We start from the raw sequence: 132,989 nt of genomic DNA, 5'->3' as shown, positions 1-132,989 counted from the left end.
GAAGTTAAGGTGGGATATGGTCAGTGCTTGGATTAACATAGTAGCAGTTTGGGTGAATAGGAAAGGACAGATTTTAATGCTGTTGTAAAGGTAGAATGGACAGGATTTGGTGAAAGATTGATTATGTGGTCTAATGAGAGAGATGAGTTGAGAATAATGCCAAGGTTTAGAGTTCATGAGACAAGAAGAACAATAGCGTTTATAATACCGGAAAAGACTCGAGGAGGACACGGTCTGGGTGATTTAGGCGAGTTCTCTTTTGGACATGTTGAATTTATGGTGCTGACGAGTACATCCAGGTAGAGATGTCCTGAAACAGGATAGAAGACAGAGACTGCAGAGAAGGAGAGAGGTCAGCTCTGGAGAGGTAGATTTTGGAATTATCTGTGTAGAGATGGAAGTGGAAGGCGTGGAAGCAAATACATTCACCAGTGGAGTGGGTGCAGATGAATAGAAGGAGACCCAGAACTGATCCTTGAGGGACTCCCGCTGTTAGAGGTTGGGAGGCAGAGGAGGAGCCTGAAAAAGAGACTGAGAATGAGCAGCCAGAGAGATAGGAGGAGAAGCAGGAGTGGGCGGTATCTGCGAAGCCGAAGTTAGATAATGTTTTAGAGAGAAGAGAGTGGTCCTGAGTGCCAAAGGCGGTTGAAAGGTCAAGGCGGATTAATACCAAGAAGGTGCAGAAGTGGGGATATTCTGTGGGGAGTTGAGAGATTAATCAGGGAAGGCCTCCTTGAGGAGATGAGATTTCAGAAGGGTCTTGAAGATGGGGAGAGAGGTGGTCTGCTGGGTGTGAAGGGAGAGGGGTTCCAGGAAGAAGAGAGGGTATGAGCAAGGGGTTGGCAGTGAGAGATGAGAATAAGGCCCAGTGAGTACTTTAGCTTGGAAGGAGTATGTAAGTATGTAATAAATACCTTTAAGCTTGGACACAGGAGAAGAAGAGACTTGGGAAGTCCGAAGGAGAACAGATTGTCTCGAAATCCTGGTCAGGAATTTCTGCTTTATCTGAAGAGGAATTGAAAACCATTGGAGGCTTTTGAGGAGGGGCAGACAAGTTCAGAAATATGCTTTAATAATAATAATAATAACTGTGGTATTTGTTCAGTGTTTACTATGTGCCAGGCACTGTACTAAGCACCGGGGTAGATACAAGGTAATTGGGTCGGACATTTTAGAATAATGATCTGGACTGTAGAGTCAAGTATGGATGATTGGAGAGAATGAAGCCCAGGAGATAGGTGAGAAGCAGTGTGGTATAGTGGAAGACCTGGATTCTATTGGTGGCTCTGCAACTTGCCTGCTGTGTGACCTTGGGCAAGTCACTTAACTTCTCTGTGCCTCAGTTACCTTCTCTGTAAAATAGGGATTAGGACTGTGAGCTCCATGTGGGATAGGGACTGTGTCCAATTGAGTTAGCTTCTATCTACTCCAGCGCTTAGTACAGTGCTTGGCGCACAGTAATCGCTAATGAGTACCATAAAAAACCTGAAGTGAAGCAAACTTTATTTAAGTCCTTTTCATCTTCCACAACTTTCCTGGCTTTCACCCATTCAAAATATGTACTATTTTGATTACTTTAGAACCATCTTTCCCCCAACGGCTTCCTTTCCACTAAAAGAAAAAAAACCCAAACAACTTGTTGGAACATTGTTTTGGGATTTCATGGCAGTTTTGCACTCAATCAATGAATGGTATATTTATTGACCACTTACTGTGTGCCGAGCACTATACTAAGCACTTGGTAAAGTACAATATAGTAGAGTTGGTAGGTGCTATCCCTGCCCATGACAAGTTTACAGACTCTAGTGGAGTTTACAGTCTACAGGAATGCAACTCCTATGTCCTAGGAGAAATACCGATTCTCTGTTCGCAGCCCTCCACAGCACAGCCGCTTAAGCATCCTGCTGCCAAACACCACTGGTGGGTGACTGCATGGTTGATGATTCTGAACTTCCAGTTTAAAAGATGTTGCTTAGGAGACACTGATGCAACTGCTAAAGAATGTGTTTGTGATGTCTGTGGTAGGCCTCTGTCTCCCAGACATGTAGGTTGGACATGCCCCCTGCGCTCTGCAGACCTCCAGCTTGCATCCGCAGCTCCACGTGGGCTGGAAAGCAGCCACTTGCCATTTCCTGCTTTCTTTTCTGGAGCTACATCACACATGTCACGTTAATGTGTTGGTGTATATCCCGTCAGCATTTTTTTTTCCTAATTGGACCGTACCACGCTTTTTTCTGTTCCTTTCAAACAGTGTACAAACTGTAATCCAAATAACCATGGGGTAGGAGAAAGCTGTTTTCCAGGTTTCTGTGGCCACCCTAAGCCTCAGAAAAGCAGCCCATCCATTTATCTCAACAGTAGTAGGATAGTATTGTAGTATTAGTCGAAGTTATTGCATTGATTGAGCACTCGCGGAGAGCAAAACGTGGTACTGAACGCTCGGGAAAGTATAACAGAAGCAAAATACAGATTCCAGCCCACAGGGAGACAGACCTCTAAAATGATCTCACCCGGGTGTTATATCTGACAGTCCACTGCCACTCGGATCTGGAGCAGACTTTCTGCTCACCATTAGCAAGTCAACAGGCTCATCTTTGCCAGAGCTGGTTTAGACTTGTGCTAGCCCTAATGGGCTGATGCTGGGAAAGTCGCCATTTTCATCACTGATTTTGATTCCTTGCCTGTTATAACCCCTTTCCACCTGAATCTCTGTATCCTCTTCCACCCTCCTGGCAACCTCTACTCACCATTTGCAAGTCAGCGGGGTCAACTTTGCCTCCGCCGGCCAAGTGAGAGGTTCTTCTGAGCCCCGCTTCTGTCCAAGGCATGTTGCAGCATCACCAGTTTTACAAAGATAATTATTCCTACTAGATGGCCATTGGCAGATAGCGTAACCTATCTCACATGTTAATAGGACACTAATAAAGCAAGGAAGGCAAAGAAATTCGCAGTGCAGTGGTGCCAGGTTCCCCTTTCCGTTGTCGCTTATAGCAGACTTTCAAGTTTCTACACCAAGTGCCTTTTTCAGGGTCAGATTCGACCTTCCCATTTGGCAAGTTATTGTTGTTTCTCCCTTTATTTCTAATAGGGCTGTGAATGATCCATTTTTCAGGCTGATTTATCTCCCTAGCATTCTTGATGAAGCCATATAAAAGAATGGTCTTCCAAGTTTTTATTACTTGATTATTTCCTTGTTTTTGATAGTTGTTTCTTCATCCTTGGAAACATTTCAAATTCTAATGAGGGACTAAATTGATCTTCCTCTAACCTTCCTAGATGCCTTATCAAAATGCCTAGAAATGAGCTTTTGAGAAGGAGAGTGATTATGGAACCCATCTCAATTTTGCCAGTTAGACACCTTGAAGAAATCAATTAGTAGGCAAATTATTAACTAATTGAGCATTTAGAATGTTCTTTCTTTTGAAAAATCAATTAGGCCTTTGCCCTCAGTTTTCAAGCATTACTTCATTGTTAATTGTTTTGAACACCAGTTCATCAGCAGTGGATTCAGATCCACTGACAGTTGTGTTTTGTTTATACTCTGCACTTAATTGATTAATACAACCAGCTGAAAACCTTTAACATCATTGATCATGTCAGGGATTGCTGAGTAATTGGCTGGCAAAATGTGATTTCTGAAATTAATGATTCAGTGGTTCAATTCAGGAAAAGCATGCAGTTAGCGGAAATGGGATTGTCTGTATTTCTCCAGAGGGAATGGTCTAGAGGAGAATCTTGCCCTCACCTCAAGAAAGTATCATTTTCACTGCCGTTGCCCTTCCTTTTCCTGCCAAAGTTCTGCAGACCCCCTTTATGATCATAGTTACACTTCTTTGCATTACAAGAAGTTAACTCAGGTGAAATGCCCCTGGGCATTTAAAATTCGACCCCCCCTCAGCCTACAGAACTATATATTTTTATTTATAAATTTATAAGTGATATTTATTTATACAAATGGCTGTCTCCCCCTGTAGACTATAAACTCACTGGGGGCAGGGAACATGTCTACTAGCTCTGTTGTACTCTCCCAAGAGCTTAGTACAGTGGTCTGCACCCAGTAAGCACTCAGTAAATACCATTTTGATTGTTGAAAGTGCACACTGCTCTAATTTAGGTTTGTGGTCCTCTAGATGACCTGGTTAAAGGGAAATAAACACCTCAAAGCCCCAAATGACCCTTGACAGCGGGCCCCATTCTCCTCTCCACCGAGGCAGAGTGAGGTTTCCACACTCTGCTTTTGGTGAAACCAAACTTTTAGGTTGGAAGTGAGGGCAGTCATAGCTGTCTAGGCAGTGATGCACATGAAACGATAGCCCTGATGAATTTAGGGGTCTGTGTCTGATCTGATGGTTCTGAATCTACTCCGGTGCTTAACATATAGTAAGCACTTACCAAATGCCACAATTATTATGGCAGGGTGGAGTGTACTTTCCCACCAATCGCTCCCCTTCCTGTAGCAGAGTCCCGTGGTGGAATTCCCCCAGAATGTAGCTTCCACCCACACCCAGCTAACTTCAGACACACTGATCTCCTTGCAGACAAAATGATCCATTTGGACCACACATTTAATAATAATCCTAGTAACTGTGGTATTTGGTGAGCACTCATTAGGTTCCAAGCACTGTACTAAGTGCTGGGGTAGATACAAGATAATCAGGTCCCAAGTGAGACTCAAAGCAAGTAATTTTGTTTTGGAAAATGAATATGCCTCATATGTTTGGGGAAATAGGAGAGACATTGCCCTTATAGGAGCAAGCTTGATTGATGAATAAGGTGCAGTGGAAGCAAAGTAAAGCAGTTGTAGCTGGATGAAGACCATTCTGGGAAACTTTATGGTTTCCAGTATCCTTCGGCTGGCATTCTCAGCCACAAAAATGCTACCAGCTTGTTTACTTTATGGCTTGCTACCTTTCTCCTGCAGTTTTTTTTACTTCTTTTCTCTATTTTTGAGGATCCACATCTTGTCTCACTATCGTATTCAAGGATAAATATGCTTCAAACATCTTAAAACCAAACTGGTTTTAAGATGCACATGTCTGATTGTCATTAATCTCTTTATTCTAGTTATAATGTGTCCTTTACCCAGTAGAGAAGCAGCGGGTAAGTGTTCGATGGCGAGGTCACCCCTGAAGACCTGTGCCTTAAAATTCAGAAAGACCTGGCTGAAAGTCTGGCAAGAGAATTGCTGGGGAGGAAAGGACCAGATGTAAGGTAGCTAGTTTTACCTGCATCTCCCCGAAGCTAGAGGGCATTCCGGGAGGACCTTGGCTTCTCTGACAATATTGGAAGCTGCCCCATCCTTCCCTATTCAAAGCCACCGAGACAGAGCCGGGGTTGGGAGGGTGGGAATGAGTTGGACTCTTCCTCAGAGGGAATTTCAGTAAAGGGCCTCATTTGTGTGATGTGTTTCTTCGGACCTTGTTTCCCGCTGCCTGCTACCCTGGTATCTGGCCAGAAAAAGCGCTCCCTGTGGTGAGGTATTTGTGTCATCTTAAACTCCACCTGGGGTAAGGAGGAAGCTAGGGAGAATTAATTCTTGCAGTTATTTTACTCTACAACCCATTCCATCCACTTATACTCCAAGCAGAAGTTTTAAGGTGCCCTTGGGGTGCCTTCCTGATGCAGGCTGGCAAGGGACTGTGGTTTCCTTCAGGTTTATCTTAAATCCATTTTGTTGTGCCGACTCTGTGAAGTGGTTCTGAAGATCTCCTTACTTGGATGCCTCCAGGACATCAGCTCATGGGGCACTGAGTGACCCTCACAAGCAGTGTCTAGTGTAGCATCCTGTTCACAGCATGCTTCATGTCGAGGCAGATATATAGATCCTGTCTTATTTTAACCCTTTTTGAATTTCACAGATTGCGGCATCAATCCCTGTGTCACATATGGGGGTGGGGCTAGACTAAGGTGGGATGAGTCAGGGGGTGATTGCTGAAGAGGTTTGGGAGAGGGACCCCTCTGGATCCCACCCCCACATTCCACCCTCCCGTCCCACTCTAATCTGGCCCTGTCTCTGCCTTGGTGGTTTTGAATAGGGAAGGATGGGGAGGCTTCAAGCCAGGAAAGGTGGGTGGAGTGGCATTGTGATGCTATGTTAAAGTAGAAGTCAAATGAAAAGAAAAATGCTAAAAATTAAAGTTTTTAAAAGGAAAAAAAAGTTGGGCTGGTCAAGGAAACTTGGTTTCCTGGCAGTTTTGGTGGTTAGCACTCTGCTCTGCACACAGTAAGTTTCAATAAATACGATTGAATGAATGAATGAGACTTTTGGAGAAAGCAGAAGTGAAGAGAGGAGTGCTAAATTTAAAAAAGTTAGAGAAAGACAAGCCAAAGTAGAAGGGGGAAAGCAAAAGAGATGTTGGGTTGGGGGGAACTGGAGATTAATGCAGCTAGTGAGTTCTGAATGCATGCAAGGGGACAGGGAATCCACCAGGTGGTTAGAAGGGGGCAGGATTGGTTTATTATTATCGTCATTATTATTATTATTTGTGCCACCTACTGCACTAAGCACTGGGTGGATACAAGATAAGGTGGCCTTACCTGTTAAAACTATAAGCTCAGAAGCCAGAGCTGAAATGACTTCAACAGGAAGTGATTTCTGATGAATTGTCAAAGAACTGTCTTTTTTGATGATGTCTGCAGCCTGGGGAGACTAAAGTTTCTAGAGGATTCAAAGCATATCAGTTTCCAGATCTCTAGAATTATTCCATGTAGCAGTATAGCACCGTTAAACAAGATTATAATAAAGTTCTATTTTCCTCTGGGTCAAAATCAATTCTTTTTTTCAATTTTCATCTTAACGTATTTAAGAAATTGGAGGCCTGACTCTTAGTTTTTATGCTTCATACTATCGAAGCAAAGTGGATTGCCCTGTTTTTATGTTAGAGGTAGGAAATATGCTCACAAGTCTTGGTGCCAACTAATGATGGAAAAAAAAAATGATGCAGAAGTGGAAAGTCATACCTGATCTGATGCAGTGCCTTTGTCTTCAGTTTGTCACTTTATTAATCATTCACGTGAAGTCTATTGACAACCAATATTACATATTTTTTTCCCCTTGAAATTGTATCTCAACCTAACAGAGCACACTGGGTTGGAGCATTTGCTTTGACGAGAAGGTATTTCTGGGGCTCCTGTATTCCCATTTCTATCTTCATCAGTTTTCATTCTTCCCCAGAATGTTTTCACTCACGTAGTTAAAGTCAGTATTCTTGAATACTGTGTTCACCTCAAATATCCATCAAGGATATTGAGACCATAAATCTTAACCGATGGAATAAGCAGATCAGAAGTGTTACTCTCCAGCTCTTACTGTGGTTTATCCACATGGAAGATGTGCAAAGGACTATTTTTTGTTTCATATTCTTAAATAAGAAAACCAAGAAACATTGAAATGACAAGATCACAGAAGGTGAAACCTAATGAAATTCTATTTAAAATGCCTTTAATTTTTTTTGTCTTTAAAGGATGAGAACAAAGAGTCTGCATTTTTTAAATGATGAAATTCAATAAGGAAAAGTACTTAAATATAACATTATGGGTGAGAATTTGAATACACAAAGGGCAGACAAATCAGAATTATGGTTTGCATAGCACAATTCTATCCTACACATTTATTCATCTTTATTCATATTTTTACAAAGCATATGCCCATTGCCAAAGCCTCAGAGTATCATTATGTATTTGAGAAAACCAGCAGAACCAAAACGTTGGAAAAACAGCACCAAGCATTTCCCCAAAGAAAAGTATTCTCATACAAATGGCCAGAAATATATATTAAATGTGGAATTTAATTCTATGAATGTGAAAGAGGGTGAGTTATCATTTCAATGAGAGTCATAACTTTGAATTCTAGACTTCTGTCCATTTAATATTTCAAACATGGCATTGCATTAATGTCATTTTTTGGCACTGAATAGACATGCTTTGATGATATGCTTCCTTACCTTCATTTTCCTGAATCCAATGCAAACCTGCCTACCTATTTCGATGTACTTTGGTTTCTCTGCATAAAAATGAAACATGACTGAAATATTTTCAGTTGTGTGCTTAAAAAATCAACACAGTCCAATGTTCCTCTAATTCTCTCCATCTAGGGAACATAAATAGCAAATTCTCATTCTGCAGTCGATGCTGAATTGCAGAGTGCATTAAATCCAAACAGGGAATGTTTCAGGTGTTTCTTGCTTAAACATTCCATTTGTAAGGGCAAACTGAAAAGTGAAAGCCTCTTACCAGTTGTTAACTTTTGACACAAGTAAGCAGTAACACTTAAAATAATTATTATTCTCATGTATTTTTAGCAAAATAAAAAACCCAAGATCTACTTAGAGAAGGAATTAGGCCAAAAATGGGGAACCTAGTATTTGCAGAATTCTCTGTAAACAAACCAACCAACCAGAGCACAGGCAATAATAATAATTTAGGATAGAAAGGAGGCTCGAATGAAAATATACAGATTCTGCTTGAGTCAAAACTATTCAGAATAATGTTCACTGAATCTTACCCTTTATGAAAATGATGAAAATGCTGTTTCAGCTTGCTCAATGATGCTGGAATTTTAAACAAATTTTTTTGATCAGTGTGAAAACAGTTGTCTTCTGGGATTACATTCTTTTTGTTTAACTGTGCCAAAAGAATTTTTGGAGTTATTATAATTGGGGGCTTTGAAACAAAAACATAAGACGGAGAAGCAGCGTGGCCTAGTGGAGAGGGCAGGGGCCTGAGAGTCCTGATTCTGCCAATTGTCTGCTGTGTGACCCTGGCCAAGTCACTTCACTTCTCTGGACCTCAGTTACCTCATCTGTAAAATGGGGATTAAGACTTAGCCCCACGCAGGACATGGATCGGGTCCAAACCGATTAGCTTGTATCTACCCCAGAACTTAGTACAGTACCTGGCACAGAGTAAGTGCTAAACAAGTGAGATTTTAAAAAAACTAACAAAAAGCCCGACTAGGCTGGATTAGAAACACGTCTACTTTATTGTAAACTCCCTGAGAGGAAGGATTTCTACTATCTTTCCCCAGGTGCTTTAATACAGTATAATGCATAGAGTAGCGCTGGGTGAATACTACTGATTACTATCTTTGGTCTTCTTAAAGCCCTTATGAATGTCATAGCCCCTAAGTGCTGTAGATAACTCACAGCAAGAACTGTAATTTAACCAAAACAGCTTTCAACCAATTTCCAGAAAATCGTATACATAAAATAAGGTTTTTCCTCATTTGGTGGAGAAAAGATTTTTGATAAACCTAGCCACGTAAAGTCATTTTACACAGGGACAGTTTAATGAAAAATGAAATGTTTTAGAGATTATAATTTCCTGTAGTCTGAGGAAATGATTGACATATGACATAAAAAGCAAGAGGCTTCTACCAGTATGAAGATTAGCGCGCTATTCTGCCTTGCCACTCATCCTCCAGAAATGGAGCCAGTGGAAGAGCTCCAGGAGTCTGTAGAGCAGGGCCTAGGGCTTGGGGTTGTGGGGAATCCTCAAGCTCACCAGGTTCATTCCTTCCTGCCCTTCCTGAAGCATGACAATGTCACTTCCTCCTGGATAGGACCTTAGTGTTAGGGGAACTTCCAAGATGGCAATGGGCGGGGGGACGAGTTGAGAGAAGGTTAAGGAGGCCATGCTAAGGATGGGGGTCCAGTAGCAGCTTTTTTCCTAGTGGTTAAAGTGGCTTTCATAGTGGCTATTCATTTAGTGATGCTCCCTTACTGGTTCTGGCTACCTACTCCTTAGCTAAAGCTGGGTTCATAGTGATGAGAGGAGAGCAATTAGGATGCAGATTGTGTTTCATTTTGCTTTGTTTTTGTGGTATTTGTTAAGTCCTTACTCTTTGCCAGGCACCGACTAAGTGCTGGGGGGAGAGACAAGATATTCAGGTTGGACACAGAGTCCATGTCCCACATGGGGCTCACAGTCTTAATCCTCATTTTACAGGTGTGGCCCAGAGAAGCAAACTGACTTGCCCTAAATCTCACAGCCGGGATTAGAATCCAGGTCCTCCTGACTCCCAGGCCTGTGCTTTATCCACGAGGCCACACTGATTCTCTTTTACGTTCTGAGGACTCTCACTTGGCCAGTGCCAGGTGGCCCTGAGGCAGAAGTTAGGAGTGAGACGAGATGCTCCAAAGAGGTGATGGTCTTGCCAGCATCACTGGTTACACTCTCCCTTCCCTTCCCAACCTGCCCAACCCTGTCACCTTTAGGCCTCCATCCCAATCTGCCTTGCTCCAACCAGGCAGGAGGGACAGAAGCAGCAGCTTTGCAAGACTTCAATAAAATGCAGAACTCAGGAAGGTCCACGTTGCATTGGTCACCATTACTCTGATTGAGCCCGACAGACTCTGAACCCCGAAAAGCCCAGATTCGAAAGGTGGCAATTTCTTCCAACTTCACTCTCTACCTCCCTAAGCATCCTTACCCCTTGGCTTTCTCATGAGGCATGTTTAGCATTCCTTCACACGTTTGACCTTAATGCCTCTGTTTATGGCATTAGACCCTTGTAGAATATGAACCATTCCAGGGTAGACACAGGTACACCGGTGTAATATATAGCCCAGCTTCATGTAGAAGTAGGTGTTGAATAAATGCCTTCTACCATGATGGTATATTGATTTTTCACCTCAGAGCTTTTTTGAAAGGTGGGTCAAAGCTGTTTTGAAAGGTAGATATTATCCTTCAAGCAGCCAGTCAAGTGTATGGGAAAGCAAACAGTGTCAAGCAATTAATCAGTGGTATTTATTAAGAGTTTACTGTGTGCAGAGCACTGTTAAAAGCACTTGGAAGAGTACAGGACAATAGAATTGGTGGGCATGATCTCTCCCCTCAAGGATTGCACAATAAAGTGTTTCTCATTGATCGGTTTCTTGGAATATTATTCAGTTTTCCAGGTCCCCCAAACCTCTCTGCACTGCTGCTGATTTGCTTACTTTGTCTATACAGTTCATCTGAGAGAGTGCACTCTGTAAAGGGTTAATTTGGGCCTTGGGATTGTGGAAAAACTTTCCAGGTGAAAAAGGAAAGATTTGGCATGTTAATAAACCAGAAGAGAAGAAGTCAAACTGCCCCCAAAGAGCAAATGTCAAGTTGTTGCACCTCCAAAAAATTTTACTTATGTGGGGAAAAGGTATCAACACATACACACAAGTTTCTGCATGCAAGAAGGACATTCCATTCAGTCCTAGTGAAGAGTTTTCTTGATTTTTTTTCCTCTCATTCAACCCCTGTCCGAGAGGAGGTAAGGATTGTTTAACCTTAAGACTCAAACCACACAGAACAGTTAGTCACATCTATCATTCTATTGACTGCTTTATTTTCTGGGAAAAGCTATATTTGATTTATCGGTTTCCTGGATTTACTAGGAAAGACCCTTAACGTCTCTCTCCTAAGTCTGCGGATGGAGCAGGACAGCCCGGTACTGTTAAAAAAAACATGACTTTTTTTTCTTCAAGACCCCGGAACATCAGATCCAACAGGCAGTGTTTAGCGCTTCTAACTCTTGCTTTTCTGTGTGTACTGTCCTCCCAGAGCCAGCAGATTGCTAGCCTTCATGTTCCCATATATGGTCAGAGAAATGGCACTAAATTTGGAATCCACCTTCCTATAAGGGACTGCCTAGAAAGGGATGTCCAAATGGTAGTTTGTTCTCTGGGGAACTGTAACCAGAAAGGTCAGGCAACGGTTATGGAAAACATGTTTAGAGGTGCATGTTTAAGTTTTAGAGACTGCATCTGATGAAGCACCAGTGCAGGATAGATTACACTCCCTTATCTAACTGAGCAGTTAATTTTATCTATTGAGCTTTTACTGTGTGCAGAGCACTGTATTAAGTGCTTGGGAGAGTATAATGTAATGGAACTGGCAAAGATGTTCCCTGCCCACAGTGAGCAAATGTATGTAAATTAAATTTATAAGAGGCCTAATGGAATAGCAGCAGAGTAGAAATCAGGAGACTCAGACTTAAGTCCTGACTCTGTCACTTACTTGCTGTGTGATCTAGGACAAGTCACTTAAATTCTCCATGGCTCAGTTTCCTCATCTCTAAATGGGATTAAATGCTATTCTTCCTCCCTCTTAGACTGGAAGCCCTATGTAGGATAGATACTGTGCCTGATCTAATTTCCTTGGTTTACCCTAATGCTTAGCACAAATGCTTGGCACATAGGATTTAATAAATATTTAAAAAACTTATGAAATTTGCTCTTTCTTAAGAGGTATGGTAAAAATAACTTTGAAAATATTTCTTTGGATATGCGGTGCTTCCAGCAACTGTAAATGAATTTGTATATACCAGTGTTTATTTTATTCAGGTATGGAGATGTGCTGAATAGCTGTTCTGTAGCTCATTATGAATGATCCCAGTAACGTTGATGTGCTGTGCCAGTAACATTATAAAGAGCTTGTAAATGGTTGATAAATTATATGTCACTCTTCGCTATTTATATTGGATTTCTGGATATCATATTTCAGTTTGCAATTGCTGCTTTGCAGTCACAGGGATATAGTTTCAAAGGTGTTGGCCATCATAAGAAACGAACACATGGTCAAGTCCTAGCCTAAATTGTGGGGCAGTTTGTCTCCTGCTGAGACATTTGACAATAAATGACAACAGTTTTAAGGTGTGTGAGGATGCTGGGACCTTAAGTAAGCAGAGGAAATGGGCAGTCCTATTGATCTCTCTGGCCATTCTCAGATTGGAGGTCATTTTGCTCAAGGTTTCTGAAGGGGCTACTCCTTCCTATCCACCAGAAGGAAATGGGATAAGATTCATGTGTTGGGGTGGGTTTACTTGTTGAATTTTTGTAGGGTTTAGTGAGCAGGGGTTGGGCATATAAAGGAGAGGAACGGTGCCTGCTTTCATTTGGGTGCAGGGACAGGGCTTCTATGGAGTTGGGGGGTAAACAAGCCAATGCTCTTAAGTGGCAGGCAGGCTTTGTGAAGCTAGTGGTTCAGAAGGACCTACTCTGGGGTGATTTCAGGACAACATGGCCATGATTAGCTCTTTTTAGCCCAGGATTTGAGAGACTGGATGAGTGAGGAGTCCAGTCAACCAAGCCATGCTGTTATAAAGAATGGCTTTGCACTCACAGCTGGAAACCCTCTGCCCCAAGGAGTTGGTACCTATTTGTCAGAGCAAGTTGTTCATTTCTGGTTCAGGCTGCTGAGTGGGCCTGAAAGTTGCTAAAAATGCTAGGGACTTTCTGCCTTTTTATCTATTTCAGTTTCAAAGTCTCTGGGAGATTGATCCTCATGTAAACTTTTGGGGACCTCCAATGTTTAATACAGTGCATTGCAATCAGTAGGCACTCAATAAATTCCATTACTCCTCCTCCTCAGTCAGTGTAATTTATTGAGCTTTTACTCTGCGCGGAGCACTGTACTAAGTGCTTGGGAGAGTATAATAAAGTAAAAGTATAGTGCTCTGCGTGCAGTAAGCACTCAATAAATACCATTCATTGATTGATTCATTCATTAAAGAGGCACAATTCCTACCCTAATGGGCAGGAATCTACTCCATTGCCAGCACTCTAAAACAAGAGGAAAAAACCATTCAACTTTCCCCACCCAAAGCTACTGGGACCTAGTCTTCTGGCAAAGACCTTGTACTCTCCCAGGTGCTTAGTACAGCACTCTGCAATTACTATATGCTCAATAAATTCCACTGATGAAGATGATACCTCATCTTATGTCGTCGAGTCGTCTCTGACCCATAGCGATGGGCGCATCTCTCCCAGAACGCCCCACCTCCATCATCAATCGTTCTGGTCATGCATCCATAGAGTTTTCTTGGTAAAAATCCAGAAGTCGTTTGCCATCGCCTCCATCTGCACAGTAAACTTAAGTGTCCACCCTCAACTCTCTCCCATGCCACTGCTGTCCAGCACAGATGAGTTTTAGGAAATTAAAAAAAACAAAAGATTCTTCATCCAGTGTCAAATAGTTCCTTTCCCTTTTCAGTGAACTCACCACATATCTGAGGACTGCTGCTTCGGTCTTTGTTTCACTAAGTCTTTTCACCTTTCTTCATCATCACGCTCCTTAGTCATTCTTGTTGTTTGAAACTCCTTCTCTTTGACAATATTGTAATCATAATGGGAGGTAACCATGCAGAAAATTAAAAATGTTTTGCTTACCCTCCTTGCCTGCCCAAGTAGAAAGAGGGGCATGAGGTTGGTGGTAGGAGTTGGGAAGTACCCAGGAGTTTGAGAGGAGAGAGAGTCAAGAGGTAGGTGGGGACAAGCTGCAGGGGACTGGAGATGTCGGAAGGAGGTTTGGGTTAGAAAGGGTCTCAGTGGCAAGACAAGCTTGGGAACTTATCCGCGAGGCCACTGAGGGGATACCCCAAGTGGATATTCTTAAGGGCCACATACAGGATGTCATTTTCTAGTTTGACAAATCACAGCAATCTCTGCTGCCTCTTTCCCTATTACCTAAGGCACGGTAGTGTGGCCTAGTGGAAAGAGCACAGACCAGCTGTTTAGAAAATCTGGGTTCTAGTTCCAGCTCCACTATTTGTCTCCATCAACTCTCTCACTCCTATCTTACCTCCCTGATCTCCTACAACAACCCACCTTGCTTACCTTGCTGCTCTAATGCATGGCTTGATGGAAAAAACACAGGCTTGGGAGTCAGGGAAGTGGGTTCTAATCCCGGCTCTGCCACTTGTCTGCTGGGTGACCTTGGGCAAGCCGTTTAACTTCTCTGAGCCTCAGTTACTTCATCTTTAAAATTGGGATTAAAACTGCGAGCTCCACGTGGTACAACCTGATTACCTTGTATCTATCCCGGCACTTAGAACAGTGCTTGGTACATAGTAAGTGCTTAACAAATACCATAATTATTTTTTATTATTATTATTAATAATGCCAGCCTACTCACTGTACACCGATCTTGTTTTCTTGCCAGAGGCCCTTGCCTTTGTCCTCCCTCTGGTCTGGAATACTCTCCTCCTTCAGCTTGGCTCAGTGGAAAGAGCCCGGGCTTGAGAGTCAGAGTTCATGGGTTCGAATCCCAGCTCTGCCACTTGTCAGCTGTGTGACTGTGGGCAAGTCATTTCATTTCTCTGTGCCTCAGTTCCCTCATCTGTAAAATGGGGATTAACTGTGAGCCTCACATGGGACAACCTGATTACCCTGTATCTACTCCAGCGCTTAGAACAGTGCTCTGCACATAGTAAGCGCTTAACAAATACCAACATTATTATCCAACAGACCACCTCTCTCCCCCCCTTCAAAGCCCCTACTAAAATCACACCTCCTCCTAAAGGCCTTCCCTGATTGAGGCCTAATTTCCCCTATTTGCTTTCCCTTCTGTACCATGGCCTATGCATTTTGATCTATACCCCTTGAGCAGTTGATATTCACTCCACCCCCAGAGCACTTTTGTACATAGCCATTTCCCCTCTCTGTCTCCACCTCTAGATTGTGAACTCTCTGAGGGCAGGTCTCATGTCCATGGAATGCACTGTGGCCTGGTTGATAAAGCACAGGCCTGGGAGCCAGAGGACCTGGGTTCTAATTCTGGCTCCACCACTAACTTGCCTGCTGTGTGATCTTGGGGAAGTCACTTAACTTCTCTGTGTCCCAATTTAACCGCAAAATGGGGTTTTAATGCCAGTTCTCCCTCCTACTTAGACTGTGAGTGCCATGTGGGACCAGGACTGAATCCACCTGATTAATTTGTACCTACCCAGTGCTTAGAATAGTGCTAGACACCTAGAAAGTCCTTAACATATACTGTTAAAAGGAAAGAAAAAATGTCGACAAACTCATATTGTATTCTTGGGAGACTACTCTCCCAACCACCTAGTACGGTGTTTGTCACATAATGGACAATAAATTCCATTGCTTGATTGATTGCTGTGTGAACTTTGGCAGACCTTTACTTTTCCCTGATTCAGTTTCCTCATTTGTAAAATGGGGTTGAAATACCTTGTTCAACCTCCATCCAATCAATTTATTAATTAATCTTATTTATTGAGCACTTACTGCATGCAGACTACTATACTTAGTCATAGGGAAAATACAATTCAGTTGGTAGATATACTACTTGCTCTCAAGGAGCTTACAAACTAACAAGGGAGACAGACATTAAAATGAATTACAGGTACAGGAAGCAACTGAGTAAAAGGATATGAGCTGAGTGTAATCTGAGTTGGCTGTTGGAATAATATGAGAGGCGGAGGGAGTAGTGAAGTTATTCAAGGAATACTTCCCGAAGGAATCGGGATTTCAGGAAGGCTTTGAACCTGGTTTTAGACAGCAAATTTAAAGCAAAAAAATCAAATATTTCTTGAAGAACTGGAACAGTTTAGACTATGAGCCCACTGTGGGACAGGAAAAATGTCCAATCTACCTTGAGTCTACCCTGACTCTTGGCATGTAGCGGGTGCTGTCATTAGCAGTATTAGTATTAAGGATGCTCTGTAAGCAAATAGACAAAAGGAAAGTTTATTATTCACTGTCTCTCTACCAAAATAAAGGATCAGAGTGAATAAGAAGGTGAGAGGTAGCTACTGGCTCACTAGAGGGAGGTGGGAATATGGAAAGGTTGGCAGGGAGTGCTGGAATAGGTTCATGGCAGATTCCTCCACTGAAAGAAGCCAGGGAACTACCAGGGCACTGATTATGAGAGGCGAGGTTGTGTGATCCATTCATTGGACTATGTGAACATTTGCCCAGAGGAGCTATTCTGTTGGCCATCTGAGGGACCCACCAATGCTATCTCAACCTAATTCTCTCCTCCCACTCGTTCCTCCATTTCCACACCTGTCCCATTAGTAAACAGCCCTGGTTCCGCCAGGGAGTAAAGGATATGTGTGGAGCTAGGTGACAGACGTGGGTTCCACTGCCTGGAATTCCTGGACTCCAGGAATCTGAAACTGGCTCTTGGGTGAAACAGTCAGCCACAGTTCTTCCGCCATTGTTCAGGCACTGAGAGAACAGCTTGGGAAAAGCTCCTCTCTGCTGTTGGCACTCAGATGTCCTGGATTTCTGGAGGGAAGCTTACTTGCATGACTGATTTACATTTCCTCCACAATTACCCTTAGGCTTCTTTCAAAATGATTGCTTTCCAACTTTCTGCTTCCCAATTCAGATCTGCATTCCTCATTATATTTTCCTGTTAAACCAGCTGGCCAGTTGAATGTCACTTAAACATTCTTGCCTGCATTTCTAATCCTTTCTTTAAGAACCCTTCTCTCGCTTGCCAGAGAAACATACGTTCCTAATACGGTAGGAAGTATGCCGTTCTCCTCTAAATATTTTGGTTGAAATATTGAGTTAAATCACAAGTGAGAGCCAGCTAGGGCTAGGTCATGGCTAACACTTCCAAGTGGATTTATAGCAGTGTGTTCGTGTGCCTGTGTTTCAGAAGCAAAAGAGCAAAAGTCTGAGGATGTGGTCTGAGAAGAGGGAGAATATATTTACACTGTCTTCACTAGGTTTAGCTAATAGCAAGTGCCTGACCTCACCAAGTGTCAGAAAGAACAAACGGTAAACAAATTCATGGGCTTGTATTGTATTCCTAAGCCCTTTTCACCTTGACCTGGTTCAGCAAATCATAAACCTGTCAGTCTTTCAGTAAGAGGTCAGATCAGTGGAAAATTCAGTGCAAGCAGTATCCATTTTCCTTATATTATGAATCTCAATTCATACGAACCCTGCATTTGTCACCAAAAGTAAGACCATCAGTTTCTAGATAGTGCTTGTGTACCTAAAACACTTTTGCATTACTTATTTCATTTTTGTCCTTACCACATCCCTGTGAGGGAGGGCAAGAAGACAGGTATTACTATCCTCATATTACAGATGAGGAAACTAATTTGTCCAAACCCACAGAGAGAAGGCCAGAGGCAGAGATGGGTCTAGAACCCAGATCCTTCGATTCACGTGCTTTACCCAGCACCAGTTTGCTTTACTTTGGTCATCTCCATGTGGGTAGGGGTCGTGTCTACGAACTCTCTTGTACTGTACTTTCCTAAGTGTTTAGAACAGTGCTCTACACACAGTAAGTGCTCAATAAATGCAGTTGATTGATTGATCCCTTACCTGTGCCTTGAGGAAGTGCTTCAACCCTAAATATCAGTAGGAATTTTGGATTCCCTCTCGGATCATCGCTAGTGGGTTAGGGATTCTTGTAATATTGTTTAGAGGCTGGAGGAAGGGACCCAGAGGTCTGCATTGTCTAGAAACTGGAGTTGAGAGTGATATAAAAAGTGGGTGCCAGGAACCTTTTACAACTTTGCAATAATTTGTTAGCACCAGTTTCACTGACTTGCCTCTGGGCCATCCTACACTTCCAGAAGCAGAGGAATTAGGCTAATAGAGAAGCAGCAGGGCCTACTGGAAAGAGCATGGGCTTGGGAGTCAAGGATCCTAGGTTCTAATCCCAGCTAAGCCACTTGCCTGCTGGGTGATCTGGAGCAAGTCACTTCACTGCTCTGTGCCTTAGTTATACATAAAATGGGGATTAAGACTGTGAGCCCCATCTGGGACCTGGACTGTGTCCAACCTGATTATCTAATCTGTACCCCAAGACCTGGCACAGTAAGCCCATAACAAATACCATTAAAATATTATTATTATGGTATTTGTTAAGGGCTTAACTATGTTCCAGGCACTGTACTAAGCGCTGGGGTGGATACAAGCAGATTGGGTTGGACACAATCCCTGTCCCATGTGGGGTTCACAGGCTCAATCCCCATTTTACAGATGAGGTAAATGAGGCCCAGAGAAGTGAAGTGACTCAGCCAAGGTCACACAGAAGACAAGTGGTGGAGCCAGGATTAGAACCCATGACTTTCTGACTAATGTTAGTGATGACGCCAAGGTATGTGTGGTGAATGAAGGTGATGTGAAAGTGATGGATGAAGGGAAAAGAAATTCACATTAGGTTTATAATGCAGCCAGTGTCTTTTGCTCCCTTTCTACATCTTCGTTTCTCTCAACCTCTGTTGGTCTTTCTCAGCCTCTGTCTCGGTTTCTGGCTGTTTCTGCCCCTCTACATCTCTGGCTCTACCTGGGTCTCTTGGTTACTGCAAATACATTCTTTGGTAGCTGCAAGCAGCCCTGGTGTCCGCTCCTGAGAAACACTGCTGTAGATCCAATATCCACATTATAATGAGTACTTCATTACTTAAATAGCACTGAAGCTGTAGCATACTCATTGCAATATTTAATTTCTGACAGCTGACCTGACAAATCTAAACTTGTCGCACCATCTTTTGGTAGAAACCCACAGAAAGACAAATTTTAAACCTGCATTTTGCAAAGAGTTAACATTAGTTTTATGCTTGGTGGATTAAAAATTAGTTTTAAACATTTAGAATATATGTGTTATCTGCTCAATGGTCCGGAAGTTATCTGCCTAGAGAAAATTGGATGGGATGTTCTAGGATTTGCAGGATTCTGTTTTAACTTCATTCCTAAAGAAAAGGTCAGATATAGCATTTTGGGCCATCAATTATTTTTTTTTCTATTTTTTCCCATTTGTATAGACTAGAGGTAGGAAAATTGTGGGCATTTGAGGGCACTTCCACAACCAGGGAACATCTCCTGTAGAGTTTTGTAATCTTCTCATTTGTTTGATAACAGCAATTTCCATTTACAGGTTTCCAAATTGATACTAGATTGCCTCAATAACTTCAGCGGGGACTGTGTGGGAGCGGTGTTCTCCCGATACTGTCAGAGCAGTGGTTCTGTTGCCCAATTTTTCTCACGCTCAGTGATTTTTACCCACAGGCATCACATCTGGCTTCTTGAGCAGGTTCACATCAGAGCCACCTGTGAACAAGAGTTGTATTAACTTACAGGTACTGTGGGGATGGGCGTTCTCATCTGATCTTTGAGCTTTTGCCTGGGCAATGGCCCTCTTGTGGAGAGGGAAAAAGGATGAGAAGGGAAAAAGAAAAAGAGAAGGAGGAAAAATCAATCTATCGTAGTATTCATTGAGTGTTTATTATGTGTAGGGCACTGTACTAAGTACTTAGGAGGTACAGTATAAGAGATACATTCCCTGACCACAATGAGTTTACAACCTAGAGGGGGAGGCAGACATTAATATAAATAAATAAATGACAGATATGTACATAAGTGCTGTGGAGCTGGGAAAGGGGTGATGAATAAAGGAGCCAATCAGGGAAAAGCAGAAGGGAGTGGAAGAAAATGAAAAGAGGACTTAGACAGAGAAGACCCCTTGGAGATGTGCCTTCAATGAGGCTTTGAAGACAGGAGAGAGAAATTTTCTTTTGGAAAATTGAAGAGGGAGGGTGTTCCAGGTCAGAGACAGATGTGGGCGAGAGGTTGGCGGCAAGATAGAGGAAATCGAGGTACAGTGAGTAAGTTGGCATTAGAGGAGAGAAGCGTGCGGGGCCGGGTTGTAGAAGGAGAGTAGTGAGGTGAGGTAGGAGGAGGCGAGGTGAGTGAGTGCATTAAAGCTGACAGTAGGAGTTTCTGTTTGATGTAAAGGTGGATGGGCAAGCCCTGGAGGTTCCTGAGGAGTGGGGAAACATGCCCCTACTGTTTCTGTAGAAAAATGATCCGGGCAGCAGAGTGAAGTATGGACTGGAGTGGGGAGAGAAAGGTGGCAGGGAGGTCAGCAATCAATAGTCAAGGTGGGATAGATAAGAGATTGGATTAATGTGATAGCAATTTAGATGGAGAGGAAAGGGTGGAAAAAGGGGAAAGATCCAGAAAACGAGAGAGAAATTTCCCTCTCGAGAAAAAGCACACAATATTAGACAATGAGGACAAAATCAACTGTGGAAGAAGATAATGCAAACAGGAAATGCCACCTAGAAACTGTCCTGAGATTATTAAACCCATATTCAGCCCTTGCGTTTGTATGTATGTGGACATTATATATTGATTTATTAATTATATATGATTGCACATTCAGTTTTTTTATGGTATTTGTTTAGAGTTTACTATGTGTCAGGCACTGTTCTAAATATTGGGGTAGATACAAGGTAGTCAGTTTGGACGGAGTCCATGTCCCCAAGTAGGGCTCACAGTCTTTATCCCCATTTTACAGAGGAGGTAACTGGGGAATTTAAGGGATTTGCCTGATGTCACACAGCAAAGTAGCGGTGCTGGGATTAGAACCCAGGTCTTTCTGGCTCCTAGGCCCATTCTCTATCCATTCGACCATGTTGCTTCTCTGACTATTCTGATTATTCTATTTGTACATATTTTAATGTCTGTTTCCCATTAGAATGCAAGCTGCTTGTGGGAAGGGATGTTTCTAGTGCTTCTCTTATACTTACTCAAGCACTGAATATGGCACTTTGAATCCAAGGGCCACTCCATACATACCATACTACTAAAATAACGAAATGGTGAAAAAAACAGTGAGGATAGGAGCCAGGCCAAGGATTTGATTATCCACACCATGCGGTTAGGCCACGTGTTTGCCTGGAAAAAAGGCTGAGAAATCGAATTTAGTCTAAAATAAATCCCCAGTTAAGCTAATAACAAAAGAGGCCCACTCTTGTTTCATTTACCCCAGGTATATATATTAGCGAGATATAAATTACCATATGAAAATATCTCCTGGATGGTGTCAGAGCAGTGAAAGACAACCCCTCTCATCCAACCTGATTAGCTTGTATCTATCCCAGTGATCATTACTGTGCCTGGCAAATAGTAGGAGCTTAACGAATACCATAAAAACAAAACAAACAAACAAAAGATTACCAGCCAGGTTTCAACTACTTTACTCCCCTCTCAGGGGAGCTTGGTTCCACACCCAGTGGAACCTTTCCAACCCTATTGGCCAAGAAGTCCACCCCTTCCCAAAAGATCCCAAACCATTCTGATGTTGGGAAGTTGTTAGGCCTCCTAACTGAAATTAAATCACTACTGTTTCATTTTGGTCTTCCGTGAGAGAGAAATGGTTACATAGAGGATGAATTTAGGAAGGAGGAAATTGGAATTGGTGAGAAAAACGGCTCAGAACTGATCCTCTACTCCCTACCCTAAATCAACATCTCTATTAGCTAGCAGTTTACCACTTCAAAAGGCAGGACAACCACTAATTAATGTCTAATTGTCTTCTCAATGGGAACACTCAGAAGGTCACCATGAGCAATGGATGGAAGATTTACAAATCAGAGTGCAACTAAGCACACAGCAGGCTTTTGATTATTTTGGGAGATTAGAGAAACACTGTGCTTTCCCCTTTTCTCTTAGATTCCATTTTTTGTCAAAAGGCACATTTAAAATGACATTGCTAGCCTACCAAAGCAGACAGCCAAAGCAAAGGTATAATCTTTGGGTCATTTTTGAAAGACGTTTACACTCATGCAAATTAAGTAAACGTCTTGGTAATCAATCAATCCATGGTATTTGATTCTTAGAGATCGTGAGCCCTGGGACCAAGTCTAATTCCTGTCTGTGTATTCTCTCCTAGCACTTTAGAAAATGGGTCTACCTAAAGAAAGTGTTGAATAAATATTATTGTTACTATTTCTACTATTTATTTAGCACTTGTTGCATGCAGAGGATTTCACTAAGCGCTTGGAAGACTACAGTGCAACCGTGTTGGTAGACATGTTCCCTATCCACAAGGAGTTTGTTGTCTGGAGAAGCAGCAAGGCGTAGTGGATAGAGCACGGACCTGGGAGTCAGAAGGTCAAGGGTTCTAATTCTGACGCTGCCATTTGCCTGTTGTGTGATCTCGGGCAAGACACTTGACTTCTCTGAGCCTCAGTTACCTCATCTATAAAATGGGGATTGAGGCTGTGAACCCCACGAGGAGCAGGAACTGTGTCCAACCCAATTTGCTTGTATCCATCCCAGTGCTTAGTACAGTGCCTAGCATATAATACATGCTTAACAAATGCCATAATAATAATTAGAGGGGAGACATATTAAAATAAATTACAGATATGTACTTATATCTGTGGGACTGAGGGTTGGGTGACTATCAAGTGCTTAAAGGGTCCAAGTACCAGGGTGGCTCAGAAGGGAGAAGGGGAAAGGGAAATGAGGGTGTATTTGGGAAGGGCTCTTGGAGATGTAATTTTAATTTGGGGTTCGTGTAACTAGTAATATGGAAAGCCCAGTAATAAAAAAAGGAGTTTAACCCAAAATCCCACTTGGCTCTCAATAAATACAATTGATTGATTGATTGATTGCCATGAGTTTTGGGCCTAAAGGATGAAATGGGAACCAGAATATTTCCCTTGGCCAGAAAACTTCTCTCTAAAGAGTTGGAACATCCTTTGCATTCTTGAGGCCTAGTTGTTGGTCTTCTGAGGTCCTTTGTCTGATCTGATTTTATTGTTTCTACTACAGTGCTTAGAACAGTGCTTAGGCATAAAGTAACTTTTAACAAATGCCACAATTATCATTATTTTTATTATTACCTTCTGTGTCTTGGAAATAAAATATTTTGACTACCCAGGACCTTTTTCCTCTCACGATCTTGGATCAATTCCATATCAATCCTCACGGCTCCCTAGAGGTAGAGTCAGGGATTGTGGAAAAGTGAGAATCAAAGTGGTATTAAGAATGCTCCAAAGTAGAGAATAAATTAATGATAGGATCAAGCTTTGACCTCTGACTTCTGGACATTCAATACCAGACCACAGTGCATGAATAACAGCTGCATCTCCAGCATTGTTTGAATCTTGAAAGAAATGCCTTTGAAATTCAGGAGGTAGAAAATTTTGACAGGCAGGGTACAACAGCACACTTGAATGTTAGCTATATTTAGGATCAAGGGAAGGGCTGGTATGATTATGTAATGCATCTTCTCTATCAGCTACAGTAGCTGCTAAAAATACTCATGGGAGAACAGCTGTTCCATTTCCCTCTCTCTGGCCTCTCCCATCTTACCTGGATAGGGTGGGAAGCAGGTGTTCAGCCCTTCCACCCAGCTTCATGCCTTGGGTTAGATTCCATTGTAGTGATAACATTGTTTACGTAGAATCTGAAATGCAGTGCCCTGTGTTCCTTGGTTTTCAAGAATATTCCTGGGGAAAGGAAGGCATCAGAGATCCCAGGAAGAAAACAATGGTGTAAACTTGGTTCACTGTGAAGGTGAAACTGAGCCAACTCGTGGTCAGAGAGACAAAGGAAATATTGTCTAAGTCCCATGAATGGGTCTACATATGCAAAGAATGTCCTCATCCTATCAGGTGATTTTGGAGATCTGTAACTACATTATATGTGAGGAAGCACTCAACAGCAAGAGGATACATTTCACGAAACCTTTCGGGGACTTTAGAAGCCAAAGCCCCAAGCAGTAAAATGAGAGCTGTTGAATTTTGAAAGGGAAAGGAGAGAGAGAAAAAAAGCTCTGCCTTTTTAAAGGTTCCCTTACTGACTCTGAAGGCCAAAGTCTTGTGGTCTTATTGGATTTCTCCCACCAAGAAAATATTTACAGTTGGTGGAGAACAAATATTGTCAGCCCTAAAGGCTGAATATAGCTGTTTGAGATGGTTGGGATGAATTTGCCACTAAAAACGAATTTCTTTTTTAGCTGCTTAATGTAGTGGCTAGGAGCTGACATTTCTCCTGAAAGCAATGACAAGCAGTGTTTTCAGGGAATCAATACCTCTTGTGAATGAACAGAGGGAGATTCTGTTTATCTGGGTATGTGCCTGTGTGTTTGTATGTGAGGTCAAAGAGGACTTGGGGAAGGTGTCCTTCCACTGCTTTCCAAACTACAGACTTTGAGGTTTTCAGAAGTCTAAGCATAGACTTTTAAAAAGAAAAAGGGAAATACATGTTTATTACATGATTTTAAGAAAATATAGTCACTAAGTACACCTAAAAACAACCGAGGAATACTTTAGTAGGCAAAATTTTAAAAAATCTCCAAAGATACTTCTTTCTGTGGGAGAAGTAGAGACAGTTGCAGATACTTATTGATGACGTTGTGCAGCAGTATTGAAAATAGTAACTAAGTCTCTTCAGCATGTTCCAGTCCAAAATCCTTTTTTCAGTCAATCAATCAATCAACGATATTTAGTGAGCACTTACTATGTGGGAGAGTACAGTATGACAGAATTAGCAGTTTCCCTGCCCATAATTAGCTCACAGTCTAGAGGGGGAGACAGACATTAATAAATAATTTGTAATATATCATTTAAAGATATGTACGTAAGTGTTATGGGTTGTAGGAGGGCTGAATATCAAATATCCAAAGGTCACAGATCCAAGTGCATAGAAATACCGTCTATGTCTGTGAGCCCGTTGTTGTGTAGGGATTATCTCTATCTTTTGCAGAATTATACTTTCCAAGCGCTCAGTACAGTGTTCTGCACACAGTAAGCACCCAATAAATACGACTGAATGAATGAATGAATACAGAAATGAGCTCATTGTGGGCAGGAAATGTATCTGCTTATTGTTGTACTGTACTCTCCCAAGTGCTTAGTACAGTGCTCTGCGCATAATAAGTGCTCAATAAATATGATTGAATGAATGAAAGAATGAAAGGTTGCTAGGGAAAAGAGGACTTAATCGGGGAAGGCCTCTTGGAGAAGATGTGACCTTACAAGGTTTTGAAGGTGGAGAAAGTGATGGTTTGGGGTATATGGAGGGGAAGGGAGTTCCAGGCTAGGGGGAGCATGTGGGAAGAGGGTCGGCGGTGAAATAGATGAGATCAGGACCCAGTGAGTAAGCTGGCCTTAGAGGAGGGGAGTGGGCAGACTGGCCTGTAGTAGGAGATAAGTGAGATGAGGTAGAGTGGGGCAAGCAGATGGAGTGATTTAAAACCGATGGTAAGGAATATCTGTTTCATATGGAGGTGGATGGGCAACCTCTGGAGGTTCCTGATGAGTGGGGAAATGTGGACTGAACATTTTTGTTGGTAAATGATCCACTCAGCAGAGTGAAGTATGGATTGGAGTGAGGAGAGACGGAGGCCGGCAGGTAGGGGGGAGGCAGATGCAATAGTCCAGGTAGGATAGGATAAGTGCTTGGATTAGCATGCTGGGCATTTGGATGGAAAGGAAAGGGAGGATTTTAGCAATGTTGTGAGGTAGAACTGACAGGATTTGGTGACATTGAATATACGGGTGGAAAGAAAGAGACGAGTCACTTAGTACAGTGCCTGGCACTTAGTAAGAGCTTAACAAATGCCGTCATTATTTATGAGTTGGGATAACGCCAAAGATATAGGTTTGTGAGACAGGGAGGATAGTGGTCTTGTCTACAGTGATGGCAAAGACAGTGGGAAGACAGGGTTTGGGTGGGAAAATAAGGAGTTTGGTTTTGTGACTTCAAGACACAATTCAATTTCTGTGAAGAACTTCATCTGAAAATAGAGAGTGTAAAAATATAGAATATCATTTTCACAAGAAAAATAATAATCTGAGCAATAGGAAGATTTATCCGGTCAGGCAGCAAAGGAGTTGCTGTGTTTGGTCACCATATGGACCTACCAGGTAGCTAACTACGGCAGCAAAATATCAAGGGCGGCAAGCTGTTCAGTGGCGGCTATTAGTGGATCCAGGCTGGCTGGTCATACGTCTTCCATCCTGCTTAAGGCAGGAAAAGCCCCTCAGATCAGCTCTGCTGGTTGACTCGAGGAAGCCCCCACTGTGTCAGTTCAAGTGAGACTGACTCTGATTGAGTCAGTGAATAACCTTCCTGTCAGGAGCAGTTAAGGCTGATCCCCGTTGAGTCTGGAAGGGTTCATTTAGATTTGAAACAGCCTTGGGTTTCTTTCTGGAAATCTCAGTTTACACCCATTGTGAATTTTCCTCCTCACAGGGACTCATCCCTTCTCTCCTAGCTTGTCCCTAGAGAGTGATGCAGGATTTCTTCCCATGCATCTGTTTTGATTTTTTTGGTGCTTGATTTTGAATGGCATTTGTTGAGAAATTACTATATGCCAGGTACTTTACTCAGCACTAGGGCAGCTACAAGCTAATCAGGTTGGACAAAGTCCATGTTCCATAAGCGGCTCCCAATCTAAATCTCCATTTTACAGATGTGGTAACTGAGGCACAGAAAAGTTAAGTGACTTGCACAGGGTCACACAACAGACAAGTGGCAGAACTGGGATTAGAACCCAAGTCCTCCTGACTCAGTCCCATGCTCTAACCACTAGACCATGCTGCTTCTCTAAGTGCTTGATGGATATACACTCTCTCTCTCCCTTTCTCCTTTCCTCTCTCTCTTTCTCTCTCTCTCACACACATATACACAATATATAATTATTATTTGATTGTATATAATATACACTGTAGTAGCGTGGCTCAGTGGAGGGAGCCCGGGCTTGGGAGTCAGAGGTCATGGGCTTTAATCCAGGCTCCGCCACTTGCCGGCTGTGTGAATTTGGGCAAGTCACTTAACCTCCTGTGCCTCAGTTTCCTCATTCGTAAAATGGGGACCAAAACTGTGAGCCCCACATGGGACAACCTGATTACCTTGTATCGCCCCAGTGCTTAGAACAGTGCTTTGCACATAGTAAGCGCTTAACAAACACCACCATTATTATTATTATATTATATACATGTAGTCAGATTAGTAATTATAATATTCTTTCAGCAATACACTATACTAAGCACTTAAGAAGAACAACAGAACCACAGATACATTCTCTGCCCATGGGGAATTTACTTTCTAGTGCAAGTGTACAGGCATTGAAATGTTCACAAGCGGAAGACTCAGAATAAAGAAAATCGAATGATCAGCCAAATAGACATATGGACCTAAGTGCTAAGGATGGGAAAAATAGACACATAAGTGTAAGAGGTGCCTGAAAGTTTGATACAAGTAGGGGTACTGAGAATTGTACATATAAACGTGCAAGTCTACACATAATGTACATATATCACACATTATCTGATGTATATGATGCATATATATCAGATAATGTGTGATATATATTACTAGGTACGCATTGTTTATAGAGTTCTACTCTTCATTTTAGAAGTGGGCACCACTGAGTGAGATAGATGAAACCAAGATCACTAGGCTGTAAGCTCATCACGATTATACTCAATCCACTACGCCATACTGCTTCATGCTTCCCATCACGAAGTGTCTAGAGACACTGAGACAGGCACAGATTCAGGCGCGCTGTTGGGTCAGGGCTAACCATGTGACTCTGAGAATCAGAAGACCTGGCTTCAACTCCCACTACATCCCGATGTGGCCCTGCCATCCGTGGGGAAGGTTTCTGATCGAAGAACCAGCTAGGACATTCTCCACGGCAGATAGATCTAGCAGGAAAAAATGGCTGTCCAGTCAGGGTGGCCAATATCCTAGAGGCTACCGGGGCTACTGTCTGCTGGGATATGGCACTACAGCACAGCGTGGACACCATGCTGAGGTTCCTTTGGCTGTAGATGGTTCTTACACAAAAAACAAGGCTAGATTGTAAACTTGTTGTGGGTAGGGAATGTGTCAGTTATACTGTGATACTGTACTATCCCAAGCCCTTAATATGGTATTTCTGCAGCAGTAAGCGCTCAGTAAATATAACTGACTGACTGACTGACTTTTGCATGCAATTTACAGTGTGCCAGGAAGAGGGAAATAAGGAATATAAGTGGGTTTGGGGTGGTCATTCACATTAAAAGCAACTCCTCCATGCAGGTTGCAGTTCTAGGGCCGAGGCTCATCTGGAGTTCAGCACGGCAGATTCCGTCCTCGTCACCGTCGCAAAAGTAATAATCTAAATTGCCTCATAGATTAGTACGTTATTATTACTACTATTACCACCACTTCTTTGCTACTATTGCTTGAATGCTTGCCTGGAGCACAGCACCGAACTAGCTGAATGAAAATACACAGGGTTATCCTCCCCCAAGCACTTAGTACAGGGCTCTGAACCCAGCAGGCATTAATAAATGCTACTGGTAGATTATAGAATTGTTTTTTTCTGTCCATCAGGGGGATGTGCGGACCTCAACGTTCTTGGGCTGTCTCCAAATTGATATGTGACCGTCCCACCGCACCCCCGGCCCCGTAAAAAGTAATGATCGTATCTGCCGGTAAATCCGTGGTGGACAGGGATTGTCTCTCTTTATTGCTGTATTGTACTTTCCAAAAGCTTGGTACAGTCCGCTGCACACAGTAAGTGCTAAATAAATACGATTGAATGAATGAATGAATCTGGCCTGTGAAAGCCTACTTACTTTTAAGAGCGTGCTAAGCACTGGACTCCCCTGAGGCTCCTGCAGATCAGTGGCAGCAGCAGCATGTACTGGAGTAAGGCCCCAAATGGAGTTTTCTACCCCAAAATTATCCTTAGAAAATAAGCTTTCCTGGTGCCCCTCTGGAATGTAAGCTCATTGTGGGCAGGGAATGTGCCTATAATATTGTTCTCTCCCAAGGGCTTAGTACAGTGCTTTGCACACAGCAAGCGCTCAATAAATCCGACTGAATGAATGAACACTGTGCACTCAGTAAGCGCTCAATAAATATAATTGAATGAATGAATTTCATTTTTTTTCTATTTTTGTTTATTTTTTACCTATTTTCTCTTTTGATAATTGTGATTGTGGCTACAAGGATTGTATTGGGATCTGTCCAGTGCTGCCATTTGAAACCTGCCAGTTAGTTCTCTTATTGCAGCTTAAATGTGGGCCAGAGTATCAAAGGTTAACGCATTGGTGAAATATTGATTGAACCAGTGGAGCCCTCAAGCTTCAGGGTAGATGCTAACTTTGGTTTCTAAGGGGGTTAGCACTGCCCCTTGAAAAAAAGTACAACTGTGCTGTCTCCTCACATATAGTTTCAGATCAAGGGCTTGCCACATGAAATCGGCATGGCTCAGTGGAAAAATCACGGTCATAGGTTCTAATCTTGGCTCCGCCACTTGTCGGCTGTGTGACTTTGGACAAGTCATTTCACTTCTCTGTGTCTCAGTGACCTCATCTGTCAAATGGGGATTAAGACTGTGAGCCCCATGTGGGACAACCTGATCACCTTGTATCCCTCCCAGCACTTAGAACAGTGCTTGGCACATAGCAAGCACTTAACAAATGCCATTAAAAAAAAAATCCTGGTGGGTATGATCCTCCTGTCTCCCTCTGACCTCTCAGTCACCTACCATCCATTTCCTATTTATTGCCTCCATTGGGGTGTGGTGGGGCTTATCAACCGAAGGCAGGCACTTTGAACTAATGGAAAATAAAGTCCTAGGATAATAAACTCACAGGAGAACACCTTCCTTTCAAGACCTAGAGCCCCTTCTGTGTTGCTTTATTATTGTTTTCTATTCAAAGAGCCCGTTGGAAATATACTTTTGTGCTAGGACCTGGAGATGCGTAGGGATATGTTTAGTCGGTTCAAAATTAACAATGTGCTCAAGTGTACATTGGCCAGGGCTGAAAATACTGGGGCTCCAACTTGGCCCTGAGACCATTTCCGTGGGTCCTGCTTAGCTAGCAATCCCCAAAAAAAATTGCAATAATGCCACCTAGTGAGCTGAAAGGAAAGCAGTTGCTTATTTCTTCCATTTCTTTATTTCACCCGGCATTATGTCCTTAGGTATTTGGCCTCAAAATCCCATCGCTCTAGCTCAGAGGGCCGAGAGACAAGCCTTATGTAGCAATCTTTTAAAGTAGGATAGAGCAGCACAGTTCAGTTATGCATCTTAGACTGGAATATCACAGGTTCTGCCCTGCAAGGTAAATGGATGGGGGATTTTTAAGGCAATTGTGGAGAGGAAGGGTTTGGGAATTGGGAAGTGTGATCGGTATCGCCATTTAGGTAAAGCAATATGATGGAAGACACAATCTCTGAGGAAACCACGGCCCTAACTGTGCTGGGCCACAGTCAGAGCAATATCTTGACGATGGAACTAGGTAACCGAACCAGTGGAAAAACTGTCTGGCGTGGTTCATGCCATTAAATAGAAAATCACCATTTAAACTGATCAGCAGTTTGTAAAAGTCAATCATTTCCAAAACCCCATAAAAGAAGGAAGCCACCACCGTGAAAAAAGCCATTGACATTAATATGGAGGATTTGAAGGCATAACTTAATACTTAATAAACGTTTTAAATTGACCGTAAGTTCCTTGTGGGTAGGGAGCATTCTACCAACTCTCGTATTATACTCTCCCAAGCTCTGAATAAGGTGTTCTGCACAGAGGTAAGGACTCAATAAGCAGCATTGATGGTTTCAAATAGTTCAAAGAACACCCAATTCTACCCTTCATCCCTCAATTTTCAGTCCACTGCTGCTTTTTACTATCTTCAGATGAGCATCTCAGTCTTCCCAGTGGTGTTCAAATGTGGGAGGCAGAGTTGGGGAATGAAATTTCCTTCTTTATCTTGCCTAGAAATTGAGAGGCTGTCTTAAGTCTGTAAAGGGCCCGCCTGTGGACCTTAAGTCGAGGTGGGAGTGTGAAGGGAGTTGATTGCCCACCCTGTACACTGTGCAAGGAGACTATGTTGCTCTGCACCCATCCTTCCTTCTACTGACGTCTCTCAGTGCTACTGTTGCCTGTTTACTTGTTTTGATGTCCTTCTCCCCCAGTTCTAGGCTGTAAGCCCGTTGTGGGCAGGGATTGTATCTTTTTATTGCTGAATTGTACTGTCTAAGCGCTTAGTAGAGTGCTCTGCACGCACTAAGTGCTCAATAAATATGATTGAATGAATGAATGGCTTCTCTCCTTCCACCCCTCAACCTGCCGCTCCCTTCCCTACCCCATCTCTCTCTTAAAGCAGCCCCAAGAGCCACACTGAGGTAGTGTCAGGCAAACACCATCAGAAACAGCTGTTACCCTAGGAGTAATTTTGTTCTTAAAGTCAGGAAGCCACATGGTGTAATGGATAGAGCCTGGACCTGGGAATTGGAAGGTCATGGGTTCTAATCCCGGCTCCGCCACTTGTCTGCTGGGTGACCTGGGGCAAGTCGCTTCACTTCTCTGGACCTCAGTTCCCTCATCTGGAAAATGGGGACTGAGACCATGAGCCCCACGTGGGACAACCTGACTACCTTGCATCTACCCCAACGCTTGGAACGGTGCTTGGCACATAGTAAGTGCTTAAGAAATACCATCACTATTATTCAACAGCATAGTTTTGTTGGATTTTTTTAGTGATTTAACCCGGGGGCCGAAATAATAAGGATAGTTGTGTCTTTGTGCTCTATGTGCCAAACGTCATTCTAAGTGTTGGGATAAATATGAGTTAATAAGGTTGGACACAATTCCCATCCCACAGGGGGCTCACAGTCTAAGGGACTCACAGCCTAAAGAAATGTATTTGGCCCCATCTGCTCCCTCTCCCCAAATCACCTTGGCTCTGATTTTAGACTGCACACCACCTGAGGACTGGGGGACCGTGCCTAATTCCCATCGCATACTGTTTCCCAGCACTCAGTGAAATGCTTCGCACACGGCGAGTGCTTGATAAATTCGAACGCTGTGACTACCGCTGGTGCTGCCGCTGAAACGCAGGCCCACAGCTTGGAAAAGCCAACCGTCGTAGCCCTTTTTTTGTGGGGACCAGTCATAATGGGCTTTCTGTCTAGTCTGCAACTATGCCAAGTCATTTGCTGTCCACATGGACTGAGGGCGTGCCCAGGGAACTTTACCCCTGTCGTCCCAACCCTGGTCTCACTGGTGTTTTGCAGCAGCACACTTTAGCAGTTTGAGCCCAACGGACGGTTTCCGCACGTGCTCTTCCTGGAGCCCCCACCAGCCGGCCGGACTCTCCAGCAACCTCATGGCTCGACGCAGCAGCGGAGAACAGCCAATCCTGCCTTTCCCAGAAGGATTTGCTTGGGGAGCAGCAACGGCAGCCTACCAAGTGGAAGGTAGGAGAGGCCGGAGGGAGTTCGTTGACCTGACTGGGCCGGGGCCAGGATCAGGATCATTGAATCCGTGATAAAGAGAAGCAGCACAGCGTAGTCGCTAGAGCTCAGGCCTGGGAGTCCGAAAGTCATGGCTTCTAATCCCGGCTCCTCCACCTGTCTGCCGTGAGACCTTGGCCAAGTTGCTTATAGAGAAGCAGTGTAGCTCAGTGGAAAGAGCCCGGGCTCGGGAGTCAGAGGTCATGGGTTCGAATTCCAGCTCTACCACTTGTCAGCTCTGTGACTGTGGGCAAGTCACTTAACTTCTCTGTGCCTCAGTTACCTCATCTGTAAAATGGGGATTAAGACTGCGAGCCTCATGTGGGACAACCTGATTATCCTGTATCTACCCCAGCGCTTAGAACACTGCTCTGCATATAGTAAGTGCTTAACAAATACCAACATTATTATTATTTTCTGGGCCCCTGTTACCTCATCTGGAAAAGGGGGATTGAGACCGTGAGCCCCACGTGGATCAGGGACTGTGTCCAACCTGATTTGCTTGTATCCACCCCAGCACTTAGAACACTGCCTGGTACATAGAGCTTAATGAATACCTTACCTTTTTTTTTTAACTGTATGCAAAGCACTGTGTTTAGGGCTCGGGAGAGAACAGTGGAGCTAGAAAACACAATCCTTGCCTTCATGGGGTTTACAGTCTAAGCCAGATCGCTTTACTTCTGGGTCCGTGGCAAATGAAGAGAGGGTTTCCCCCTCCTCCTCCTCATATTGTACCTGGGAGAAATCTTCCATGGATGATCACCATTTTGTTCCCAGAGTCTCTGCTGAGCTTATTAGTGTCAAACAGGCAGCGTTCAGTCTACCCCTTCTCCACTTGTGCTTTTCTCGTTTCTGCCGTTTCTCCCATGTATCTGTCTCTCCCCCACTTCTCTTTCTCTTTAGCCATTTTATTGCTTACAATTTCAGAAGTGCTTAATGTTCTTCATATAAAAGTTCGCTCCTCACAACCTCTGGGGCTTCAGAGAAAAACCGCCAGATAAATCTGATAAATAAACAAATAAATGCATAAATAAGAGGTGTAAGCAAGAGGGAAATTATGGGTTTTAGGTGTGCTATAAAGAGCAACATAAAACTGTAAAATTATATTTGTTAGGCTAAAAGGCAGCAGGGAAAATATAGACGATCATTGTATATGTCAGGAAGGACTCACAGATGTGTTGGTAAGTTGTGATTTACCTAATTTTAACTCTTTGTAAATTTTAACCCAGTGACAATTTTCCGTTGAATGAGATGTCGCATCTGAGGCAGCAGCGTGCTAAATGGACTTGTTTCTTTTGCAAGGAGCTCATCTGGCCTAGGAGCTGTGCGAATACCAGCTAATAGTAGTAATGATGGTATTTATCGAGTGCCTGGTGGAAAATTCACAGGCCTGGGAGTCAGAGGTCTTGGGTGCTAATCCTCCTCTGCCACATGCCCCCTGTGGGACCTTGGGCAAGTCACTTAACTTCTCAGTGCCTCAGTTACTTCATCTGTAAAATGGGGATTAAGATTTGCCTGTGGGACGGGGGCTGTATCGAACCTGATTAACTTGTATCTCCGCCAGTGCTTAGAACTGTGCTTGGTACACACTAAGTGCTTAACGAGTACTGTAGTTATTATTATTATTATGGGGCTATAGGTGCAAAACACTGTTCCAAATGCTTGAGAAGGTGCAATAGAAGGAAAAGATACTTTCCTTGCGCATGACCAGTTTACCCTCTAATAGATCCAGCCCCTACAGCCTTTCTGAACACACTACTCCCAGGTTCAAAGCAAGGCTCACAATGGACAATGTTTAAGTGCTAAATCTCAACTTAAATCTCTCTGGGGCCTGAAATTCTAGTCCTTTCATAAGTAGAATATAGCGGTACCTAATGATGGAGTTCTGACTTGGACCAGATATTTGAATTCAGTTTTATAGTGCACATTATTATACCTGGGATTTACTAATTGGAATGTACCAATTTGTACATTCCAAGCGCTTAGTACAGTGTTCTGCACATAGTAAGCGCTCAATAAATACTATTGAATGAATGAATGAATAATCCATATCTATTATGGAAAAGACTGCATTATACCTAAGTCTTCACAGAAAAAGGCTGGGGGTTCCAACATTTTGTATGTGTGTGAACCACCACACAAGTTTGAAGAGCAGCCATTAAGGATAATTCATGGCTCAGTGGAAAGATCCCAGGCTTGGGAGTCAGAGGTCATGGGTTCGAATTCCGGTTCTGCCACTTGTCAGCTGTGTGACTGTGGGCAAGTCACTTAACTTCTCTGTGCCTCAGTTACCTCATCTGTAAAATGGGGATGAAGACTGTGAGCCCCACGTGGGAAAACCTGATTCCCCTGTGTCTACCCCAGTGCTTCAAACAGTGCTTTGAACATAGTAAGCGCTTAACAAATACCAACATTATTATAATTCAGGTCCTAAACCTCCTGGGGAAAACATGCTGAAAGGGAATGAGGGAGGAAGAGGATTTTGGCCTGAATTATCCAGATAATTTCCCCACTTCACTCTCCTTGTTGTGGATCCAAACACATTTCATAAAAAAACTAAGGTGCCTTCATTTTGAATTCGTTTCTCACAAGTTTAATGAAACAGGCATTTATAGTTTATAGAAATGATTGTAAGTTTACAAAACAGTCGAACAAAGAGCCATTCTCCACAGCAATTTTAGCACAAACACTGTCATTGTGCTAATGTTAGAGGGTTTGACCGTGAATCTGACAAACGGGGCTGTGTTGAGTTGAAATTATTATGTGTCAAATAGGGTGTGCATAATGACTGTACAACATAACTAAATTTTAAAAAATCTCTTAGATTTTTTTAATAGGTAATGAAAAATTCCTTGAAATTTTTCTTTCAGTCTATGCCCTTTCTGTAGGATTTTAGGCTTGCAATTACTATGCTTTGAGGGTAGCTTAAAAAAAGGGAAACGATGACAAAGAGACTATTGAGTTAAAGTCATCAGCTAATTCCCTCCCTGGGGGGAGATGGGAGAAAGACAACAATGTCCTGTACTGAGGTTAGGAGCCTTTGTGGGATGAAGATGGGGTCTGAATTCACCTACTTTGTATTCACCCCAGTGCTTAGTATAGTGTTCAGCACTTAGCAGGCATCAAATGTGGAGTAATACTATTATTAATCAATGGTATTTGTTAAGTGCTTACTGTGTGCAGAGCACTGTACTAAGCGTTTGGGAAAGTACAGTACAACAGAGTTGGTAGACATGATCCCTGCCCCCAGAGAGCTTACAGACAACAATTACTACTACTTTTTACTACTATTACAATTATTGCTACTAAGAGAGGGTCTTGAAGAAGCATGGCCTAGTGGCAAGAGCACGGGCTTGGGAGTCAGAGGACGTCTAAGCCCGGCTGCGCCACTTATCTGCTGTGTGACCTCGAGCAAGTCACTTCACTTCTCCGTACCTCAGTTACCTCATCTGTAAAATGGGAGATAAGACTTTGAGCCCAATGTGGAACAGGGACTGTGTCCAACCTGATTACCTTGCATCTACCCCAGTGCTTAAAACAATGCTTGGCACATAGTAAGTGCTCAAGTGCTACCATAACGATTATTTTGATTAATATTATCTCTTCTTCTCCCATCTCCCCCATCTAGTGACTGGTTTGCAATCTCTTTTGCTGCACAGAAAGGAGGTGTGCCAGGGTGGAGGCCTATGCTTAGGGATGGGGCGAGACTCTCCCTGAGATATACTTGCTGGTCTCACTGCCTCCGCCCATGCATAAGGCCTCTTTTTAGGCGGCCCAAGCAGGCTGTGGAGAGAGCCGTTCCGTTAGCCTTCGTGTCCAGGCGATGTTGGCCCATCCGCTGGCAGTCATCCAGGAGGGGGAGTAGAAGGCCCTTCTCCCCTCCGGGACTCCCTATCAGAAATGCAAGGCAGAATTGACTTGAATGGGTCTTATTTACTCGAAAATCCTAAAGATGATGTATTAAGGCAGTTGTGGTATAATGTGAAAATACAGATAGAGTTAAAACAACAACCATGAATTATCATTTAAATATGTGCTTGGGGACTTTAAAAAATGTGCATTATTTACTCAAAAGACAGTAATAGCTCCTTTAGAGTCATTACAGTCCATCATACAAATGCATATTTAGGGATCTTTGGAAAAGCTGATTTTTCACCTGATGGACCATAACAACTTCATGTATCTTATAAATCATTACCCAAGACTAGATTCCAGTCTCAATTAGGAGACACACATCACTGCATATGTTAACAAATCTCTTAACATAGCTTGGGAGGCTAAATGCTAGGGATAATTTTTTGCATTTGCTTGGTGAACTTGGAGTATTTAAGACAGGGTTCTGGCCTCGAGGGACTTAAAACTAGGGATTATTTCAATTTCTTTCAAATCAACTGCTATAAAGCCTCATGAAATTTTCATGGAGAAAAGATGTGCGTGTTTGCTGGGAAATAGGAAATCCAAATAAAATTGACTTCAATTTATTGGTGTGCCATCACCTGCATTTCCAGTGACTGGATTGCAGACTGTAAATTATCTGAAAATTGTTTTAGTGCCTGTCTCCCCTTCCAGATCGTAAGCTTCTCGAGGGCAGGGATCCTGGCTACTAACTTTATTGTACTATCCTAGAGCCTCGGAGAGGGCTCTGTACACAGTAAGTGCCCAATAAATGGTATTGATGGATTGATTGATTGGGTGGATTGGCGGAGTAGCAGACCAGGTTTCCGAATGGGGTGTGAACCAAATTCTCAAGCTGGTTGAAGCCCTTGTTTTTCCGAACCATAGTTCTTACCCTTCCTCCTCCCCACCCTCCACCTCGGCCTCCATCTTCTAGACCTGACAGAACTGAATGTTAGTCGATGAGGTCATCCCCATCTCTAAGGACAATAAGGCCTGTGACAGACACTGTGACCACCACTGTTCTTCAAATGGGTCAGGGAGTACAGCACTACTAAAGTTTGTCTAGGCACTGGACACCAAGGTTCCTGACTGCCTAGATCAAACATTAAGTAGCTGCCCATGCCGCTTTAGGCTGTAAGCTTATTGTGGGCAGGGAATATGTGTGTTATATTTGTTATATTGTACTCTCCCAAATGCTTAGTAAACTGCTCTGCACACAGTAAGCCCTCAGTAAAGACAACAGATCAATCTATTGATTGATGAATATGATGCTATGGATTTAAGAAACTCCCCTCAATTTCCAGCTGGTACAGAGGATGGTTTCCTGAGTTTGGGCTTCTCCTAGAGTCTTGGGAAATTCTGTGCAGGTATACAGGTTGACTCATTTAAAAGCAATTCCATTAGCTTTATTTTTTTTCTTTTTAGTACCTTGTTTCATAGTTCCGCTCCAATCTTTCATTTGAAGAGGAAGCTGGGGAATAAGATTCTGGCTGAGACATGGATGGTATTTAAAGGGATCAGACTCCTGAGGCCAGTCTACAAAGTAAAACAAAAATTCATATGCTTTAGTAAGGTTTTCTGGATGGACTGTCTAGACTGTGCTGAATTCACAGGATGATCACACAACCCTTCGCTTCGCCTGGCTCGGTGGAACTGCCCTCAATACGCCAGTTTGAGAAAATGCAATGAAAACCAGCTCTAAGCTGACCAAAGTGCTGCTCTGGAGCATTTATTGCGGGCCCGGTTAGGCCCTCGCTTTCCCACACTGCGTGGCCATCGGACCCGTTGCATCACTACATGCTCCAGTGAAGTGAACAGCACGGGCTCACATTTTGACTGCAAGTTGTTGGCTGAGGGGTAGGTCATTCATTGGGAAAATATCAATCAATCAGTAATATTTATAGAGTACTTACTGAATGCAGAGCCCTGTACTAAGCCCTTGGGAGAGTATACTATAACAGGGTTGCTAGACACATTCCCTGCTCACCACGAGCTTACAGTCTAGCGGGGGAGACAGACATTAATATAAATAAATAAATTAAGAATGTGGACATAAGTATTGTGGGACTGAGGGAGGGGTGAATAAAGAGAGCAAATCCAAATGCTAGGGCAGTGCAGAGGGGAGTAGGAGAAGAGGAAATGAGGACTTAGGGAAGACCTCTTGGAGGAGAGGTACCTACAATAAACCTTTGAAGTGGCCAAGAGTGATTGTCTGCTGGACATGAAGAGGGAGGATATTCCAGGCCAGAAGCAGGATGTGGGCGAGAGGTCAGTGGTGAGATAGATGAGATCAAGGTACAGTGAATAGGTTGGTTTTAGAGAACAAAGTGTGCGGACAGTTTGTAGTAGGAGAGCAGTGAGGTGAGGTAGGAGGGGGCAAGGTGACTGAGTGCTTTAAAGACAATGGTAAGGAGTTTCTGTTTGATGAGGAGGCGGATGGGCAACCACTGGAAGTTCTTGAGGAGTGGAGAAACATGGACTGAACGTTTCAATAGAAAAATGATCAGGACAGCAGAGTGAAGTATGAACTGGAGTGGGGAGAGACAGGAAGGCAGGGAGGTCAAGAAGGATGTTGACAGAGTAATGAAGACAGGATAAAATAAGTGTTTGGATTGACATAGTAGCAATTTGAATGGAGAAGAAAGGATGGATTTTAGCAGTGTTGTGGAGGTTGAACTGACAGGATTTAGAGACAGAGTGAATGTGTGGATTGAATGAGAGAGATGAGTCAAAGTTAACACCAAGGTTACTGGCTTGTGAGAAAGGAAGGATGGTGGTGCTGTCTACAGTGATGAGAAAATCACGGGGAGGAGAGGGTTTGGGAGGGAAGATAAGGAGTTCTGCTTTGGACATGTTATTTTTGGATGTTGGGGTGACAACACTCCCCTCCTTTAGACTGTGAGCTCTTTGTGGGCAGGGATTGTCACTCTATTGCTGTTTTGTACTTTCCCAAGCACTTAGTACAGTGTTCTGCACACAGTAAGTGCTTAATAAGTATGACTGAATGACAACCGAGTAGAGATGTCTTGAAGGCAGGAGGAAATGCTAGATTGCAGAGAGGGAGAGAGATCAGGGCTGGAGATGCCAATTTGGGAAGAGTTGGTAGTTTCTGCATAGAGGTGATAGTTGAAGCCAGGGAGTGAATGAATTCTCCAAGGGAGTGGGTGGAGATGGAGAATAGAAGGGGATCCAGAACTGAAGCTTCAGGGACTCCCATAGTTAGGGGGTAGGAGGTAGATGGTGCATATGGCCTAGATCCCCACTGGCCAAGAAAATTGGAGAATTGAGGCAGTTACCCAGGAAATTGAAGGGGATGCAAAATATTGTCCCATATTATAAGTGCCTTTCTCCATTAATAAGCGGCATGACTTAGTGGAAAGAGCATAGACCTCGGAGTCAGGTGACCTACCCCTGGCCCGCTGGATGACTTCAGACAACTCGCTTAACTTCTCTGTGTCTCAGTTTCCACATCTGTAAAATGTACAGGATGCTCATTTTCTCTAGCTTTTAGACTGGTAGGGGGCTGGGAGTGTTTTCAATCTGATCATCTTGTATGAATCCCGGCACTTAGCAACTTGTTAGCCTTTTATAAATATCATAATTATTACTAAAATCAACTGGAAAATTGCTAAACTCTCCAATTAACTTTATAGTCTTAGCCGCAGCTAGAAGCTTAGTCAGTCTTTGGTGGGTAGTTTTTCTGTTTCACATTTAATTTCTATTAATGAACCTAATTTGATTAGCAGGTGAAATTAAAACAGAATTCATTTACAACAAGCCATTCTCAGAACTTTCAGAATTTTAACAGGTTTTGGGCAAATGAAAATTCAGGTTATAAAATATAGTCACAGACATGGCTACTCCACCACAGTTGCTATCTTTTGGGAAGAAACTAATCAACTATGCTCAGCTTTATAATTCGGTGTGCGTGACATTCCCGCAAACACTGGAAAAAACATCTTTATTTATATTAATGACTCTCTCCCCCTCTAGGCTATAAGCATGAAGGGGGCAGAAAACACGTCTACTGTTATATTGTACTCTCCCGAATGTTTAGTACAGAACACTACGGACAGTAAGTGCTCAATAAATACAGTCGGTTGCTTGCTTATTTGTTTCATTCCATCATATTTATTGAGCACTTACTGTGCGCAAAGCACTGTACTAAGCACTTAAGAGAGCACAATATAACAATAAACAGACACCGTTCCCTGCCCACAATGAGCTTACAGTCTAGAGGACTGAGCATGTAATTTTAATTTTTGGTCGTTAGAACAGGTAGGCCTCTTGGATGTGAATGCCTAGGATTTCAACTTCCTAAAACCACCAGAGTACTGTGGGATCTTTTGAAAGTCTCTTAATTTCTGCCCTTTAACTATGGGCAAAAATGTGATGTTAATATTAGTGGATAAAGCACTTAGATTTGCCTGCATAAATGAAGCTATGTCATTGTAAAGTGTCATTGAATATTTATTTTCTGCCAGATTGTGGCAAATGGACTAGAGAAAAGGCAGTCAAATTTATGTAAACCTTTTGTACAGTGTCCCAGATACCCTGTGAAGGGTGTTATATATATATGAATGAATAAACGAATAGAATAAAATTATTTTAAATTTTGATGGTGCATCAATACTCTCTTGGATGTTGGCCAATGGGAATGGACTATGTCATTGAAATGAAGCGCCTGCTTTGCTGTAAAAGGTTTCAGATTCATAAATATTTTTAAACCCACAGGCAATGCAAAACAACTAATGATTCTTTACAATTTTGTTTCAGCAAATAAAGGTAAATTACATTTTTGCTTAAAATGTATGGGAAGCCATCACCTCTTACCTACGGGATTGCTCCGAGAATCCCCCAGCTCCTGCTGCCTTCGTGTCTCTCATTCACTATTTTCCTTCTTATTTTTTACTGCCCTTGTGCTGTAACTCTGCGTCACTCTATATCATGAGAAACCCGAGCCTTGAAGAAATATGCAGGATTATTATCTACAGACATTTCACGAAGCTTAAAGGTTCTCTGATGTAGATAGACTGAAGTTTGATTCCGTGATAGGAGGTAAGAGCGACAGAAGCAATTAGTTTGGGTCGGGTCACTGCATGATCTAAATGGGTTCAGCACAAGGACATGGAATGTGACAAGGGAGACCCAGAGGAACTCACTGTGACTTTGCAGATTCCTGTAACACTTCTAATTAGGTGTCTCCAGTACACTGAACCTCGCGTCACATGGTGATTTAGCAAGACCCATGAATACGGTGAACAGAACAGCCTGGCCAGAGAGAGGTAATTCTGCCTCTGGTTTCTACACCATAAATACATTCAAAAGCAATTTATTTGGAAACATTTAGAAACTAGCTTTCCCAGCACAAGTTTTGTGGTTTGTTTTTTTTTACAAAGTTAAATGAGTTCACTGAATTGACAAATAGTACCAACTTATTTGCCTATTTTCAAAGAAGCTCTAGCCACTGTAAATGGGGCAGACGCATGGTGAATTGAAGATATTAGAGCCTAGATTCCAGTGGGGTGGGAACCTTTTTTTGTGGATTTTATGGAGAAAGGGGAACTATGGTAATGCAAATTTGAAATTCAGCTCCCCCTAGCAATCTACCTGGTTGACTTACAATGTCCCAGAGGTTGACTTACAATGTCCCAGAGATTCAGACCTGGGTTTTTAGATACCCTCAGTCGTGAGATTATTCATGCTATGGGGAGCCTGTGGATCCACTGAGGCCAGGGACAGCCTAACTCCTCATGGTCCCTCGTTCGCGTCTGCCCTGACATCGACCCCTGGCCCATGTCCTACCATTGACCTGGAATGCCCTCCCTCCTCACCTCCGCCAAACTAACTCTCTTCCCCTCTTCAAAGCCCTACTGAGAGCTCACCTCCTCCAAGAAGCCTTCCCAGACTGAGACCTCCCTTTCCCTCTGCTCCTCCTACCCTCACCATTCCCCCTACTCCCTCCCTCTGCTCTTCCCCCTTCCCCTGCCCACAGCACTTGTGCATATTTGTATATATTATTTATTACTCTATTTATTTTGTTAATGGTATGTATATAACTATGATTCTATTTACCTTGATGATATTGACGCCAGACTACTTGTTTTGTTTAGTTTTGTTGTCTGTCTCCCCTGTTTAGACTGTGAACCCATTGTTGGGCAGGGATTGTCTCTATCTGTCCCGAATTGTAACATTTAGTACAGTGCTCTGCACAAAGTAAGTGCTGAAAAAATACGATTAAATGAATGAATGAATGAACCATATTTTCTCTGTCTCTGTCTCCTCCCCCCTCTGGGATCTTTCTAACTGGGGTGGACCATTTTCCCTCTAGGCCTTCTGTGCCTGAGGAAAACTTCTGTTGTCCATCCTGGACCAGCCTGGGACTTATGAGGTTCACTGGGGGTGAGATGACTTGGAGGTATTTTGCCAAGACCAGTCCTATGACTGGTGTTTTTGTGGCTCAACGCTGAAGAACCACCCAAGAACTTCTAAAATCACCTTTGCTCTGGGGTCACTATGAGGTCACTTTTATGCTTACTCTAAGCAATTGTGGTTTGAGGATTAGCATTAATCTGAGCTACATCTAAAGTTTTAGGGGAAAAGGACAATTAAGGTTCTCTTTCAAGATTGTTTTTCAAAAAGAGCCCTTTTTTTAGGATATGTGGATCTGATTTTCTGGGGCAGGGGTTCTGAAAAAGAGACATTCTAAAATGTTCTTGCAAACTCTATCCCCAAGGCTCAAAATAAATGTTCCTGGCTTCCCTTATTTACAATCCAGGCAGTTCAAGATCCATGAAAGAGTGATTTTTTTTAATGCCTGCTCATGAAGAGTTTACTAGTTGGAGAGAGGATGTTCCATATTCCAACAAACTTGAAACAATAAACCTAATCGAGAACACTTAAAACGATCTTTAAATATACTAATGGTGTTTAGTAAACACTATGTACTAAACGCTGGGTTGGATACCAAATAATCAAATCATAACAGCCCCTGTCCCACAAGGGACTCAAAGTCTAGGAGGGAAAGGGAGTGGATATTTTATCCCCGTTTTATTGGTGAGGACACTGGGGTGTCAAGAAGCTAAGTGACTTACCCAAGATCACACAACAGACTAGGGACAGAGGCAGGGCTTGTCTTCCAGTCACACTACTGCCCTAGGTTACACTGCTTTTCAGTAGGTATGTTCTAGGCAGGTTTTACTGTTGTCGTGGAAGTTAGATTCTCTTTGAACTGGGCCAAGGCTTCTCCTATGATGTCTTTGCCTTTCAATAGCAGTGGAGCCATACTTCGTCTTTTTAATAATTATTATACTTGTTAAGCACTTACTGGGTGCCAAACTCCGTTCTAAGTGCTGGGAGTAGATACAAGTTAATCAGGTGGGACACATGGGGGTGGCAGTCTAAATAGGTATTCCAAATGGGTCCTTAAATACTTTCAGAGGGGATACTTCAGAGATGATGATTTACAAGAAGCTTAGATGAGAAATGCTCATCTAAAAAGCTTTCTTAGAGTTAAAGACTCCCTTAAACCACTGATAGAGAGTTTGGTTGTGGGCAGGGAATGTGACTGCCTACTCTGTTGTATGCTCCCAAGCGCTTATTACAGTTCTCTGCAGAAAGTTAAGTGCTCAGTAAATTCCATTGATTAATTGATTAAGGCAGAGCCTAGCCTAGTCTGAGCCAGTCTTAGCTATACCACTGGGGCTTAGAATGGGAAGCTGTTGAACACGATGTGCTGAATCCTGCAAAAATTATCTATCCATCAGTGCAATAAACCTGGAAAAACCATTCGTTCTGATTTGCTTCCATTCTTTGGAGATTTTAGTGTTCTCTTTGGTGATAAATATTTACATTCAGCATATGCTTTTTGATGTCAGAAGTCTAACAGATTCCATTTTCTTTTTAATCAGGAGGCTGGGATGCAGATGGAAAAGGCCCCAATGTCTGGGACACATTCACCCATCAGGGAGGAGATCGAGTTTTCAAGAACCAGACTGGTGATGTAGCTTGTGGCAGCTACACTCTGTGGGAGGAAGATTTGAAATGTATCAAACAGCTTGGATTGACTCATTATCGCTTCTCTCTTTCCTGGTCACGTCTGTTACCTGATGGGACGACAGGTTTCATCAACCAGAAAGGCAATTGTTTCTTAAAAATAGAAGGTTGCAGCTTTAATTCAAGGTTATTGCTGCAGTCTGGCATAATTAATCCAGGGTGCCATTCTGCGGCTTAGCTTTGAAATGGCAAGTTTTCCAAAGTGATTAAGGCATGGTTTTAAAAATGGGTTTATATCAACTTTCTAACTAATATTCCCTCAAATATCAAAATCTTTGGGTTGGGAAAGAATGTTATGTTTAACCAAGATGTTATTTGGCTTCTAAACTGTGATAGAATCTCAAAAAAAAGGAGCCACTCAAAATGTTTTTGAGTTCTCTGGAGTTGTGTGGAAATATGAGAAGCCCCTACTGAACTTCAGTTGATTAAGGAAATCAGGTGGGGATGGAGGGAGGGAAACTAATCTCTTGGTTTGTAGAAATAAGTGGCATATATATGAGAGTCCTGAGACATCACACGAATGATGGATTTTTTATAGAGATTATCAATTGGCACTGCACTATGAACCAGGGAAGAATTTCACGCTACCGGGACATATAGTCTTCATTGCAAATATGCTGACAGTGGTTCTCATTGGATCTGGGCAAATGATCGCTCTCTCCATCAAACATTTCTATAGCACCTATCACTGGAGAACATAAGCAGAATATAGATAGGCTGTTGCAGTTAGCGAGTTCAATTTATAAAAGATGAAGAATTTGCTGATGCCCTGGCATAAGAGGGACCGCTAGTTATCGGAGGGATGTCGCTGGATCCAAGAAAAGAGATGTTCTGGAAGAGCCGAGTCGGGAAGCGTGCACGAGGAGATCGATGATCTGTTTGCTGAGGTCACCGACTTGCACTGGTCTGGGTGTTCTCAATCTGGTCCCCGCTGATTACCCAAGCATAGAATGAGCACTCTATGACCGTTCTCCCTGTTTGGTAGTTGAAACAGGGGTCGACGTCTGTTAATCAATCGAGAAACAGCATGGCTCAATGGGTAGAGCACGGGCCTGGGGGACAGAGGACCTGGATTTTCATCCTGGCTCCACCATTTGCCTGCTGGGTGAGCGTGGGCAAATCATTTAACTTCTCTGTGCCTCAGTTTCCTCATTTGTAAAACGGATTTAAGAGGACTGTTCCCCTCCCCACTTAGATTATGAGCCCAGTGTGGGACTGGGACTGTGTCCAATCTGCTTATATTGTAGTCACCCCAGCACTTTGCACAGCGGTTTGTACATAGTAAGTGGTTAATGGATACCAAAATGATTATTAATGTTATTGTTATTTTTAATAGCAGGATTTATTAGGCCAAGCACAGATTAGGTGCTGTAGGGAGATAAAAGTAGTTTGAAGTCACCATTCCTGCCTTCAGAGAGATTATGATCTAATGAGAAAGGTAAGGCAAACCCAAACACAAACGTGTTAACACAGGAGACAGAAATGTAGAAACAAACTATTTCGACCCAAGTTTTGGCACCCGGCAAGGTGTCGGGTAAGCAAGTTTTCAACAGAAGCTGAATAGGAGGGGTAGCAGAGCTAAATTAGGGCAGTATGAAGCCTCAAGAAGGGTATGGTAGGGTGCATGATGTTGTGGTTGGACGTCAAAGAGGGCAGTCATCGCTCTGTTCTTCCACATATCTCTGCTGCCACCTCCGGAGGCAGAAAAGTGAGTTGGGTGGACCATCGATCTCACCCGACATCGCATTGCTTTGGTCATCTGTCTGTGGCCCAGTAGATAGAGCAGGGGCTTGGGAGTCAGAAGGCCGTGGGTGCTAATCCCAGCTCTGCCACTCGTCTGCTGTGTGACCTCGGGCAAGTCACTTCACTTCTCTGTGTCTCAGTTACCTCATCTGAGAAAAAGGGGATTGCGACCACGAGCCTCACATGGGATAGGGACTGTGTCCAATTTGACTTGCTCGTACCCACCTCCGTGCTTAGCACAGTGACTGGCACACAGAAAGTGCTTAACAGATGCCATCATTATTATGTACAGAGATAGGTATCGATTAAATAATCTGGGAGCGGGAAAGCGTGCGGTAGAGCGGAGAGGGGGAAGTAGAGCTGTTGCTTCTAGGGAGATTCAAGTGGCTTGAGTGTATTTTGAATATTTTGTAGTCTTAGAAGGCGTATCCTGTCCTCTAATGACCCTGGGGTAGAGATGGGGAGAAGATCATGTCATAACTTGGCCTGGTTCTTGTAACTCCAAAAAAACTCCAAAAAAACCCCCAAACTCACCTAAAGAATAACCTGAAGATGAAAAAGCCTCAGGGACAATTGTGGGACTTTCCCACTCACCATGTAGGCCTTCCCACCCACCATGTCCTCCTCTCGTGGGGATGAGGGATGAAGTCCCGTCGGAGCTGGAAGGCGGGAGGGGGATGACTGGTTTCACTACTTTCATTTGATTTCCCACAAGTGGTCACAGGACTTCCCTTCGCTTTGGTTGCCTAGTCCTGATGTTCGCTTTGGCAAATCCCTCTGATTAATACTACAAACTTTACATAGAGCCAAAGGACAAAGGAGGGACTCTATATAAACAGTTTTCAATAAAGAGGAGCCTGCATCTTCTGTGCGGTGATCTGTTGAAGCAATTGGAACTGCCTAGCTTGGAAAGGCCAGCATCTTTTGTATAAACATTTTTCCAAAGAGCAGGCAAAGAATCAGAAAACCCCACAGCCCTGTCCTTTCCAAAGAATCCCCTCTTCTGAATCATTAACAATTTTAAACAGAATAAGGGGACATTTGAAAGTCTGTAACATCTTGTATTTCCCAACTGGAAGGAGATTTTGCCAAATGGAAATGGGTCCTGGGATTTTTGTTTCAAATGTCAAATTTTCCAGATTTAACGAGAAGGCATTAGATTGCTGGACCGGTTTCAGTATTCCTATTTGCTCTGAGAGTTACAGTGCATGTAACGTCTTCACTAATTTTAAAGATAATTCTATTTCCCAAGAAAATGTTTATTTTTAAATTTCAGTCATTGCAAGTTTCTAGTAATTAGCTGGAACAAAGGAGTGTTATATTGGAAAAGAAACAATTAGCTTTAAGATTCAAAATATGTTCAGGCACACTGACATAAGGTTCTAATTTATTTTTAAAATAATAACATGTTGTTGCAATGGAATTGTGGTAGCCCTGAGATACAACTGTAGAGCTTTTTTTTTTAATGTATTTTTTATCTATAGCAGCTTTCCATAGAGGTTCAAAAACCACTCCAGCCTGCAAAACTTTCTTCACCGCATTTACTGGTATCATTGTTATGTTGTGTTGGGCACTGTTAGCCTGGTGAATCACTGTTCAGTCAATCAATTGGTATTTATCGAGTGTTTTCTCCATAGAATACTGTACTAAACAATCAGGGGAGTACAATAGAGTCAATTGGCACAACCTTTGCCCTCTGGGAGCTTACTGTATTTGAGGTCATGAGTCCTGCGGGTCATTTAAAATTTTCTCCATTTTTATTCATAATCGATTTGCCCTCTATTTTATGGTTTCTTTTTGGCCTGACCTAATTTATTTTGGGACCTGGGTCTGTAGACCAGTGCTAATTGGAACATTGATCTATTCCTTCAGTACAGTCCTTGGACTGTCAGCATAGATTCCTGGAGACAGTCATTTCAGTAGCTTAAAAAAAACCCAGCATGGTCTAGTAGAAGAGGCATGGACCTGGAAATCAGAAGACCTGGGTTCTAATCCCAGCTCTGCCACTTGCCTGCTGTATGATCTTGGGCAAGTCATTTAGCTTCTCTGTGTCTCAGTTTCCTCATCTTTAAAAATAGTGAAAAAAAACCACCTGTCCTTCCTCCCGCTTAAACTGTGAGCATCATGTGTGACAGGGACTACGTCGGATCTGCCGATATGGCATTTTACCAGTGCTAAGAGCAATATCTAGCACCTAAGAAGCGTTTCACAAATACTACAGTGATTATAATTAGAAAGAGAGGAAGTCATGGGGTGGACTTGGGCTGCTGTGACCTAGCCTCTTGATCAGCAGGGGACAACAGGGGAAGTCTGGTGGACTGCACTTGCAAACCCTATTCTCTTCTAGCCTGAGGTTTGTGTTTTAGACGAACCCCAGGTATAAAGAAAATTCAGTTTGCATGTGTATATCTGTTATTTGAGGGGGTGGGAGGAGACTGAATTGCATTCTGTCCAGGGAGGCACATGTCATCAGGTGAAAGTTCCCTCCTTCTCTACTGCATGCTATCCAAAACACATAGTGGAAACATACCTTTCTGGAAGAACTGAGTATACATTGGTTTCCCTGGTTTTCAGAACCAAGGAGCTGAGCCCAAAAGGCTAGCAGTCCCTGGAACTGTTTCCTCAACACTAGGACCAGATGCTTCCCGGCCCTTGAGGCTTGGAAGAGGTTCAGGCTTCCGCTTCTTACTTCCAATTGTTATGGCATTTCCAAAATAGATTATCTCAGTCTTGCCCAAGTGGTGGCACAAATGGTCAGTTGAAACCCATCATGTCAGTGGGATATCAGTAGTTCTAGTAGTAGGATTCATATTTATCGAATCTCCTTTTGGTGCAGTGTATGGCACTAGTTGCTTGGGAAATACAAAATGAAGCAGTTTCCTGTCTGCAGTGATAATAATAACAATATCATTAATATAACAGTACTAGTAATGGTAATATTTATTAAGTGCTCACTAAGTGCCGAGTCCTAGGGGATAATCCGATTGGATGTGTCCCTGTCACACTTGGGGTTCCCAGCCTGAAGGAGTGAGAATGGGTATTCTATCCCCATTTTACTGATGAGGAAACTGAGGCACAGAGAAGTTAAGTGAGTTGCCCAAGGTCATATGGCGAAAAAGTAGCAGGACTTTGTAATGGTGAGGTAGTCACTTAAACTGATCCCACACTCTGAGGGAGAATGAGGAGAAACTCTAAATGGTGCTAGAGGAGGAAGAAACTCGATCCTAAGGACCCCCTCCCTGAAGCAGCATGGGATAGTGGATGGAGCACCGACCTGGGAATCAAAAGGTCATGGGTTCTAATCCCGGGTCTGCCATTTGTCTGCTATGTGATCTTGGGCAAATCACTTCACTTCTCTATACCTCAGGTACCTCATCTGTAAAATGGGGATTCAGACTGTGAGCCCCGTGCAGGATGGGACAGTGTCCAACCTGATTTCCTCGTATCCACCCCAGTGCTTAGTATAGTGCCTGGCACATAGTAAGCACTTGAGAAATACCACAATTATTACTATTATTAGGAAAAGCTAACTGAATTAAGTGGTAGGGACTTAATCATTGCTTCCACCTGGAACACAGCCAATCATGGAAGAGGATTGCGGAAGGAGCGCCCCCCTCCCCCCCAGTCCTTTTGAAAGAGGGGTTTGAGTGGGGATTGGAAAAACACGGGCCAAAAAAGGACCTCAGAGGGTCAGGGTACCCTGGAGGTTTGGGTTGGGAGCTTAAGATCCCAGAGGAGTGAGGCTCCCACCCTGATGGGGAAAAAGGGTCACATGGAAATAGCTGCCACTGCTCCCTGAGCCTTCACCTCACAGGATCGATCCCAAGGGCTTGGTTTTAGGATCCAGCTGGGAAAGGGGCCATTCCCACTATGTAAGTCCTTCCTTGTCCCCCTCCGTATGGGACAAATGCGAACTTGATCACTTCAGCACATAATGCTCAATAAATTGATTGACTGATTGACTGATTCCCTGTCAGAGCAGGTGATCCTGCTAGTCGAGAGGAAGGCAAAGCCCAGAGGAGACAGAGCCTCTTAACCCTAGTGGCCAAGAGGTTGCCCAGTTCAGCTCTCCACAAATTCCACTCCTTCAGTGACTTCCAAGACATCTTGTCAAATCGTTTGGGATTTCATTTAACCTTGAATGAAAATGCTAAAAAATGAAGGCGTCCCATTGTTCTTTCTTTGAAGATTCCAGACATACATAACCACAACTGACGCCTACTGTGGAATTCATAGCAAATGGTGGCCCTGAGCCTACCGTGAACCAGCGTGGATAAATTACACCCTCCGGAAGGGAAGTGCTCACCTGTGTGAGGTAAATTACTAAGACATGCTGTAGTGCCCTGCCACGGTGCCTGAGTCAGCAGCTGACTTCCGGAGAATATTTTTATTCACCCCTGCTTCATTGGAGGATAAGGATCATACCGGTCAACCCCTGCTGTGATTGAATTGCAGTGCATGGGTTAGTTATTAATAGTAGTATATCCTATGCTCTTTTTAAAAGGACAGATGACAAACTCCAGCTAAAAGGTTCAGAATCTGTCAGCCTCAAAGGAAGTGAATTTAAAGGCCCGGTGGATAAGCATATCTCTGCTCTGAAGCATTAGTAAGCAAGGATTCTGAAGACCAGTGAAGGGGGTAGGATGTGGAGGGATTTGCAGAAAAAAAATCCAAATTTGCTTTTCCAGGAGAATTACTAAAGAAATTAATTTACATTGAGGGAGAATTTTGTACTTGCATTCTGGCACAGGTTGTGCAATTAATTTTCATTTGTGAGAAGAGCAAGGAAACCTATCCTGAAGTCTACTTTGAGAGATACTAAAGAAATATATGTTCTGTTTTGTAATATCATATACACGTAGGGATAGATAATAACGATGGCATTTGTTAAGCACTTCCCAGTTCTAAGCACTGTGCTAGCCCTGGGGTAAAAGCACTAAAATCAGAGGAGAGCACAATCCCTGTGACATGGGGCTCACGATTTAAGTGGGAGGGTGGACAGGAATTTAATTCCCATTTTACCAAAGTGAAAACTGAGGCACAGAGAAGTTAAGTGACTTTCCCAAAGTCATACAACAGAAAGGTGGTGGAGCCAGGATTAGAACTCCTAGCTCCTAACTCCTAGTTAGTCCCCTTTAACTCCCAATCCTCTGCTCTTTTCTAATGAGTCATGTTCCCCCTCAAGGAGATAGGTAATATAATATATTAATAATTCAATATATATAATATATTTAATAAGGGTATGTCATAGTTCATGCATCTTTCCCTTTAGCATGTGAAAAACATTAGGGGATAATTCCACACAATTCCAAAGAAGTGAGCACGTGCAAAAGGGTAAGTGAAGTGCATGTAGTGGAGGGGAGATGAAAGGATAAAAAAATTAAAAAAAAATGAGCCCGTTGAGCCAGAACCTCTCCTGAGTTTTAAATCTTTTAGATTTCACCATTAAGACAGACTATGTCAGGTGGCTCCAAACCTGTTTTCAAAAGGCTACTTTCTTCATAACTACAATCTTCTGTCCATTCCCTAGGAATTGATTATTATAACAAGATCATCAACGACCTGTTAGCGAATGGTGTTACTCCCCTGGTGACCCTCTATCACTTTGACCTACCCCAGCATTTAGAAGACCAAGGCGGTTGGAGAGCGGAAGCCATAGTTGAGTTTTTTGACAAATATGCCCAGTTTTGCTTCAGCACTTTTGGCGACCGAGTCAGACTCTGGGTTACGATAAACGAGCCCAGCGTTTTAGCCGGATTGGCGTACGAAGTCGGCAAGATGCCTCCGGGTGTGCCTCATCCCGGGTATGGAGCTTATCAGGCTGCTCATAATATGCTGAAGGCCCATGCCAAAGCCTGGCACAGTTATGATTCGTTGTTTAGGGAAGCCCAGAAGGGCCTTGTCTCTATAGCCCTACAGTCCCCGTGGGTGGAGCCAGCGGATCCCAGCTCTGTGGCCGATCGGGAAGCAGCAGCACGGTGCCTGGCCTTCTTTTTGGACTCATTTGCCAAGCCCCTGTTCATCGACGGTGATTACCCCACCCTGGTAAAATCGCAGGTAGCCGCCATGAGTCAGAAGCAAGGCCTTCCAGCGTCAAGACTCCCAGAATTTACCGAGGAGGAAAAGAGAATGATCAAAGGCTCCGTTGACTTTTTTGCTCTGCAGTATTACACATCTCGCCTGGCGAAGGCCAGAGCCAATACAGAGGGAGAACTCAGTTGCTTACGGGATGTAGAGGCGGAACTCTTGCCTGACCCGTCCTGGCCCAAACTGGATGGGAGTTCATGGATCTACGTAGTTCCGTGGGGCTTACGTAAACTTCTGAAATACATCAAGGTGATGTCACTCCCCTCTATTCCCCTCAACCCTATTATCTGCCCCCTTCACCTCCATGTACGCATGAGGGGGGTTGCCTGGAAGAGGGAAAGGGTAGAGTGGGAAGTGCCTGGGATTCATTGTAGTGACAGAGGTTCGAGGTTGCTCACACACTCTGACTTTCCCTGAGTAGGATAGGATCAGGCAGTTGCCTTAATGGACATCTGCAATTTGGGGGGCATCCCGAGGCTGTCTTCTGTAGGTAGATTTGAAGATCTAGGGATGATGGGCATCTGCAGTTTGGGGGGCACCCTGAGGCTGTCTTCTATAGGCATATCTGAGGACCTAGGGACCACAAAGAAATGGCAGTGGCTGTGTAGGAAAATTTGAGCAGGACCAACACAAGGCATCGAGGCTAAGTGACTTCTCAGCGCCTCATTGATTTTTGAAAAGCATTTACAAGGCTGTCGCTGAGCTGGATTCTCCCCAGAGAACCTTCACTCCCTGGCAGTAGATTAGTTTAGACTGTGAGCCCGTTACTGGGCAGGGATTGTCTCTATCTGTTGCTGAACTGTACGTTCCAAGCGCTTAGTACAGTGCTCCGCACATAGTAAGCACTCAATAAGTACTATTGAATGAATTAGTTGGAAGCATTACATGTTTTCTGCAGGCCTGCAGAGGTCAGTGTGCCACCCGAATGGCTTAACAACCCCAAGGAAGAATAGAGCCCAGAGCGGGCTTTTTTAAAGGTAGTCCTGCTCGAGAACCTTGAACACATGGCGGGTTTTCATTTATGTCAGAGAGAGCATGCCGAGCTGAAATGACAATTGCAAATTGCAAGGAGTCCCGCTCTCCCCTGCTGGGAAGGGACTCTGAGCCTCTGGCAGCATTAAGGGGTTAAAGAGCATCAATAATAAGCAGATGCTGATGCAGGGAGGATATTTCAGTATTCTCATTAAAATAACAGTCATTTCACTGTCTTCATGGGTATTTGCACAGTTTTGCTTTTCCACTGTTAGTCATAAAAGGTCAGCTCATGGAAAATTAAGTTAATAGGGTCAGTGCAATTTGATGAAAACTAGTTTTGGGTGGTAGCTTAGAGAAGATAGAGGGTAATGCACCTGATTTTATGGGCTTTTCCTGCATCTGTTCTGAATAAAACTTCTGCTCTCTTGTTCTAGGATACGTATAATAACCCTGTAATTTACATCACCGAGAATGGGTTTTCCCAAGGTGACCCTGCTCCACTTGATGACCCTCAGCGCTGGGAGTATTTCAGACAGTCTTTACAGGAAGTGTTCAAAGGTACCATTTGAAATGATGAAAGATCAATTGTGCAAACTTAATATAATTTTCCTACATGCCTATTTGCATTCAGCAAAGACCAATGATTTTTGAAGCTGAAATTCATGTAAATCAGTATAAAGCAATGCGATTAGAAAGAAGTGTTTAGGGAAAAAAAAAGGAAGGTGAGTCATTTTATTCTAGCTTCAACATCTTGGACTAGAATCAACTAGAAAATGAAGCTTTTCAACATTTATTCCTTGCAACTTGTAGAGGAGGGGGGGAATCCATTACTTATTCAAAAAGATTAGTATTTGCCAACTATGGCGTGTTTGTTTGCATATTTTTATACCCTACATGCCAAGAAATGAACTGGCAGAGAGTGAAAAGGAACATTTTAATTAAATATTTGAGCAATAGGCTGCAGAATGACAGTCCTATTTTACCTTAAGGAAACTGCACCCTGTTAGCTCAGTAAGAAGCATTTTTTTCCCACATAGAAGATGTGATTGTATTTTAAAATATTGATGTCTTCTCCGACGACTTATTCCCCTGGAATGCTCATCATGAGGGAAAACAAATGGGACACGGCCATCTTCTCCTGGTAGTCCTCATTTCTAGTTCTGTTTCCCCTCCCTGGCAATTGGTTGTGAAGTTCATGCACTATTTCTTCTGCCCAATTTCAAGTGACCCTTCTTTTCTTTGTTTGAACATTCTCATTTTGATCAGTTTAGTCATCTCTACCTCTAGGGGCAAAACCCACAGGTCTTGACTAAAAAGAGTTGTCTGTCTCCTTCGTCCAGGCTCAGAAAGACTCACTCTCTAGAGGCTGCCCTTCTTTTTGAATGATTGATCCTGCTTTGGGTCTCTCTGCTGCTCGCCTCAAGTGGCACACCTGAGTTTGCAGGAAGGGCTGCTGAAATGTAAAAAGTTGAAATGCTGCCTTGCTCCATTGTCAGGTAGCAAATTCCCTTTGGTTGTCTTTTGCTTATCAGTGTTGAGAACGGCTTAACCAACAGCCCACAGAGCGGTCTGTTTCTCTGTGTACACAGCTTAGCCGTATAGCGTGACCTAGTGGACGGAGCACGGGCTTGAGAGTCAGCCCAACTTTTTATTTTAATGATAGTTGTTAAGCGCTTAAGCATGTGCCAGGCACTGTACATATGTATCAGTGGCATTCACTGAGCACTTACGGTGTGCAGAAAATTGTACTAAGTGCTCGGGAGAGAACTATATATCATGGTTGGTAGGCACGGTTCCTGCCTAAAAGGAGTGTATGTTTACAATAGGGTGGATCCAAAGGCACATAGATAATCTACCATTTCTGAAGTTATTTTTTTAATTCAAACTGCTCAAAATCCTTTCCTTATCTCATTAATCAGTGCAGGCTACATTCCTGGGAGGTAGGTAGGTGGTAGGTCTGCCCGATCCCATTTTAGAGATGGATGCTGAAAGCTGAATGACTCATCCAAGATCATGCTGGCAGAGCTGGAAATAGAAATCAGGACTCTTGTTTTCCAGCCTAATGTCCGGTTCCCCTATTGATCACGATTTACAGGCCAGAACTTAAGTGGATAGGATTTCACAGCTGGCATGGGGAGCCAGCGGAGGGCGCATGTTTGTGCCACCATCTATTAATCCTAACCTCCATTCATAATAGCCTGGAAGAGTGTGGAGCAGCATATCAACCTACTCTGTGTGTTTGACTGCATTATGGGACCTTAGGTACCTCCTTCCTTTCCTAAACTCAAACTTGTTACAAAATGGCAGACACCACTGCCAATGCTAACACCTTTGCAAGGCTCTTGTGAGGATTACTTGGTGCTAGCATTCATCCGGAGCACCAAAGTTAAAAAGTAACCATGGGAATCCTTAAAAATAATAACAGTCCATGAAAGACATGCGTGGAAGTCCTGAGAACAAGTATTTCCCAAAGAACCATGGAATCAGATGGATGTTGGATGTGTGATTTCTGAGAACAAAACTTTCTCTCCAACAGCATGTTTAAAGATTGGCACCGAAAGGCATTCTCCTGGGCACCCCACTTACCTCCTTAGACAAAACCCCTCAGCGGTTCAACTGAGGAGCAAAAACAAGCCAACACTGCTGTTTCCTCATGAGACGAAGATGATAATAATTGAAAATGAAATGCCATTTTTGTCAGAAAGGGATTCTGGTGGTGTTTAATAAGGCTTCCTGTTTTGGGGTTGGGAGTTGATTATATAGGTTGGTAAAAATGGCAGGCTTAAGATTATGTTTGTCACTTTCAAGTTACCTCTCGACGTCTGGAATCCCTTGACAAACTCCGATTGACTAATCACTTTTCCAAAGCATTTTCCTCAGAATAGGGGTGGTGTGTTGACAAGCACCCATGTATCCCCCTGAGACTTACCTTCATTGTCTAATATACCTGCTGTTACTGGTGATGCTCGGAGTGTGAGTTTGAAGGCTACTGAGCAAGCTGAATTCCCTAACAGGAGAAGGAAAGATGACCTCATTACAATGTTACTATTGAGAGATTGCCAGGATGAATATAAAGTCAAAATGCTGACATCAGAAGAAATAACTTGGCAAGTGGATGAATGCCTGAGAGTTTTGGCTACGTGACTCTTTTGATAATACATATTATTTCATAACGTTGTAGTCAGGGAATGTGTCTACCAATTCTGTTATGTTGTACTCTACCAAGTGCTTGGTACAGTGCTCTGCCCAGAGTAAGCGCTCAGTAAGTATGATTGGTTGAAAAATACGATCGATAAACCATTAGACCCTCTTTCTGACATAGATCCTGTGCCAGTGATATGCAGGCCATTATTCTCCAAGAGACTGGGATAGATATGCAGATGCAACCTTGAGAAGAGCTTAAAAGGTGGGATATTTACTGATGCCATCAGTAGATCAGGGCACTGGGAATTACTTAACAAATTTGACTGCCCTGAAAAGTTCTTCAAGGTTCAGAAGCTACTTTATGATGGCATGCCTGGGTGGGACAGCATCAAGAGTGCCAAGTCTAATCCAAGTGCCAGTGGATTAAGGCAAGGGTGCATAGTGGACCTGGTACTGTTCAATTTATTCTACACACCATGCTGGAAGAAGCAACAAGAGATCCAAATACAAGTGTTAGAATATGCTACTGCACCTCTGGGAAACTCTTCCCACTCAATAAACTTTGAGCATCATCCACAGAGTCTTAGAGATAATCAATCAGTCAATAGTATTTATTGAGTGCTTGCTTACTCCCTACAGTGCACTGTCCCGAACACTTGGGAGGCACAATAGATGAGTAGACTCAATCCATGCTCTTATGGAGCTTACATTCTGTTAGGGGAAACTGGATACTAAAATAAATTGCAGATGGAGGAAGTCACAGAGTTTAAAGATATTTATATATGTGCTGCATGGAGGACTGGGATTTGAGTACCCAAGTGCTAAAGGTGATGTGAAGTGCTGGAGTGGCAATAGTTGGGGAAATAGGATGGGTAGTGAGAGATTAATCGGGGCAGATTTTCTGGAGGATATGCAATTTTAGATGGACTTTGAAGATGGAAGGTGCAGTGAAGCTGGGGAGAACATTAATGGCAAGATAGGATCATTGACATCATCATCAGTGGTATTTTATGAGCTTTTTTAAAAATTAAAATGGTATTTCTTAAGTCCTTACTATGTTCCAGGCACTATACTAAGCACTGGTGTAGATACAAACTCATTGGGTTGAAAACGGCCCATATCCCTCCTGGGCCTCGCAACCCTTATCCCCATTTTACAGATGAGGCAACTGAAACCCAGAAAAGTGAAGTGATAATAATAATGTTGGTATTTGTTAAGCGCTTACTATGTGCCGAGCACTGTTCTAAGCGCTGGGGTAGACACAGGGGAATTAGTTTGTCCCACGTGGGGCTCACAGTCTTAATCCCCATTTTACAGATGAGGGAACTGAGGCACAGAGAAGTTAAGTGACTTGCCCACAGTCACACAGCCGACAAGTGGCAGAGCTGGGATTCGAACTCATGAGCCCTGACTCCAAAGCCCATGCTCGCTTGCCCAAAGTCACACAGCAGACAACCGAAGGAGTTGTCATGGCCTAGTGACCTTCTCAGTTGCAGGAAGTAGTTTTGGAAAAGTGGAGTGTTTGGCTTTAATATGTTCATATTGTTTCTGAGCTATTTGGGCACCATGTTGTTGTTGTCTTATGATTCGAGTCATGTCCGAACCATAGTGATGCCATGGGTCCATCTCTCCCAGAATGCTCCACCTTTACCTGCAGTTGTTCTGGAAGTGTATCACATGGACTCAAAAAGCCTCAAGAAAAGATTCCTGTATGTGGGGAATGCTTTCTGAAATGCTTTCCATGAGGAATACAATGGGGGTAAAGCCTCCTGTCACTGAAAGACCCCAAGGAATTCATATGGTTCAGACTAATCAGAGCTTGAATTTACTGATTCTAGAGATGCCACGCAGATTTAGTGGCAAAATTTGGGCCTGCACTCTCCAAAGAAAGATGAGGAGACAAAACTATGAAAAATGAGAGAAATGGATAGTTCAGTAAATCAAACAATCAATCAAACTTACTGAGTGCTTACTGTGTGCAGAGCACTGTACTATGTACTTGGGAGAGTACAATATAACAGAGTTGGTAGGCATCTTCCCTTCCCTCAAGGACCTTTACATCTAGAGTAGTTGGTATATTTCTTTTCCAGATTTCCCTTCCCCCTTCCTCTAGTTAAACATAGACTGTTCTGTAGATGGGATTTCAGGAGCTTTCAAAGCAACCCCACATGCCAGTCCAGATCTATGCCTGAGTTAGCACAGCAGTATGTGATTGCAGAGAAGGGTTGCTAATGACCAGCTTTAGGCTTTTAATGACAAAACCCCACAGCAAGATGTCAGTGTGGTTATTGAAGACTTCACTGAAAGTGTTGAAACTGATACATTATAACAAGAAGGTTGTAAATCTTGGCCGTAGGATTCTCCACAACCAGAAAATGCTCAGCACAAAATGATCCCACTGCTGTCAGGGCTCTACTCCAACACTAGGACAGAAAAGAGAAATACATCCATTTTTCCAAAGTAATGTCTATCTGGCAGCTATCTGCCTCTCCCAGTCTCGGGTCATGGAAAATCGAGCCATTTAACTGGACAGATTGGGTTAAGTGACCGCTTGTTCAAAAATGAGCATCTTTTTCTCCAAACCCGAAATAGCATCTTACAGGTGAACACATTTACCTTTCTGAAAAGCAACCAACCATTTAAAATCCCTTCCAAGTTCAGAAGGTAAGATAGAAGCTGTGTGGAGAGGCTACCTTCCCCCATATAAACACTTGTTTTCAAAAAGATATAGAATCGAGTGTAAGTTTGCAACTTTATCTACTGCCAAACCACTAATTGCTCAGCTCCCTTAGAGCCCAGCGGGATCAAATCTGCTTCACCTTTGTTCCAGTGGGGCACGATCCATCTCCCTCTTTGCCTGGGGCTGTGAACAACAGGTAGAGGATTTTGTGATTGGAGGACAGATGGAAGAAAACCATTACATGCAAATGACAGACAACAATATGGTCTGGGGTGAATCTAGTGAAACCGGCAAGAGGGTAATTCAGTAAAGGAGTAAGAAAGAAAGAAGATGAGATAGTAGTCTCTGTTATATAGAGAGGTTTTTTTTGTGAATATATGTATGGATACATTAACCTTGAAAATAGTTTTGGAAACTCATTTGGTCTAGTAAGTTGGGTACCTAGTCATATTCAATTTATTCCATGTAGTCATGCCTGAGGATACAAGAGACCTGGAAACTGGTGTTAGAATATACATCCAGTCCCCTGGGAAACTCCTCCAACTTTACAGTTTATGAGCATCAGTGAAAATTCTTGAATCAATCATCCAGGAGCTACTAAACACTGTTAATGTGCTCTAGGTGAACACATACAAGAAGACATGAATATGAATATAGACTATATTTGGAGAATAAGCCAAATGCCATGGACTAACTGGACTTAAGTGTGAAGAAAACAAATTCTGCATCACTCTACCGTTAGGAATCCCTACTGATATTTTCATTCACAACAGAAACTTGAATCCTGTAAATTAATTCTGCTACCCAACCAGTAGAACATTGTCCAGTGATATAAAATTTGACATCACTGGAGTTGAAAATTAAGTGCAGGATATGTGTGCGTGTGACACTCCAAGCATCAGAGCAAAATAGAGTGCTTACTATTCAACTTCCTATGTGATTGTGATATCTCATGTCACACATCTGAATCTTTCAGCAGTTTCATCAGTGTAACTAAGGGCCGTTCTTCTCTGAGTGATTCCAGAATTTCCAATCCAATCAATTAATCAATGGTATTTATTGAGCACTTACTCTGGGCAGAGGACTGTACTAAGCACTGGGGAGAGTACAATACAATATGGTTGGTAGACCCATTTCCTGCCCCCAGAGAGCTGTGTTTAAGCTTTCCATGAACTGAGTGGAACAGAAAAGTCACTTGAGGTGGGAGTTGGGTGGCTTAGATGGTGGCTGCAATCAGGAAATATTTGGGAAGCAATCTGAAATATGTTAACTAAGTGCCCTTGCTTGCATTCCAAAGTCTTGTTTCGGTGGTGACCCGCTTTAGGGGTACATGGGCAACATAAATCCCCCAACTGTCTCTTCTCCTCCACTATTGCTGACTCATATCCATCATCTTAGTTCTTACCATTACCAGAAGAAGATGAGGTGGTGTGCCTAGAGAGTATCATGTAAAAGATATAGAAATCCCTAGGCTTTGTGTAAGAGACAGCCCGTAGCACAAACAATGAGATCCTAGAATAAGGTCATTTTTCAGATAGGTGCAGATTGAGAAGGGCACAAGACTGAAATCTCTGCACCCATGAAGGGCCTGGACAAGATGAACATAAAATCATTTTCTACCAAACCTGGTAGTTTATAAACAGCAGGTTCAAAAGTAGAAGGAGGAACATCTTCAACAGTGGCACGATGTATATGGAATGTGTTATGATAATAATTGTCTATTAAATCAAGTTCTTATGTCAATATCAAAGCAAAGCTCATTACAATACTACGTTGGGTAGAGATGATGTTCAAGAGGATGGATGACAGGAGAATACCATCACGAGTTGAACAGGGACTTCTGTAAGCATTGGCCACCCGTTGGTTCTTTCAACTATATCCACATGTGAATAAATCTCACCATTAATAGCACCATCCAGGACACAGATAATATAGATAAAAAAGTGATAGCTACCTAGACAGGCAGATCGATGCATTTCTTCTTGATGTTGCGGCTGATCGTGCTATTTCGTCTTCCAGAATTTCTCCGGAAGCAGGTCTTTACATTTGAGTGTTTACACTAGTGGTTCCCTGTCTTAGACCATCTACATTATTGTCCCTTTTTCTTGTGTCTTACAAAATGAAATGCCCAGCCGAGGCTAGAGTCCAATCTTGGTTTGCTGAGAGATCTCTTCTTGGGCCCTCTCTAACATCTCTACAGTTCTTCTATCCACATTCAGCTGTTGTTTTAAACCGGTATTCTTTTCTTGACCTTTTTTTCAGTTTGGAAACTCAGCATCCATGACTAGGAATGTCTTTCAAAGAGACCTTGCACAAATGGCCATATTTACCTTGGCACCTCAGTGCATAGCAAAATAAAAACTAAAAAAAGAAATCATAGTTCCAAGTAGGGCACACATCAATTTCCGTGTTCATTCATCACGGCTCAGGGCACTCATATATTGAAAAAGTCTAAATAAAAGTGAAAAACAAAATAAAGCGCCACCCATTTGTCCCTGAAGATGGCCAAGTTAAGAGACTGCATAATTAATTTTAGTAATTGGTCCTAAACAAGAGATTCTTCGTGATGTGAGTGGAATGCTCAGGTAGTTATCTTGAATGAGCTTACAGTGGGATAGCTCTGGGGTCTCCTGGACAGCCCCTCAAAATCATAGTATCTACATCTTTGAAGTGTGCTGGGGGTGACGCATACTGAGTGTCGATTTGTAGGCACACATCTCTCTTCAAACTCCAACTTCACCAACCTTTGTGAAGGCCTTGAAGGACATATGCCTCGCCATCCTGGGTCATACCAATAGCACATGTCAGAGTAGTTTCTTCTGTCTCCATTATCCACCAGTGACAGCAGAGTGGTTAGAAGAATCATGTAATCATCAATCTCCTTGATATCCACTCATTGGTTAAGGTTGGGCCTTTAAATACCCCTAAAATATCTCTCTACTATATTATCAAGTATAAGGAAGGATCACTTCTGGTTTCTGTGGATTGAGGGTTTCAAACCAATTCACTGTGATCCAAAGTGCTTTTTCTGAAGCACTTGATTATAAACTCCTTGAGGGGTAGGAATCACATCTATGACCTCTAGAGTATTTTACTCTCTCAAGTGTTCATTACAGTGCTTCGCACCCAGTAAGTTCTCAATAAATACCACTGATTGATTCACGAGGCATGAGGCAAGTCCAGTCAGGGGTGAATAAAATAGAATCGATTGATTTCTTGATAATCAAGGTCTGAGGAAAAGAAGAAAAAATGGTGTTGGTCAACCTTATTTCTCAGCTGATTAAATACAGGCTGAGTGAAATGAAGCATATAAAACGTTCTAAGGGGCCTATGTGGCCTCTCAGAAAGGAAGATAGCAATCTAGGCCAAGAGGGAACCCATACACTCTTTTTAAGAAACAAAAGTCCTTGAAGAAAAGGAAGAAAACACAAAAAATAGAATTTGGCTACACGTTTTAATTATCTTTTGAGAAAAAAAACAATCCACTGGAAAACATCAGGGTTTAGATCTTCCTGATCTGATTTTGAAACAACTCTTACTGGTGCCTTATATTTATATGCTTTTATATTAACTTTTATTTTCAACCAAACTTAATGTGAATTGTGTCTTTTTTTTAACTTGACATTTTGATTGTTTTCTTGGTGAAAAGAGGTAACAAATTTTCCTCTCATAAGAACAATTATATAAAAATGACATGACAGGAGAGAAATTCATCTCTTCTAATTCTGAACCCTGGTTTTTAGCAAAGACCAAACACTAATTTTAACAAATCTTGCAGCCTCCTATAACATCTTGGTACAGAAATTAACTCTAGGGAGATACTATTTCCAGGAGAAGATTCACTCACTTTTTTATAATAGAACTTTTGACAACTTCTCGGCCTACAAAATAAACCATGAGATATCAAAATTAATGTCCCTTTTGGGCTCTCCTTGCTCTTCTCTAGTTATTTGATTTGAAATTTGAACAACTCAATCATCTGGGCATAACATTAGTTCCTGCTTTTTAAAAGAATAGTCTCTATCAATATTGATTCAACTCACAAATTCTCGGTCTCTGGACTGTAAAAGCCAAGCATCTCACCTTTTTTTGGGCCATCTTGAAAATGAACAATACTTCTCTTATATCCATCTTGTGAGTTATCACTTGAAGTTCTTAGGTTCAAAAGGGTCATCTCAGATTCGAGTCAAACAATATCTCAATAGAGGGCATAAAACTTAAAACCTTTCCATGGAAAATTTAATGCACTGCACCAGGTCAAAGAGTTAGTGTAAAATCCCCAGCTGAACAACTCTTTTCCAGTCACCACCATGGGCAATAAAAATCACATTTTAAAACATGGGCAAAGGAATCTAATCTATCATATTTTAAAGCATTAAATGTGATCGTCAGCTACCTGCTCGTGTGTCTTAATTCAGCTAAATTCAGCAGTCATTTTAAACTTCCTTCCTTAAATTAGATTTTAATATCAATCTCTTCTCGATAAGTAAGATACTGTATTCGACTGAGGGATTTAGCTAGCCGGGTTCCAGAAATAGTGCCCTAATTTAGACTGGCTCTTGACCCGAAAACTTTGCTCAGTGTGGATCCTGTTCAGCGGTTGTACACACACAAGTCTTAGCCACTGTTGGGGAAGTAATTTATTTGCCTGCTCTGAAGCTGTTTGCTTTGGGAGCGTCTGGCAAAAAGTCTCTGTTAGTGCAAAAAATAGCTCCTGAAGTTTGTTATAGATGGGGGGGAAAGCCCTAGGCAAAGGATGTCAAAGATTCCTCCTTCCTCAGTGTTAGAGTTGGCAGGGAGCGGCAGAGATCTGGCAAATGATCTACTCCTGGAAATTAGACTATGAGTTCCCCATAGTCATGCCTTGGTCTAGTTTGAAAAGTCTTGGCTGAAATCACACAAGATTCAATTTGTGGGTTTGGGAAAACAGGGTAGGGTCTTATCAGGAGATACAGGGTAGCCCTGATCTCCTGGGTGACTTTGGGCAAGTCACGTAACCTCTCCGTGCCTCTACTTCCTCAAAATGCAAAATGTTTCCCCCTACTTTGTAGGGACTATAAACTTCTGCTGTAGACTGTAATCTCCTTGCGGGCAAGGGACTGTGTTTACTATCTTTGTACTTTCCCAAGTGCTTTGTATAGTGTGCTCTGCTCAGAGGAAATATTCAGTAAGTAGCACTGATTGATTGATTGTGCTGAGGAAATTAAATCATTGATTTGAAACCGATTGGGAAGGTTTTAAAAAAGGCCATGTCAATTTGAAGACATTAACAACACTTTTCAAGTGCATAGACTTTGGGTGTTTTCTCTTCTTTACATTTTGGCCTCCATTTTTTTCCATTTTTTCCCGTACCATCACCCTTTCTTCCCCATTATGTAATATCCTATTATCCTTCCCTTAGATTTCCTACATTTCCTCCTTCCCCTACCACATCTCCTTTCTTTCTTCATCTTTCTTCATCTAAACTCTCCTCTCCTACCCCTGAAGCTGATTGTCCCGCTATTCTTTTCTTGGTTGGGCCTCTGCTCTGTTAAATCAGCACTATGTCTGAGAATTTTAATACCTTAAAATCAAGAGAGTCAAAGTTACAATTTCCACTGCAAGGCAAGCCACTGCAAGTTTACAGCTATTTTATTTCTATCAAACATGTGCCATGCTTGATAATACTGTTTAAGGGATATATAGCTATTTTAAATCTGCCGGGAACCATGATTTTGAACTTTTGTACATTCAATCGGTCAATTACCATATTTTAGTGAATTTGCTTCTGTAACAAAACCTGACATTTCCACAAGCATTGCCTAGGACCAGAGAGTAGAACAAATGAATTAGGTCAATACAAAAATGTTCCAACTTAAGAACATTCACAATGCCTGCCTCTGGCTCTCCACCCCCTCGATTCATTATTAAAACAATTAAAAGCTTTAACAGCATCTGAAATGTGTTTATCAGCCCACAAATGAAAGGGTTTTATTGGAAGTCGACATCTTTCACTTCTCATTTTTTTCCATGCTTTATGCCTGAGTGCTATTTAAGAGAACTGCTTCTCACTCTAGGCCAGTGGTAAACATCTTTTCCCGAAGAGACAGATGTATCCTGTCCCGTAGGTAGACCTGCTTCCCACTGGGGATTCTTCTTCTCTTCTCTTTTATGGTATTTGTTAAATGCTTATTGTGGGCCAGACATTGTATTAAGCACTGGGGTAGATACAAACTCTTCAAGTTGGACACAGTCCATGTCCTACATGGGGCTCATAGTAATCTCATTTTACAGATGAGGTAATGGAGGCACAGAGAAATTGGGTGACTTGCCCAAAGTCACACAGCAGATAAATGGCAGAGCTGGGATTACAACCCAGTCCTTCTGACTCTCAGGCCTGTGTTCCATCTACTAGGTCACACTCTTTCCAGCCCTTAGCTTTTAATAATTCTGAAGAATCACACTCTCCAAAGCTCTTAGTACTTTGCACATAGTAAGCACTCAGTAAATATGATTGATTTCTATAGACCTGATTCCCAGTTTGTTGCCCAGTTGCCACCAACCCAATTTAAAGACAGAAAATTCTAAATGAAATCGCATTCAACCCCACATCTATCTTCTGTTCCCCAATAACAGCCCTGGTATCTGTCCTCAGTGATCAGTCAGAAGGATGCTATTCCTTGTTTTTATTTCACATCTCACACAAAGCTGATGTCATATGTTTGGCTGATGATCTGGGTCTACTAGGCACCACAACTGGTTTAATTTCATCTTGACCCATGGAGAGATGACTTTTTTGCTGTAGACTGGAATCTTCATTCTCTTACCTATTGTAAATTGCGCAATTTAAACTGAAGTAAATTCAGAGTTAAAAACAAAAACCCCGGAACTAGCTCCACTGTACATGGTGGCTAATAATCTGATAATAATAATAATGGTATTTGTTAAGCGCTTACTATGTGCCAGGCGCTGTTCTAAGTGCTGGGGTAGAGACAAGGTAATTGGGTTGGACACAGTCCCTGTCCCACATAGGGCTCACAAACTTATCCTCATTTTACAGATGAGGTAATTGAGGCAGAGAGAAGTTAAGTGACTTGCCTAAGGTCACATAGCAGACAAGTGACAGAGACAGGATTGGAACCCAGGTCCTTCTGACTCCCAGGCCTGTATTCTATCTACTAGGCCACATTGCTTCTCAGTGTTGAAATAATTTAATAACCTGGTTCATGTGGTCACAAGCCTTGTTCCTTCACATGGGCATCAGATCAGAGTTATCAATTCAAACCAGTGGGTTCTATGGTATTACGTAGTTGTTCACAGTCAAAACACTTCATAGTTAGCTGGTCACACCAAGTGAAGGTCTAATTCTAGTTTATTATGAAGTCCTAGCTTAATGTCGATAACCGTAGGAGAGGCTTGGGCTCTGCCACTCACCTCACCTCACCTCGCTTCACTACTCTTCTACTACAACCCAGCCCACACACTTCGCTCCTTTAATGCTAATTTACTCACTGTACCTCAATCTCGTCTATCTTGACACCGACTTCTCACTCACCTCTTGCCTCTGACCTGGAACACTCTCCCTTTTCATATCCCTGCAGCCCCACCTTCAAAGCCTTATCGAAGCACATCTTCTCCAAGAAGCCTTCCCTGACTAAGCCCTCATTTTTTCTTTTCCCACTCCCTTCTGCAACACCCTAACTCTCTCCCTTTATTCACCCTGCCCACTCCAGCCCCACAGCACTTATGTACATATATGTAATTTATGTATTTATATTAATGTCTGTTTTCCTTTCTAGACTGTAAGCTTGTTGTGGGCAGGGAATGTGTCTCATATTGTTGTGTTATACTCTCCCAAGTGCTTAGTACAATGCTCTGAACAAAGTAAGTGCTCAATAATAAATACAAACGATTGATTGATTGGGTCAACAGCACATCAGTGTTGGAAAATTTGGCCCCCTTTATCTAGTCACTGAATGTAAACACATTTGTACTTTTTTTTAAAAAAGCATAATCCATCAGTGGCTTTTACGGAGTGCTTACTAGGTACAGAACAGCTAGTGTATAATACAACAGAGTTAGAAGACACTTTCCCTGCCCACAACAAGTTTACAGTCTAGAGGGGGAGATAGGTATTAATATCAATGTCACTTTTAATAGTAATCCAAACAGAGTGAGATCTGATTTGCTCAACCCAGTCAAATGCTTTGGCATCATTTAACATGTTTGCATTTCATCTGAGTAAGTCAAGAGGAATCCTCATAACTAATGAAAGCACTACTATGGTGCTACGCACAGAGTGCACCCTTAGGAAATATTTCTTGAAGATAATATGGAAATCCAACTCCACATTAATTGGATTTGTCGGTTACCCAACAAGTGTTGATTGAGAACCTACAGGGTGTGCATAATTGCTTCATATCCAGACAGAATTGCCTCATTTAATCCTATTCTCAGTATTAAAGGTGTTCTTTGAAAGGATGAACTAGTGCCTCTTTCCCGTGACTTGTGTTCGCAAGAGTTCACTTGCTCTTTGATTGAAAATATTTGTGTCAGTTTGATTGACTATACATTTGGCTGAGTAACCCTTAAACACTTTGATATGCACCCAACACCACAGTAGTTTTATATCTATATATCTATATATTCTTATATTCTACTATTTCTCCTACTCATAATTTCTTTTAATGTCTGTATCACCACATCTCAGGAGAAGCAGTGTGCTTAATGGAAAGAGCACCAGCTTAGGAGTCAGAGGTCATGGGTTCTAATACCTGCTCCGCCACTTATCAGCTGTGTGACTTTGGGCAAGTCACTTAAATTCTCTGTACCTCAGTGACTTCATCTGTAAAATGGGATTAAGACTGTGAGTCCCATGTGGGACAACCTGATTACCCTGTATCTACCTCAGTGCTTAGAACAGTGTTTGGCACATAGTAAGTGCTTAGCAAATACCATCATTATTATTACATAGACTGTAAGCTCCTTGTGGGGAGGGATCAAGTCTACCAAATCTGTTGCACTATAGTTTCACAAGGGCTTAGTACAGGACTCTGTACACAGTAAACACTCAATAAATACCACTGATTGACTGACTGATTGATTTTGATCCTAGGCACAAGTGAAGAGTAACATGAAATCCCTGTAGGTAGCATGGACAATTTTCAAAGTGTTCTTATAATCTATTTAACACTGCAAGGGTTGCTTTGCATATCAAGAAATAGAACAGTAAAGTCAAATTAGCTGGCCATCAGTCAGCCTGCCAAAGACATGAAATAAAGGAGAACTGTGAGAAAATATCAACTCTTCCTTGGAGAAGGGTGTCTGTAGCCCCTAGCTCTGCTCCTGGGCTGGAGGGAGACCTCACCCTATTACTGCTGGAATTTTGGGATCCCTGTCAGCCAGCTGGAAGATTCCCTCCCACCTGCTCCCTTGACAATAATAACACCTCCATTAGGCCATGCCCACCCATCCCACCCACTGACAAAAGTGAGTGGCCAAAGTGTGCCTGGCCAACTGAAAAGTCCACTGCAATATATTTGTCCTTAACCTATCCCTGGGCACCAGAGGTTCCTGCTCTTGCCTATTGCCTAGCAGGGGTGCAGGGGAGTTGCCTCCCATTCCCCAAGTTGATGCATCCTCCTGAGGGCTCAAGCACATTCTCCCAGCAGGCCATTCCCATGGACATTAGAAGATTCCTGCCTTCCTGGGAAGATTCTTTTCTGCCTGGGAAAATTCCTTTTTACATCAGAAGATTATTGAGTGCCTGGAACTGCTCCAGACACAGGGAGACACCAAGAAAGCAGACACAGTTTTGGGAACATGGGAAAACAGGGATGCCTGTTTTCAATTCACCCACCCTGCCGGCCATACTGTCCTCTTTGTAACCCCCTTACTCAGTACTGAGCTGTTTGTGGACTTTTTACACATTTATTCTTTTGTGCTTATAAATATCTCTTCTTTTGTTCTGTTGACCACTGTTTCTTCAATTTATGCCTACCTGCTTATCTTCATAATTAGACCATAAGCTCCTTTAGGGGACAAGATGTTGACTTACAATTCTTTGTTAGGTTCACGAAGTACTCAGGACAGTACTCTGTACGCAATACAGGTGGTGATATCCCTACTGAGACTATCCACTAAGTGGACTCACTGTTGTCATGATCCAGAGGAGGGGACAGAAGTCCTTGGTGAATCCATTTTTCCAAAATTGAAGATAGGTAGATCATCCATTGGGGTCCCCTTTCTCCCACACCGCTTCTTAAACAAAATCATCCTTTTGACCTCCAAATCCAGCACGATGGCTCGTGTTTAGGTAGGTGTTGGTCCTGGCAAGTATTTCTTGTTTCGTTAGTATTCTTGAGTTCCCTTCCTTCCCTAAAGCGGTCCCTCCAGCATTACAATGAAGGCAGGTCATTCTGGGTCACCGTGAAAAAGGGGAAATAAATGGAAATGGGTATTAAAAGCTAGAATCAGATTAAGATGCTGACTTTTAATGGAAGGAGTGCAAAGGAATTTACTCATGCAGGCCCCGTGCATTTTGGCCATTACAAGTTAGATTCTGGCTTAGGCATATGCAGGCGATAGTCTGCCAGGAATGTCGCTTCGGCATTAGCAGTAATTCACGATGAGCTCTATTAAAATTAAATAAGAAATGGTTTTGAGATCCTAAGAGCTTGTGAAGAATTGGATTTCACTTGTGCTACGATTTTGTACCCTTCATATGCTAAATCTTTGGGATTTTTATGGTAAGGAGGGGAATAGAGTTTCAGGGTGGGAGAGCATACTGTGGTGACAAATTAGTCAGGGAGAAGATTTTACCCTTAAAATGTGAAAATAATTCATTCAGCTGTTTGCAGGAGGGAAGAAACTGAGAGGAATGATAATGCTTTGACATTTATAGGAATTAAAAAATAGCTTTGAAAACCCAAGGTGGAACTGTTTGAGCTCTGGCACTCTTGAAATCAGGATAGTGAGAGCTTATCTACACTACCAGCATAGTGGATTGGGGACTGTAATCATGCTTGCCTCTGTGTTTTGTCCTCACTAATGGTGCCTTTTGCCATTAAAAAATAAATTCCCTCCAGAAGACGTTTCCTTCAACATAAAAGGAGTTTTCTCCAGAGACAGAGGTGGTAACCCAATAGGACTACTCAATAAATACTATTGAATGAATGAATGAACTACTGTAGAAAACAGTGAGGAGGGGGCAGGTGTTTTTGTGTGTGTGGGGGGGGGGTTGCTCATGGAACCAGAGAAGCCTTTGGCTTGTCCTTTCTAGGTTCAAACTCTGGAGAATTTGCTGCAGCTGCTGTTGAATATTTAATGCCCACGCTGTGGTAGATTGTGCCCTTTTGAAAACCCAGAACTGGCTGGTTTCTCAAGAGACGAGTAAATTCTCAGGGAAGATAGTTTACTTCAAATCAAACTCTCCAGAGAACTGCCACATCCTCCAGAGAGTTTCTGTAGTGTGGATGAGGCCTCGTTGCTGTTAGGGAGTTTGCTTTCTTTTTACTCTTTGTCTCACGTGACTCATTTTAAAGGCCAAGAGGATATCCCTGTTAGGATGAAATTCTTAGCCCAGTCATAATTTCCCAGATAAGTCAACCACCCATAATTATTAAGGTAGTTCAGGATGGGGAGAAGAAGTTAGGAGTCTGTCATTTCGGAACTCAAGTTAAAGACACTCTAGTAAGTTATCATCATCTCCACTTGAGTGGCTTTTGTGGTAGCTAGAATAGAAGTGAAAGATAAGGCACCCACCTTCAAGAAGATTGTAGTCTTTTAAGGAGTAAGCTCCTCCCCTTGCTCTCCACTCTTACTACCACCCTCAAACAGGGAGGATCATGAAGTAGGTTGTAGGACAGGGCTGAAGATGCATGTTGGAGACTCAGTCCCATGGGATCGGTAGGTGAAACCATGTGAGTGGGTCAGCTTCCTGAAAGAATTAATATAGAATCAGAAAATGGAGGACTAAGAACTGAGCTTTGTCGAGGCACCCAGAGTTGTTGTGTGTGTGATGAGAGGAAGAAGAGTCATCAAAGGAAACTAAAGAAAAGCTGATGGAACTAAACCAGGAGTATTGGGTGGCAAATAGAGGTCGGAGAGTGGTTTTAGGAGGAAAAGATTGTGTGCAGTGTCTAGGCAGCTGAGAGGTAGAGGAAGGCCAGAACAGAACACAACCCATTATAGTTTGCCAGAGGAATTCACTGAAGAGGTTGAAATCCAGATTGTAGAGGGACAAGAAGGGAACTTGTAAAATGAAGTGGAGGCTGTGGGTGTAACCAATCCATGGAAGGAGAATAGACAAGGATGGCAGAAAGGAATAGCAATAGCACTGTGGTACTGTTAAGTGTTTACTGTGTGCCATTTTGCTAAGTGCTGATGTAAATTCAATATTATCAGACACAGTCCCCATACCAGCAGGGACTTGGATTCTAAGTGGGAGGGAGAACAGGCATCTAATCCCCCTTTAACAAACAAGGAAATTGAAGCATAGAAAAGTTAGGTGGCTTGCCCAAGGTAACATAGCAGAGAAGAGGAAGAGGAAGAATTAGAACCCAGCTGTCTGTCCTTGTAGTCCTGTGCTTTTTGTTCCCCTAGACCATGCTGCTTCCCGAGAGAAGTGGGATGGTAGCTGGAAGGTGCAGTGAGGTCAAAGAATGGATATTAGTGTAGGCAAAAGCAGAAGGGAAGGATCACAGCGAGGAGCCTGATGTGACTGAAAGATTGAAATAACAGTAAGAGAGGACAGGAGAGTGGGAATCAAGAAATGAGTACTAAGGCAAACTATTAAAGTTCACTCTAGTAAGCTTTCTCCAAGACATATTTCAATTTCTGTAAAGATATGAAAGGGCCTAGGTGTGGTCAGTTATTTATTAGAGAAATAGGAAGTACAAAGTTCAGCAATCTTACATGATTTTGTACTTTTTTCTCTTCACACTGTTCACTTTGGGTATTAAGATGTGAAGCAGCTCGTATCGCAGACTCACTGCAACTGTATATTACTGGGAGCTATTATAGGATCACAGATCTAAAAAAAAGTAAAGTTCTATCAGTTATCATTTTAAAAGAAAAGCACAAAAAGACTTTTCAGTGAGGAACCAGCTTAATTAGCGCTTCGGTGATCTATATCACGAACCGTGAAAATCTCCTCCACAGCAAAATGGCAGATTAAAACCCAAAGATCTATTGGATTAAAAAAAAAAATCTTGGGTCCCCTCAGAATTTAAAATCCTGTTTCTACATTTCTTATCTTTAAAATCCATAAACTAGTAGCAACTGTTGCAGGGATAGCACATTTCAAAGTTTACTATGAGGAAAAATAAAAACAGTTGCTTATTGATTAAGCCTAGAAGATATAGTTGTTCTTTCATTGTATGTCTTTTTTTTCTCTGTTTGGGGAATTTCCACTACTATATTTTGTAACAAAATTCTTACTTGAGCTTTTTATTGAAAATTCCTTAATGAAATCTCACTGCAGAGAAAATGAATAAAGTGCAGCAGCAGCCTCTAGGTCTTTGTTATTTCACTGTGGAGAAATTGTTCTTTAAATGATCATATACATCCCTGTATTGCAACAGCTAGGTTCAGATATTGTGGAAGGTTTTCTGGGTTAGATGATAGCTGTGAAACCTCCTTGTTACAAAATGTTTTGATAAGAAGGGTCTGCTTCTCCCCACAAGTCTCGCTCACAAACAAAAGAGATTCAGGACCTAAATTATTCTGTCTCCCCTTTATAGATCTCTAACTTTTTGGTTGCCTGAAACACCTCTCCTTGATGAAGATTCTTCATTCTCAAAAGGACTTTATGATAAGCGCTTTTTTTTAATGTGGATTTTGCTTGGTGATAGGAGCTTTTGGCTTCAAGTATTGCCCAAAGTCAGTATAGTTTTTAGATATAAACTCCTGTGGGCAGGGAACAGGTCTATCAGATGTTATATTGTACTCCCCAAACTTTTAGTATAGTGCTCTTTACACAGAAAGCACTCAATAAATATGGTTGATTGATTGAAGGCTTCTGTCTCCATACACTGTAGGATATCAGGTTATCACTTATGAAGCTTTCTGTTGTGCCAGACCTTGAATTCTTAAAGATAAGACTAACTTAAAGATAACTTGGAGAAGCAAAGTGGCCTAGGGTAAGGAACACAGGGTTGGGAATTAGGAGACACGTGTTCTAATCTTGGCTTTGTAATTTGTCTGACCTGTGTCCTTGGGCAAGTCACTTAACTTCTGTACTTCAGCTTCCACATCTATAAAATGGATATTAAATGCCTGTTCTCTCTCCCCTCTGCACTGCGAGCCCCAAGTGGGGCTGGAACTATGTCTATTCTGATTGTACTGCTTCTACCCAAGTGTTTAAGTAAGTAGTCAGCAGTCAATTAATCAATCTATCAATCACTAATATTTATTAAACATTTAGCTGTGTGCAGAACACTGTACTAAGTTTTTGTAGCACTTAAATACTAGTTATTATTATTATTAATAATAATAATGTTGATATTTGTTAAGCACTTACTATGTGCAGAGCACTGTTCTAAATGCTGGGGTAGATACAGGGTAATCAGGTTGTCCCACATGAGGCTCACAGTTAATCCCCATTTTACAGATGAGGTAACTGAGGCCCAGAGAAGTTAAGTGACTTGCCCACAGTCACACAGCTGACAAGAGGCAGAGCCAGGAGTCGAACCCATGACCTCTAACTCCGAAGCCCAGGCTCTTTCCACCGAGCCATGCTGTTTCCCCGGTATTATGATATTTTTATCATAAGCATCTCCCTACAATCTACTACAAAGGCAATTTTGTAGCAAATTTCAAAGTTTGTTGGCCCACCTCATTTCCTGAGAAATCTCCTCATCTCCAGAATTTTATTTTCCTGCTATTTCGTAAGGACCTGAGTTTACAGAGCATGGTGCTGGTCTTAAATATTCAATTGGTTACAAGACAGTTTATGTGCTTGCTTTCCAAAACAAGTGGGAACTCAAGGGTGGGAGGTGGCACTGGGATGACAGGAGAAAATATTGATAGAATTGGGTTCATATCTGAAACAAGGAGATCCACATCCAAACAGATGGGAAATTTATTTCATTTATTTATAACCTGAATGAAGTTGTCTTAGACGTGATAAATGCCATTCTTTTGGAACGTTTGTTATGGAATTGATTTCTTCGTGTACATTACCAGTGAGCTTATTTGATTGGCACAGGAAAATATTCCCACTTGATGTGGGAAAGGATGTAAAAAAAAATCATAGCTTTGAGCAGAACTGGGGGAATAAATCTTATTTGTGCTAATAATGTTGAAGTAACTGCATTTATGCATTGAATTTATTTCCAGCTACTGTGTTACAACATAATTTGATTGTTCAGTTTTAAAACATGGATTTAAATCTTTACAACCCAGTTGAGGATTAGTCACATCATATTCGTTCATGCCAATACAGGAATCATGAAATTATGGAGGGAGGGATTTAATGATTTAATGATTTTCTTCTCCCTTTAACCTCCCCCGCTTCGAATAGTTATACAAATAGATTATACTGCCACAAAATAAGTAAGAAAAAAATGATATGAGGGAGATGTCAGCACTGTGAAACCAGTATTGCCAAGATGCAATGAGACTGTAAAACCCTTGGGAGCGCTGGTGATATCGATCAGTAGTATTCTTTGAGCACTAATTGTGTGCAGAGCACCTTACTAAGCTCTTGGGAGCACACAATGCAACAGAGTTGGTAGTCGCATTCTCCCCCCCACAAGGAGCACCTACTAATTTTACTGTATTCTCTCAAATTCTTAGTCCAGCACTATAGATAGTCCAATCTATAGGCCTGCAATAAATTCAAGTGACTGATTGATGATGGTACAGCTAGCAATGGGAAGGGAAAATTTGGCTGAGTTCCTCCATCCTCCCTGACATCTGTGCAATGAAAGACGAAGTTCAGAATTCAAATCAGTGCAAGTGGAGTCCCCTTTAACCCCAGTCCTGCACTGGGGTCAAGTCCTTTCCTTGGCCCACATGTCAGTAAAGGGCAGCCCAGCCACCACACCACCTTGGAATCCTCGCTCTGGATGGCTTGGAGTGAGGGCAAAAATGAAATAGGATTTTTTTTTAAACCGGTGCCTCATTCAGTACCATTCTGACTGCAACATCGCCTAGTGGAAAGAATTGGGACTAGGAGTCAGGGGACCTGAGTTCTAATCCTGATTCTGCCACTTGCCTGCTATGCTACCTTGGCCAAGTCACTTAACTTACCTGGGCCACAGTTTCCTCATTTGTAAAATGGGTATTCGATAACTGTTCTTCCTCACTAGATTGTGATCTCCGGATGGGACAGTGACTATGTCCAATCTGATTATCTTGTATCTATCCTAATGCTTACTGCAGTGCCTGGCACATGAGAGGAGCTTGACAAATACCACATTGTTCTTTGTTATTTCTTCCACCTCTGGTAGGAAAGGAATTTACTGAGCACCTACTGAATGCGATGCATTTGGGAAACACAACGGAAGCACCAGATACATTCCCTGTCCACAAGGAGCTTAAATATTTAAGATCACTTGTGTGGACTGGATCCATAGAGCAATTCAGCAGTAGAATTATCGAAAGCCTAAAAACTGGAAAATATGTGCCTAGAAAAAAAAGGCCTCAGAGAACCACAAATAATGAATTCCTATAACAACCATCCAACCTTATTAGCTTTCAGTAGGAATGATAGGCAGCACGTAGGAGACAGGTCTTTTATCATGACAAATTAACATGTAAAAGAAACTGACAACCCCAGACCATTTTAAAGCTTGGGTGCAAACAGTCATAAGTATAATATCGTTTTAAAAGTCGAGCTTTTCATGACATCCCGAAAGTTGATGGGAAATCCTCTGCAGTGAGAATGATAAAAAACTTTTTTGTAGTTGGTGGAAACTAGTTTTTTCTCGTGTACTTCTAGTCTCTCCCTTTGTCAATATATGCTCATTGTAAATGGTAGATTTCCCCATTTGTAAATCGATGAACACTCCCACCCAAGCAGTGTATATAACCTGTATTGAAGGAGATGGCAGGGTAACCTAGTGGATAGAGCATGGGCCTGGGCGACAGAAGGACCTGGGCTCTAATCCCGGCTTTGTCACTCGTCTGCTGTGGAACCTTGGGCAAGTGACTTCACTTCTCTGTGCCTCAGTTATCTCATCTGTAAAATTGGGATGAAGACTGTGAGCCCAATGTGGGACATGGACTATGTCCAACCTAATTAGATTGTATCTACTCCAGCACTTAGTACAGTGCCTGGCACATAATAAGTGCTTAACAAATATCATTACAAAAAAGAAAAAAGATGGCTTTCAGTCATTACCATTTCAGATACAGTTTTAGTTTAGTTCCTGGTTAATCTGATCATTTAAAATAATCTAAGTAGGCACCTGCTGGAAGGTACAATAGGGAAGAAATATTAATATGATGTGAAAAATGTCTTTTCTTAAACAAAAAGCTTTTCCAGAACCTTCATTTTTTGTTTGTATCCAATGTTTATAAAACTGGATAACATCGGTTCTGTGTCTAACAGGACAGCTTTGTCTAATGTAAATCATCTCTATTAGTCATAGATATCTCAAAACTATGAATTTATGGGATGACACTGTTGCTATTTTCTGAGTTCCTTAATTCATCTTCAGAGAGGATCCTGTGAAGATACCATTGTATAGCTTTTTTGTCAGCAATAAAGTTTGTCTTAGTCTGGGGGGCTCTTTCCTTTAAAAGATGAGAATGTCAAACACAAGCTTGATGTTATGTCTTGGTGAATGAACTCATCTGGCAATCAATCAGTAGAATTTATTCAGCATCTGCTGTGTACAGAGCACTGCATTAAGTGCTTGGGAGAGTACAGTAGAACTAGTAGACATGATCCCTGCCCTCCAGGTCCTTGCAATTTTGCAAAACTGGATAACCAAGGGAACTTATTCAAGAGTATGTTGATATAGCACAAACTAGAGGAACCTGCCTATTAAAAGTCAGCTTTGCCTTGAAAGAAAACATCATTTTAGTTTAGTGAATACTTTTGTAACAACTGACTAGATAAAATAGAAATATCATCCCTTCCTTGTTCATTCATTCAATAGTATTTATTGAGCGCTTACTATGTGCAGAGCACTGTACTAAGCGCTTGGGATGAACAAGTCGGCAACAGATAGAGACAGTCCCTGCCGTTTGACGGGCTTACAGTCTAATCGGGGGAGACGGACAGACAAGAACGATGGCACTAAACAGCGTCAAGGGGAAGAACATCTCGTAAAAACCGATGGCAACTAAATAGAATCAAGGCGATGTACAATTCATTAACAAAATAAATAGGGTAACGAAAATATATACAGTTGAGCGGACGGGTACAGTGCTGTGGGGATGGGAAGGGAGAGGTGGAGGAGCAGAGGGAAAAGGGGAAAATGAGGCTTTAGCTGCGGAGAGGTAAAGGGGGGATGGCAGAGGGAGTAGAGGGGGAAGAGGAGCTCAGTCTGGGAAGGCCTCTTGGAGGAGGTGATTTTTAAGTAAGGTTTTGAAGAGGGAAAGAGAATCAGTTTGGCGGAGGTGAGGAGGGAGGGCGTTCCGGGACCGCGGGAGGACGTGACCCAGGGGTCGACGGCGGGATAGGCGAGACCGAGGGACGGCGAGGAGGTGGGCGGCAGAGGAGCGGAGCGTGCGGGGTGGGTGGTAGAAAGAGAGAAGGGAGGAGAGGTAGGAAGGGGCAAGGTGATGGAGAGCCTTGAAGCCTAGAGTGAGGAGTTTTTGTTTGGAGCGGAGGTCGATAGGCAACCACTGGAGTTGTTTAAGAAGGGGAGTGACATGCCCAGATCGTTTCTGCAGGAAGATGAGCCGGGCAGCGGAGTGAAGAATAGACCGGAGCGGGGCGAGAGAGGAGGAAGGGAGGTCAGAGAGAAGGCTGACACAGTAGTCTAGCCGGGATATAACGAGAGCCCGTAATAGTAAGGTAGCCGTCTCACAGGAAGAATCCAGTACAATAAGGAAGTAATAACAGGCCAGCCTCTTGAGTATGATTAAGTTCCTTCTACAGGATTTTCCATGGCCACATGAGCCAAGTAAGGGAAAACACCTCCCTTCCAACTCTTCTCTTGTTTTCAGAGATGAAACTGCTCCAGACAGACAGTCACTGCCTATTTACTCTGTTTTCCACTCCTTCCCAGCATTTTCTGTTCCCTCAGTGTAGCTGACTGAGCTCCTCATCTTCCCTCCCAAACCCGGTCCTCTCCCAGACCTCTCTATCACCTTGGATGGCACGACCATTCTTCCCGTCTCTCAGGCCCGCAATCTCGGTGTCATCCTTGACTCGTCTCTCTCGTTCACCCCACACAACCTATCCGTTACCAAGACCTGCCCGTTTCACCTTTACAATATCGCCAAGATCCGCCCTTTCCTCTCCACCCAAACGGCTACCTTACTGCTACAGGCTCTCGTTATATCCCGGCTAGACTACTGTGTCAGCCTTCTCTCTGACCTCCCTTCCTCCTCTCTCGCCCCGCTCCAGTCTATTCTTCACTCTGCTGCCTGGCTCATCTTCCTGCAGAAACAATCTGGACATGTCACTCCCCTTCTTAAACAACTCCAGTGGCTGCCTATCAACCTCCGCTCCAAACAAAAACTCCTCACTCTAGGCTTCAAGGCTCTACATCACCTTGCCCCTTCCTACCTCTCCTCCCTTCTCTCTTTCTACCGCCCACCCCGCACGCTCCGCTCCTCTGCCGCCCACCTCCTCACCGTCCCTCGGTCTCGCCTATCCCGCCGTCGACCCCTGGGCCACGTCCTCCCGCGGTCCTGGAACGCCCTCCCTCCTCACCTCCGCCAAACTGATTCTCTTCCCCTCTTCAAAACCCTACTTAAAACTCACCTCCTCCAAGAGGCCTTCCCAGACTGAGCTCCTCTTCTCCCTCTACTCCCTCTACCACCCCCCCTTCACCTCTCCGCAGCTAAACCCTCTTTTCCCCCTTTCCCTCTGCTTCTCCACCTCTCCCTTCCCATCTCCACAGCACTGTACTCGTCCGCTCAACTGTATATATTTCTATTACCCTATTTATTTTGTTAATGAATTGTACATTGCCTTGATTCTATTTAGTTGCCATTGTTTTTACGAGATGTTCTTCCCCTTGACTCTATTTATTGCCATTGTTCTCGTCTGTCCGTCTCCCCCGATTAGACTGTAAGCCCGTCAAATGGCAGGGACTGTCTATCTGTTGCTGACTTGTTCATTCCAAGCGCTTAGTACAGTGCTCTGCACATAGTAAGCGCTCAATAAATACTATTGAATGAATGAATGAATAGCTGAGAGAGTCGAACCAAGTTGACTCAATCAATCAATCAGCAGTGTTTATTGAATGTTGCATGCAGACCACTGTACTAAGCACTTGGGAGAGTACAATATGATAATGGTAGACATATTCCCTACCCACATGGGGCTTGTTGTCTAGAGGGGGAGATAAAAACTAAAAGAAATTACAGATAAGGGAAGGGCAGAATGTAAGGATAAGTGAGTGCTGTATGTGTGGAATGCGGTGAGTATTAGAATGCTTAAGGGTTATGTGTGGCAGAGGTGGGGAGAGAATATAAGTGTTTAAGGAGTACAGACCCAAGTGCATAGGCAACACAATAAGGTAGGTAAATAGTTGGGGAAATGAGGGGTTGGTCAGGGAAGGCCTCTTGGACATGATCTGATTTTAGATGGGGAGAGTGGTGGTCTGTTGGATTTGAAGGGGAAGGAAGTTCCAGGTTAGAGAGAGGACATGAACAGGGGGTCATCGCATGACAAGTGAGATCAAGATACAGTTCGCAGGTTTGTTTTGGAAGGGTGAAGTGTGTGGGGTATATTGTAATAAGCAATTAGGGAGGGAAGGTAAGAAGAGGGAAGATGATTATAAGCTCATCCCTCTAGACCGTAAACTTGTTGTGGACAGAGAAATGTGTCTGTTATATTATTATATAGTACTCTCCCCAGTGCTTAGTACAGGGCTCTGCACACAGTTAGGGCTCTATATATACAGTTGACTAATTCATTAAGTGCCTTAAACCCAACAGTAATGAGTTTCTGTTAGATGCAGACTATGTTGATGGTAGAACTGCCATCGTGCCCCCAGGACTTCTTACCCAAAGTCAGCCCAGTGGCACAACCCCAAACAGAAATATAATTTCTTTGTTATACTCCCAGATAAAAGATATGATTTAATATACTGGGGGGGATGTGGACAAAGATAATACATTTGCATCCTTCCTTTCCTACACATATTCCTGAATAGGTTTCCCTATATGGATTTGGCAATTGTTCTTCCATCATACAGGCTCAAAGTAATTAACAGTACCGTCTGGTAGGAAAAACCCGGGCCTGGGAGTCAGAGGACCTGGATTACAGTCCTGGTTCTTTCAGTTGCCAGCTGTGTGACTCTGGGCAAGTCATTTAACTTCTATCTTCCTCAATTTCCTTATCTTTAAAATAGGGATTAAATCCTACTCCTTCCTATTTAGACTGTGTCCAGACTGTCTTGTATCTTCCCCAGAACTTAGTACAGTGTTTGGCCTATAGTAAGTCCTTAACAAATACCCGAATAATAATAACATGTATTGTTCCTTAGGCTTTCAGTTTGATCTGAATTTTGATGTCATGTTGAGGACCCTAGGACATACTAGCCTTGATTTGATTTAAAGTCTCCTTATCTGTTCTTGCATAACTGGACAGGTGTTGCTTAAGTAGCAGAATTTACTACTGCCTTCAGTTTTGTGTTGCTGATAAAGATTTTCAGCTATGTGAGAGGTTTTCCAGGTGCATAGGGAACTACATTTTAAAAATTACTTCACAGCTATTTATTAATTTTTCAAAGCTGTGAAGTAGAGCAGCATCATTATCACCATTTTACAGTCAAATTAGGTGAGGCAAAGAGAGCTAATCGCTACTCTGCAATTCTCTCGGAATATTCTCTTGTTTAGAGAAGCAACTCCAATGAGAAAATCAAGTTTAGACCCGTATCATCAATTTATTTAGGATTTTCCCCTCTCCCATTCCACTTCAAAATTTAGCCATGATTATTTGTAATACTGAAGTTAGGCAGAACATTTTTTCCCTAGTCATTGATCTACTGATTTATCTAACCCTGATCAAGTGTATTTAAATGTAGTTTATATGAACATTCAGTTACTTCAGCTTTCAATTACTTCATTTTGTTGATTAACAAACACCCATTTAAATCATTATCTATATATTATTTGCCTGCAGAGTTGATTTCTGCCTATTCAGTGTTGCGTGATTGAATTATTTTCTTCTTCCAGTGGCTTGAAGGATTTTCAATACTATAATGTTCTCTCCCCAGGAATTTAGAAAGAGTAATATAGTTGACGGTCACCAGATTGAGGTCCAGAAGGAATTTTATTTTCTGAATGAGTATTGATTGCAGTTTGGAAAATATTGCAAACCCAAATATTTAAAAAGAATGAGTTCAGCCACTGGTGTGGTGGACTTCATATGTGGCCCTATATAACAGGAGACAAATTCTTCAGGTATTTGTATTTTAATAGTTGTATTTGCTTTTGAAGTTTATTAAAGCCAGCCAGGTTGTAGTGTTTCATCACAGACAACTAAACCTTTAAAAGATATGCATGATATACTGAGTTTGAAATGCATTTTTATACCAACCGTATGTTCTTGTCTGAATGTTGCCTGTATCTTTGGATCAGTTCACTTGTCTGTGCCTGCTATGCTTAATTCAACTGGCTGCTTTTTGTTGCTTTGCAAATGTATGGGATATTCATTAGGTGTATGGGAGGACCCAAGTGAGTCTCTTCTTGAGTGGATTGCAGCCATCTCATCGAGAGTTGACCTCTTGCCTTCCCAAACTTAAACCACATGACTTGTATAATGGGGGTACTCATCTGAACTAGTAGCTCCTATATGGGCTTCTCTGCATTTGAGGTTCTGAATGTTAAATGCTGCCAACTATTTTTTTTTATATCTACTTCTCCCACTTGAGTGATTGTTCCTCACGGGCAAGGGACATATAACTTGTTTATTTATCCCAAGTACTTAATGCAGGGCATTGCATCTCACTAGAGCTCGGTAAATGCTGTTATTTCTAAACAGTGACCATGGGCATTTTCAGAGAGAAACAACTCTTTCCTCTCTTCCTTTGATGCCCCTTCCCCACCCCATTTCCTTAACCCGAAAAATACACTCATTCCTTTTTCTGGTTGGGTAGGTCCTTAAGATATAAGTTTGGCAACTTCCTGAATTAATTTGGTTCAATCAGTCATTCATTTTACTCTTACTCTGTGCAGTACCTTGCACTAAGGGCTTGGGCGAGTACAAAAGAGTTAATAGCCACCATCCTTGCCTTCAACAGACAAATAGTCAGTGGTATCTGTTGAGCGCTTTCAGGGTACGGAGCACTGTACTAAGCACTTGGAAGAGTACAATACAACACATAACACCTTAGTCACATTAATTCACCTTCAGCACTTCTATACAGATGCATATTTATCTCCACCATTTTGAATTGCTTCAGTAAACTTACCCTGACAACCTCCTGTTGCCCTTTTCAGCGTACCGATTGTATACCCTTCTATGTAAGAAACATTTCTTCATCCTACCTCTAAATTATTAGTCTGCCTCCTCCATTAGATTTTTAAGCTCTTTGTGGGCAGGGATCATGTCTCCTACATCTGTTGGTCTCTCCCATGTACTTAGTACAGTGCTCTCTGCAGAAGTGGGAACTCAGTAAATATTGATTAATTATTTTTATTTGCAATTATTATCCAGATATTTCATTCTACCATGATTATACCTTTCCCTCCTAACATGACTGTACTGCTTCCTGTCACAGCAATTTTCTTCTTCCTGTACCCACTATTTGTAAATAATTGTCTATCTACCTTCTCCATTAGCCTGTAAACTCCTGAGGGCAGGGAGCGTGTGTCTTCTCTCCTTCTCTCAGCAAGTGCTCAATAATGTTGACTGATTAGAGGCTGGGTTTTTATACAGATTTGTAGCAAGACTGAAAACCTCAAGATACAGTAGTTATTGAACGATCACCTGATGCAGTGCACTATACTAGGTGTTTGGGAAGTACAGAATGAAGAAGGGACATGTTTCCTTCCCATCTCCTCTCTAAGACCTCTTTTCCCTGGCTCGCTCTCCCTTCTGTGTCATGTATGTACTTGGATCTGTGACTTTTGGGCATTTGATATCATATTTTTAACATATATTATAAATTAATTATTTGTATTGATGTCTGTCTCCCCCTCTAGACTGTAAACTCATGTTGGGCAAGGAACATATCTACAAATTCTATTGTATTGTACTCTCCCAAGTGCTTAGTACAGTGTGAGTGTACATAGTAAGTGCTCAATAAATTATATTGAGTGACTGACTAAGGAGCTTGCATTTTAGGTTAGAAACTAGATATCACAGACTCAAAGGCTGTTTTCCTCCCCAGCTCCCACAATTTAGGCTTGGCCTCAGTGAATCCTGCTGGAATCTTAAGTGTCGCTACAGATCATCCCACAACTCCTCTGCTCTGTCTCATCCTGGACACAGCTGGTTGATTCTTTGGCATCCTTGTTTACAGACTTGTGCAATCCACTAACCAAAGGCGAACCAAATCTGTAAACTCCAGGGAAACACATCTCCTGAAAAGCTGGCAAAGGGTTTCTTCACGTTCAGATCTACATTTGTGACAGAACAGAGCCAGGCATAAAACTGGGAATTTTAGGGAATTCTGCTCAAGGCCTCAAAATAATGAGCTCCTAATGTTGTTTGTATGCTCTTTTTAAATTCACAGCATCATCATGAGGTTCATTATATTTTTGGAAATGCCCTGTGAAGCCTCTGTTGAATTAGCAGCCCATTTCTGAACATCCTGTGACTCTTATTTTATATCTTTGTCTTCATTTTCCATTTGCCCTTTCAAAAGCCTCTTGAGCAAATGCAGTGTCCAATTCAAGCACTGTGATGTTGTGATGTTTGGTGTATTCATTTGGTTTTCTGTGGACTGTGGCCATCTCTTTTCTCTCTGCATTATCTTGGTTATCTATCTCATTTGGAGCAGGAGACTGAACACACTGACGTTGAACACATTGAGGAGCAGCATGGTCTAGTGGAAAGAGATCAGGCCTGGGAGTTAGAGGACTAGGATTCTAATCTCAACTCTGCCAATTACTTCTTGGGTGACCTTGGGCAAGTTACTTAACTTCTTTGTGCCTCAGTTACCTCATCTATAAAATGAGGATTAAATCCTCCTCCCTCCAACTTAGACTGTGAGCTCCATGTGGGATAGGGACTGTGTCCAACGTGATAAATTTATATCTACCTCAGTGCTTAAACAGTGCTTGAAACATAGTAAGCATTTAACAAATATCGTGAAAAAAAGTTTTCCAAGATATTTCAACTCCTCAGAAGTAATTTTTATAAATGGTGTTTGTTAAGTGCTTTCCAGTGGCTTAGTGAAAAGAGCACAGGCTTGGGAGTCAGAATTCGTGGGTTCTAATCCCAACTCTCCGCCTGTCAGCTGTGTGACCTTGGGTAAATCTTTAACTTCTCTGTGCTTCAGTAACCTCATCTCTAAAATGGGGATGAAGACTGTGAGCCCTACGTGGAACAACCTGATGACCTTGTATCTACCCCAGAGTTAGATCAGTGTTTGGCACATGGTAGGAGCTTAACAAATACCAACATCATTACTATTATTATTATATGCCAGTCCTCTCCTGTCCTGAAAAGAAGAATCAAGCCGAACAAGGATTTTTTTTTAATAAAATACTGTCTTTTGTATTTCAGCCATCAATATCGACAAGGTCAACCTTAAAGGATACTGCGTCTGGTCTCTTTTGGACAACTTTGAATGGACGGAGGGCTACAGTAATCGTTTCGGCCTCTTTCAGGTTGATTTTGAAAATCCTGCCCTACCTCGAGTGCCTTATAAATCAGCCACAGAATACGCCAAGGTCATCAAGCACAATGGGCTAACCAGGCCCCTGTAGGCTCAATGGAATAGCAGACCAAACCTCATGTGAAGGTCCCAAGGCCCTAATTCCACTTCCATATGTGTCAATACACCTGTTTCTGTCTTTGTAATTGAATCACATTACCAATTAACCCATATGTCAAAGTACATTCATAATTATGGAAGTTTCTGCTTTGCTCAGGAGCAAGGTGACCTTCTTTAAAATACTCGAATGGAGAAGCATTAAAGTAATGACTTTTATAAGAAGAATAAAACATAGCATAAGAAAAAAAGAAAGCAGAATTAAACAGAAATTTCTTAGGGAAACCAAGCGGAAGTGATGCCGATACAAGAATCTGCAATTATTTATGGAAGAGCAGAACTCAAGCTCTGATAGGATATGATGATTAGTAATCAGTAGAGTCTGAAAGGAGTCTCTTCCTGCCTTTGGGTCTAGGAAATGTTGTCTGGGGTAAAGTCCATAATCAGACTAAATATTAAACCTGCTACAGTAATCCTGTTCATCACCACAAGTTTTTCTGTTCAATTCATCTACCCCTTTGGTGTGGGTTGTGTGTAGGCATTATGAAGGATCACATTTTAGCAGATTAAAATAACAGATTAAAAAGCATTTTGAATAATAAGAAATACCCCAAGTCATCCACTGAATTGTGTGAACCGCCATTTACCAAAAATACATTTTTCAAGGTCAGAGCTTGTTATAAATTGCTCTAAAATGACTATTTGCCTGCCTTTTTTCCATATAATCTTGTGAATTATTAAATGAGAAAGATTCACGTGAAATAATTAAATCTAATATTTCTTCCTGGCATATTTGGTCTAGTCCTGATTCTTATTCTTCCTCCTGTTCTTGTTGTTTGTAAATATTGTCTTAGTCTGTCTCCCTCATTAGATTATAAGTTCCTTGAGCCAAGGAACATGTGTTTTCATCTGTTGTACTATCCCAATTGCTTAGTACTACCATTTTGGCTATTACTAGTAGAATTGTACTAGCACATAGGCTATGTTAACACTGGTGGGTGTCCGTCAATTCTGTCACGTGGCTCCATCAATCCTTTGTTTCCCTTTTCCTTGGTTCCCAGCAAAGCAAAAATAATAATAATAAATAACTGTGGTATTTGTTAAGCACTTACTAACCAGTAACTGTGGAAGGTTTGTGGAAGAAACTAATTGTGCCAGGCACTGTATTAATCTCAGAGGTGATTACAAGTGAGTTGGATTGGATACACGGACTCAGTCTCTACCCCCATTTTTCAGATGAGGTAACTGAGGCCTAGAGAAGTGAAGTGACTTGTCCAAGGTCAAACAGCAGACAAGTGGCAGAGCAAGGATTAGAAGGCATATCTTCTGCCTCCAAGGCTTGTGCTCTATCCCGGATCTACCACTTGTCAGCTGTGTGACTGTGGGCAAGTCACTTAAATTCTCTGTGCCTCAGTTCCCTCATTTGTAAAATGGGGATTAAGACTGTGAGCCTCACGTGGGGCAACCTGATTAACCTGTATCTACCCCAGCGCTTAGAAGAGTGCTCTGCACATTGTAAGCACTAAACAAATACCAACATTATTATTATCCACTGCGCCAGGCCACTTCTGTACTGTTTGGAGCCATGTTATATAGGGGCTATTCTTTCTGTCCCATGTGGATTGGCAGTCTGGTGCCCCTTGGGGATGATGCGGCTCCCCAGAATGGCATTGCAGGTATCTAGGATCTTTCTGTTCCCCGTCTGGCCCTGATGTTTGGTCCCCTCTGCCTCCAGCCCCACCTCAGTCGTCCGACTGAGAGTCTGTCACCAAACACCTCAGAGGGATGGAGTGTGCAGTCTACATGAGGGCAGAGAAACTTTCTCTGCCTGGAAATTTTCTCTCAATTTGACATAGTTTGCCAGTTTGAAGGATAAGTTTTTAGTAGTGTGCTCTCCCAAGTGCGTAGGTCAGTGCTCTGCACATACTTTGTGGACAATAAATGCCATTGATTGATTGGTAAAAAACATTCTCAGGGATCCTAGGTTGGACCCTGCTGCCCTCAGCAGTATGCCATTCTCCAAAGTACTTTTTATTTGCCATTGTGCAGACATGGCATCAGCCTCTCTCCAGTGTCTCGCTCCTTTTTATGGTATTTGTTAAGTGCTTACTATGTACCTGGCTTATCAAGTTAGATGCAGTTCCTGTCCCACATGGGACTCACGGTATTAATCCCCATTTTACAGATGGGGGAACAGAGGCACAGAGAAGTTAAGCTACTGGCCCAAGGTCACACAGCAATACCCGTTTTCAGTTTCCAGGGGTGCAGAAAGAGGGCAGGGATTTTAGAGGGGATGGGCACTTAAGAGGGGCAGATTAAAAAATGCTAATGGACTTTTCAGGACTGATTGTAAATCCTTAGGTCTTGTCAGAATACGGGCATAAGTGAGGCTGGAAATCTAGCAAAAAAATTTGTGAGGGTGATTGCCTCTTGGGGAATTGGCCCCTCTGCTTGCTTCTCTCAGACTTTCCATGCTTGATGAGAAGCAGTGTGGCCTAGTGGAAAGAGTCTGGGCCTGGGAGTCAGAGAACGGGGTTCCAATCCCAGCTCTGCCGCCAGTCTGCTGTGTGACCTTGGGCAAGACACAACTTCTCTTTGCTTCAGTTACCTCATCTGCAAAATGAGGATTCAATACCTGTTCACCCACCTATTTTTTAATGGTATTTGTTAAAGGCTTACTGTGTGCCAAGCTCTGTTCTAAACACTGTGGTAGATACAGGATAATCAGATTGGACATAGCCCTGTCCCACATAAGGCTCAGGGTCTTAATCCCCATTTTATTTAGACCATGAGACTCCCTGTGGGACCTGATTATCTTGCATTTACCTCAGTGCTTAGTACATTGCTAGACATAGTAAGTGCTTAGCAAATCCCACCTTTATTATTATTATTTCTCCCAACCTTTCTATATTCCCTTAGTAAATCACGAATCTCTTGGAAGCAAGAGCACACTTGTTTAATACCTCAAATGGAGAATCAAGTAAACAAACTAGGTTTGTCTCTGTTCAAGTAAAGTAGGGCATGGTTTCTACAGCCCCAGGCTTCACTATCTACATTCCTAGGATTATTTATGCCTGGGATATAACTCAGGGAGCAAAGTCACCTTGAGCAAGGAGTAGTTTCTGGATTTCTTTCAGGTCAAGATGCATATTATTATGACTGGCAGTGAAAATACCCCACATGACTTGGGGATGGGGGAGAGAGAGAGAGAAAGAGAATGTGGTTAAAAACATGTGAATTTTCTGAAAAAAAATTATATTAAGCACATTTATAAAGCACATCTCCTTCAAGAACACTTCCCCCATTAATCCCTCATTCCCTGTTCTCCCATTCCCTTGTGCATCGGCCTTGCACTTGATCTGCACCCTTATTCACCCTCCTTTCAGCTCCACAGTTCTTACAGTTTCCCAAATTTTATTTAATTTAATGTCTGTCTCCCCCTCTAGACAGTAAACTTGCTATGGGCAGAGAATGTGTCAGCCAACCCTGTTATATTGTACTCTCCCAAGTGCTTAGTACAGTGCTCTGCACACAGTAAGCACTCAGTAGATATGATTGATCGATTAAGATAAAAATGGAATATGAAGGAAATCCAATCTTTGTCATGAATTGTTTATTTTTGGGGGCCATGAGACATTATCTTACAATTTGTGATTGTTTAAAAAGCAAGGTTTCAAATCTAATTTCATATTTCTCCTATATAGTACATCCTTTCCGTCTATTCAGTATATTTTATTTACAATTTATATGCCCTCATATTATCTTTCAAGACAACTGAGTTTTCCTTTTAATTAGGCTGTTCCTTTGAATATTATTTATCCTTCAGGGCATATTTACAAGTTTTACAACAGTCCAAATGAGTAATGATTTTTTTCCCTTCTAAAAAAGAAAATGAACACTCTACCTGTAAATAATTCCCCCCACATCCCCCTCTCCCACACCCCCCTAATCACATTTGGTCTTCCAGGTGAAATAAATATCCTGAGCACTGGCACAATGACTTACTCAAAGTGCACTGGCCATCTGCATCTCTCTGGTGGGTTTTAAAGACCGTTGCTCCCTTCCAAAGATTTATAATACAAAGGGCAACTCACTAATTAGTACTGCAAATTAGGATTGCCATGAGGTTAACATAAAAAAAATCACAACAAAAAAACCCAACAGCCCCTGCAGTCTTTCAATTAATGTTATTTTTAATTGCTTGTATTAGCATTTGAGAACAAGATTGATTGTCTTTTGACTGTCAGAGAAACAGAACTTGGAGCCTTTAAATGCTCAACTGGAAGTTGTTAATTATACTTAAAAATCCATAGATACTGTGCTTAGAAGTCTAGAAGGTCATCAGAGAACTGTAAAGCATATTTCTAATGCCTGTTTTATTCAAGAGAAAGCTTAGATGTGGGGATGATTGATTGGACCTAGTTGCATTTTAATTAATTAATTTATCTGTTGGGAAACATGTAGAAAAGAAAAAAAACCCAAACACCTCCAAATTCTCTTGCAAAGAAAATGGTTTTCCATGGATTTTATTCAAGAAGAAGATAATTTCAAAGTTATTCAAAACTAAAAACAAAATGGTAGTTTTCGCTAGGAGGCTTACACTTTAGCCACATAACTCCTCTGCACGCCAGGGGAATTGTCTACTTAAGCCTCTTTATTGAGCTGAGAATGTATGAGCTTTCATCAAGAAGCTCGTAAACTGGGAAGCTGGCAACCTTAGTATTTGGCAAAAGAATATCATCCAGGTAACCTTAATCTGGGAATTAGTGTTTGGCCTGTAACTTTTAATTATTTTTATGAATGAGGGAATAGTGAATGCATTTGTAATATACTGGAAAATATCCCCCACATCAAGTGGCCAAAAAACAGATTTACAGAATAATCCTTAAAGACCAGTTCTATTGCTGGGTTCTCATTGAAGGAAAACAGATACTAGGGCTTCATTTCTTGGGGAACAGAATATGAATCAAACATGATGGAATTAATACCAGTTAATTACTAGCTATGTGCCTCACCTGGAGAATCGTACTCATTACTGATTACTATATTTTAGTACCTAATTGTCTAGAGAAGAATATAGTATAGACCACAAAACCTGATGAATCTTAACGAATAAAGTTAGCAGAATATAAAGGAAGTTGAAACTTTAGACAGGCTTTTGGGCTCCTAATATGCTAGAGTCAGAAGAGACCCCAGGGCAGGCTAGAAAATAAGCAGTTCACTAACACGGCATCAAGATGCAGATGCGAGTGAGATGGAAGAAGCGATCGTAGTAACAGTCCTTATAGCTGACAGAACTAAACCTTCCATAGGTCTTGGATTCAGCTTCTAGAGCAATTCCAACAGAGTCACCTCTGAATCATTTTTTAAACCAGTTAACAAGCTCGTTGTGGGCAGGGAATGCCGCTGTTTATTGTTATATTTTACTCTCCCAAGCATTTAGGACAGTGCTCTGCACACGGTAAGCTCTCAATGAATATAACTGTATGAATGAAGACAGGAGCACAGAGTATGCTGTTCTAGAACACAATCTAGAATACCTCCAAGGCAGTCAGTGTTCATCATAACAACACAGGGGAATGAATGACAGCAAAATGCCTACACAGCTGCTCTAGACTGAGCTGGAAGGAAACTAACTGGAGATGGAGCAAAAAGAAGAAATGCTTTCCAGATAGCAAAGGAAAACCTGGAAAGATTTGGCAGAGCAGTGCAAGTGGGCAACAGTAGCAGGAGATATCAGCCATGGTATATAACATATAAAGCAATATGTAGCAATTAGAAAAGCAGCAGAGACTTTCAGAAGGTTGGGATGCAGAGAAAGAAAAACAAACCAGTGTCTGGGATAACATGCCATTGTGCAGTAAGGGACACAGGAGACAGAGGTAATAATAATAATAATGATGTTGGTATCTGTTAAGCGCTTACTATGTGCAGAGCACTGTTCTAAGTGCTGGGGTAGATACAGGGTAATCAGGTTGTCCCACGTGAGGCTCACAGTTAATCCCCATTTTACAGATGAGGTAACTGAGGCACAGAGAAGTTAAGTGACTTGCCCACAGTCACACAGCTAAGTGGCAGATCCGGGATTCGAACCATGACCTCTGACTCCCAAGCCCGGGCTCTTTCCACTGAGCCAAGCTGCTTATCAATAAATTCTGTGCCCTAGTGGAAAGAGCCCTGGCCTGCAAATCAAGGGACCTGGGTTCTAGTCCCACATCCTCCACTTTAATAATAATAATAATAATGGTATTTGTTAAGCGCTTACTTTGTGCAAAGCACTGTTCTAAGCACTGGGGAGGATACAAGTTGATTAGGTTGTCCTGTGTGGGGCTCACAGTCTTCATGCCCATTTTACAGATGGGATAACTGAGGCACAGAGAAGTTAAGTGACTTGCCCCAAGTCACACAGTTGACAAGCGGCGGAGCAGGGATTTGAAGCCATGACCTCTGACTCCCCAGCCCGTGTTCTTTCCACGGGGCCACGTTGCTTCCCCACTTTCATACTTTGTCACTTTAATTTCTCTGTGCCTCGGTTTGCCTTTCTTCTTCACCCTTAGACAGGGAGCTTCATGTGGGACGGGAACTGTAAATGACCTGAGAATTCCATATCTACTGCAGGGCTTGGCCCAGAGAAGCGCTTAACAAGTTTCACAATTAAGTACTTAAGTACCGTAATCATATTATTACTATTATAGAAGGGACTCTGAGTCATGCGTTGTACTTATGAACCACACCCACACACTGCTTTAATATCAAAGTCAGTAATATCAATTTCAAGCCTGAAGAGCAACTTTACATATATGTATATCCACATGTACATATATGTGTTTACATATACACATATCTACGAGAAGCAGCACATTACCTAGTGGCTAGAATATGGACCTGGGAGTCGGAAGGACCCGAGTTCTAATCCCAGCTCTGCCACTTGTCTGCTGTGCCCTTGGGCAAGTCACTTAGTTTTTCTGTACTTCAATTACCTCATCTGTAAAATGGGGATTCAGAGAGTGAGGCCCATGTGGGACAACTTGATTACCTTCTATCTACCCCAGTGTGTAGAACAGCGCCTGGCACATATTGAGCACTTAACAAATACCATAAAGGCAAACAACTTACATATGCATATGCTTTCCTCTAAACTCCTTCTGAGCATGGACTAAAACACACACTAAATGAGACTGATTAACACATATCCCTATATGTATTTCTAATTCCCTGTGGTGATTTCTCTATTATGGACAGTCCTACTTACTGAGAAAAGGGCTCTGCCTACAGAGAAAATCCACATGGCTTTGTCCTTCCTAGAATGCTCCTGTGCCTCTCTACTCTTTGCTCAGTCCAGAAACTTTCCCAGCTCCAACTTGGAGACATTTAAACTTTAACAATTCTCAGCGCTAAACCAAGCCCGATTTCTCTGCACTTGCATAAAATTAGTGAATGATTGGCATGGGATTCAAATATGATTTGGGTGTGATTTGCATAGGCTTTCACAGACTGGGGAGCTAATTCAAAGGCAATTTTTGAGTTAACATTTTATTACTTTTGCCTAGAAGGTGGACACTTTACTCTTTCTCTTCTTTAGTTCCCCTTTGCAGCCATGAAGAAGCAGGGAGGCAGGAAGGGAGGGAGAAAACTTGGAGCTGGAGAAGGATCAAGCTGGAGCATGAGCAGGAACGGAGATAGGAGTTGGACGGAGCTGGAAAGGAATGAGACAGGGACAAACCTAGCTATATCAGTGGGGAAAGAAAGCCAGTAAAGGCTCTATAATGGCCTCAAATTGCAAAACCTCCCCGTACCATCCTGGAGGACTGAGTCCTCGAGTCTCCAGTAACCCAAAGACCCAGCCTATCTGTCTGTCAGCAATGACTTAGCCCCCCATTTGGCACCATGGGAAATTTCTGGACACCTACTTGTAATTAGAATATTCAAAGGGAAACATACTGTCTATGACTATGCAAATGAACTCCAGGTCTTCCAGGCTTTAAGGACGGTGGTGACAAGGACACCTCTGTTCAGCCTTTACAGGTCAGGGAAGAAGAAGGGATCATCTCCTTCCTGTCTCATGCCACTACATCCTCCCGTCCTCCCTATCAAACCCGCTAAAACCAAAGTGCTTCAGGAGATGTTCCGTAAGAGTTTCCAATCCACAAGTGCCTCCTGAGAAAGTTATTTCATCTTAAAATCTCTTCCTTCTTTTTCCTCCTCATTCATGAGCATCAGCTGGCGAACTCTCATTACCGGTGGATCCCTAACTTGAGGAGAAAGGAACTTGCATTGGCTGTTTCCTTGTGCAGGGCTCCTGACCCATCAGGCTCATGGTTTTGATAAATGGCTCCCACCACCACCCACCCATCCCTAGGTTTCTTTGGTGGTTCACTGGGCCAAGGAGGCCCATTGCTAGGAGAGAGTAGAAGAACTTCATCTTTCCTGTGGCAGGGCCTCTCCTGGCTCCAGCCCAGTTTGAACAGCAAGCTGTTTCTCTCCTCTGGAAAGACTCCTGCCAGAACGCTCCTCTATGAAGGATGACCTCCTCGCTGCACGCAGGCATCCCGAGATCCACCTGGGGAGCCAGGAGGCTGGCTCTGACGGCTAGCCCAGGGATGATTTAGGAGCCACCATGCTGAGGCTCACACCGCAATCCTTTCATGCGGTGGGTTTACGTGTCTCACTCACATTAAGCCTTGGTGCCATGCAGAACTGGAAACATTTTATTTACCACTCCAGTGACACTAAAGAAGACTGTATGGAGAACTTTCGGGGGTGTTTTTGGACCTCCTGCAAATGTACTTTTTAACTCATAAAATATAACATACGGTTCTTATTACTTAAATGGACTGTGAATTGATTTGCCTTCGCCACGGAACTGGTGGGAGAGTTTGATGGAGAGTGGCCTCTATCTTCTGACGATTTCATCTTTTACAGTCGAACCGGACACTGAAATTCTTCCAAATACTACCTTCTGGTACTTCTGTCTATTATAATACTGCCTGATGGCAACCTTCCTTTTATTGACTCTAAATTACATTTAATCCTGTTAGGGGTCCCTTTATTGAAAGCACACTTTGCGATAATGCTGAAAGGGTTCAGACACCAGGACGTGCCCTGCCAGAGGGGAAATCCACTCTTTCAAACATTCGAATGCCATCTTTTGCAGGCTCGGTCCGGCTTGATAGACTTCTGAGTGACTTCACGGCAATGGGGTGGGGTGGGGGGGTTCTGGACAGACGATACCTGGCTCCTAGGAGGCTTAGAAGGAACCGCACAGGTTAATCACACTCTAAGTCATGTCTGCTGGAAGCTGGCGGCCATTTGTGGGGGAGGCGGTAATTCTATTTCAGCAGACACCTTGCCGTGGAAAATTGCCTCTACTAAAATCTGTGCACAAATTAAAATAACAGGGCTATGGGGAAAATATCTATATAAAAGGCTTTATGGATCTATTGGATAATAATACTCTTGTCACATTAGGATCTAGGGAACTAAAGATATAGTGGCCTTTTATTACAGTTTACGGGCCTTCTTTTCTAAACTTTCGCATTTGCAATAAATTCTCCTTCGGATTCTAATTTGAGGCTTTGGAAAACTCTGCCAAAGCACACTTTTGCTCTTCTTATGAAAATACAGAGAATAAGGACTACATATCATTAGCGTGGCAAGCTGACAAGATTTATACCATTTGAACACCCCATTCTTACTGCATGTTGTGCGTGCGTTACGTTCCTGGCAATTTACTTGCAACTTAGCTGCTACAAAAATGGTTAATATCTGTTTTGATATGGCACATAAAATTTATTTAATCTCATCCCTCATTTTGGAAGAGATTCATTAGAAGAGGTGAATAGGAAAAAAAAGCTGTGGGCACAAATGCCATTCATTTTCCAGTGGTGACAGCATTCAGGAGTCCCAAGGAACAGAACAGTCGAATAGATAATGTCACATATCACAGCATTATTCGGATGGTGGGATCTTCTTATTGATTGGACAGCAGTTGCAAATTTAAAGCTTATGCTACATTTCCCTAACACCATGACAATGAAGAACATGAGCAATGGACTGTCGCATCTTTGAAAACTGTGCCCTGCAAGTAAATAAAAATGCAGTTCATAATTCTCTGAAAGGATGATGACAGCATTTATTCTCGAATTAAGCAATATCAAAACACAGTTGCTGCTTTGTTCACTAATAAATGAAACCGTGACTGCAACAAAAGGGGCAAGCAGGATTAGCTAATGGCTAAAATGCTGCATTGCTTGCCTTCCGGAATTTCCATTCCCCTTGTCTGGTAAGAAAGATTTCTGTTGATATTGTGTCTCTTTTAGCCTCTTTTCATTTTAGCATCCATGCAATGGGAGGGAGGGAGGGAGTGGCTATGGATGAGTCAGTTTGCAGATTTCTGTTGAAAGTGTGTTTCTCAGCCTCAACCCAGCTTTTCTTGAATAAAATAGAATAGCAGAATAGAATGCTTACAGTATTTGAAAAGTCCTGAAGATGTGGTTGGTTTTTCTCCGAAATTTAGATCCAGAGAAAATAGTCCGATTAAAGCCCAATTCCTCCAAGAAGTCTCATTATGACTACCTCTGGAAGGCAACTGTAGACATCACCTGCACCTCCCCCTTCATGACATGCCCATAGAAGTGCAGATGCAGAACTAGGGCCATTCAGTAGACTTGGAGCAATTAATCAAGCAGTGGAATTTACCCAATACTAATTTTGTGCAGAGCGATGTACTAAGCATCTGTGGGGGTTACATACAGTGCAATAGAGTTTGTAGCATGATCTTTGTCCTCAAGGAGCTTGCAGTCTAGCTTCCATTAAAGTGATAAAAGTGTGGTTCTTTGTCCCTTCATTAGTCTCAGTCAGCCCATCTTGAATCCTGAGCCAGATGATTGGGTACGACTGAATGAATGACTGAATAACTGAGTGAAATGGCGTCTTAGAGCCTTTCTGGTTGGACCTCATCTTTCTTGGTAATGGACCCACTGTCTCTCTTTGGGACACAAACCCCTAGAGGACTGTGGCTCATCCCTTTACCATTCTTTCTTCTTCCCCCTGTGGCTCCGGGGCCACCCTAGGGTAAGTATATTAAACCCGATTCTTCCAAATCTGTCTCCCAGAAAAAAGATAAGCATGGATCTCCTTGGCAGGCAATGGGAGGGAGGCAGGGAGTGGGTATGGCTGGGTCAGTACGGATAGATGACAGCCTCCTTCATTGTGCTTGTCTGGAGGGATATACCTCTGGGCTCAGTGAAATGACTTTAGTACACCGCCCACCTCCACTCTCTGGACCATCAGGTAGACATTGGGGAAGCCTGGCAGTCATGACTGGTGGCCTGCATTTCAGTGAATGCGTAGCTACTGTGGTCCTTGTGAACCTGCTTATCTCCTGTGTGACCTTGGACAAGTCACTTCCCTTCTCTGTGCCACAGGTACCTATAAAATGGGAATTAAGACTCTGAGCCTCATGTGGGACATGGGCTCTGTCCTATCTGATTATCTTGTATCTACCTTAGTGCTTAATACCGTGCCTGGCTCATAGTACACACTTAACAAATACCATAAAAAATAAAAAACCCTAAGCAGGGAAGCAAACTCGTTCAGGCAATCCTTGCCGGTAGTTGACCTGACAGTCCAACTTTCACACTTCACCTGTCTTTTGGGAACTGGACTGTAAAACTTTCTTGGTAAATTGTAATCGCCCTCTAAAGCTAGAGTCTTGGACCCATGTCATAGGAGGCTGTTCTGATAGGTGGAGTGCTAATTTATGGCACCGTAGAATCAGTTAATGGCTGAGGGAGATCCCCATCCCCTACTCAAAACATCACACAGAACATTTCCCTAAACCAGTGGGAGCTTTGTCCACAGATGATAAAGGTTGAGGCCAGCACAATTACTAAAGTTGGGAACTCTAAAGTGAGTCGTTTTTGCTTGTTGGAGAAAAGTAATAGACTTCATCTGCTTCCAGACCGGCAGACACTTTGGAGAGCAGAGTAAAAGGCCAAGTGGCAGTCATCAGGGGAGCAGGCTGGTTGGAAGATATTTGGTTTCTGATTGCGTGAGCCTGTCTTTGATTGTTTGGATTTGGGCTCCGGGAAAGGAGATTTCCAGAAAAATCAATGGATCAGTCAACCAAGCACAATCAAGCAATCAATCATTCAGTGGTATTTATTGAATGCCTACTGGGTGCAGAGCACCATCTTCAGAGCATTTCTGGATGAGCAAACTTTCTGAATCTGAGGGGAGATTTTCCTGTAGGAAAACACAGCAGTAGGAAGGAGGATTGAGAGAGTGAACTGCTTTTTAAGGGGGAATTACTGCCCTTTCACTGTTTCCTGGCACTCTGCATGAAAGCCTGGTGAGTTGTGTATCCACCATAGTCAACCCCATATGATTAAGTGGTGCTCAAGCAGTTACATTTATGAGACCCAAACCATTTCTCCTGCTGCCAATTTATAGCTCATCACCACCTTTCTACTGATTTTCTTTGACTTCTGGAAAGGTACAAAGAAAGCCTGAATCAGAAGGAAATACAGTGGACCCCCTAAAGCATTTCTTGTGTTTTGAGAAGCCCAGGGCACAGGCCCCTAGAACAGTGTTGAGTTGGATGCACATAAAATATCCACGAACTGGCCAGGAGTCAGTGTGGAGTCCAGAGTGAGGTGACCAGATGGCCCGATATAGGTAGAACAGTCCCAAAAGAGCCTTTCCCTCCCCTTAGTTTAGTTCCTTTGGGACACAAAAATGTGGCAAAAAAACTCTCCAGATAAGAAATGTTGGGTGAGCGATGCATCCATTTCAGCTAGTGGGAGAGATTTGATCAATTTGATTTGCTTGCATGCACCCCAGCACTTAGTACAGTGCCTGGCACATAGTAAGCACTTAACAAATACTATTATTATTATTATTATTATTAATAGGGGTTGGATTGTGTCTAATCAGATTAGCTTGTATCCACCCCAGTGCTTAGTGAAGTGCCTCGTACATAGTAACCGCTTAACAAACACCACAGAGTAGGTAGGAAAGGAGTTCCCATATCCCAAAATTCCCACCTTAAGAGAAGGAGAGAAGGTTGTGAGGAGGTAGTCAGCCCATTGGCCCTGCCAGCCCCGAGACCCGGCTTTCTGTCGGGTTTCTGGACAGGTAGGTGACTTGCGGAGAAGTTGCAGTCATCAGAAGCAATGCCATTGATGAGTTAGCTTACCTGAGCCCAGAGCTTGCCAACTACCGGGCAAAAGAAGCCAAAGGTCTTTGCCACATTTCCGCCCATGCTGTTAGAGACAAATGACAGAAGAATCATTTGTGTTCCTTTATATCTGTGTGCAAATCCAAAACCCCTCTCTTGCCCTTTCCTCTTTCTCCTTTACCCTCTTACTCCTTCTTACATCCTCCTCTTTCCATCCCGCAGCTCTACCTCCTTTTTCTGCCCCCTTTTTAACATGGCTACTAGAATCCTGAGAGATGAAGTGCCACAAGAGGAAAAGTTGCCCCGAAACAGGTTATGCAGGTTATGTATCTGTGATACATCGCTTAGAATAGTGCCTGGCACATAGTAAGCACTTAACAAACACCATAATTATTATTATTATTATCGAACATCTTTATTGTAGCATGCAGACAGGTCATAAGTCATTTCATTCAGGGTGTTTTCCAGCCCTAATTTCTTATTTATTTATTTATTTTCAGTCTACTTCGAGTACTTTTATTCTAATTTATTACAACTGTTTCCCCCTTTAAAACAGTAAAATGAAAATCCCTCAGTGTCTGGCAGCTACAAATGAGGCCCCATATTTTAACTGCTGTCAACCACCTATCGGGATCTATCTTTAGACCAGGCAGGGTACCTGCCACGCTGAGCAGTCGCTCCAGGAGAAACTGAAGATGCCAAACGACAGCCAGAATCCCAACTTGAAAGTACCCAAGGGTCACGTCTGGGAAATGCGCTGTAAGAACAGTAAACTATGGTGCCTCCTCAGTGGGGTATCAGGAAATCCTTTCTGCTGCCATTACACTTTTCATAGACCCCATCAATTTCAGATGGTGACAGAAAATCATTGAGCAGAAGTCCCTCCTGTCCAGCAATGACAAAGAAAACATCAGTGGGTATCAATTGTCTGGGTAGCAATTTCCACGGAGTTCTAGTAGCCTGGAAAGTGAACAGACTGTCACGAGCCTGTTGAGGTGTGAGGTTGGACACATTCCCTGTCCCACATGGGGCCCCCAGTCTCAACCCCCATTTTGCAGATGAGGTAACTGAGGCCAGAGAAGTGAAGTGACTTACCCAAAGTTACCCAGCAGACAAGTGAGAAGCAGCGTGGCTCAGTGGAAAGAGCACGGGCTTTGGAGTCAGGGCTCATGAGTTCGAATCCCAGCTCTGCCACTTGTCGGCTGTGTGACTGTGGGCAAGTCACTTAACTTCTCTGTGCCTCAGTTCCCTCATCTGTAAAATGGGAATTAAGACTGTGAGCCCCACGTGGGACAACCTGATTCCCCTATGTCTACCCCAGCGCTTAGAACAGTGCTCGGCACATAGTAAGCGCTTAACAAATACCAACATTATTATTATTATTATTACAAGTGGTGGAGCCGGGATTAGAAACCATGTCTTTTTGACACTCAGGTCTGTCTATTCACTACCCCAAGATGATCTAATTGGACACTTTCTTTGTCCCATGTGGGGCTCACAGTAGTGATGCCCAATTTACGAATGAGGTAACTGAGGCACAGAGAAGGGAAGTGAGTTTCCCAAGTCACACAGAAGACAAGTAGCAGAGCTGGGATTAGAACCCAGGTCCTTCTGACTCTCAGGCCCGTGCTCTGCCCACTAGACCAAGCTGCTTCTCTGACACTGAACCATCGAAAAGAGGAAGTGTCTACCCTATCTTGAACTGGGTTTGTGCACCCATTCTTTTCAAGCAAAGGGATCAGCTGGACTAGTAGAGTTGCATGTAATGAATGTGTATTTTTATAAAGTTGCATAAACCCTTTGGAGTCCGAGAAGAGGCTACTGCCTGTGAGATTCCCCTAAGGGTGCATGTGTCCCTGAAAGTTTTCAGGTCCACACGGTACTCTACAAAGGGGCTGACTAGAGAAAAGCAATGAGGAAATCAATCAATTCATCAATGGTATTCATTCATTCAATCAATTGTATTTATTGAGCACTTACTTTGTGAGAAACACTGTACTAAGTGCTTGGGAGAATACAAGACAACACAGACACATTCCCTTACTGAGCATTTACTGTGTACAGAGCACTGTACTAAGTAACTGGGAGAGTACGACACAACAGAGTTGGTAGATACTTTCCCCGCCCACAAGGAGTTTACATTCTAGAGTGGGAGACACACATTAATGCGAATAAATAAATTATGGATACAGACCTAAGTACTGTGGATGAAGGGTAGGGTGATTATCACATTCTCAATGACGTAGAGGGAGAAGGAATGAGGGAAAAGAGGGCTTAATTGTGAATGACCTCTTGGAGGAGGTGTAGCCTTAAGGCTTTGAAGGAAGAAGGAGGGGTGCTTATGAGGAGGAGGGAGTTCCAGGTCAGAGGGAGGATGTGAGAAAACGATTGGAGGTGTGATAGCTGACATTAGGGCACAGTGAGCGAGCTGGCCACAGAGGAGGGAAGTGTGTGGGTTGGGCTGTAGTAGGAAGATGAATTTCCAGATTTTTCCAGCTCTCCTTTAGGGGTGATGATTAACAAAATCATTTCCCATGAGGAAAGTTTTTTATAGACCACAAAATACGTGTGGAAGAGAGTGACTCTACTGCCATGATATCTGTATCACTGAAGTTTAGAACTAATTTTCAATAGCCCTTTTCCTGATGAAATGTTTTGCATTATAAATGTAACTGAATTAATCAGATGCGACACCCTGACTTTTAAAGGGATTTTTTTTAAAAAAAAGGACAGAAAGTGTCTCCCTTTAAACTTAATTAGAGAAAATAGAAGATCATAGTATTTTCTATTCATGCAACCATTGAAATTATTAGGAAGGAAGAAAGCTAACAGAAATGCAGTATCTGGATTCATGATACTTTTTCTCTTTAGCCTCCTGGCCTGTGGCCCTTCTTTTTAATTTCTCAAACTGGGGTGAAAGCTGTCAGGAGTGCTGTGGGAGCAAGAGAAGCAGCATGGCCTAGTAGATAGAGCATGGTCCTGAGAGTTAGAAGGACCTGGGTTCTAATCTCAGCTCCACCCCTCGTCTGCTGGGTGGCCTTGGGTAAGTCACTTCACTTCTCTGTGTCTCAGTTACCTATCTGTAAAATGGGGATTAATACTGTGAGCCCCATGTGGGATATGGACGATGTCCAACCTAACTCAATTCTACCCCACTGCTTAGTACAGTGCCTGACACATATTAAGCGCTTAACAAATGCCATTAACTTTTACTGGTGGAGAATTTGGTATGTTTGAAAGCAGAAGAGAAGCAGAGGTTGAAGGTAGTGGGGTGGGGGGGAGGGGGAGAGGGCAGGGAGGTCAATTACTTTTATAAGGTGAATGGGGACAAGGTCTAAGGCACAGGTAGAAGAAGCAGATTTAGAGCATATGTGGGACAACTCTTGAGAAATAGCAAAGAAGCAGGAGAAAAACCAGGTGAGGTCATAAACTGTTAAGGAGGTAATGGGGAAACTTGAGGAAGTTCATGCCCAGTGGCTTCCATTTTGCCATCCCAGTAGATGGCAAAGTCATCGAGAGTTAGAAAGGATGACAGAGGGAGTACCAGGAACTTCAGGAGGGGGTTGATGGGGACTGTGAGAATAATAATGATAATAGTAACAATTATGGTATTTGTTAAGCGCTTACTATGTGCCAAGCACTGTTCTAAGCGCTGGGGTAGATACAAGGTTATCAGGTTGTCCCACGTGGGGCTCATTTTTAATCCCCATTTTACAAATGAGGTAACTGAGGCACAGATAAGTTAAGTGACTTGCCCAAGGTCACACAGCAGACAAGTGGCTTGAATAGGGCACGGACCTGGGATTCAGAAGGTCATTGGTTCTAATTGCAGCTCTGCCACGTGTCTGCTGCGTGACCTGGGGTAAATCACTTCACTTCTCTGGGTCTCATCTGTAAAATGGGGATTGAGATTGTGAGTCCCACATGGGTCAGGGGCTGTGTCCAATTTCAATTGCTTGTAACCACTCCAGTGCTTAGTACAGTGCCTGGCACATAGTAAGCACTTAATAAATACTGTTGTGGGCATTGTAATTGATGAGGAATTGATGCACTCAATCAATGAATAGAATTTGTTCAGCACCTATTGTGTGCCGAGTGCAGTACTGAGTGCAGTACTGAGTGCTTGGGGACTTGTACTATGTGCTAAGCAGCAAGGTCGAGTGGAGAGAGAGCACAGGCCTGAAAGTCAGAAGGTCTTGGGTTCTAATCGTGGCTCCGCCACCTGTCTTCTGTGTGACCTTGGGCAAGTCACTTACCCTCTCTGTGCCTCAGTTACCTCATCTGTAAAATGGGGATGAAAACTGTGAGCCCAGTGTGGGACAGGGACCGTGTCCAACCCAATTACCTTGTATCTACCACAGTGCTTAGCCCAGTGCCTGGCACATAGTAAGCATTTAACAAATACCACAATTATTTTCATTATTATTACTAAGTACTTGGGAGTACTTTACTAGCTATTGAGCACTATACTGAGTTACAGTAGAGTAAAATAGGAGTTTACATGTTACTTGGGAGTTTACAAAAGAGGCAAAATGCACGACCCCCACTCTTAAGGAACATATAATGTTATGAACAGTAATTAATTGCCTTCTTCATTAGTCCCTCTACAGCTGGGGTTATGTATATTACTTTTCTGTACATCCACTAAGTATTTAGTACAGTGCTCTGCACAGCAAGCTTTCAAGAAACACTGTTGTTGACAATAACGGTGACCCAGAGTGATATGGGAATGGATTTATTACTTCCCCACACTATGGGCTACTTGAGGCACATTTCCATGCAAAAGGGAAATGCCATTTAGTTTCCAGCAACTGTTACACAGCATAAATATTGGTTAACTTTATTTTTTTCTTATTTAAAGGCAGCAGTTCTCCAACTTCTGTTCCTTCTGCAGGCTTCTGGATCAGGGAAAATAGTGGCGTGAATGTCTGAGATGAGAAAGTTAGGGCAAGAAGTAGGTTTGGGGGGAAAGCAGTGTCCGTCTCCAAGTAGGTGCTCAAAAATACTCTTGATGGATTGATTTCATAATCAGTCAGTCAGTACATATTTATCGAGTGCTATCAACTGTACAGTACTATAATAGGTCCTAAGAGTCTATCTGGATTGTCGTTCCTGCCCTCAAGGAATATACACTTTGATAGGGAAGACAGGGCAGATGATTATACAGCGATTACAATTCTGCTCAAGTGGTTACAGTGTGTATAAGAATGGATGGGTCATGGGTGAGGTGAATGGCTACGAGAATGAATGAGGTAAATCAAGAAAGCTTCCTGGAGGAGGCAGCAATATCCTACTGAATGAATAACCCCTATTTTGAGATGACTACTTCTCAATAATAATCATGTTATTTGTAAGTGTTTATTACATGTCAAGCACTATAGTGGATATGAGATAAGTCAGAGAGGGTCCCTGTCCCACAGTCTACAGTGTCTAGACTGTAAACTCGTTGTGAGCAGGGAATAAGTCTTTATATTGTTATATTGTATCTCCCAAGCCTTTAGTGTCGTGCTCTGCACACAGTAAGTGCGCAAAAAATACAAGTGACTGACATGAAGCTGACAGTGTAAGTAAGGAGAATAGGTATTTAATCCCCATTTTACAGAGGAGGATCTGAGGCATAGAGAAGTCAAGTGACTTGCTCAAGGTCATAAAGTAACTGGCAGAACAGGGATAAGAACACAGGTCCTTCGGCTCCCAGGCCCTTGCCCTTTCCACTTGGCCAGACTGCTTCCCAGAGAAATGCATTGTTCAAATCTGATCGTGTCCTAATTTCTCGGCTTTTCCTTGATGAACATATTTTGGGATCCCAGTATTTCACTTCAGGGTTTGAGCACAACCCTCTCCTTCCATCCAGCTGGCTCCTGCTCTCTTTGCACTTTTAATGCACTTAAAATGCACTTTGCACTTTTAATTTTTAATTTTCCTCCGTGCCTTCATTTAAAACCTTTGCTTTATATACAACTTTCAAAGCCTCCTCTCTTTCTCTTCCTCTGTGCAGGTATGCCACGTGAAGTTAGGTGGGATTCTATAATTAGGTGCCACTGGGGCACCTGTACTAGGATAATTGCACCCAGTGTTCATGCTCTCCAAGACCATAAAACAGCCCATCTCCATTTCAGAAGAACAGAGCAGGTTCTACTGGGCATTTCACTCATCATGTCAATCAGGTTAGAATTGACTCTAATTGGTACTCCCACAGCTGTTAGCATCCTTCATCATCGGTCATGAGACACTCAAAAAGGAAGAAATTCTCAATTCTACATGAAATATTTCAGAGAAAGTCAAACCCAGCATTTACAGGGTGATTTATGGCCTGAACTGCTCCCAGAGTAGGGGAAGAGAAGGACAATCCCTGAGGTTTCCTTGGGAAATGGTTTTAGGAAGAAAGTTGATTCAGCTGGTTTAATACGTACGAAGAGATCGGAGAAGGGTAAAATTTTCCTGTGTTTGAAATCACTTAGCATATGTTTAACTGCTATCATCTGATAAAAGTGAATAGGCGGTAGCTTTGGGCAATTAGCAGTCAATTTATTCATAAAAGTGCTGTACACTGATTTTCTTAGGAATCATCACATTTCTGACTGGCCATAGCACAAAATACATTGATTTGCAGAGGAAGTCAGAGCATAGCTTTTCCCCTCACAGTTTGGGAATTATTATTGCTCTGCATCAGCACTCATCAATCTAAACTTGGTTTATGACTCTATGGTCTGATCTCATGCTGGGATTTATCTTCCAAAAGATGATATGAAGGAGATACTTCAAAGGACAAAAGTCTCTGAAGTGGCAGAAATGTTTCTTTACATCTGATTGGGAAGCACATATTGGATGGAGAAATGCATGCACTTCATAATTTGGGTGCCTCTCTCTTTGTTCTCTTTCACTTGACATCTCATGCAGGTTTCCCTGGGCGTAGTTTGGCTCCCTGACTTGCTCTAGCCTGGTCCTGTATCCAGGTGGAGGCTGGCTTGTGAGTGGTGTTCACAGCTGTCGTCAGAGAGAGGGATTTCAGAGTTGGTGAGGGTGGAGACCATATAGCAGGTTGTACTGCTCTGCATCTAAGAAGCAGCATAGCCTAGTGTACAGAGCACGGGCCTGGGAGTCAGGAGGACCTGGGTTCTAATCCCGGCTCCACCACTTGTCTGCTGTGTGACCTTGGGCAAATCACTTCTCCCTTATCCGTAAAATAGAAATGAAGACTGTGAACCCCCGTGGGACAGAGGCTATGTCCATCCCAATTAGCTTGTATCCACTGCAGTGCTTAGTACAGTGCTCAGCACAAAGTGATGAAATGATCATTATTATTATTATTACAGGGCATTTCACTCACCATCTCAAGTGGGTTAACATTGATTATAGTGAGAGTTCTGTTACCCACTGAGGCCTGGTGGGACACTTCCACCACCCCAAGGGGAAGTGGGGGACCACTATTTCAGGCTTGCCTAGTGGATCAAGGAGCATCTCTGACCATTTTCTCTTCTATTCAGACTTTTTGGTTATTTGTCAGAGTTGGAGACTGCCCACTTTATCCTGCCTCTGAGTTGGTTCATTTGGGTGATGCCCTTTGTTTCCTTAAAGATGGCGCAAGTTCCCTCTGTTGACTCAGATGCTGAAATTCTACATGCTCTGGAAAGGCATTTTTCTGGTACACAAATGTTCTGGCATCAAAGCCACACAATATGCCATAGATACCCACATCTGCCAAGTCTGTTGTACTCTCCCCAGTGGTTAGTCCAGTGCTATGCGCCAAGTAAGAGCTCAGTAAATACCATTGATGTTGAAATCCCGGGTTTTCACCAGTCTCAATGATAATAGTCCATGGGATTTTTTAAGTGCTTACTATGGAACCAATTGCTGTCCTCAGAGCTGGAGCAGATACAAGATAGAGAATCAGCATGGCTCAGTGGAAAGAGCACGGGCTTTGGAGTCAGAGGTCATGGGTTCGAATGCCAGCTCGGCTACTTGTCAGCTGTGTGACTTTGGGCAAGTCACTTAACTTCTTGGTGCCTCAGTTACCTCATCTGTAAAATGGGGATTAAGACTGTGAGCCCCACGTGGGACAACCTGATTCCCCTGTGTCTACCCCAGCGCTTAGAACAGTGCTCGGCACATAGTAAGCGCTAAACAAATACCAACATTATTATTATTATTAGGTCAGACACACATGGACTCACAGTCTGTGGTGGGGGGGGATGGACAACAGATATTTGATGTCCATTTTACAGATGAGGAAACCAAGGCACAGAGAAGTTAAATGATTGTGACACATGAACTGTATCTAACCAGATTAGCTTGTATCTACTTTGGTGCTTAGTACAGTATGCCTGGTACATAGTAAGTGCTTAACGAGTACCATAATCAAAACAATCACACAGAAGGCAGGTGGTAGAGTTGGGATTAGAACCCAGGTCCCCTAATTCCTAGGCCTGTGGTCTTCAGTGCCAAGGTTGGTACCCTGAGTCAGTAACACATCGTTGCCTCAGAAAATTCAGAGGTTTCCCTAAGAGCCTCCCTTATTAGCTCTGAGTGTCTTTGGCCCTGGCGTGGATTGGGATGACTGATATGACCATGAAGGAGGATTGTGTTTATCACCCTTTTAAATTAAGTCAAATAATAATGGCATTATTGAAATTGTTTGACTCTATTAGAAGCTGCCACTTTAAAAATAAACTTCGGGGATTCAAGTTGACATATGTTTTCACTAGATGCCTTGAATCTACTACAGACTTCATCTTTTCTTAATAGAATGTTATCTGGTTACACCATATAATTCAATTAGTGTTGTATGTTAACTTCCTGCTTCCTTTTATTGGAATGCCCCCATTCATTCCCTTTTTATTCTGGTGTCCCCTTTCTTAGACTTAGAGACGACCGTCATCAATCTCTATCTTTTTAGGTTATCTATTTCACTTCAGAGGAAAACTATTTCATCCTTATCAGCTTCCACCCTGCATCATTCTGCTTTCTTTTCTCAAATTGGAGAGTGCTATCAATATTCCATCCTTATATATTTTAAAAATCAGTCAAGTATGTTCTATCATCTTCATTCCTGGTCAGATAAAATAAATGTTCCATTTGGATATGTAAATGATGCTGTAATCCAGATGAATATACGAGAGGTTTGCTTTCCGGGTTGAAAAAAGATCTTTATCCTGAAATCAAACGTTATGTGAGACAAACGAGACGTGATGTGCCAGCGTTTTTAAAAAGGTATGCTTTTTACCTGGAGGTGAAAAATGGCATCTGCACTTCGGATGACTGTGGGGGGTGGGCCCTGGAAGATGAAAGCTGCCAATTATCTGTGGGAAAGGACCATCCAAAGAGCACACACACACATACACACACACACACACACCCCACCCCCCCAACCCCCCATCCCCCAATCCGCCTCTCCAGCTATCTGTTTCAGTTAGTAACCTCACTGATTCATTCCCTACCTGGTTGAAACCAAAACACTGAACTCAGACACAAGCTGACCCCTATTCTAATCCCCTACTTCAACAACCTGCTTCTGGAAACACCCCACCCCCATTCCCATCTTTCTCCCTTGCCCTTTACCCTCACCTCAATGTACTCTCCTATAACCTGGCTCCCTGAAAAGTTATCCAGCTTTTGCCAGAGACTCCCCTGGTCCAGGGACAGATGTTTCAGAATAAGCCAGGGGCAAACCTGGACTTTAGCATTTCCACCTGAGAGGTAGCGAATGATCATGGAGGGCTTCCAAAACTCACCTGGCACTTGGCTCAAACCATTTTCTGAGGCCCAGAAAGGTACATTTGCCGTAGGCAGTCCTGGCCTCTGATAGCCCTCTGATCCTGTTGGCTTTTCCGAGAGTTTGGAGGGGGAGAGCAGTAGGGGATGATGCGACGTTTTTTCTCCATCTGCACCAAAGAAAATGTCCAGGTTTTGGAGCTTGATCTGGTCTGGGACCTAGATGATAAGGTATGTTTTAATCCGAGTACCCAAATCAGCCCTCTTATTGCCTCCTCAAGTGACTCTTTGGCCGTATTAGTACAAACTGGACTAGGCAATTTGATTAAAAATATCTAATGCTGGGGCCATGATGCTACTGTAAAAGCACAGCAAACAAAGGTTTTTGCAATCAGTAGGTGATTCAAAGACGGCTATCCCTGGGTTTTAAAGTGGAATGCCCAGAAGATATCTTTTAAATTTTATAAACAGATGGATTCTTTTTGCTTGGTTCACTAATGTTTTACAATTAACTAATTAACAGGTTTATTGCCAAAATTAGCAATAAAAAGTGTTCAGGAGCTTCGACCAAAGTGGTCCTTTGCAATTTCAGAGATACAAAACAATCTGCATGATAGTTTAAGGCTAAACATTGCTCAATTCAGAATTTCACCTGCTGTTTTCAAATAAAAGTTGACAAATAGGAAAACGAACCCCGCAGATTCCCACAGTCTTTTCATAAACGAGAGCCTCTGCCTTAATTAATATTAATTACAGGTAACTGAAACTAAAGTTTGAAAGCCTAAATGTACCTGGGTTGCCTTCAGATGGGCAAAAATGTCATAGCAAACTCAGTTTTGAAGGACTAACCAGAGACATTTTGGTAAGGTTCATCTGCTCTTCTGTTTGCAGTCTATGGCTAGAAAAATTCTAAATAATATCTGACTTATGATGATTTTTCTGGTAGGAACATTTTTGTTTGGAATATTGGAAACATAGTTTGCCATTAGCATTAGCATCAGTGCTATAGATTGGACCTCACCTAACAGCAGTATTTGTTGCATGCCTAATGGGTGCAATCGATCATATAATCAATCTTATTTATTGAGCACCTAGTATGTGCAGAATATTGTAATAAACACTTAGAAAAACACAACAGGAATGCCAAAATGCCCCCTGCCCCCAAATAGTTTACACTCTAGTGAGTATTATCTACTACAAACCTGGAGATCACACAGAAGAAGTATAAGACTATATACCGGCCCTCTGAGGAGCTTAAACTGTCATTATACCATCGGCTCTCCTGTAAGATGGAGGTGTTCATTCATTCATTCAATCGTATTTGTTGTGCACTTACTGTGTGTGGACCACCATATTAAGCGCTTGGGAGAGTACAGTACAACAATAAATGGATATATTTCCTGCTCACAGTGAGGTTACAGTCTAGGCAGCGAGATAGTGGAGCTCGAGGTAGGGTGAGAAGGTTGCCATTAGAGGAGCTAAGTGTGTGAGCTGGGATGTAGTAGGAGAGCAGAAAGGTGAGATACTGGGATCAAGGTGATTGAGTGCTTTATAAAACCAATGGTGAAGAGTTTTAGGTTGATGCAGAAGTGGATGGGCAACCCCTGGCAGTTCTTGAGGAGTGGGGAAACATGGCCTGAACATTTTTGTAGAAGAATGATCTGGGCAGCTGAAGTATGGACTGGAGTGGGGAGAGACAGGAAGCAGGGAGATCAGCAAGGAGGCTGGTACAGTAATCAAGGCAGGATAGGGTAAGTGACTGGATGTTTTGTGTTGATATGTTGGTGGGTTATGTTGGTTGTATTGAAAGTGTTGTACTGATGTTTCGTCCTGAAGACCCTCACTTTCAAGGACCCTCAAAATATCGTACCTCACAATGTTGTATTCATGCTTCATCTGTTGCTGCATGCATTTGCAAACCGATATCCTCCAACACCATGCTACAATGTACCCAGAAAGATATGCAATATTGACAAACTTTTCCATAATTCTGCAGTAGCGTTCAAAACAAAACACACCATGAAATCATGTTATGGCTGACCGTGTTTTATATGCAGAATTTGGAAAATTTAAACTAGAGCCAGATCTGGGTTATCAATCAGTGAATCAGGGAATATATTGAGCACTTACTCTATGCAGAGCACTGTATGAAGTGCTTGGAAAGTACAGTACAATATTGTTGGTAGATATCCCTATCCCTATCCTCAAGGAATTTACAATCTAGAAGGTGAATTCTCTAGTTCTGTTGCTAATTTTCTCTTTGTCCCACACCAACGAATTCACCTCTTTGGCCTTTTCATCTGTGAAATGAGGGAGGGATCAACTTGCTATGCACTTCACCTTAAGTGGACAAAAAGAAAGCCTTAAAATGTAGTCTATGGCACATGATTTAAACAGGGATAAAATGGGGTAAAATGTGAAGGCCTCAAAATATTTTCATTTTATTTCCACCTCATTTTAATGACTATGAAAATTAACCTCTGTGGGATTTTTTAGAGCAAAGGCATGATGCTCCAGAGTCACTAATAATATATGGTTTATGACACCTTTGCCCCAAACAAGTCCATATCTCTAAAATTTCATGCCATTCACCGTAAGGAAGGATCAACCTCCAGAGAACCTCAGTTGTATCTTTTGCCAAACCTGGTCATGAACGTTGAGAAGCTGATTTCAGTAGTAATTGTGTTTGTGATTTAAAATGCCAAAGGGTTGTTCATTGGTCTGAATCCCCAGTGGAAGTTTGTTCACATCACGAAATCACCACTCAATTGGACATGATTAATGATCTGTCTCTGCTTAGCAAAAGGCAAGGAAGAGAAGAGTTAGGGACATTTCGATACAGGGCTGAGAAGTAGATGAAAGTCGTTGGGAGAATGCTGCATTGCATATCAACATTGTCTTTGTCCCTTTCCCCAACTTTTCACTCTGTCCTTTCAGAGTAGCAGACAGACCATCATCAACATATGTTGCTGCCTGGAGAAATAAAATTGGATTTGGCTACTAAAACAATTTTCTAGGGTGTTATTCAATCCAGCTGTTAGGACAAATGGAGTTCAATTCTCCCCACCATTTGAGAGAGAAGGATAGGTTCGGGAGAATGGATGAGTGTGTAAGTGGTTTCCCTGCCAGTCTCAGATTATGGCTGTGGAGGGTCTGGGAGAAGGGAAAAACAGAATCTGGAGTCTCTGCACCCCAGAATTTGCTCCCTCCCATCTTCTGGTAAGAGTAAGCCCATCTCTGCCTCCATAGTTAGACTTCCTTTCCAACACTTTGGGACAATCTTTAGGCCAAACAGTGGCCACTTTAAGAGGAGGAAAGAGTGCAGTTGAGATGATTTTGGTGGGTCCCACAGTCATTAATTGACTCCTCTTGGTCATAGGGGTCCCCCTGAGGGTAGGGGACTCTGGGCTGTTGCCCTTTTTTTCCAAATAATTGTGGGGTTTGTTAAGCAGGTTCTCTGTGCCAAGCCCTTTACTAACCATGGGGTAGATTCAGAACAATCAGATTAGACACAATCTCAGCCCCACTTGGAGCTCACGGTTTAAGGGGGAGGGAAATGAAGTATATCCCCATTTTAGAGGTGAGGAACCTGAGACCCAAAGAAGTTAAATGAGTTGTTCAAGGTCACACATCGGGCAAGTACGAGAGCCAGGCTTAGAATCCAGGTCTCCTGACTTCCAGTCCTGTGTTCTGTCCTCTAGGCCGTGCTGCCTCCACAGGTTAAAATGATCTTCCTGCCCAACACAGATACAGATGGCAGGGGCTGGGGTTGCTCCACTCTCCTGTGACCCCAGTCAGCTCACCGTAAAGGAGACGTGATCTGGAGCCGGAGAATACCCAGTCCAGACTCCTCCCCAGTGGCTAAGCACATTGTCTCTGTCTTGAGAGTTGGGCTTTCTGAGAGATAGATTTCCCCCTGGGTGAGCAAGACTAATATTGGAAGCAGTTTTTTATGTAGCCAACTCTAGATAATAGAGGTCATTTGGAGAAGAAAATGTGTGTGTCCCCTTTATTTCCCCTCCTTCTTTCTTTGTACCCTTTTGGTCATTATTTTATGTTTTACCCTTCTCTCCCAAGCAGGTCAGGCACAGGGAGATAGAGAGGGAAACTCATGTCAGTCCATTTTTGTTCCACTTCAGTAGCGCTGGTGAACATTTGGGTGTGCAGGGGAGGTAAGAACGAATGATCCTGTGAGGAGACTCCTGTTGTACTTGAGAATATTGAGGTCGACTGACCATCCCAAGATCACACAAGCGAGATCCGCCAGCAAATGAGATAAATTGAATTAGACATCGTAGCCTCCGACCTTCCAGGTTTTGCTCAATGAACTGAATCAATCTTGCCATTCCACTTGCTTTCCTTGATAACTGTAAAAAAAATCTTCATTTAAATGATCTTTGAAAATTATTTACCCAATATGAGCAGATGCATAAGTATGAGGAAAACTTGCCAGAGTACATTTTCTTCCAGTTCCTCAGAATAAATCTAGATTTTCAGTCTCTCAGTGAGGATTCTTGTTATCCATTCTAGAAGCTTTAGTCTGCTTAGTGACATCATTCAAACTTGTTCTTTTTTAATTTCACTCTTTGCCTATTGTACTTCAGTGTAGTTAATTTTTGCATTAACATTGTCTTTGACATTGCATTAGACATAATGCTTAAATTTTTTAGCATAATGTACAGAGAATTAGGTATACAACCCCTGTACTGATAATGGTATTGCTGATAATGGGAGTTTTAATGCTCAAATTCCTTGCATATTGTATTAAAATTTACACCATTATTTCATGCTAGTTTCTTCAGGGAGCTGAATTCAGACAGCTCAAATGGCCTTACCAAGAAAGGTATGGCTTATAAATTATCAAAATTCTCCTACATGAAACTGTTGCTTTGATTTTGTATATATAAAAAGCTCTGTAAAGTCACTTTTACCCTGTAGATAATGAAGTTCAATTTTTCATATATATACATACAGACACACACACACACGTAATATATACATATATTATGTGTGTATGTTTGCATGACATGTGAGTTTCAGGAGCTCAAGGGATAAACTGCATTATTTTGAAACTCTGGGTCTGTTTTGGGAAATGCAGTTAGCTTCCTTCCCTTCAGGGAATGTGCTGCGGCATGGACTTCTTCTCCAGCACATCCCACTTTACAATCTGAGGACTTTCAAGGTCAGCATCACCTTTCCCTCTGAGTATCAATCAGTGACATTTAAGGTCTGCTTACTTTGTGCAGAGCACTGTACTAAGTACTAAGCGCTTGGGGAATACAACACAATAGGATGGCCTAGGGGAAAGAGCACAGGCCTGGGAGTCAGACGACCTGGGTTCTAATCCAATCTAATGGGAAGCAGTGTAGCGTAATGGGTAGAGCATGGGCCTCGGAGTCAGAAGGTCATGGGTTCTAATCCTGGCTCCTCTGATTGTCTGCTGTGTGACCTTGGGCAAGTGACTTCACTTCTCTGGGCCTCAGTTACCTCAACTGAAAAATGGGGATTGAAACTGTGAACCCCATATGGGACAGGGACTGTGTCCAACCAGATTTCCTTTTATCCATCCCAGAGCTTAGTACAGCGCCTGGCACATTGTAAATGCTTAACAAATACATTTATTATTATTATTATTATTAATAATAATAATCCCTGCTCTGCCACTTGTCTGCTGTGTGACCTTAGGCAAGTCACTTAACCTCTCTGTGCCTCAGTTACCTCTTCTGTAAAATGGGGATGAAGACTGTGAGGCCCATGTAGGGCAAGCTGATTATCCTATATCTACCCCAGCACTAACAACAGTGCTTGGCACATAGTAAGCACTTAACAAATACCATAATACTGATAATAATAATGTGGACTGTGTCCAACCTGATTAACCTGTATCTACCCCAGTGCTTAGTGGAGTGCTGGGACCATAATAATAATAATAATAATAATAATGGTATTTGTTAAGCACTTACTATGTGACAGGCACTGTTCTAAGCACTGGGGTAAATATGAGATAATTGGGTTGGACACAGTCCTTGTCCCACATAGGTCTCACAGTCTTCATCCCCATTTAACAGCATTTACCCACCTCCTCTTAATGGCACATAGGCAGCACATAACCAATATCACGATAAGTATTATAATCATCATCATCAATGGTATTTATTGAGCACTTACAACTTAGCACTTACTAAGCTCTTGGGAGAGTACAATTATTATTATTATTCTTATTACTCATGAATACACAGTAATCTAGCTTTAGTTTGTAGTTATTTTTAGTGCTTTCACAGAAGCAAACACCCCTTTAGAGGTGGCAAATGCTCTCACTGGCTGTTGTTCCCTGAAGGAAGGTTTTGAGTGGCCACTTCTCAGCCTGCTGACCTCAGATGGTGGATGGGACTACTGCTCTTTCTGCTTAAAAAAGATGCCGGCATGGCAAAAAGTGAGCAATAAAGTTCAGAAACCACAGCTGAGGCTTTAATGACTTGTATTACCAAGGCTCAACCTGGAGTCAAATGTTTATGTGCAGCCCAGCTAGGGGAGATTGGAAACATCCTGAAAAGAGAATGTCTCCAGTTGTTACGTTGATATACCCTTTCCCAGAGCTGGGCTAGCAGGTACTCCTGTAATATACAATTTATCCTATTTGCTCCTTGTTAACTAGGTCAGTGATCCATGAAGATGATTCTTTTTTGGGGGTTTTGGTGTCTGAAGGTTTAAATTAATGGTTTTGGAGTAAAGTCTATTACAGTATGCAGCCTAGCTAGCAATCGTTTAAATTCAACATAAACTACATACAGGCCAGGGCTTTCAAGGAGCCTGGTTAGAGTCATGATTGGCAACCAATCATTTCTTCCTTGTTCCTATTACCGAGTGTCACCAGAAATACAAGCTCGTAAGAAGCCCGGGCTGTTTACCATATGTTTGATATTCCAGACACCAAAAGGAAACCAAAATGGGTAGTGTCTTGGGGTGTTCTGTCTTCTCGTTTGCGATGTCCTATGTTCCTGTTCTCAGTTGGGCTCACCTTGAAGGCCAGCGGAGGAGAAACAGACAGAGATTAAACCCCCAGACACTGCCTCATGGAGCCTGTCCCTTCTGGCCTCTGCCGGCATGGCCGATTCAGCAATCTAAGGATTCCCAGGAATCGCACGGGTTTCATACCAGTGCAACAGAAATCATAGAGCCGAGATCTGAGGATCAGCAAGGAGGAAGACTCTGACCTTGAAGAGGTTGAAGAGTGCTTAACAAATAACTATCTGGAACATAATTAAAGGCATTTTAACATCATAAGCCCTGAAGAATGCGTGCCATCATCTGTGCACAAGGAAGAGTAAAAGATATTGCTTTTATAGCTGTGGAGCTTACGGTCAAAAGTGATATGAAATATTAGAAATGTGACAGTTTTATAATAATTTTATACTTACTCATTGTGATAATTTTCATTTGCAGCCTTTTCCCCTCTGAAAATCTTGCCTAGCATTACTCATTTCTCACTGCAAACCTGTTCTATTTTATTTTAGGCTGAGGCTTTAATCCAAACTCCTTCAGTAAAATTCGCAAGCACATGAAAACTGATAATGATGCAAGTTGTTTGTCATTAAAAAGCGGGAGAATTACATTTTCTGAAAGAGTTTCCTTCCCATTTCCTCAAACCAAGCCTTGCCTGAGGGAAATATCCACTGGCCCTTCATCCCTTCATCTTTGCTCTGTCATTCTCATCTCCCACACCCTGATTCAACCTCTTTAACCTCTCGGCTGCTTTTTCAAACCCCTCGGTGCACCTATCGACTCCACCAGTTCCTGCTCATCTTCTTTCTCCTTTGTTCAATTTCTCAGCCTCTGCTCTCCTCTTACTGTAATAGTTAAGTCTTTTTGGTCTTGCAAGCTTTCTCTGAGTGGAAAATCCCTCTTTCTGCCCTGAAAAATCTTCAGCTACCTCTGCCAACCTCTTTCCCATGGTTTCTGAGGTAATTGAATATCCCATCTACTACTCCAATTCCTCCATCCCAGCCAATCAACTCCACATAAGCCACTCTCACAGGTGCCATTTGGGACTCCATTCTAAGAAAGGCAAAGGCACATTCATTTCCTAGGTGGCTCCTTTGGCTTTTGAAATCATTCCCCTCCCTACAAACTCACCTTCATAAACTTTTCTATCTTTGTGCTTTCCTTCTTTTCCTTATCTGGTCTGCCAGGACATCTTGAATGGCTACTTACCGTTTCATCTGCCCCTTCATTTTTGACAACCTTCCTCTTCCCCAGATTTCCTAGATTTTCTTCTTCTTTTTCCCATCTGAGATGTCAGCGATACACAATCTAGCTATTCTCTAGCGACAATAGTCGCTCACTCAACAACAGACAAGCAGCATGGCTCACTGGAAAGAGTATAGGCTTTGAGAGTCAGAGGGCATGTGTTCTAATCCCGGTTCCACCACTAGTCAGCTGTGTGACTGTGGGCAAATCACTTCACTTCTCTGTGCCTCAGTTACCTCATCTGTAAAATGGGGATGAAGACTGTGAGCCCCATGTGGGACAACCCGATCACCTTGTAGCCCCCCAGCGCTTAGAACAGTGTGGCTCACTGGAAAGAGCACGGGCTTTGGAGTCAGAGGTCATGGGTTCAAACCCCGGCTCTGCCACTTGCCAGCTGTGTGACTTTGGGCAAGTCACTTAACTTCTCGGTGCCTCAGTTCCCTCATCTGTAAAATGGGGATTAAGACTGTGAGCCCCACATGAGACAACCTGATTTCCCTGTGTCTACCCCAGCGCTTAGAACAGTGCTCGGCACATAGTAAGCGCTTAACAAATACCAACATTATTATTATTATTATTAACAGTGCTTTGCACATAGTAAGTGCTTAACAAATGCCATCATTATTATTATTATTAGTCGATATTTTCACGTGGCAAAGGGGATGATTGGAAGCTTTGGGGATCAACTCTTCTCAAGCTGGAAATGAATTTTAAATGAGCAAGAGGACTGATTCATTGCTGAGGATCCAAATGTGGAATGGAAGAGAACTGGAGCTAGTTAAGGTGTCCGATGCTGACACCCCATTCAGATCCTGATAAGATATTCGTATATTAAGTAGGTCGAAGATCATTGAAGTTGTAAATTTCTGTGGAGGATAGAACATGAAAATATGTGAAAAGAACCAGGGATCCTTCAAGACTAGTATTCTGGGCATCGAGGAGAGTTGGAGACTGTATGATGGCAGCCCTCCTATTCACTCACTAATTTATTCAAATCCCTCTAACATCTTGGACTAGCAAATTCTATTGTTATGACCTGCTGAGTGAAGAAGGGTTCCCTTTTGGGTTTTTTTTTAAACCTAGCAACTTGATTCAAGTTCAGGGATGCACTCTTGTCATTCATTCATTTGTTCAATTGTATTTGTCCTAGTGTTATAGGATTAGGTGAACAACCATTCCATCCTCCTGCCCACAACTTTCACAGCTTTGAAACAACCAACCTGCTGGATCAGCTAGCCAAGGTTGGTGCTGAAGCATAGCCCCCTTACTTGGTTACCACCTCCAGTGGCAAGCAGGCGAACCTATGAAAAAAATGAAGAATCTCTGTGAACCCTCGGAACCAACAAAGAAACTGCAAGCCTAGGTGATTAAATGCAAATAAAAAGTTTCCCTAGCTGCCATTTCTTCTTTTGACATTTCCCCTTCCACCCTTTATGGATTGCTTTTATGCTTTATGGATTGCCTGTATGGATTGCTTCTGCATGCCAATCGATCAACCAATCCATCAATCATATTTATTGAACACCTCCTGTGAGTAGAACACTGTACCAAGAGCGTGAGAGAGAACAAAAGTGTGGCCCAATGGAATGAGCATGGTCCTAGGAGTCAAAGGTCCTGGGTTCTAGTGCCAGTCTGCCTCTTGATTGTTGTGTGACCTGAGGCAAGTCGCTTAACTTCTCTGTGCCTCAATTCCCACATCTATAAAAGGGGGATTAATTCTGGGAGCCTCATATGGGACTTGGACTGATTCGTTTGTAATAATAATAATAATTATGTTGGTATTTGTTAAGTGCTTACTATGTGCTGAGCACTGTTCTAAGCACTGGGGTTAGATACAGGGTAATCAGGTTGTACCAAGTGAGGCTCACAGTCTTAATCCCCATTTTACAGATGAGGTAACTGAAGCACAAGAAGTTAAGTGACTTGCCCAAAGTCACAAAGCTGACAAGTAGTGGAGCTGGGATTAGAACCCATGACCTCTGACTCTTAAACCTGTGCTCTTTCCACTGAACCACGCTGCTTCTCTACTGCATTGTATTTTCCCCAGTGCTCAGTACAGTGCTTGGCACATAGTGCTCAACAAATGCCATAATAACAAAAACAGGATTAGTAGATTTTATTCCTGCCCTCAAGGATCTTACACTTCCCAGACAGGTTTCATGTTAAGTAGCAGGGATTTCTTGCCATGATCAGTAATGCCATCATCAGCATCATCATCAGCGTTATCTTCTGCATCACTTTCCCTGCCACCATCATCCTCATCACCATCATAAGCACTGTCTTGTTCATCATAATCATCATCATCATCTTGCCTTTCCTCCAAAGAGGTCAAAGTCTTCTGTACAACCAAGATTCTTTATTCCCAAAATGTCCTTAGGTGGAAGTGGGAGAGAAGATTGAAATGGAGTCATTTTGCAGATGGCCAAACTAAGGACCAGTGACGTAGCTGACCTCTCAGGATAAGAAAATGGCAGAAGAGAAAGTGTCCGATCATCTGACCATCAGTCAATCAGTGGAATTCACTAAGTGCTTTCAGAGTGCAGAACACTGTACTAAGCACTTGGGAGAGTATAATACAATAGAGTAGGTTGACATGATTCCTGCAGGTGGGCATGTAGGCCATTATTCTCCCCAGGTTTACGAGATTGGAACTGGCTCAAGTGAGAAGCTTCAGGCTTCCTCTTCAATGAGACATCCATCTCATCATCCAATTCAGTTCTTCATTTTACAGGGTTGTCAGTCTGACACTCTCCACTAGCATTAAATTCACCTCAGGAAAAAAAAAAAGCTAGATCAAAGGCACTCATAATTTCCTTTCTCAAGGGGAAACACAGCTCTTCCGGCAGTCTGATTTTCAGGAGTTATAAAAGCCACCTAGTCTCTATTCTCAGGAGTGGGCCGGCATCACAAGGAAGAGGCTTGATATTTCTTCCCTTTTAGTTAATCGTGTAAGAGACTGGGTAGATTGCTGTTGTGTATACCAATGTCAGGCCCAGGGCAGAGATTGAGCTGTGAGTGACTCCTATTAGAGACAACGGGAATCATGCAGACAATTTCTGCTCTGCTCTAAATGCCTTTATTTCCTTTGAAATTATTTCCTTTGGCTCCTAAAGCCACCTAGGTGTTGGTGACCAAAATGATAACAATAATAATAATTAGAACAACAATGATGATAATTTTGGTACTTGTTAAGCACTTACTATGTGTCAAGTCCTATTCTAAGCTCTGAGGTAGATATAGGTTAATCAGGTTGGACACATTCCCTATCCCACATGGGGCTCACACTCATCACCATTTTACAGATGAGGTAACTGAGTCACAGAAAAGTTAAGTGACTTGACCAAAGTCTCACAGCAGACATGTGGCAGAGTCAGGATTAGAGCCCATCCATTAAGCCTCACCGCTGTCTCTCATCAGTATTATTGTTATTAGCCTACAGTCTGCAGTCACTGACCCTGTTCCCAGTTATGCTTTTAAATATCAAGCTGAATATATAAGTCCAATTTTACTTAATAGTAATGACTGTGGTATTTGTCATGAGCTACATGCCATGAATCGACATAGCTACAATACAATCAGTTAATAGCAATAATAATAGTAGTGTTTATTGAGCGCTTACTATGTTCCAGGCACCGTTCTAAGTGCTGGATCAAACCCAGTCCCTGTCTCACAGAGGGGCTCACAGTCTGAGGGGGAGATAACAGGTAATTAGTCCCCATTTTGCAGATGAGGAAAAGGAAGCACTAAGAAGTGAAGTCGCTTGCTAAGGTCACACACCAGGTGGAACAGGGATTAGAACCCCGGTGTCCTGTCTCCCAGTCCTGTGCTCTTTCTAATAGGTTACAATTCTACTGAAATGGCAATCTACTCAAAGGTGATTTAGATTCCCTGTGACAGTGAAACGTGAATGCTCTGGTTGGCTTTGGCTCAGAAGTGAAAATGACGTTGGCAGTTTCCACTTTCCCAGCCCAGCTCAGTCCAGACAGATGTTGGGATCACGAAGAGGCGACACAGCATTTCGTGATTTATTCCCATTGCTCGTTGGAGGCTCCAGAGCATCAGAGCAGACGAGAAATGCTTGACAACAATTTCCCCCGCTTTGCAGGTCCTGCAAAGTTCTGTCAAGTTTTCTGATGTTGTCCCTTTGTTTTTTTAATTTTAGAAAGTGAGCTTCTCTGTTTTCCTAAAACTAATCTGTGATTCTAGAAGCTGCTCACAGATTTCAACAGAGCATCCAAAGTAGTCCCATCAAATTAGACAAACAATTACAATGACAGTTAGCCAATATCCAAACTAAAGGCATCACATTAAACAAACTCGGTAGAAATTTTAAACCAAGCCGTTTGACCTAAAACTACATCTAGATCCTGAAATGCCAATTTAATCTAAGAGATTCTGTAGATTGGAGTCTGGAGCTCAGATAAAACCCCAGCAAGTGTAATATAACAACTGAAGTCAGTCCTTCTGAGATGAGGGAGATTATTTCTCTTTATCAGTATTTTATTGTTCCCTGAAGATAAAATTCTTTATTAGCCTTAGAGTATTTCTCTTTGAAAAAAACCCCAAAAGAATGATAAGAGAAAGCTATTTTGCCTCTGAATAATATTTAGTTCACACTGAAAATGAATCTTCTAGTTTTTGTCACGCCTGTAGAGTTTGGAGTTTAAGTGCTGGAGAAAATCAACAGTAAGGATGGTCTCTTTCAGATTGATCCCTTCAAATAAGTTAGAAAATATTTCCTGATAGCCTTTGTTAATATTAAAAATCTGTTCTAAATTTTTCCTAAAAGTAAACACCATTCATATTGTTTTTTAATGTCTTCATCAAAATCTTCAGCTCCTAATGCCTGATTCAGCTTCAACGCTGATATGTACTGCTAATTAAAGACGAGTGATTTGCTTCCCTGATAAGCACATCTTCAGCTAGTTCCTGCTTAAATAATAGAGGATTGGAAGGCATTTAAATCTTATAGGTCCAGGCTGGCACTTTGTATACTTTATATAGATTGCCAATAGCCATGGCCATTGCTTGGAGAACTGCTGTGATGTTTTTCTTCCAACCTAAATTCAGTTGAACAACTTCAACTGGCCTTACATTTTTAATTTGTTTTAAGGGAAGAAAAAAACAAAGCTCTATCTGATTGTGCTATTTAATGAACCCAGCTAATTAGTAGGTATATTCCCTCCCCCAGCTCAGAAAAATTGTTAATAAGTGAAGACTATTGCCTGCTGACTCCGGTTAGTCAAATTAAGTGAATGTTCATGAAAGGCTTAAATTGAAGTTTTATTAAAAAAGAAACAATTCAGAGAATAATGGTCTCTTTTGAACTTCCTAATATAGTTACATAAGCCTGGCTTTGGGCCAGCTAGTTGTAATCACACATTTGAATCCATCACTGAGCCCCTCACAAACAGGCAATTGGGTGGTTATAGCTCTTCGATGCTTCAATAAGCTACCATATGATAGGGTGCTGCTTTTTCAACTTGCTTTTGCAGGGCCACCCATCAAAGGAGGAGTATTCTGAGAAAACACCACAGAATCAGGCCCCAAATCTTGGTATTCCATGCCCCTTGCCCATCCTCAATTATTGGGGTGACCCTAGACTATGGAACCCAACTAGATCAGGCATTTGCTCTCATTTAACCAACTGAAAACGCCCTGCACCAATCCAGGAGATTTGACTAAATCAATTGATCGATCAATCAGTGGTATTTTTCAAGTGCTTACTTATGTGCAGAGAACAGCACTAAGAACTTGGGAGAGTACAATACAACAGAGTTGATAACTAAACTTCTATTTTGTTCATATGAGCATCACGAAAGTTCATACCCTAAAAATCTATTGGTTAGACACAAAATTACACCGCCTTTCCGCCAGGAAAGGGCAGCAATTTCTGAAAGCCTCCTCAGGTACAGTGGCATTGCCCTCTTAAGAAATAGAAAACATTAAAATTGGAGTCCCTAGGATAAATCCTGAAGCCTAAGACATAGTGTAGTGTACTCTGCGGTTTACACATCATGGCTCATTTCTCTGCCTCCTCGAGGCCTTTGGGGCAGCATTATACAATTGCTTCCTTGTCTTTGCAAATCCCAGGTGCCCTTCCTTAAGCCAGTCAAAATATATCAGCAATTGCGCACTGAAGTGATAACTGTTTTTTTAAAATATAAAGGGGGAGGTGCATTCATTCACTGAGAATGCATTTCTCCCATTGTCCCCTACATCTCCCACTCATTTCACATTCCATATTAAGGAAATTGGCTCAGGCACAGGTTCATTTCCAAGCCTGGTGAAATCTAATCGTTCACTGAGTCCTTGCTTTGAATAAACAGGGCTGTTCCCACACTGAGCCCTTCCCAAGTATCCTCCAGCAATTAGGAATCTCCCAGAAGCAAGCAGATGGACGCGTTTTGTTTGCAAATGGGGAGAAACCAATATTTTGAGTAAAAAGGCAGCTTGGCCATTTGAAGTGTCTCCAAATGGCCCTTTAGAAAAGGCAGAGAAGAGGAGCCATGCCTGGTCCTTGATCAGCGTGGCCACAGAACCCAGGAAACCCATCCACATCTACAAAAGCCATTGCTCTGCATAACATTTGAGCTTGTCTCAGCAATCCGAAGCCAAGAGGGCTTTTTTATCTCTGAAAATGGAAGTCAGAATGGCTTACAGAGTCCTCTAATGGTGGGAAGCATCAGGACTAGGGGAAAGATCACGGGCCTGGGAGACAGAGGACCCGGCTTCTAATTCAGATCTGCCACTTGCCTGCTGTGTGACCTTGGGCAAGTCGCTTAACTTCTCTGTCCCTCAATTACCTCATCAGTAAAATGAGGTACTACTTAGACTGTGAGTCCTATCCGGGACAGGAACTGAGAAGTCTGACTGTGTCTGAATATTTAAGATGGTCTTGATCCATCAATGGTATTTATTGAGCCCCTACTGAGGGCAGCATACTGAACAATACACTCTTTTCAGGAGGACTTCAATCAGTGTGGAACACTTATGTAACATTTAGCTCTTTTCTCACAAGCATTACCTTGTAGTTTGCTTACTATCCTGGGGTGAGTTTATTTATTGTACAGCACTGGGTACCCTTATGATCCTGTGAAAATACAAAATGATAAAATGTCTGTGTGTTACTCTAGATTACAGCCAGAAATATCACTGCCTGGAAGGGATTGTTTTTCTTTAACAAAGGGACAATAGTGTGACATTTGAATAATGGGGTAGAGGGTAGCAGAGGAAGAGAGTGAGTGAAAGGGAACCCAAACACACTCTGCAGTTATTTATGTTAACTAACACTGAACCGAATGAGAGACATTTTCATACAAGGACTTGGAGACGAATGTGACAGACTTGCCCACAGGAAAATGAAGATGAAATGAATTTGAGAGTCTCTAGTCGACCTTTTCAAATAGCTTACCTACCTTTCCAGAATAGGCTGAGCAAGCTTTTCTGCCTGGTGATAAAAAAGAACTTCATTTCACTTATTTTACTTATTTCACTGGAGTTATTTCATTCCATTTGTTTCACTTTCTTTTACTGTATGTTCATCTGGTACTAACGGATGATAATAGGATTCCCTATTTAGCTTAGTGATGGTACATGCTCCAGAAGTGGCCGCGGCAAATGTTACAATGACATCCTGAAGGCCAGCCTTAAAATCTGTTCCATTGACACTATACCAGTAGAACTCACCTGCTGAGAGAGAGAGATTCTCAAGGAATCAGAGCTGCCATAGAGGGCAAATATGTGGATTGCTGCAGCAAGAGAAAATGTGCTAGACCAAAGGCAGAATCAAATGCTACCAAACAACCTGAGCTGATCTTGGCATACATGATCGTCATCCTTGTGTCTCATGCCTTGTTTTGATATACATGTCTCACGATGCATTGGAAGATTTGGGACCAAAGAGAGGAAACAGGCTGGCCCAATGGGCAGAGCATGGCTTGAGAGTTAGGAGCCCTGAGTTCTTGTCCCAGTTCTGCGACTGGTCTATTTTGTGGCCTAGTCGATGCAGAAGGGAGGGCAGATATGGGAAATACAGAGCTTAGTCATGGGAAGGCCTCTTTGAGAAGGTGTGATTTTAGGAGGGCTTTGATGGTGGGGAGCATGGTATATTGTCAAACTGTCTTCGCCTCCAATATAATAACAATAATGACGATGATGGTATTTGTTAAGAACTTACTATGTGCCAAACACTGTTCTAAGCACTGGGGTAGATAGAAGGTACTCAGGTTGTCTCACGTGGTACTCTAAGTCTTAATTCCCATTTTTCAGATGAAGTAACTAAGGCCCAGAGAAGTTGTGACTTGCCCAAAGTCACACAGCTGATAAAGTGGAGGAGCCAGGATTAGAACCACATCCTCTGACTCCCAACCCTGAGCTCTTTCCACCAAGTCACGCTGCTTATGAGACCGTGATAAGACCACTTCAGATTGAGTCCTGGGAAATCAGCAGGGCGATTACCTGTACCACACCTAATCATATTTAATAAGTGCTTACTACGTGCAGAGGACTGTATTAAGCGCTTGGGAGAGTAAGAGGGTATTTCCTGGGCCTTAGCACACAATAAGTGCTTAATGTATGCACAAATTTTTATTATTACATTTAAGACCTGGGAAATATCGGCCCCCAGAAAACTTGTTTCAGGTATGTTGTAATGGCCATAGGGTTAAGAAACTACAACCAGCCCAGCTCTCAAAGGGTAAGAGCAACCTTCCAAGCACTGCTGACGACAATGCTATTGTTCTCGGCTTTAATAGACGATGATCTACGACGTGAAATAAAGCTACAGGGGCAGCATTTGTCGTGGTTAATAATGTCAGGGAAATGAGAAGATTTAGCTGTAATAACAGTAATAACTGTGTCGATGTGACTGAGAGGGCTGGATATTTATCTGCAGCCTAGAAATATATGACCTGAATTATGCCAGGACCTGTTGACTTGTAAGGCAAAATTGGCTTGTCTGCTATACTTGGTGGATCTTGTCTCTAATATTCCCTGGATAAATAAAACCCCTAGAGTTGTTGGTTTAGTCTCATATTGGATCGGAAATGTGGAGAGGGAGAAATGGATGATTTCGATAACACAGATGTCTCGATGTGGCTAATTTGTTACCTGTCCTGCTTTTGCTTCCATGGATACCTCTCCATCTTCCTTCTTGCACTCTTCTTCTCTAAAAAATTCACCCACACGGCTGCCGGCAGGTGCATAGGATGTCACCCTCTAACAACTCATTATCCTCAACAAATTTTCTTGGTGTCCACAGAGTGCTTAGGCCTATTTGCTAGGCTTAACAGAGATGGGGGAAAGCTATTGGGATAATATGGGTGCCTGCAATCAGTGGAGGCCTCCACTACTGCCCTGTGGTGGACAGGAAGGGTCCTCTATGACCAGGAAGTTACACTAGACATGGGAGCTACAGATGAGGTCCAGACTCTTGGCGTCCACTATTAATACTGGTCCCAGTACCATGGTCTTGTAAACAGGCCTTTGAAAGCGAATATCATAATAGCACACTTTAAGGGGTTTCCCAATGTTCTTATATTTTTGGTATGACATCAAGTCAGGGAAGCCCCGAGCCTAGAAAATTACCTCATGGGTCACAGGAAAAGGAGACCACAGACATTCTTGGGTAGTAGATAAACCTTTGCCAACTAGACGTAAAAGACACGAGGCAGATTATCCAGGTCAGTGTAACGTAATGATTTCATCGGGAACCTTCCAGGAAAGTGCCAAAGAGCTTTCTCCACAACCATACATTAAACCCAGGACTGTGCTTTCTGAGCCATGGCAGACGGAGGCCAGATATGAAAATAAAAACACGGATTATAAAGCATCCAGTGCTATATCTAGACTCTCCCCAGAGCTTGGTACAGTGCTCTGCACTCAGTAAACAATAAATATGATTGATTGATTAATATCAGTACAGGCAAGCGGCCTACTGGCTGAAAATGAACTGATATAAAACTATCAATGTAGTCAGGGAGGGAGAGGGAAGAACTGGTGATTTCACATAGAGGTGCAATTGACTAAATCCAGGAAACAACATCAGTAGTGTCCCCTTTGATTACAAGGAATAGCAAAGCACTGGCCCCAAAGTCTCAAGTGGTACAATCAATAGATTATCCCATAATTTGGAGTCGGTGAGGAGGCGAGGGAGCAATTGGGAAGACATCAACAAGATGAATCATAGGTGCTTGTGGTCCCACTGACCCTTTCCTGATTCAATCTGTATTGTTCCTCTTCTGGGACCTTGCTTCCCAGGAGTTATCCTCATTTCGGTCTCCTCCCCACTCCCACATTCCACAAAGTCATTTCAAGCTGTTGGCTCGGCTGACTCTTGACACAGTATTCCTACTAAAGGAGTGATGAGTCCCACAGATAAATGGATATCCATTTGGTAAAGCTGAGAGATAGCCTGTGGGACACCCAGCTCGGACTCTCACTTGGTCTCAGTCCAAGCCATGGAGAATAAATCATAGTGGAATGGGGAGAGTGGAGGAAAATCTCACAATCCTTGTGATTATTCTTGCCTTGAGCACACCAGGTCTCCCAAAAATAAAACATCATAAGAATATCACAGATTTTTAACCACTATTTGTTCCACGATTAGCTGAATCAATGCTTTGGACTATTTGCTTCCATTTAATTTAATCAATCAATCAATCGTATTATTACACACGTACTGTGTGCAGAGTGCTATTGTAAGCACTTGGGAGAGTCAATATAATAACAGAGTTAGTAGTTACGTTCTCTCCTTCAGTGCGTTTACAGTCTAGAGAGAAAGACAAGCAATTATCAGATATGTACATAAGTGCTGTAAGGGTGGAGGGAGGGGTGAACTCACTTGGAAGCAGCGTGGCTCAGTGGAAAGAGCCTGGGCTTGGGAGTCAGAGGTCATGGGTTCGAATCCCCGCTCTGCCGCTTGCCAGCTGTGTGACTGATTGGGTAATGATTTAACTTCTCTGTGCTTCAGTTACCTCATCTATAAAATGGGGATTAAGACTGTGAGCCCCATGTGGGACAGCCTGATCACCTTATATCCCCCCAGGGTTTAGAACAGTGCTTTGCACATAGTAAGCGCTTAACGAATACCACCATTGTTATTCTAATCCCGGCTCCACCACCTGCCAGCTGTGTGACTTTGGGCAAGTCACTTTACTTCTCGGTGCCTCAGTTACCTCATCTGTAAAATGGGGATTAAGACTGTGAGCCTCACGTGGGACAAACTGATTACCCTGTATCTACCCAGCGCTTACAACAGTGCTCGGCACCTAGTAAGTGCTTAACAAATACCAACATTATTATTATTATCATTATTATTATTATTATTATTGGAACAATTAACATGGGATCTCTGCCTTCAGTGTCACATACCAATGCAACTGTTTTCTTCTGTGTATTTAAGGCATAAATGGCCAGATGTTATTGTAAAAAAACCAGGTAGATTCCACATAAATAAATTGCAAGACTGGAGGAATCCAAAGAAAAAATGACCTCCCTCCAAAAGAGCACAGTATCTCAAAAGTGAGGCCTCCCCTTTAATTTTAGCTACAAAGTTGAAAACATCATAAAGTCATCATCATCAATGGTATTTATTGAGCACTTCCTGTGTGCAAAGCACTGGATTAAGCACTTGAGTCAACGACATTGCCATGAACAAACACTCTTTGTTAATGTCAGAAAACACAAAATGCAGTCTTTCAGGGCAGTTGGGAATATTTGTTTTTTGCTGTTTCAGAAATAAAGATTTTACCTGATATTTCTGATTTTAATTATTCTGTTTTGGGGGGAGGGAGGGGGCAGTATCAGAAGTTAATTGAAGTACCTGATGGAACTCTTCCTTTCTCTTTGATTCCCTGACTAATCTCTCTGTTCCCCACTCTGTTTCCCTCCTCGCTGTATCAGCTGTGTGCACCAGTCCTTACCCTTAAATCCTTTGAAACTCTTCTACCCCAGCTCTCACTGCACTTATGTGCATGTTTTTATACTTGGTTGCTTCCCCAGTCTGTGATTTATTTTAACATCTGTCTCTTCAATTAGATTGAAGTTCCGTGAGGGTTCAGAGCAGGTCTACATAGTCTCCTGTGCTCTTGCAAGTGCTTACTTAGTGCAGGGCTCTGCAAAGACTAAATACTCAATCGATACCACTGATTATTTGACTGATTGTTTCTACAAAATTTCCTAAATCACCTCCCCTCTTCCCCATCCCCCACTCCCTCAGGGACCATTTTTTTTTTCTACTATGAAATAGCTTGATGTTAAATTTCTTTTAGACGCCAGGCCGGTCTGGAAGGTGAGATCAGACTATCTTCATGCCACATGAGCAAAAAGCAACATGGTGTATTTTCCACAGAATTTAGATCCTATTAGAATTAGAGGGAAGTAAAGTCAGAAGATTTAGTTCCAAGTTTAACCTTTCTAGCTGAGTTACTGAAGGCCCTAATCCCAACGTTCCTCAGCATTTCTCATCCCCTGTGTCCTGCTGGGACCTTCTGAGACTCTCATGCCTAGCATTACCCCTGTGTTTCAAAGAAAACTCCCCACTTCTCTTCCCTCTGGAAATGCTGCAGATCGCACCGAAGCTGTGAAGCGGAGAGCGTTCGGGGGGAGAGCATGGAAGGGAAATGGGCTGATCCCTCTAGACTGCAAACTCATTACCGGAAGGGAACGTATCTGCTAATTCTCTTGTATTGTACTTTTCCAAGTGTTTAGCACAGCGCTCTGAACATAGAAAGTGCTCAATAAATGCAAGTGATTGATGAATCACTTGCTGCTCTCACTGTGGGGACACTGTTCTCTTATGCAGTGGGCCTGCTTACAGCTCTGCAATAGGAGGAGTAAATAATGATAATAAAGGTATTTGTTAACCACTTTCTATGTGCCAAGCACTGTTGTAAGTAATTATGGTATAGGTCATGACCCACTGAGCGCAGTGCACTGTATCAAGCATTTGGTAATGTACAACCGAAGCCTGAGACACATTCCCGTGCCCATAGAGAGCACATGCTCAACTAAGAGAGACAGACGTAAAAATGCTTACAAATTAGATAATCAGAATAAGTAACTGTGCAACAGTTGATCAATTGTAAAACCAGAAGTGTGGAGGAGAGGTGTAAATAAGTAAATGTATAAAGAAATATGCAAACACTAGGCATCCTTTTTCTTCATGACCCTCTGGGCCAATGGCCAAGATGAGATACACTTCACTAGGTCCTACTGCCTTGCCTCACTTTCCCCATCTATAAAATGGGAACAATGATGGCTGCCTACTGTTTGCTTCCTAGAGATATGGCGGGGAATGGAGACGAGAATGCTGTGAAAGTGGTCTGTTCTTCAGGTTAGCAGATCTACAGCAGATGTGAGGTATTGTTGTTCCTAGGCAAAATGTGTCACAGGAATGACTTGGGTAAACGAGGTGAGGTAGGAAATGCCTATTTGGATAGAAGACTCACAAGTGTCAACCTGACAACTGATAATCCTTTTCAATTTAGTTGAGAGCCTGTATCTACAGGGGATAATGTAGTCGGGTTTTTTTTGCGCCCCTCTAATTTCACTGCCACTGCATTTGGGAAAACGTTTAAAATGCCATCTAAAAAAGCCTAGCTTGTCCACATTTTCCCTCTCCACCCTGCACACACCTCATTTCAGTTAGATGTTTACACCAATGATAATTGTCACTGGATTATACTGCATGCGATACCCCTCAATGAGCAAGTTTGTTCAGTGTTAGCTGGTAGAAGCTTTTGAAAAATCAAAGATTTTAGTGTCTGCAATGCACCAAGATGACGAATTCCCTTGCCAGTGCTCTCAACTCTCAGTAAACTGACTGATTTCATTAATCAATCAATGAATAATATTTACTGAGCTCCTATTGTGTAAAGAGACCTGTACTAAAACTATGGGAGATTACAGTAGGGTTAGAAGATGTGGTCCTTGCCCTCAAGGACTTTACAATCTAAAGAAGAGCCAGGACTGTCCATGAAACCACTCATATGGGGGAAAGCTTTTTAATAATAATAATAATAATAATAATAATGGTATTTGCTAAGTGTTTACTCTGTGCCAGACACTGTTCTAAGCACTGACATAGATAATTGGATTGGACACCGCCCCTGTCCCACATGGGACTCACAGTCTTAATTCCCATTTTAGAAATGAGAGAACTGAGGCACAGAGAAATGAAGTGACTTGCCCAAGGTCACACAGCAGACAAGTGATAGAGACAGAATTAAAACCCATGACCTTCTGACTCCCACGCCCGTGTTCTATCCACTAGGTCATGCTCAATCCCCTCCCTAGACCGCTCAAGAAGGCATTTTTAGAGTGTCCTGAGACCTGAGATAGCTTTTGGAAGATAAAGACATTGACTATCTTCATTCCTTTAGAATGGGCAGTCCTGCAGTTTTATCCTCTACAACGGAGCTATATGGACTTTTGCCATATAGGGCTTTTGCCGTGGGGCAAAGTCATTGTGTGACACTCAGTTGTTTGAGCTCAACTCCCAGGCCCTCCCTCTACTGCTCTGGTAACAGCAAGAGCTTCCAAAGATGACTGTAAATTGCTGGGAGCTTCCTAACAGGGTGTGAGAGATCTAAAATGGATCCAGAGTGACCCACTAGCTCTTTGAAGTCCTACTGCCTCTCCAGACCCCATCCTGCTTGACTCCCCCAACCCCAGACCCTCAAAAACCCCACTTTCCTTTCACCCATAATGATGAATACTTATGGTGTTTGTTCAGTGCTTTTTTTAAAATGGTATTTGTTAAGGGTTTGCTGTGCTGCCATGTGCCAGGCCCATAGTCTGCCTATTAATAATAGTACTGATATTAGTTGAGCACTTACTATGTGTCAGACACTGTAGTAACTACTGGGGTAGATACAGGTTAATCAATTTGGAACACAATCCATGTCTCACATAGGGCTCACAGTCTTAGACCCCATTGTTTAGTTGAGTTAATTGAGACACAGAGAAGAAAAGTGACTAGCCCAAGGTCACACAGCAAACAAGTGGCTAAACTGGGATTAGAACCTAGGTTCTTCTAACTCCCAGACCCATGGTCTATCCACTTGGTCATGTTGCTTCTTTTGGCGCAGCAGTGTCAAGACTGTACTAAGTCCTGGGGTAGATGCAAGACTAATCAGGTTAGACACATTCTCTATCCCACAGAGGGTTGAAGTGGGAGAGAAAGCAAGTATTGATCCTCATTTTACAGGAAACCGAGGCTCAGAGAGGTTAAGTGATTTGCCCAAGGTCACACAGTAGGCAAGCAGTGGAGTCAGAATTAGAAACCAGGTCCTCTGACTCGCAGGCTCACTTTGCTTCTCAAAATCAGTACCTCTGATTTGTGGAGTTTACCCACTTCTCCTCAGAGAAAATGATCTCTTGAGATGGGAAAGAATTAGGTACTTGTAAGAGAGATAAGTGTCTGAGGGAATTTTACCAGCTGCAGAGGTTAAAATGATGAGAATATGCACATTGGTTGTTTTAATTTAGAATGTTCCCATCAATTTCACTGTACTCTGGTCAAGGTTAATACATTTGTGGTTAACTTCTCCTCAGGTGCTAAAAATGTGCGGCTATTAACTCTAATTTCTACTACCTAGTCTGTACCTATGATAAACATAATTGATTTTGGAGGAAGGTGAGTAGGATAAGGGAAAAATGGAATGAAGAATAGTGGGAAAGTGAGCATGATGCCTTGGTAATGCTTGGGAGACATTCTACTGAAATGAAAAGATTTAATTTGTGGTAAAACAAGCTATCGAAGGCTTTTGGAAAACACAAATCTCATCTTGGATTAAACACGGGCTCAGTGATAGTAATAGCTATATCAATACCATGGTGTCTAAGGAAAGAATACTCCTAATAGAAAAGAAGCGGCTTCGTGTGAAGAAGAAATTTTTCATGATGGGAAAATTTAAGTTGCTAAGGGCTTTGAATTTGATCCTGGCTATCCTGAACTATCCATGAACCTGATCAATTCATTTCGGCTCAATGAATATTTAGTAACTGCAGATGATGTCCAACGCATGCTTAAGTGTTAAAATCCTGGAGGGCAGTGATTCCTTGGGCTTCCTATGTCCCTACCATAGCACTATGCTTTTCTCACTAACTCAGATGCTCAGGCACTATAGCTGTTGATGATGCTGATGTGGGGATAGGGGAACAAAATGTACAGAAAAGAGAGCAGCTGGGCTAAGCTCTGGAAAAAAAAATATGTATTTTAAAAAATAGAGGAGTATACATGTTTTCTTGACCATGCAAATGTTTGCCATCTCCTTTTTAAGAATATTAATGAGAAATTTGCAATTTGGGTGAATGTTAATGGGAACCCTAAATTGAAAGTTCCTAGAGAACAGGGATCTTGTCTACCACCTCTATGGTAGTTTCTCAAGCTCTTAATAAAACAATCTCTTCACACAGTAAGCACTCAATAAATACCTTCGATTGATTAATTTAGATGAAAACATTTCCTGGAAAGTGACTAGGTTCTAAAT

At 42.5% G+C, this 132,989-nt stretch overlaps 1 protein-coding gene across 1 annotated transcript; it reads left to right on the top strand.

The window, feature by feature from the left end:
• Positions 1 to 32,534: 32,534 nt before the first annotated feature.
• On the top strand, positions 32,535 to 86,147 carry LOC100082803 (cytosolic beta-glucosidase-like). The gene is made up of 5 exons (XM_007673226.3): positions 32,535 to 32,741; positions 44,585 to 44,812; positions 52,003 to 52,808; positions 53,969 to 54,092; positions 85,148 to 86,147. The coding sequence occupies exons 1-5, from the start codon at positions 32,651 to 32,653 to the stop codon at positions 85,348 to 85,350; spliced, it is 1,452 nt and encodes a 483-aa protein (XP_007671416.2). The 5' UTR covers positions 32,535 to 32,650; the 3' UTR covers positions 85,351 to 86,147.
• The last annotated feature ends 46,842 nt before the right edge of the window (positions 86,148 to 132,989 follow it).

This window comes from Ornithorhynchus anatinus, chromosome 18 (genome assembly GCF_004115215.2).
Source record: "Ornithorhynchus anatinus isolate Pmale09 chromosome 18, mOrnAna1.pri.v4, whole genome shotgun sequence".
NCBI lineage: Eukaryota > Metazoa > Chordata > Mammalia > Monotremata > Ornithorhynchidae > Ornithorhynchus > Ornithorhynchus anatinus.
Note: the sequence above shows the minus strand (reverse complement) of the source record. Positions and strands in the feature narration are given on the sequence as shown.

Excerpts from the sequence above, each read along its gene's own strand:
- LOC100082803 (XM_007673226.3), top strand. The coding sequence starts at position 32,651 with ATGGCTCGACGCAGCAGCGGAGAACAGCCAATCCTGCCTTTCCCAGAA. Across the intron at positions 44,813-52,002 it reads AGGTTTCATCAACCAGAAAG|GAATTGATTATTATAACAAG; the intron begins GCAATTGTTTCT and ends TCCATTCCCTAG. Across the intron at positions 54,093-85,147 it reads TTTACAGGAAGTGTTCAAAG|CCATCAATATCGACAAGGTC; the intron begins GTACCATTTGAA and ends TTTGTATTTCAG.